This window comes from Oculina patagonica, chromosome 12 (genome assembly GCF_052425735.1).
Source record: "Oculina patagonica isolate OP01 chromosome 12, crgOcupat, whole genome shotgun sequence".
NCBI classification, from domain to species: domain Eukaryota; kingdom Metazoa; phylum Cnidaria; class Anthozoa; order Scleractinia; family Oculinidae; genus Oculina; species Oculina patagonica.
The window spans coordinates 420,969-562,933 of NC_135769.1; the positions used below are offsets into that span (position 1 = coordinate 420,969).

Below are 141,965 nucleotides of genomic sequence, written 5' to 3' on the forward strand. Positions count from 1 at the left end.
CACTTGGCTGGTATCAAAAGGGGCCCTGCCTGAATGCGCTATTTTTTTCTCGTGAAACATGATTTGGTTATATAGCCGTGAACCGTGAATCGATTTTTTTTTTATGAGAATTGCAAAATGACTGAAATGTGACCTTAAATCGTGATTCTTCCTTCCAAAAAATAATGCAGTAAGCATTTAAAAACAAGACTATGTGTGGTAAATTGCGTGACCAGTGCATGACAGTGACTGATCGTCATTGTGGCGCCCATGTCACTCTATTACGATAATTAAATTTAACAAATTTTATCTTGGTTTCGTGAAATGGCTATTTTATTTTGCGTAAAACGTGAAACGGCGATATTTTTTGTGTGAAACGTGATCTAGATCCCCATTTACCACCGCCCTCTAGATGGTATGGAGGATCGTTTTAATCACGAGCACGCGCCTTGAGATGTGCTTGAAAGTTAAACACTTGGTTGAGTCATGCTTGGTCGACTTGCGGGTGACTTGCGGGTGTAGTAAACGCTGTTAGGCACGCCACTTATGCGAGACGGGCCATACCGTGCGTAGGAGTAGCTGTACTTGTGAAAATAAACATTTTAAAAACACTTTAAGTTGAAAGCGTTGCATGATTTGATAACATTTTGCACGATTTCAGTTGTGGTGAATTTTGTCTAACGCTTAGTGAATTTAAAATGAAATACAATGTCGGGTGAGAAGTGTATTTTCCCTTTTACGTTTTAGTCAGAACGGACTTGAGTGTTTCCTTAACTCTTGATTCTGTTGTTAAGTGTGGCTGAAAGACCAGAAAAATCATCCGCACAGTCGGAGAAGAAAACTTTGAAATTAAACGGTTTCCAGAATTCTCGAGTTCTATCGTATTTAGTTTGAAGATGAAGCCTCTGGCAGAAGTTTGAATGGCGGAAGACATTTGTCGAGTCTGTAATAATTGCGAAACTTCCAGATTGATACTAAATCATTCTTCGACTTTATACAATGTACCTCTCTGAGAGGTGTTTTTAGAGGTGTTATTCTCAGCATCTTGTCAGTGAGTCTCCCCACCAGGCCAAACATCAAAAATTAAAAAACTTTCACAGTGGTCTATAGAGTGTAGTCTGATGGAATGGAATTCAGGAACAACAAAATGAAAAATATTCTCATAATAATCAGTGATTTGAAGCGGTAATGATCAGTCGAAAGGTCTTTAAAATTGTAAATAAAGCAACCACTTTCGAAACAACGGCATCGAATAGCGGTTGCATAGTTTGATTTTGAACAGAAAATAAAATAACCGTCTTTAGGAATCCCTGTTGTTTGGTACAGAGGGTGAAAGTACACCGTGTATCTTCTTTTGAAACAAATTCGACCGTTAAAAAGGCCTGTGGTTTTAAGAGTCAATTTTCTATTTTACGTATTTGCTTAACAAGCGGAGTTCCAAATTAACAGATTAATCAGCTTGACAAAATAGCGTTTGCTACTTTTCTCTGCGGTTGTGTAAATCGTAATATTCCAATTTAATTTAAGCGAGATGTATTCGGTAGAAAATACTTGTTCAAAAATATCACGTGACTTTGACAGCTGCTCGAATCACATGATTCGCAGGTGGAGGAGGCAATGTTTACTTCGCTTTGTTTTCGTGTTATTTCTTTGGCGCAATACGTGTATATTTAAAATAAATATTGGAGTTGATTTGGTGGCTAATTCGTACCAGTGTTGGCCCAGCTAAATGTAAGAGCGCGGAAAGTTTTATGTTGTCTTTCAAGTGTTTAACATTTACTAATTAGAACTTGTGTTGTTTCTACGCTGGGAGCCATTTTGCTTATATGAGAGCGTGGGCGTTGATGCCAGTGTTTTCATTTTAATTTGACAGTTCAAATCATTTTCGCCAATGCAAATTTGCCTTTATTTATTTGTCCCAAAACTGGTGTCATCATAATAACATCATTCCAGCGAGGTGTGTTTCATTTCCTAGCTACATTCGATCAGACGCACAGATCAGCATTTTCACCAAAATGGATTCTTCAAAACCGATTTCAGAAGGAACTTTCGATTTTCAAAAACAAGACAATCGCCGTTACTGCAACCTCTATGGCGACAGTATTTTAAAGCAAAGTTTTTCCGTCAAAACTTTTCAAGGCCGTACATCGTGTCTTTCGCAAAGTCGTACTTCGCTCGAGTCGAACGGAAGTGTTTACGAAGAGTCGATCGGCGAGAGCAGTTTTGGCGGGAGCTTTGGTCATGATGAAACGGATGGTATTGTTTTTGGCGGGAATTTTGGTTCTGCCGTGGCGGACGATGCTCAAGTTGTTCCTGATTTCAATGACATTTTGGAAACAATTCATGTTGACATTGATAAAAACAGCATTCCATCCGCCTCGTTGCTCGCTGAGCCCGAAGCTTCCACTCGCACTCGCCAGGATGAAAACTGTGGCAATTCTTCTTCAAAAAGACGGCACTCGGAGCGGGACGAATTAGAGATTTATTTTCCTTGTGTTATAACTCCAATTCCCGTGGAACGCCTGTACAGTACGCTATGTGATGACTCGACAGTCTTCAAATTCCCAGCAAGTTCGGGCGAATTCTTGCCAGATGACAAAGCGGGACATGACCCGTTAAATCAGTTAGACGGTTCTTATAATTCCATCTCGACCGCGGAGGGTCGGCGGCACAGTTTAGAGTCATTTGGCAATTTAACCGCGTTCTCCTTTCCTTACGGAAGTCAAGTCCAGTTTGAAGTTTCTGGTAACATGTTGGAATTGCCGTCTGAGACATGTAAGAAACAGGAACTATCTGATTCATGTGTTTCAACACAAGGAAAATTTTACAACACGAGTGAAGAAGGGTATTTCTACGAGGAAAGTGATCCACCGGAAATAAGTAAGAAGCGGACTTTACCTCTACCCGTAACGGCGGTACAAAATAACTTTAATTTTCAAGAGTCTTTAACAAACAGTTGTCGCCCCGAGGCGGTTAATATGGCTGACGACACCTACGATGGAAAAGGTTCCATACAGCAACCAACTTCTCAAACTATTTTCGGTTTACCATTTCAGTTAAACACTGCCCAAAATCCAGAACACCATGTCAATTTCCCGCCAAATTTGACGGTGCAGACCAATCTGTCGGTAAATCCCGTGTCGCTGGAAGAAAATTTAACAAACAGCTTCTTTTTTCAGAATCGTGCTAGCGAGCTTGTCGTGGGAAATCATGAGTTGAACGGCGGAGAAACGCCTTTTGAACAAAGTCGTCCAGAGTTTTTTAACTGTAACGAGGGATCATCTCCAGAATTAAATTCGAGTCTTTATAACGCGCCAGATAATTTTTGCAAAAGGAATTCCCGACAAACGAGAGAATTGTCACGTTACTCAAATATTGACAAGATTAAATCCGAGGCAACGGCGACCATCGATGAGGAGAATTCACTGTGCATGACAAGAACAAGTGGTAAAGTCAAGAACAGTCGCAAGACAAAAACAATCAAGACTGAAAGAGCGCATAAGTATGGCGATACGCGTGACTTTCACAACGATATGGAAAAACAGAGAAGAACTAACATGAAAACACGCTTTCAGAATCTTCGACTGACCGTGCCTGAGCTGTTGGACAACGAGAAAGCTTCGAAAATTGTCATTCTGCAGCAAGCATTTCAGTATATCGGTGTGCTAGAGAAAGAGTCGATTGAACTGGAGAATAGAAAACGAGCAGAGAGGCTCAGAAATATCGAGCTGCTGGAAAAACTGCAGACGGTAACTTCAGGAAAATGTTAGTTTATTGACCGACTATGCGATAATTTTCCAAATTTCAAAGACGTTCTTAGATATTTTCTTCGTCCCTTTTTATCTAGAAGTCCAAGAATGCTCAACTGCGATTTTATGTCGACATTCTCGGCTAGAAGACGTCAGTTCAGAATAATTACTTAGGATAAATGAAGGAAATTTCCATAAAAAAAATATAAAATTACAGTGCTTCTGACGTTTCTGTGGCCGTTGTTAATTTGTCAGGTACTAAGATCGTTTACTCATAATCGTCGTTTACAATTATATCAAATTACTACTTGTAATCTTCTTTCTTGTTTTGTTATTGTGATCACAAAAGTCAAATCGAGCCTAATTGTGGAAAGTATTATTTTCTACAGAAGCATGTTTTTTGGCTGATTATTGTGGCAGTTTTCATGTCAGAATGTTAAAGATTTGATCTAATATATACATATTTTTTTCAAGTGATAAGTTATATTTTCTTTTATGATAATCAGTCGTCGGGAAGCTGCAATACCTGGCATGCGTTATTTGTACAATCTTGAATATCGGAGGTGTTTTCGTTATTCAGTTGTCGATGCACTACCTTCGTCCTCATCGGATAATGAATAATTTCTATACAATTATTTTGTCAACCGGGCAAATAGATTAATGAAACTTATCATGCTCAACTTAGGCATATTATTGCTTTGATGTGCCACCAAAACTACACCAAATCTTAGAAATGTGAAGTAATTAGCAAGCAAAGTCAAATGTTGTTTAGCGCCCCGCATGTGTTATTTGTACAATCTTGAAGTTGTTTCGTCAAGGTATTTTTGCCCACCTTACTACCAATAAAGCAAGCAATGTAATGTTGCCAAGGCCTATCACATCGTAGACTCTCAAGCAGAAAACAAGTAAAAAAAAAAAAACTAAATAAATAAATAAAAAAGAATCTTAAAATTTGCTTGACCAAAACATCTCATAATTTTCACCTGTCATACTATTCCCTGATGAGTTTCACATATTTGTTTTTTACTTTATTATTTATTTGTTTCTTATGTTATAAATGTTTTTCACATCGTATTTTATTTTAACATTCCAGTCTTTTCGTTTGTTGACAACCTTTTATTGTGAGATGTGAAAATTCCTTACTGGGCTCCGAAACATCTAGTGCTTACCGGCTCAGTGGGAAAGCCCCCCCCCCCCCCCCCCAGCTGGAAAATTGTTAGTTTAAAGCTATGAAATACGAACCTTGTGGAACAACCTAGAAAAGCTGCGATTTTACTGTCCGCACCGTCTATTATGCCGTTGAATACACGTTTTATGAAGTCATCCATTCTAGAGTGCAACTGAGTAAATTCTTCAATCAGTCGGTTTGCATAAAATAAAGCGAATCTTGGGATGCTAGTCTCTTCCTCCCTCCCTTCCTCCCCCCCCCCCCTCCCTCGCTCCTCCACCCTCCCAACAACCCTAAAATTTCGTTAACTACTTTGCCGATACCCTTAAACATACCAGGGAGGACACTTTATTTTCACATTGCCTCTCTCCAGCCAGTAGTACGAATGGCAGCCAGCGCGCGCATACGTCTCCTACTACCTTTGTTCCGCGTAAGAAAATAGGAGACGGCTGCCCGCAGGCCGCAGTCCGTATGAACGGGTGCCGGCAATCTCTTAGGGAAAAATTAAAGAAATGATGGGGGGTAACCTGCCCATCCAGAGGTGAAGAAATACTCCTGGTCGCTTAATGCTACGTAAACCGGAATAAGCTACAATGGTAGGGACCTTTGGATCGAAGTACGAGTACAAGATCTCGTACGAGTACGACCTTCGAATTTTAATCCAGCTACGTTCCCGGAACTCTCGCTCTTCCCTGTTGCTGACCAGTTGTAGAAGAGAGTATCGGAACGAAATTGGACGAAATGTGATAATCGATAGCATAAGCACTATGTTTGAAAAGTCGTATTCCCACTCAATCGTACCCCGATCTGAAGGTCCCTGCTATTAGCGAGTTGCCTGTGAAGACTTAACCTTTATGATATTAAGATTAATATCACATTAGTTAAGGAAACTAATTAGTTATCCTGAGCTGATAATTGATTCCCACGCAGTCAGTTAATTGATGCCACCAGCAAACACGCTGTTTTGCGCCATTATTTCATACCAGTACCATTAATACCTTTAATCGGTTGCCAGGCGCACGCTACCCTCGTGCCAGTGGGCAATGAAATACCTCTAGTTTTGTGAAAAGGATTAGAAATGTCTAAAAAGACACAGTAACACCTGAAGAAGACATCTTTTGTACTTAGATACAAAGCAGAATAAAATCCAAGCCGACAATTTGACTTAGGCTTTGTTTTAAATTTTGCGAGGTTATGATTTAAATAATCTCATGGAAACTGATTTATTGCGGTTTTTCACTCAGTAATTTACTGTAATTTCTGCCGGTTAAAACAAGAATTGAATTTCTGTTTCAAGATAGTGTATTTCTTCTTCAGACATCAAGCACTTTGCTCTGAGTCATCTGGGACAAAAACGAGTTTTAGATTACCACTTTGCTTAAAGATCATTAAATAATTTGCAAAAGGAAAATTCTCGATTTAACGAACGAATAACAAAAGGGTTTTGCTTTTTTTTAAATACGAAAAGTTCATTCTGACACGGTCAGTAACGAATGAGCTACACAGTTGGTTGGCCCATCTTAAAGTTGTTTTTCCCGTTCGTTATTCATAATCCTTAATGTTTCAGTATCATCCTTTTTAGTTTATTTTAACCTCGTAATAAGTTGGATGTGTTTTCTTTAGTAAACTTTTTTTTTCGATGTCTCGTTTGGTTTAAATATAATTTTGTACATCGTAACAAATTAGTTAATATACTGTCTCATATAATGAACAACATCGATTAAGTTTTGATCTCTTTCGGGAAGGTTCGTTAGAACAGAGTAAAATTCAGCTACTGTCAGTTTATCAAAGTTTGCTTCTAGTGTTTGCTGTGTGTTAAAACGGCACAAACTTTACTCCGATGGTTTTCAGTTTTAATTCCTGTAAATAATTAAGTGTGATGGATGAAACTAAAGAATCGCGAAAAGAAGACACTGGAAAAACTAAGTAAAATGTTTCTTATAATATTCGCTTTTCGGAGGGTAATCAAAGTCCAGCTAGTTACTAAGACTTTGCTGGCTTTGAGCAGAAGTGTGAGAGACGTGGTACCTGTAAAAACAAACCCTAGAGGACACTATGTTAATGAGCTTATTTCTTTTCCCAGTGGCACGCTTCACTCTTTGTCGTGGGTGTATTTTCTGCTCGCCCTTCTCATATTCCATGCGGTCGGAATTAAGCAGGATAACCTGAGGTATTAACGCTTTCAGGTGGAATTATGTAAATAAATGCGGGTGCTTGTGTGTATTTTTTGTACATTGCTTTTCAAGTCATTGTTTAAAATTACGATTCCATTAGCTTTATTTTCGTCGCGGCCGTAGAATGACTGGTTTGCGAATAATGTGAAACAAGAAGAAAAAAAAACGTGCTAAGTGCCGGCCACATCATCTCAGAAATGTTAAGTAAATATATAAAAAACTGAAAAGAGTTAAACGCGTCAAAATTTAATAACGCTCTATCGTCCTTTTGTTAATTAGTTTTAAGCGATGATTTAAATAAGTAAATGAACAAAACAAAAACGTAGCAAGCTGTGTGATAAATTTGGTATTTCATATAGAATTGTATATGGGCACACGAGCCGGGAAAAACAAAGGGATCTCCTTTTATTAATGGTGGTATCTCTAAATTATTTCATAGTTAGTTTTAAAGCTTACAGTTAAAAAAAAAATTATTTTATTATTTTTTTTATCACAAGTTTTCGGTCTGTATACAAATCAGTTTGTTTTTGTGTTAGATATGTCCAACTTTCTACTCTGTATCGTGATACCAGGACATTGTGTGTTTATTTACTAGCTTTGACCGGTCAGAATTTGTACTAGGCGGGGATTACACAGTTTATTTCGTCTAGAAGTGATTGCGTTTTTTTCACGCCACTACTAATTGCTCGCTTGTAAATAACACTTGTGGTAGATGTTTAAAAAACAACGTCAGCTCTCCGGACTAATTTCCACGCGCGCCTTGTAATCTGAAATATCAAAAATCCTTTCATTAGAAAGTGATTTTCGTAAATGAATCCTTCGTTTGACAATGTACTGGAATTTTCGAGAGAAAGTCACGCCAAAAACGTCTGGTAACTTATTAAAGTGTTAAATGATATTTAAAAAGTTAAAACTTGTATATAAACTGTTTAATTGGTTCAATGTTTTAGAGGCGATCGTTTCGATAGTTGGTTCTTCGTTAGAGCTTTGCTAGGCGCTGCCGAAACCTACAGTAGCAGTGAACCTGTTGATGTTAACAATAGGGTATTTGCCAACAAGCCGATATTGGACCATTTGGTGATAAGAAATAAATTCTCAGGCCTCTGGAATTTTTTCACTACATACATCAGTTTAGTTTTCGTAAAAAATTATTCGTTTTGTTCTTTGTTTATGTTTTGTTCTTTTATGTGTCCATAGCTGGTTTGACACCTGTGCCTCCTTCCTCTTAAATGACAAAAGAAACACGATTTATGGTAATTTATAAAAAAAAAACACACTGCGACAACGTTCAGTCGGCGAAGGAATGTAACTCTACTCCAGATGCGGTACGAATGGTTTCATTTTGAAACAAAAAAATGGTACAATTTCTTGATGACGGTTTCTAGTTAACTTAAATAAATTCGACTTGTTTTCATTTCATCTTCGTAACACGCGGTCTTTAATTTCGTGGAATTACACAAATGTTTGCAGTTGTGTGTGTCTTTTCTGTTTCATTAGTGGTGTCTTTGTTGGATATTAGCTGCCAACGATGAATCAAGCCCTTGTGACACTTTGGATGCGAAATAGAATCAACTTGACAGGTCAAACTATAAACACGCGTTTGTCAAATGTTAAGAGTTGTAATTAAACCCCGGCCAAAGGAGACGTTAACGCTAACAAAGAAACTGGTGCCACCTTCATTATTCAACATCGGAGCGTGCCTTTCTATGTGCTCGCCATTCCCTCGTGTTTTGATTGTAAATCGTTCCCACCAGTTAAAACCAATTTCAGGTTTTAACAGTTTTTAGCAAGCCGTTTTAACCAGTTTTTAGCCCAATCCTTTTTCTGGCCTGTTTGTTCTTCGCATTTCTGCAATTTGGCAGAGTTTTTTTGAAGCTGCACAAAAACTCGTGCTTCTGTGTCGGAACGTGCGCTGTCATTTGACATTCATTTAAATGGCTTTGTTGTGGTGGTGGGCTGGCCTGTGGAGGGTTATTTGAATTTGTATTGTTTACCTGTGGGTCTTTTAAATACACGTGCGTCCGTTAAATCTTCATTCATTTGCAACACACCGTGCAACCGGCCGAGCCGATTCGAATGCATCTTAACCCAAGTGATAAGATGATGAATCGCTCTTCCCATCTTGACCCTTCGCCATCTTCTTCGCCACTTGCCTCTTTCAAAGACAAGTTCGAGTTTCCAGCCTCGCAAGACTTTTGGCCAACATTTTCGTTTCCCACTCCACCAACTTCTCCAGTGGAATTCTGCAGCAACTGTCAAGAAGTAACGCGAGAGATGCGCTGGCACGCTGCCTCGGGTCCGTGGGGAGAACTCAGGGAAATTTCGGACGACGAACTCGAGGTCGATGACGTACCGTTCGAACTTGCGCGGGAATTGTGCGGGCCGCGCGCCAAATCTCCCGCCATCCTTAATGACATAATGTGGAGCGGTGATCGTGTCAGGAGACCAGATTCCACGACGGATTTCGAAGCTCGATTTAGCTTGTCCTCGACTCCGACACATTTCGAACAACCGATTAGCCACACGTTTGTGGAGCCTGAGGAACTGTTTTCATTCTCTTTGTTGAGTCACTGCGACGATCAGCCCGACGATATGTTAGAGAGACTCGAGAACGATGTTGCTGCGTTTGATATTCCAATTCAGGATCATTCATCCGACACAGGTATTCATTTAGCCCAATGTGTTGTATCCATCGCCTTGTTATCTCTTACTTAAAACTGTGAGTAATTTGTGCAACCCAGCGGCTTTTTAAATCGTTAACGTGAATGAAATTTTTTGCTTGGTTTGTTTTGGTATGTCGTTGTGTTTTGTCACGTGCTTTCGCAGATTTATTGCTTTCTTTATGCTGATTACATTTTCAAACTTCGCATGGTAACCACTAATCCTTCGCAATTTTGTTAACTAAGAATACTGAAAAAACGATCGAACAATGTACTAAAACTTCAGACAATAGTTTTAGATTTCACAAAGATCACCACCGGTCAGTTAATCCGTTAAAGAATATTTTCTCATTGTTCACCGGACACGAGGAAGTTGTTTGTTTTTTTCTCCGCCTAAAAAGAATTTCATTAGACCTCCTGCGCTTTTGACAAGAATCTTGGTTTGAAATGTTGTTTTGGTAGTTGGGGTCATCTTTGTCGTCGATTATTGTTGGTGTTTAAACACTTGACAAGTGAGAAACTTTAAAGCGCCTAAATTAGTTGGTCCTTAGCTCATTTATTTGTATACGTTTAGAGTGATTATTTGCTTATTCTGATTTTAAATGCTTTAAAATATGGCTTTTATTGAAATCTACGCAAATTAATCCCGTGTGTTAATAAAGAATTCATGCCTTTGTCTTTTTTATGTGTAAACTGGGATGTAAAGAAATTTTTGAATTCTAATACTGTTACATGGAGTGCCGCAATTATGTGTTCGTTTCTCAAATGCAAGGTGATCGTGCAGCGGAATAATACAACTAATAGAAGTGTAAGCTTCACAAAGAATCAGAGTGGGATCTGTGTGGGATCTTAAAGAATCAGTGTGTGATCGTCAATTCTTGATTTTATGTTTTGGTCTTGTATGCCTGCATGTAAACCAGTCACTGCTAAACACAGTAGCGCCTTATTGTGGTGTATTTTAAGTCAGTGTTTTATTTCACGATAACAAACAATTTGTTCTAAGCTGTCGGACGATTCATTAATTTTTCTTTCATTGACAGACGAAGACGAAATCGATGTTGTGAGTGTCGCCGGAGACAAAACAGAGGAAAAGGCCACCAGTATAAACTCAGACACCACCCGTGAGGCGGCAGGGAGAACCGTGAATACACCACCGAAAAAACTCCGGTGTAGGAAAAGCAACAGTGAATCATCAGAGCAGGAAAACGAGGATGGAAATGGCCGCATTTCGCACAATGATTTGGAACGAAAGCGACGCAACGATCTACGAAATCGTTTTCAGTGTCTTCGAAAAACCATTCCATCGTTAGAAGAAAGTGAACGCGCCGCCAAGATTACAATTTTAAGAAGGGCGTCGGAATTGATTCCTTCACTTCAAAAGGAGGAGGAGAGACTCTTAGCTTTAAAAGACGATGAAAAGAAAAGAAATGCGGTCCTGTTGAACACGCTTATGAAACTTACAAAGAACAATAAAAGGAGATGATCGGAACTTCAATCATTATTTAGTGTAGCTATATATATATATAATATATAAAAAAGAAAAACGTGATAGTTTTTCGCAATTGTTATGTTTAAGACTTTTTTTGCGAAAGCAAAATAATTTAGTTTTAATTATTAGTTTACCTGCGCTGTGCGCTTGGACTGCTGAAACTTTTTGATTATCGTAGTGTGTACGCCTCTTATGAGCAGATTTTATTGCAGATGTACCGATATTTGGATACAAATTTTCATAAAGCGTTTGCTACATTTTTTACGATGTTTATTTTGGTACGAGTTTTTCTATAAACGTATCTTTTTACTGTAGGGCGGAGACATTGCTTGTGAAGCTCGCCAGCGTTTTGTTAAAAGTGTTCAGTTACCCATTGTGTTTGATTATTATTGTGTTTTTTCAAGCGATGGCTGTAGCTGCGATTGATACAAATTGAAAATTGATCAATGGTGTTATTTACAGCTCTTACCTCATTCCAGAATCTTTGTAAGTTAGATTTAGATTTAAATCACCTAACGCGAATGTCGCTGTTTGGCATAATTTACATCAATATGTTTAGAGTTCATCCTAACTAAAGTAAGCAAGTTCACAGCTTTGCCAAGAAAATGACCCTTTGATTTTTACCGTTATTTCATCAAATGATAAGATAGGAAAACTAAGCGAGAGAAGTCAAAGTTCAATATGTTACTTTATAGAGAGAGGAATCCCAATTTCTCGAACCTTTGATTTCTTGAACTCCGAGATAACTTAAACCAAAAATCGTATCCCTTGGATTTGCTTAACTATTTCTCGAGAAATTGGGATTTTACTGTATAAGCCAGTTTTGCGATTTACGAAACCCCGCTGGATGTTTGGCTGTATCAGCTAAACCGATTAAAAAAGAAATAAATCTTTATATTATGAATTGAAATATTTGTGATGGTCTTCACTACGCCTGCAAAACGTATGAAGAACAAGCCCATCAGAGCTAGAAGCATTTTGTATGCAGCTGTGCCGGGAAAGGTGGCGCGGATGGGAGAAAGCTGCGTAAATTACTGTTGATTTAGGCATTTTTACACCTGATCATCGGAGACAGCCCTTTTAGTTATTAGCACAGGTCCCATACAAGTTTTATGAACAATGTAAGGCTTATTTTCACTTGGTTCGGTTACTGGGTTTTAAGCTGTGCTGTTCTATGTCTGTTTTTCTTCCGACAATAGGCGATTTTAAACGAGTCTTTTTTGGACATAGCAGGGCTTTTTTGGACTCAAATGCGTTTCTCTATTTTTTTGCGTTGTCTTATTATTCCAGATAACATGGCCAGGCAATGTGTTTATTTTGTTAGATCTTTATTTGAAATTTCCTCGCTACCAGAAAACTGGAAAAGTAAATGCTCTATGTGCAGGTATTTTATTCCATGGGGAGTGTCTGTTGCAGTATCTTGGAGGCTAGCGTGGTCATATCTCTTTTTTAAGGTGCAATGAGTTGAAAGTTTCGAATTTTAACCTGCATGTGGCATATATGTAACCTTGGAAATAGGCCTAGTGGCTAAGATTGTAAAGTATGTTAAGCTCTCGATCATTCTAATTCAGTCTGATTTTGTTTAAAAACAGCAGACCTTTTCTGTTTAAAAACGACACAAGGCTGGTCGCCAGAAACCCCCCCGCAGCCCGACGAACAGAAGAGACCTCTGCGGAGGAGAGAGTCGCCAGAAACATGATCAATAAATTTTGTTCGTGCTCGTCAGAGAGAACACAAAGTTGCCATATGTTGATTGGTATTCCATCTCTGTCCGGTTTTAATTTTTCTCGCGTTTATGTAAAGATGTGATCGCCTGCAGAGATCATATGGAAACTGGTGTTATAGGGGGTCAACTTGCACATCATTAATTGAGTGTGGATATTGAAGGAGCATGCTGCCCCAATATTAACGGTAAAAAGGGTCCCTTGTATGAATTTAATACTTTCACAAATCGGTTTCATATTGGCTTTCGAACGGGTAACTTCTGCGATTTACAAATTTATGGCGATGATGTATTCACCTCGCGGAGAGCATACTGGCTAAGCGTGACCCTTTACTCCTAACCTCACTGCTTACGCCACCTTCGAAGTCAACATTAGCAATGGACTTCCGTCCATCATGCTTTTTATCTTGTCGTGTATGGAAAAATCGAGATAAAACCACGTCATGCAACTGAAATCTCACTGCCTTTTCTTTCCCACTTTCCTGCCATCATTTGCGAACATAGGCAGTTGTCACTTGCCAAATATTAAGGTGTTACTTTAAATCAGTGAGGCTACTCGCTAGAGTGTCATCACATGTTCAACGTCCCGTCTGTGCGAAAGTTTGTTCATTCTCTGAATTATCTGCACATCCATAAGCAGGTGAGATATTCCCGAGATTTTCAAGAAAATTCCTCTTCACAAAAAGGACAGCTTTTATTTGATGTTGGCTTTAGCTCAACACCTGTGTGTATTGCAGTATTGAAAGCTTGAGAAAGATGCTTTAGTTGTATTCTTATTTTTTAAATTGCTTGTTTTCGTGTTGAAGGTAAAAACTTCTACTATTGCACTTAAAACAATTAAGCAGTTTAGTCTGCTTGCACGAGGGAAAACAAAACACTGCGTCAGATTCCCTCCCGGACTCGTGTGGTGTTTGCTTTGTCCCTAATACAGTGACGTTATAAGCACGTGGTTTGCACGCCGGGCAAGCGCTTTCGCGCGCAAACTTTCCAGGGAGTTTTAACAGTTGTTTATTCATTTCAGTTTTCACGTTGTATCAATAATGTATCAATGCTTTCAATTTTTTTAGCCCTATAGTACAGGTACCCGTTATGCAAATTTAGCCTGAGTAGATGCACGATTCTTAGCGCAATTACTCAAGTTTCCGAGCACAATTCAAAGTGTAGTCTTTAAATATTAACACATCGTGTTACTGTAGCTAGCTTTAAACAGGTTTTAAATTTTATCTTGTTTAAACACGAACTCGTTTGCTTTCTTTGCTGATCATATAATTGTTGGTCTCTGTTTTTGTCGCTTCAGTCATAACACCTTGAAAATAAACTGTTTGTTTATAGTTTATATCAAATAGAATAAATGTATTCCAAACATCAAAGAATGGTGTTCGTTTAAGCATACAAGCAACTATATCATTAAGGTCATACTGCTGCGACAATATCTCAATGGTGTCTCGAAATGCACTATATTGCCTTTCGGCACATAATTAATTTTAAACAATTTCTTGGGAAAGCATTCTTGGATTTATGATCGATCGTCTTAAGAAGAAAAATGTTCAGAATTTATGCCCTGAAGTAGCTTTGTAAAGGTCTCGCGTAGACGTCTCTCTCGTTGACGTTTGTGAAGGTATCTCGTTGACGTCAGCTTCCGTCACGTTGCTTGGCAACGACTTGCGATAAATCGCGGGCTCATTCTTGGGTTGGTCACTGTGACCAGTAATGGTACTTAGTACCTCTGCTATTAACAAGTTAATCGTGGAGGGCAAAGGTTCATAGGCGGAGGAATCTCTTAGTGCGGTTTGCTGATGTCTTTTGAAATAAATAATTTGTTTAAGTCTGTGCTTTGTTTGCTGAATTTTAAATTTGTTGTAGACAGTTTTCAGCAATAAGATTGAAGACATAACATTGCTTTTGGCCAATCAGGCGCAAGCATTTCATTGAACAAAAACGGAAAATATTTCTCTCAGTATTTCTTCCTTTTTTCGCTGTCGTATCATTCCTTTGGCTCGCTAAACATTACACGCTCTCTGAGTGTTGTGCAACAAATAAAATAAAAAGTCTACGAATCGCCACTAATCGAAACTAATCGCCAGTCACGTGACAAAAATCTTACTTGTACTCGCACTTTTGTGCTTTTATATTCGCTCTTTTAAGGACCTGAAGGCTACGTTCAAGATGTTACAGGCGCAAGGTAGTGTTGTTAAGACTCTTCTGAGCCAAGCTGCCCTAAAAACATAAAATATTGTCTATCAATTTTTAAAGCAATATATTACAAGTTTGTTATCGGTATTTCCAAAAATGAAAAACACGAACAAGGAGGAAGGGGTAAAGTAGTTACTGCCTCCTACCAACGTACGGTCAACATCAACAGTGGTACACACCATGCCTCGATGTTTTTTCTCCGGACCGTCTGCTTCTCCTCCCTCCTTATAAATTAACACTTCTATATCTGGTACCAGCGTCTAAAAAATGATCGGTACCTGGGACCCTTATACGTTTCAGATTGTTTCTCATTTAAAGAATTCCCGTTTAACAGCACGGTTGTCACTATATATCGACAATGCAAGACTGTTAGTAAAGTTTTTAAAATACCCACGCGCATTAATATCAGCTATTTGTCTGTACTTTAACTGGCGATAAAAATATTGAGCAAAAGAACCCGCACGGAAAATTTGACCAAAAACATGTTTTGATACACTTTGTCGCGAAAAAAAAAACTGATCCATTTCTTGTATATACAGCACCTGTGACAGTGATTTTTGAAGTGAATTAAACAATAATTTGTTTTCTTCTGTTTTAAAAATCTAACCTGGCGAATCTTACGCGTGGCCTTACCAAATGATGTTGAACTGATTTAGCTAAAGCCTAGTTTTCACTAGCGACGCAAGCACAAGCGTAAACATAAAGCTCTTATTCACCGTGAAAACGGCTTCAACGCAAGCATGAGGGAAAATTTTTTCCTTTTCTTGTGCTTGCGTTTGTGCTTGCGTTGATGTGAAAACGAAACACTGCATAAGCACAAGAAATTTGTTTACGTCTGGCCATGTCTAGCCAATTATTAAGCACTCGTTTCAGATTCCCGCGCGACTGAGCACTTGAACAAAGTGGCGGAGGCCGCGCTTGTTTTGATATTAAAAGTTTTCCGAGGTTGTTTGGAAGAGTGTAGGAAAATAATGACAATTGAAATGAAAACAAAAAAGCCCAAGCGTGGGCACGAGTAGCGAAAGAAATGGAGATGACTTCTTCTTAAGCTCGTGCTTATGCTTATGTCGACCTTCGTTTTCACTTGGCACAAACTTCTTGCCGTGGTTGTGCTTGCGTCGCTAGTGAAAACCAGGCTTAAAAGAAGGCGGCAAACGACGTGTTTTCTCTGACTTTCGTTAACAGGTAGTGTTGAAAAGAGTTTTGTGAAGACGCAGCGTTCGAACGTTGAAACCTGGGAATTTCTTTCTTCTTAATTTAAGTTAGTGTGTTGATACCGCGAAACAAGGTTGATAAAGATTTTGAATATCCCTTTGAGGGAAGTGCACATCGCTTTAAACACAACAGCATTCAGACTGAACTACGTCTAGTGCCAGTGTAAGTGCATCAATGCAAAATAATTTTGTAACTGTATGCACAGCAGTGTGGCCTTGAACGGAAAACTATTGAGCAGTACTTTTATGTGGTACTGATTATTATGCTATACAAGTTAGTTAACTCCTTGTTTTGCGACCGGCCAACACACACACCTACGAAAAGGAAAGCCATGTTGTTTTGTGATTTGAAACTTCCTTATTGCCTTGCAGGTATATAGGCCGGGAAATTCCGAATACACTGTCACCGTGGCCTTCAGTTAATGGCCAGGGTTAGTTCGTGGGACCTTCCTGAACTGTCACGAAGCACGTGTGTTTTCCTGCACATACAATCATATATGTCTACTGGCACGTCTGGCAGGGCTGTTTGCAAACAATGCAAAGTGCATGTGTTAGACCAAGAAAGTGTTTAGACACATTTGTACAACAAAGTAGTTCTTCATTAGGGCCGCACCGAAACTGAGAAAAAAATACGGCTATAGTCGCATTGCACAGATCTCCAGGAAAGGATTTAATCGCTAGTGAAACGAAAGCACAATAATCTTACTTGGATGAAACAAATTAAATTTGTGTGAAAAGAAGAAAAAAAAGCAGTTTCAGCTATGATAGTCTGTTTTGATCAGTAAAGTTACGGAGAAAACTGGTACATTATCCATGCATGAGGCACTTACCTGCTTGCTGTTTTACTGTGCTTTGTTTCTTTGTTTCTAAATGCTACCACCCGGTATGTAGCCATGTCTGGCAAATTGTTCTTAGAAATCTAACTTTTTGAAGAGATTTGATTAAGAAAGAGCAGAATTAAAACATAGAATGTGGTTATAGGCTCGACTTGTATTGGAAGAACTCAAAATTCTTTTTCTGAGAAGCTTGTGTCAATGACTGAATAATCTTTTTATATTCCTTTCACGACGACTGTGTCTACTAAATGACCCTTAAAAGGATGTAAAATATATATTGATACAGTTTCATTTTGCTTCAGGTGAACGTGCCTAAGTACAAAGGAATTTTACGTCTCAGGACTGGATAAGTCTGGGAACTAATTTTAGAAAACTGTTAAGGAATCCGGTCATGAGCGGGTTTTTAAAGCTCACGTACAAACCATCGATTCGCGCTACTGAAGAAAACGAAGAAGCCATTGTCTATTGTGATTTTGAAACATTATCTAACCACCTGGTTATTTTGTCTAGGAACTCTAAACACACGTTTACTTTACACTTTTTGACCCTAGACTTTTTCGAGGAACAGAATTTGCTATGATCGACTTTTTTAGATAACGTTTGAATGAATGCTATTTTAATATTAGAAATCTTGTAAGCAATAATCAAGAAAGAGCTAAAAAGTGTCAAATTTTCTAGCTACTTCTCTATTCAACACCATCTGATTTGCATTCTACTATTTGAGGTGAACTCTAGAACTTAAAAATGGTCGACAATTCTACCGTATAGTAAACTTTTATTATTCCTTTATTGAAGCTTTTAAATTAAAAGGGACTGTGTCACAGTTGAGTTTAATCTATTTACTCCGCCCTTGGCCCTAAGGGCCAGGGTCAGAGTCGAAATATGGGCTTTGTCGTCGTGGACACAAATCTCAAAAATTGCGCAATCAAGTGACGTAATCCCAGTGTGCTATGCGAGCTTTTCACGAGCGTAACGTGTGCTCAAGTTAAGTTTGAAGCCGACAAGTCGCCACAGACCGATCGAATGCAAGGTAAGCTCGAGTCTTTAAGATACTAAAAAAGACTCAAAGAAGATCGGAGAAAAATGTTAAATACAAAATAGTCGCTTCATTTTGGGAAAAAGAGGCTAAATTTAACGGCCACTAAAAAGAGATCTTCTTAATTTGATTTCTCTTATAGATCGAAAAGTGCCGTTTTTCGTTTCTTGCCAGACTGCTCGTAGTCCAACTGTTTACTGCTACCATGTGAACAATTTTTGTTCAGAATCTAAGTTTAATTTTTGGTTATGGACAAAGCATAAGAGACTAGTAAATAATAAGGATGGTAAATTTTAAGCTCGGTGATAAATAGTGAAGATGAATTTTTCAACAATGACACGAGCATGGGACAAAGAAAAATTCTGAGTTCCCGACAGGAATCGAACCCATGGCCTGCCAGATACCGGTTGGGCGCTCTAACCAACTGAGCTACGAGAGACTCGTTGTGAGCTGGGCCATTTTACTAGGTTGATATGTGACACGCGTCCCGCATACTGCTAGGATCAGCAATGTCGAAATCATCAAATTTGTAATAAATAATTAGAGATGGTAAATTTTAAGCTTGGTGATAAATGATGAAGATGAATTTTTCAACAATGACACGAGCATGGGACAAAGAAAAATTCTGGGTCCCCGACGGGAATCGGACCCATGGCCTACCAGCTCACCACGAGTCTCTCGTAGCTCTGTTGGTTAATTAGAGCGCCTAACCGGTATCTGGGAGGCCATGGGTTCTTTGTCCCATGCTTGTGTCATTGTTAAAAAAAATCATCTTCATCATAAGAGACTACTTTTCTCCAGTAAGCTGAACAAACATTGTTTTCATTTCCTTTAACGCCCTCTATTTCATCATTGCGTAAGACAATCTTCCTTACATGGAATCAGCAAATGAATCGACATCAAGTAACGTTATGTCGGAATCCCCAAGAACTTCAGGTGTATCACTTCATGATCATAATAATAATAAAGTTTTTACAAGCACCTTCTGAAGCCGTTACCGTGCAATATGTAAAGCTTTTCATTGAAATGTATAAAGCATGTAAAAGGCCAATTACCACCAAAATCAGCTGAGCAAACATTGAAATCTCGCAGTTAGTCTTCGCTTTTGCGCAAGTTGTTTCAGGGAACTACGAAAATCTTTATTTTTTTTCAGCCCCGTGGCGCTCTGTTCGCTTTCATCTACTACATTTCGTTACATTTATCTTGTACACGTATTCATTAGCTCAGTAAGTAGAGCTAGTACCGTGGAGACCCATCGTATCGTACTTTTTTATTTTACAATTCATTATTCCTAACTTGGCACGTCATGTCACTGCATGAGAAGATCACTAACTTCACTGACAAGATTTTTCCCTTCTTTTAATGCCGTCTGTTCATTCATCATACATGCAAATAGTCCTCTGTGAAAGTGAGACACTTTGATCAGGTGCGAGTTTAGAAATCGCTCAACAATAAAATTGTCAACGTCTAAAAAGTTCTTGGCATGTTTATTTTGTGAATATTGTGTCAATAAGTCTAACTGAAAAAAGATTGAAATTGAGATGTGCTTCTTTAGAGAGTTTTTTCGCATTAATATTATTGGACTCTTAAAGCCCTGTCTAAACGGCATCGCAAGTAGACACAAGTTGAAAATTTGCGTCAACCTGCGTCTCCGTTTGGCCAGGACTTGCGTGCACTGTTTTGCGTTGACTTGCGTTCACTTTGGTCAAGATCAAATTTGCACTTAAGTTAGCACAATTTTTTTACCGTTTGGCTTCCCATCGCAAGTCAGCGCATTTTTTGCAGTCTACTTCAAATACTGAATTACACACTTCGTAGCATTTAAATGATTTTTTTGCAAACTTGCGTGCACTTGCGACTTAACTTGCATGCGTGTCCGTTTGGCCACCTAACGTAAGTCTGCACGCAAATTGATCTTGCGACTACTTGCGTCCACTTGCGTTACCGTTTGGCCAGTGCTTTAGTTTAGAAAAAAGGTTCTGCTTTAGTTCCGCCGTGCTTCTCGAGTCCGGTCTCGTTCCTTGTCGAAAAGAGTACGTTCAATCAAGGCTGGAAAACGTTTGCCGTGTTTTTTTTTACATTTGCTAATTTCATCATTACAAAATATCACAGTGTTTAGTTTGTTCAGTTCGCATGTGATGAAAAATATTCATATTTTGTTTAGAATGCGGCAAATGTTTCTGATTCTTGCCACCTGACACCTGTGGGTGGGACGTCATAACTCGAATTTGTAGCCGTACCTATTTTGCCTTATTTTTTTTGTTTTACGTTATTTAATTTTACGTGCTCCGTTTTATGGTCGAATTTGTTAAGGAATTCTAAACTGTTCTGAAATAAGTGGTAGGCAACTTTACCCATGAATAACATTATCTTTGAACATTTAACTGAAGATATAGCCTCTATTTGCGGATAGAAATCAAACTTCAGCTATAAATATTGACTTTTTTTGACGGCACGTGGAAACAACTTGAAAACGTTGGCTAACGTTTTCAAATTGCAATCTATTTCCATCCAAGCCATATGTCTGCAGAAGTAACGAGCTATCCAAAAGAAAAGGTTCAACTGATTGTAATTCTGATTTCTGACCAACAGAATTCTTTAAAAGAAAGCACTGCTAATAATATCAGGTAAACACGAAATGAAAGAGAAAACTACTCGACTGAGGCACTTTGTCAAGAACAGTAAAAGCACATCAGTGAACATGAACAAGAAAAGGGAGGCGTTTCCGCAGAGCAATATCAAAAACGCACACAAACACGCAGGAGACAGGCCCACACAAAACGCTTAACACCACAATAGAACCACGATGAATAACATTTAAAAATGCCCACAGGCTCCTAAGATAATAATAACCGTTTTACCGTTAAGGAAATTGAAATGTGCTTAATACAGTTTCCTATGTACTACCCCCTTAGATGAACACCTCCCGTAGCCGGAAATGACGTACGAGTAACCCCCAAAGTTCTCTGCTTCCGGTAGTTTTGTCTGTTTATCACTAAGCCTTAGTGGGTGTTCTGACGTCGAGCTGAAACAAAAGCTGTTTTATTTACAGTACAATAAAATAAAGTTTAACAAAAAAAGACTTTGGACGTTCATGTTCATCCCATGGCTTAGAAGAGGAAGTCTCGAATGATTCAAGCATTTTATTTGTCTATATTCAAACTTCAAATCATATGGCGTTCTAAGCTAGATTGTTTAATATGTAGCTTTTAAGAATTTTTTTTTCCTAAAAAGGAATTCTAAATGGGTCATTGTTTTGAAAATGATTATTGTTTCCATTTCCTGTTAACTTAAACAATTAATTTTTGTGTTAACAGCGACAACATATCCAGTTGGTTGAAAAATTTGACCTTAAATTTTCAAGTTCAGCAGAAACTTGAAAATACTCCACGATAGTCGACGTATTGTTCCCTTATTCTTCAGCTATCTCAGCTTAATTTTATCATTTTATGACACAAGTCGGTAAAGACTGAAGCCCCACACAATGTTGCTAATTGGAGAAAATGGGAATGGCTTTTTTGCAGTCACACTAGGGTTGCCCGGGCGGGGAAATGAATTTAGCCAAAACAACTGGGCTATGCAAAAATAATAGTTGGCTACGCCGACGTTCTTTTGGCTCATCTCTTAATGCTCCTCCCCAACGAACGAGGCAAAAAAACGTCTGTGGAGGAGGATACAAAAATTATTGTGTTAAGAATTAGAATTTTTCAGTGGTTGTACCGTGTCCATGTTAACTGACTCAATTTCCTGACGAAACAATACGCCATAGTCCTTTGTGACACCTTTTTTAAAACTTTTTTGCGAAGAAAAAAGAGCTTTCAAAAGTTAGATAAGTTTAAAAAAAGCTCTTGAAGTTTTCTGCTGTGTGATTGTTTAAAATTATGTCAGGATTCATGTTAATGTTGCATAGACATCGATGCCGTAAAATAAGGTGACAGTGTGTGACACTTACAGTGTATGCACTAACAAGGCAATTTGACAATTCCGTGGGTAGATGACACATGTCATAAATGTGGAATATTACAGAGCATAAAGTTTCTGAAATCGTGTTAATTGAACTGAATGCGCGAGTTTTTCTTTTTTACTTTAAAATTTAAAGTTTAATTTTTTGATGTGTTAAAAAAACCATTACTCGTCGTATGAATGTCTGAAAAAAAGTTTAAGCAAGTGTTTCTGTTTTCCTTTGATATTTCATATGTAGTATTTTTGACACTTTTGGTCCATTTTTATCTCCAAAAGCAACCGTTCATTTCGCTAGGAATTTGCTGCAATTTTATAACAGTTATGCTTTGTTCGGTCTAGTTCGCCTTTTGTTTTGGGGATGCTTTGTTTAAATATGGCTTTCTTATGTCGTTTTCTTTGTCATCTTAACCGTAAATTGATCAATAGCACCTTTTCGTTGGTAAAACTGTGTAGAGCATAAAGTAGAATAAGAAAAATATCACTTAAAAACAATATGTAGTTGGATTTATTTCCACAAATGAATAAGTTACAAGAATGAATGCATGGACAATTTGGTTAGTTTTCGTTTCTTCAGCATATAATGCAGAAATGCTTCAGGCGAAACGTGGCCAAACGCTATTTCCAATTTATTGTTAAAGTTAGTTTTTTGTTATTTATTCACAAAAATTATGTCTGTGCTAAATTTCCATTAAGGACATTCTATTTGCCATTGTGTAATTGGGAACACACACAAGAGTAAATAATAGCTTAAAAGGTCCCCAAAGGTACAGAAAAATTAACAAATTTAAAAGGATAATTTATACACGATTAGCTCACGGTTAAATTTGGAGAAATACAAAGTTGTACTTGCCTTTTGTCTGGTAAGTTGGTATTTTTCATTTTAAAACTAAATAAAATCGACGTAGTGTACAAATTAGTTTTTGGCTCTAATTTAGCGCCAAGCAACTACGACAGAACGTAGGTGTTATTTCAAAAGGTGTTTATGTCGCATCCTCTATCCGCCCAGCAGAAAAGGTCATGACTATGCTACCTTCATCAAAAGGCTTTTGTTAGAGGTGTCCTTTTTGGTATTATGACAAAAAGCTAACACACGCGTCTACTTTAAAATTGTATTTTTTATGTTTTCACTTTCAACTGTGACAAATTCATGTTTTAATCAATTTGTTTCTAATGTACTTCTAATGTGTAGCTGCCAGACTAAGAGACGCTGCATGCATACTAGTCCATTGATAAAACTGTCAGTAATTATACATGTGCGATGGCCGCATGCAGTAAATGCGTTCAAGATCACGGATGCAAAAGACTAAACCTGGTCATTGTTCTCAAATGTTGTCTTCGCAAGATACTTTACTTTTAAATACATTGCCTCTCCCACCAGCCAGTTGTTGTATAAATGTCTACCCTTAATGGCTGCCTATTGTTGGTTTATCTTATCCGCCTACCGAAGAGAAGTAGAAATACTCCCACTAGCCGCATTCCGGCCGGCTCTGTCAATCACCCAGCTTGCTCCGGAGCAGGACTGTCCTGCGAGGAAGCAAATTTTAATTTATTTTAATTGCCTTCTTTCACGTACGATATTAGTATATATTAACTGTCAACAAATATATTTTCTGTGGACGAATTGTCTCGCGCATCGAAGTCGGTGTTTTCTTAGGAGGGAAGTGTAGGTCGTCGTTCTAAAAGTTTAAATTGGTAAAAAAAGCTCAAATTGATAATAAAAAAGTTTAAATTACTGATATCGAGATCATGGCATGGGAAACCTAGAAGCCATGACCAGAATCCATTTTAACGAGAAAATAATTGAGGACAAAAATAGATTGCGGCTCCTGATTACAGTATAGATAACTTGCAATTAAAAACGCCCACGTGACTTGCTTTATTTTCCAGTTTGGCTAGGATCCTCGTTTTTAATTTAGCAGTTTGACTTGGAATTCTCTTCCCCCCTTTTGACACGACTTTTTGTCGTTTTCTAACAGCCCACAAAGTGTCATTCCACTATTAATTAAAGGAGACTTGCTGCATTAAAACGTTGAACAAATATTCCCTGACGATCGATCCCGTGCCCTTATCACATTTAAATTGTAAAAATATATATATATATATAATTGTCACTATATTAAAGGAAACACGTGGATTTTGGAGAGAAATAGGCTAATTTGTCATATCCGCCTTAATAAACAGATTAGGGCAACACCAAGCTTAAAGACAAAACTTGGAATTTCAGCTCTTATTAGTGATTTAGAAAGAATTGTTTTTTCCAAAGTGGCCACCATTTTTTATATTATTTTTTTTTTCAAAGTGGCCACCATTTTAGATGAATATTTAACTGTCTTTGAGCAGAAAAAATGGACCCGCGTCTTGGTTGCGAGGAAGTCCTATTTTTAAAAGCTTGATTTAATTCCGCCTACGCTGGATCATGTCGTTGCTAGGAAATCTGGGCATCTGGGAAAATTATTATGCCGGGAAATTCAAAGAAAATACGTTGTATCTTCAGATGTTTAAACCTTCCTGGATACCAAGACGTAAGAAGCTATTAAACTGAAGTTGCATTTCTCATGAGTGTAAATATTTGCGGTTGGCCTTTTGTTTTGTGGAAGTTTTTACTCAGCGTTGCTCTGTAGATGTTATTTGCTTTGTATTGCTTAATATGCCTAAAGGGTTTTAACTATAATTTTATTGTTTGTCTTGGTTCATGTTATTTTAATTTGTGGTTTTTAGCCGCTAATGGAAACATGTTTCTGTCGTGCTAGCTGCGTTACTGATAAGCATTAACTTGTTACCCTATCTTCGAAAAAAACCTTTGCTTAAATTTGTGTAAATGTGTGCGGATATTCGAGGCTACAAAGTTGTATATATAGAATTTTCGTATGTTTATCAAATAATAATTGCGATGCGTTCTGTGCCTTTATTCGTTATGATGGTAGATGAGAATTATATTTGAAAAAATCATCTTGTTTTCTTTTGCTTGACAAATAGGGTGGTTTTTTAACAATCATATCCGAGATCTCACACCAGGACTTCTGTTAGACCACCTCATAGTTACAATGGCTTGTGGTTTTGTTAAACAGAAAAACCAACACCCTTTATTTAAAACCTCCCGCAGTATTATAACGGTATCTGATGGAAGACAAAACAGAGCAACAATTGGATTTGAAAACACAAGAAGCGCTCTCTGAACAATAGCAGAAACGACAAAGACAATTCTTTCCGCACCGGGCGGAAATTTTAACCACCAGTTATTGTAAAGAATAACGCGTATCAAAACCAGAACGCCGACTACAGACAGTTTAAGAGATACCACTAAAAGATAGTAACTTTTTTCTCATGTAGTTTATTTTTTCTTCTTTTAACCTCAGCTTAACAAGTTGCAAATTAGGTGTTCAATAATTAAAAAAACTAACTGAGTGGCAAGAAACTGCTAAACTGGAGAAAAAAGCTTGAAAATACAATTTAATGGGTCTTTGATAAGAAATCGTATTTCTTTCGGCGGAAATTAACGACGCTAACCTCACGTTCAACTAAGTTTGCGTAGAAACCACTTCAAAAAGGAGATGCAATTTTTTCTCTTTATTCCTCAAAAAAACTTAGAGCTTGTTGTTAGTAATTCCATAGTCACTTCTTGTCTGAATTTAATCAAACATTTTTAACTTTGCAACTTTTACTATAACTGACTGAACGTGAACAGGGGGTGGCCATACCAATTGCCGAAAAGGAAATGGTTGGGGGTAGCTTTGTCGAACGCTGATGTTTTTGAACGTAAGAAAATGAATGAAACTAAAAAGAGAGGAGACACGCATTCTACACTTGGCTTTGTGGTCCGCACTTTCAGAAATACTCGGGAACCGCCATTTCTTTATAGACATTGTTTATTTCAAATGTGTGAATGCGACGAGATACCGTTGATGACCGTTGATGTGATCGCGTTTTTACATTTAAAATTGAAATTACGATGTTTGGAAGCCATCAACCCGTTTTCACATACTTGTTAGTGATTCAAATAACAATGATTTTTTTTTTATTTTGTTTTTGTGTTATTAAATATCGAAGCATGCACAGCCCTGCTTCAGGTGCGTCATTTTGGGGCTCTTGTTTTTAAGCTTCTTTGTTGTGTCTTAAAATCTAAGAAACCTGCTTAACCTACGGGTGTTTTAGGCGAAAGAAGAAAGCTTAGCTGTTTAACAAGTCAAATAAGTGATCATATAAGATTTATATATTTTTGATTATGTTATTGTTTTTTGTTTTTTTTTTCCTTAGTACCGTTTTAACACTGTTTGATCAGTGAAAAACACTTTGGATGTTTTTACGTGGTACGTTGTATTAAGCATTTTATAGTCCAAAATATCAATTAACTGCCAGCAAAAGAAGACGAAAACGCCTTCGCTGGTTAATCCAACGCCCTTTTGTCAGTTAGACAGGTCTTCTTGTTCCAAGAGGCACTGAAAGAGATAACAGAGTTATTTTCAATAGAACAATGGTTGTTTTTACAATGTTCTTTTTACAGTCTTTTATTTAGTCTACTGGGCGATAACAAAAATAAAAATAAAACAACTTTTCCCGTTTTCATTCCAAACCTTCGCATTAACTCATCAGTAAAATCTTGCACCAAATAAAACGCTTGTTATGTGCTTCAAAATTTACACCTGCTTAAAAGTCTGGCACTGTAATTATTCATTCAAGACCCATCCAAATCCTTAGTTGATCTGGTATTCCACAAGTATTAAATAAGAATATTAGCAATAGCATTTTTATCCAGTTAATGTGGTTTTGACTAAAACTGTAGCAATTAAATTCATAATATATTTTTGGCCATTTCTCATGTGTTTATACTCGTCTGATATCAGGATGTTCAATCAACCGAATATCACTGAGTAGTCTTGTATTATCACACGCCAGCAAATATTGTGTCAGTGTAGAAATTTGTTTCGAAATCACATGTATAGTAACACCTCAGCTTTAAACCCACGCAAAAAGCATGTAGTAATTTGTTTTATTGATTTGCATGACGTTCGTGACGAAATTTGCTTACTTTGCCCATTCGACCGGAAGTTAAACAGCGTGTTGTCCGCTCGCGTGAGTTGAAGAAAAGGCCCACTCAATATCCGGTACAATTCCAATTTCCGCTCTTGATAATGTTGGCAAAATAATTTTTACCTGGCTATGTTTAACTGAAGATTAGTAACATCATTGAAAAATAAAAGAATAACAATGTACTTGTAAGGTTTTAGGCAGTGATTATAACGTGGTATTTTGTTTTGATTTGCGTGAAAGGAATATTCATGTTTTCTGAACCGATACTAAAATATTTTATCGAGTATTGAGGTTCGTTTTGAGTGTTTAAAAGAATTTCACGCGCAGTCACGCATGATTAATACCAGCCGCCAAAATTCAAGAATAACTGCTAAATCAGGATTTTAAAACCTCTGATTTTTCGTTGGAAAAAAGGCTAGATATTCCCACCATTCCGGACTAGTTTTATTTTAAATTTTTGACTCTTTTTTTACCATAACTTGCGAGCTAAATTTGTCCACAATATAGTTTTACTCGTATATTTTAATTGATATTTATAACTAAGAATTGCACTGCAATATATACCTGACTACCTGGCTCTTATAAATTTAAGTAGCTCCAATGTCTAAAATTGACCGGAGCGAAAATATATTTAATCGCAGTAACATTAAGATAATAAAGTAATTAAGCATTGAAAGCCCTGATCACCAGTGGGTTTCAGAGTAGTAATGTTAGAGAATGGAGGCGTTTAAAACATTAAAACTGCTGCGATCACGTTTCAAGCTCGCTTCAATTCTACGCCCATCGGAAATTGAACTTTATCGCTAGGTTAGTTTTCCAGAACAAGCGACGAATATTATGAAGTGTATTTTTGGAGTGCTGTAGTTACTCAGTCGTTAAAAAGCAGCTGCCGGGGGTTTAACTAGCGGGATATAGCGGTAAATAGCATCAGTGGACTGTGATTTATAGCCTCGTAGCCTGCGCAGCGTCCAAACCATCTGCTTTTAACAATATAGGCAGCTGCTGCGATTTCCGATTTGCTTAAGTTTGCAGGTGGCTGAGCGGAATAATTTGCGAAAGAATAAATCCACCAAAAATCACCGCTGTTCATATTCTTAGAAAGACTTAGTCCCTACAAGAATATTGCCACCCTTTTACTTTTGTCAATGGTGATATTTTGGGAAATCGAATATTCGGGAGTCTTTATTTTTCAGGTGTATCGCTGTCTTCAATAAATGATTTTAAACTTTAAATGACACAAAACAATACAAAACATCTAATAATGGATACTGAATGGTCATTTTGTTTCTCATAATTCTGTCACCCTGGGTTAGGACGGATACTTGTTATCCAAGTTGATGAAGTTTTCACACAATCCCAGTTTTGTCCTTTCATGTAAGCGGGCGCCTCGAATGATATTTTGTCTTTTTGCAAACCGACACAACTTAAACAAGATACTTATCTACACCTAAAAAGCATGAAGCATTGGTCAAATTGGATATTAAATTCCTTGTCAAATTCCACTGCTATGAAACTACTTCACTTTGGTACCGTACAGCGAGGTATTGTCTTTAAAACGTCTTCTCAAATGAAGATTATTTCAAAAATCACTGATAGAAACAAAAGAAACTTCACGCAAATTGAACAATTTCTAAGGAAGCCAGATGTTCGCTCGCACAGGTGTGGTTTACAATGGAACACTGGTTGCCTGTCAAAGCTTAGATTAAATCTTCATTGTTTTGTGTGATGTTCTTTGTGTTTAGAGCCGCACGAAAAACGTGGACTTACCAAGAGGCTTGTTGAGGCGTACATCCCATAATTCCACGCTTTTGTCAGTTTACTCGCAGCTGGGCTTCAGCAAACAACGGCCTCGGCTAAAACAACACTGTGTTATGAATATTAATCTTGCTGAGTTGAACTTTTGCGTTTGTTATGAAAGCAAATCATTGCCACCTCTTGATACCAATAGGAGAGTTTATTACACCTTACATGCCCTTCTTGTCGCATATCTGTTGCGCCTTACAGAAACAAACTGTTTCCACACAGTTCCCGCGCGCGCGATAATTTATTCGAAAAGGAATATCCTCATTCGCTAACGCGTGGGTCTTGGTGCGTAGGAGGGAAGTTTAGTACCCAAGCCGTCGCATTGTTTGGTTTTCAATGAATGGACTTGAATTAGCGTGAAGTGTAAAACTTTTCGCATTTGGTCGCTGAGCGTAGTATCGATCGTTTGGGAGCGTTCACTGCCGGTGAACAGCACCATAACTTTAGACTTCGTCACAGCGAACAGAAGTTTTTACGGGTCAGTGCCAAGCTTATCTTGAACAAGGTAGGAGATTGATATTGTTCGCTGTCTTGTTGACTGATGATTTTGATTGAAAATATAGTTTTTACTACACACACAATCACGCGAAGTCATCAGTTATGACTCAACACTAATTCAAGTTTGTCTCTGTAGTGTGTTAAAGATCATGGCTATGTCAGTGAGTAGTCTTCTCCTGGAGAGCTTCAGTAGCGACTTTGATCCTCTTCAGCCTTCGCTATTCAAGGATTTAAGCGATGATTCAGCAGACTTGAAAACCAAGACTAAAGACGCAACGGATGATCTATGGAAGAATTTTTCATTTCCGCCGACGCCACCAATTTCACCGGCTTGTTCGCCCCCGTACGCCGCAACCGACGAGGCAAGAGAACAGCCAGTTTGCCATGGCTTAGCGGACGAAGGACTCTCTCTTGATGAAGAATGCTCGCTGTATTTCCAAGCCGGCGACCTCAAGGATATATTGATTAAAGACTGTATGTGGAATGGAGCGGCGTTCGAAAAAAACGCGGACAGGAAGCAGCAACGAATGCATTCGAAAATGGAACGCGTGCGACTCCTGTGTCAGACACCGCCACTGAGTGAATCTGCGGCTAGGATTTTGAGCGTTGATCCGTCAGAGATCTTTCCGTTCCCTCTTAGTGCAAGCCCGGCAAGTGATCTGCGTGAAAACATCGAGGAGCAATCGGATTCCGGTAGGTATAACAACTTATTAGATAAATAATAAATGTTGAATCGCTCTGGCTGATTGAGTCTGTGTTCACCGTGTTCGCCGATCTATGACGGCAGTAGACATTGATCCCTCCGTTCCCATTCATTGCCTCGATTTTTTTGTGCCCCTTCGTTCCAGGGTCGCGACTGTTTCAAAAATATCCCAGTCAATATTTTTCTGTGACTCGAGAAAAATGTGAAATTATTTTCTAACATTCTTGTTTGTTTTTGCAAACTTTACAGAAGAAGAGGAAGTCGAGGTCGATGTTGTTACTATAGAAAACTCAAGTAAACGGGAGCAAGACGAACCTGATGAAATAATTGAGGCCGAAAGTGAGAAAAGTTGTGCAACAATCGACGATGAGCCAGCGACGAGTCAACCGTGCTCGGAAATATCAAGCTTAGAAGACCAAGACCCTGACGACGATGAGAAAACCGACCTTGTGGGCAAGATAAGAACACGTCGGCATAGGAAAGTGTTATCCACGGACGGATTAAATAACCGTGAAGGAAGGAAACTTGTTAAGAACATAAGCAGTTCTGGCGAAAGCGACGAGTCGGAAAACGACAGCGAATTCACGCGCGCGACTCACAACGTTTTGGAACGCAAGAGAAGGAACGATTTGAAATTGAAGTTTCAAAAATTACGAGACTGTGTACCGGAACTGAAGGACAACGACCGGGCACCCAAAGTGTCGATTTTGCGAAAGTCTTGGGAGTTTATAAGTCACATAAAACAAGAAGAAATCAAACTTGCGGCCGAGCTGGAAAAACAAAAGAAAATTAACGCTATGCTGTTAAGAAAGCTTCTGGCCATGAATCAAACGAACTAGACAGTTTCTACAATAGGACGCATTATTTTTACGCCGTTTTATCTACTCCCAACAGGGGAGTTTTTTTAAGTGCCTTTCTTAAGGTAACGATTTTTTTTTGGGAAATGTTCATTTGATTTTCTTATTATTCACACCGGCGCTCAGATCGTAAATTATAATGAATTAACAATTTTGCTGTGCAATATTAGTGACGCGAGTTTTTTCGCAAGAATTGAGAACACACTTATGCGTAGCAGTAGTGGCATAGCACAGATGTATAGACACACACAGTTAGAGTTAATCTTGAAGATACTGATTGTAAATAAGGTTATAATTGTGCTGTTTCAATGCGAACCGAATTGAAACCGGCTTTGTACACGCTTGACAAAAGCATTAGAATTTCAAGTAGAATGACAGAGCAGTAGAAAGCACTATTTGTGGTAGAAAAGCCATTAAAATCAAGAATAAAAATCAAAATTTCTACTTTACACTGTTTATTGAATGTTGAGCTAAATACCGAAGTAAAACGATGGCGTTTTTGTCGCGGAAACGACGGAGTAGCGCGTTCTTTGTTTCGGGCTACTCTCCCATTCAAAAGCTATGACACTCCTCGAATGAATGAGCTACACATTTGCATTTGCCTGTTGACTCAAGCCAGCCATAGACTAAACTGCATAAATTACAAATCCATTAGCCTATTACCTGTCTTGTGTCGCAATGAATTAAAACTGTTGGGAAATACAAACTAATCGCTTCCAAACGACTCGACAAACCGCAGCGTCTGTTTATATCATAACACAAATTAGTACGCGCGATGACTTTATGGCATAGACAACTTCTGAAGTCATTCGTATAAAAAACGACAAAAAATAAACTTCCCTTCAGTGAGAAGGCTGTGTGTTTTAACATGTTACCCGTCGCACAGTTTACATTCGCAACTTGACCTTAACAAAGGAGTGACGAAAATTTTTGTAAGTTGAATTGTTTGGCAAAGTAAACGGAAGAAAACATTGGAAAAGTTTGTCGCGACCGGTTTCATTTGGCGCGCACTTTATTTATACGCGAAAAAAGTAACCCAAACGTGTATTTAATCATTTATAGTGAAAAGACATTTTTAACGGACGTCTAATGTCTCCTTGTTTTTCATTAAACTTAACGCTTCCTCTAGATGTCAAAAAGCGGCGTTGTTAATTTTAATACGTTCATCTTGTCTGACGTTGAAAAATTTCTTTTCCATTATAAGCAGCTAGCAACGCTTAAAAATGAATTAAACAGGCTATTAAGGTTTTTCTCTCGACAAAATTTCACACCTTTGAGAACAATTTGAATTCAATCGCGAAAATTGGGCAATATCTTAATGGTTTGTACAAGTTCAACAGAACTCAAAACTTCAAAATTGTTCTTTCCCGTTCTTTTCTGTTTTCACGTCTTTTTAATCATTTCAAGAGATCAAATTTAGCGTCAGATCAATCTAGCCTGTGGCATTAATTATGCTCAGATGAATAATTGCAATTTTAACGTTTGTAACACAAAATCGCCCGATAACAAAGTTAATTTATAATCGCGGGGTGCTGCATCGAATTTTATGCCTTGCGCCAGACAAGCGCGCACTAGCTCACGGGCGAACCATTTCATCTTAGCTGATTTCCGGCCATATTGGAAGAGTGTTTACTTTGCAAGTAAGTAAAGAGCTTCCAAGGATTGTGATGCAAATGTATTTGAAAATGTTTGAATCTAGGCAGGTGTTCGTTTGAATGGTGCAAAAATAGATCTTTTGTTTACCGCAGCTGCCCCTGGCTGAATTTCACCGCTTATTACACAAATTACTGCTTATGCTTGAAAGATTATCTGGGTTTATTAGTTTAGTTTCCATTGCGGCTTTGTAGCCAGTAAGTTTTTGTGGTAGAGTCTTGGGTATTTGTAATAACGTCCATTTAGACAATTTTAATTTCATTTGTCTAGCTCGCAAGAGCGATAAATAACGCTTGCGAAAGATACATTGATATATGGCGCAATTGATTGCGCAAAAAAACCTGCTGCACTTAAAAAATCTTCAAACAAAAGAAGTCAGTTTTTTTCCTTATCCTGAGGCCTAAAAATTTATTGATTGTCGAGAAGGGCTATTTTATATTATACTATTATTTCTTTTTCAGTCCAATATTTTTTACATCTTTTTTAATCGCGACCTTGGAATATTGTGCGGAAACCAATTGTCTGTTGATATTACAGATGTTTTGATTAGTACGGAAATCTATACATATGAAAATTATTCCACACTAAAGTAAAACAACTGTCTTAAATCCACAGGTTGCCTTTATATATACTGTGATCGTACACTACAAACCAAATTCCTTTAGATTAATTTGCTCAACTGAACCCCTGCGCACGAAGGAAAATTTTTTTTTTTGACGCGACATATATTTTCATTTTTCATCTTATGTATTTTTTTATTATTTTGAAAATATTCGTCTTTGCTAGCCATGAAGTTAAATAAGCCTTACAAGTTGCGTTTAACTTTAAATTGCACAAGTTCAGCTTGCCTGTAGTTTTAAAGTCCAATTTATTTTCGGCGAAGATTCCATTGAAAAGTTTAATAATAACCACTCAGCAGTGTTTGAAGTACGTTAAAAGAGCATGACACCGTCCCGTATATTGCATGAGGCAAGTTTTGATTCATTTATTAAAGGGAAATAACAAAATATAGATGTGTTAAGGGAAGCGATGATTTATTTCCGATCGAAACGCGAATATTAGCATTGCGTTAAGCTCTCAAGCAAAGATTGTTATGCTCCAGTTAGCAAGGACCAGCTGCCTCTAAAGTACGAGTTTAATGCCCCATTCAAGCTGTCACTACGCCGTGTAGATAATTTGCTTCCCGCGAATAAACATTTGTTCTTGACTATAGACTTTCGCAATAAAGAGCGCGCGCGCAATTTGCATTTGAAAGGTTTTCATTTAGATTGATTGACGGCGTCCTCCCCGCGCGTGCCAGCCGTGCGACAACAGCCGCAAACAAAGGGCTTTCCAAATCCGCATCAATGCTTCATCCCCTGAGGCCAAATCAGGCGAAGTTATTATTTTGAGAGCTGGCAAATTCGATTGTTGTGGTTAATGTTGGGACCACTGCGATGTAAATGCTCTTTTCTTTATGAGTCATTTCGCGCACAAAAGACTTCGGCTTGACCTTTGAAGCAAGATTGTTGTTTGTTGTCCTAATGCTAATGTCCTAAGCGAGATTGTTTTTGGTAGTCGCTGTTTACGCAGGAATCCAAGCGTCTATTTGCTGAAAAATAGAGACGCAAGCAGAAAAATGATTTTTTTTCCATTGCCATAACAATTTTCTCCATTCCTAGTCCCAACCTGCTCTTTTGGCGGGAAATTTAGCCCGTAATTTGTGGTATCTTTCAGCGCGTGCCGCGGACTCGATACTATGATCATTAGTGGACTAATTAGTAAGACACGCGCCGGTACGTCATTGACACACGAACAGCACTTAACACCCCCCGAAAAATTACCAAATCTTCAAAATTAATGGAGGTACTGCAAATATTATATCAACTAGGCGATGACAGCACCGGAACTCCGTGATTGTTAAAGGGGTCGATTTTATCACTTGAGTAAACACTGTAAAGGGTTAAAGTCCATCGGCACGCACAGCATATCAGGGCGTTTACCTCTTCATAAAATTCTGCCTCGAAAATCATCACAACCAATACGACCTTTATCCATTCCAGCTGAGATTTTAGCTGTTTGGGTTTCGACAAACTTCACGGTCGTTGCTTTAATCATTTTAGCTGTTCTCTTTGGAAATTGGGTGTGTCGTGTTGTATTTTTGTCAGTTCCAATTGTTTTGTTAACCTCTTGTGTTAATCCTATTCATATGCAAGCAGGCTATCAACTGTTCACCCTGCAGCCGGCCAGTAGACAAGTGGATACGTGATTAGCACGCCGATAAATCTTGAGAGCTCGTTTATAAGACGCGTGCGTCGTTTATTAGACATTATATTTTAAGCCATTAGCCCGGATCACCAACAAGATATCCTGCTTGCAGTTAACTTCATTGGAAACCCAGCATCAACACAATCAAAATGTTTGCAGCTACTAGTACATTGTGAGTATCGGCATTCTGGTATTTTGCATTAACCGTCTTAATAGCTTCAGTATTTTCATTGTGCCCGTTTTTATCCGAGTTCAAAACTTCTAACGCCTCGCGAGCGGATCCTGTTGTGTTTTAGATAATTTCACACAAAGCTTCAACATACTAATATAATTCAGCCCGAATTTGTTTGTGAAAGTGAAATTCGTAGATCTTGAAAGAAGAATTAATAACAAAATGCTATCAAGTTTGCATTTCTGAGCCCGGCGTTCAAAGCGCAGCATGAACGAAAAATATCGAGAAGTCCTGTGAGAGGGCGTGTTTCGACCTTTCCAAAAAAAAAAAAATAGGTAGCCACTTTTTTTCCAGGGGACGAAAAAACTCATTAAAAACATCAGCTGTCGATTTACTATTTTTGTTGAATCATGGGTAATTATTTCGATTTCTAAACATCTGTTGGAAGTGTCCAAACTACCTGCAACTTTTTTTTCTCCGATTTGTCGTTGTCATAGCGGTACCTCTCTTGCCTAAGATATTAGACATTCCTATGCGCTTATCGCCCTAGCGAGCACACATCAATATTACGGTTACTCTTTGATGAGAAAGTTTTGACGAGTAGCGCCTTTCAAAAGTGCAGTGTTCACTAAAACTCATTTGGAAAAGGCGCTGGTTCCCTTTTTGGTGCCGTATATAAATGTTTCTTAGCCAAACAAAGGGCAAAGCAGGTCCAAAGACATTGCTACAGGTCGTTCGCTTGTGAAAAACTCTAACAAAACATGAATATTCAATTTTGCGTAAATCATCCGAGTCCTTTATTTCAGTGATGGTGACTCAAAAACCTGTAACCTACAAGTTTTGTTTGTTAAACCTAGGAGTAGAATTCACAGCTCACTGCACAAGTGAAAACCAAACCAATACTGCAAGATAACCGACTTGCGACTGACGGCAAATTCAAACGAACACGCGTGTGACCCACGCTTGGCTCTCCAGCAATACGTGGGCCGGATTTTGATGACTTTATGCAAATTTGCCTTTTGTGATGTGATCAGTCCATTCATTGATTCACTCATTCATTTGAAGCTTAACGTGAAAAGCGGCTGGTCGGTTTGAAAGCGGATTTTTTTTCTCCTCACAAATCTCACTCGCGCTTGTCCAATCGCTTGGTACGTAGTGTTTAAGTAAACAGGCAAGCGTGCAGATTTCAAAAAGCAAAAAGAAAATGTGTACTTTGAATGGTGGCCAAGCGCATCCTAATAACATGTACGTTTTTTCCAATAACAGACTGTGTTACGATATGTTTTTTGACGAGAGACTACGCGGCCCTCAGCCCATGGACTCCTCCGCGCCCCAAGATGTCATCGTGGAAAGTATCTCGGAAGATCTGTATAACCCCACGATACCCAACGACGACTTTTGGAAGAAGTTCGCGCTGCCGACTCCACCGTATTCTCCTCCTGAAAACTACCTGCCCCAGACTGTAAGCTGTAAACGGAATTTTCCACCGAGGAGAAACGGTCTTCAAGTCGTCCCCGAACCGGAAGATCTGAGTTCGGATTTACCACTGGTTTTGTCCGACGCAGAAATGGAACGACTTACATGTAGCACGATAGATGACGATTATATCTGGCCAGCCGGAGAACACGACTTCGATCGAGTGGAATCACAGAGGTTTCAGGGCAATCGAGTTGTGCTGTCCGCGGCGTGCGTAAATGAACGCAGCGCTGAAATGGCGACAGAACATCAAATGATGAGAGATCTGCCTCCCTTTGTAGCTACGGTTCCAAACCAAGATCCCGCGCTTGGCCCAGATAGATGGCACGCACAATTCGCAGGTAAATATCGCGCTTATTTCATTGAGATATCGAAGCGTATAACATTGTGGTAGGGAAATTAATCGAACTACGTCTAGTAATTTTTCGACTGCGCAATTTCACTTTCGAATAACAACTATCACCCCAAGAGAGAAGTTTCATTGACTTTAGTAGCTCTTTAAACTTAGTTTGGTTTAGTTTCACAATCAGGAATAATGGGGTCATTTAGTTTGCTTTTGTCGCATGTGAATCAAGAAATTTGTTTTTGAGTAGAGGCGCGCGACAAATTTTCTCTTTGAAACGTTCCTTCCTTAGTAATGTAACTAGAGAAGGGACAGCCTGGTTGTACAGCCACAATAAACAAGCTGTATGAACAAGTGACTTAATGTTGATCACTGAACCTCGTTATTAATTGAGTGTTTAAAATGCACGCTTTGTGGTTTTAAAGACGAAAGTTTTATTACTACTTGGCTTTGTTTATAACTTGTTGCAGATTTTCACTTCACACTTTGGCGCGTTTTTTGGTAAACTTTGAGCAAATGATCACAACTCTTCGAGTCGCTTTGGACGTTTTCAAGTGATTTGGCGTTAGAAAATAACTTTACAAAAGCTTGAATCAAGATTAGTGTTTTCGGACATCTGATATTTTCTTTTTTGTCAAATAGAATACACAATCTGTCCTATGACAAGGCAGCTTTATGACTGGCCCGGTGCTAATTAAATCTTTTTTATTTCGAAAACAGAAACGCTTCGAACAATGGTTTCAAGCAGTTGAAAACATTCGCTTTTGATTCGCTATAAAATAAAAGTTTGCCATTCCACTATTAATTAGTCAAAGAGTATCGAAAACTTATTTGCCAAATCTAGAGGCAAATTAACGTTTATTACTCACTTCGGAGACATTTTAATAATAACTAAGTTACTTTCAATTTAATTTGCAAACTTTGCTCTGTTGCGCAAAGCATTTTTACTAATTTTGCACAATTTTGTTCTTCTTGTTTTCAGTGGAGAATCCCGCGCTCAGACTAGCTCAACCACCAGGCGAAGAATTTGCCCATCAACGGTTTGACTGCGTTGTGTCCAAAAAACCGCGCAAGTCGAGAAGGTCCAGTCGACAAGATTCTCCACCGATGGAGGGAGACGATTCAGGGGAAGACAACGAGACAAGTCGAGCGACTCACAATGTGCTAGAACGGCAAAGGAGAGAAGACCTTAAATGCCGTTTCCAGTTTCTTAGAGACAGTATTCCCGATCTTGAAGATAACGATCGAGCGTCGAAAGTTTTAATCCTTAAAAAAGCGCGGGAATACGTTCATCAGTTGTTTCTAGAAGAGGAGCGCTTACTCGCAGATAAAGAGTTAGAGCGCCAAAGGCGACTAATACTTCTAGAGCGTCTAAGCTGCCTACGGCAAGGTTATGGCGTCATGTAAAATAACTGCTCTGCTAACGTTTAGCTATAGTTTTTTAAGACGTACAATTATTGTAAAGGCAAGGGAAAATCGCATCGGGCAGATAAGAAATTAAGATTTTTTACATTATATATATTATTGCCATTTCGAAAAACGTGATTGTAGCGCATATAAAAAGTCAATACCCAGATTAATACGCAGTTTATTACTATAGAATAAACTCGATTGATAGTTATAATTTAGCCAGTCGCTAGTGACATGTTTAATAATTGAGTTGACTGGAGTTTGGTTTTCAAAATATCTTTCGCTCTCCAGTCTCGCAGAGATAAATCCAAATCAGAGATCTCGTTCAATCGAATAACCTTATAACTTTCCATCTAGGTCACTTTTAAAATTACGCTTACGTTTCCTATAACTTATTTTTTACTTTTTTACCTCAATGTATTACTAAAAGTAATGTTTGTTTGTATTTTGCATTTTTGCCCGTTAAATGGGAAAGAAATTTAAAGAAGTGCATCTTCGTACAACTTGGCTCGACGCCTGGTGTTATTTTTGTTTTCATACAAAATCGAATACGAATATAAATTATATAAGGAGGATCTAAACATCCATTCGTTTTGCAGGGAGCAGAAAATACACAAATATCTATTTTGAACTTTCTCTCCCAATACCACACATATCTGACGCACTTCGCGAAAGCATTTTTTACAATGAAAGATATCCGCATTTTCCTCCAGCAAAGTGCCGTGTAAATTAAGTTTAGAGAAGTTCTAAAAGAGTTTCTCAATATTTGTACAAAGAAATCACTGTTGATGTTAATACGAACAATTCATTGAGATATTTTTGTTCAAGTTAGTGATAAGTCCTGACTGAGATATAAGGTTAAATAACCTTTACTTGTGTTTTATCTGTACATGAAACAATTTTGTAATGAAACCTTAATGCCTTGGAAATAAACAGGCTTGAAAATGCGTAAACTTGTGTTGAAATTAATCTTTTTAAATAGATGTAACTCTGTGATACGAGACTACAAGTTAAACTAATGCTGAACAGGTTAGGTTAAAAACGAACGAGTTGTCAAAAATTAATCAAAGTGACAACGGAACTTCGCGCTGCTCTAACTGTGAGAGTGACATTGTAAGCTTTAGAAAGCTGTGGAATTGCGAAGCAAATTATTTCGTTCGTAGCAACCTGGAGTAACTTAACAATACAGTTAAGTTTATTTTGTCGTCGCCAGCATGGATGTTTCTTATGGCAGTCATAGTGTGACGGAGCGTAGCAATTTTTGCTAAACTGTTCCAATAGGAAAGGGCGAGGGAAGTTTGGCGGTTGTTTCAAAGCAGTGCGCGCTCAGTTCAGAAAGATTCGAAATCAGATCCGTCTGGTTTTCTTTTGTTATTGTGAGAAATCAATATCATGAGCGGGCTGAGCTGGTAAATCTAAAAAGATGATTTTAAGATAAATCTCCTATATCAGGTATAAACTGAAGCCCAAACTATCAAGCGGGCCGATTTATCTTTGGAGTGCCGTGTTAAAACGCAGCAGAGCAACAGTTTTAATTTCGTGAAATATTCATTTCATTGAGATGGCGGAACAGTTTAGAAGTCATAACCCAGCTGTCGTTTTTGATATTTTCCCAGCAGTATGAAGAGTAATAGTGTATACAGACAGAAGCTGCTTTTTAATGTGCCGTTCTGTATTTTGAAAATGTCGACGCCCTATCTGAAAAGCGTTGAGCCTGGTTTTGCTTATAAGGCGAAGGCTTTCTGAGTTTCACCAATTTACTTGGAACAGAAATTGCGCAAACTTAAGAAACGCGCGAAAAGAGTTTAGTCGGTGTAAAGACTACGAAACTATGAAATGGAAGCGGTTTAAGTTCTCGTTTATTTTCAGTTTTCTTTTTAAGGCGGTGAAGTAAAGAAAATTTTTAAGATTGAAATAAATTATCGTGCACAGAAATTGTTCGGTTCCGCGCGCTTCAAAGGTCTTATATCAGACAGTTAATATTTTGAACACAATAAACAAGGATTACATATCAACTAAATTCTGTTTTGGACAAAAAACCGCGCCCAAGTTTTCTGCTTATATTTGATTGTCGTTTAATCCGGTAAACTAACTCGTACTGGCGTCTTAGCTCCAATTCAAATGCCATAATCAATTGCCCGCAAGCTTTTATTATTTGACTTTTGTGATGCGCAGTCAAAACAAAGTTAAAACTCAGCTGAAACAAGCAAATGGAATAGTGTAGACGCCGAGAGCTAGAATCGCGTCGCGCCGTATGGGCCGAAAATTCTTAAACCACAAAATAAAAATATCTGTCCACTTTCAAAAGTTCTTTATCAAGACTGATGCCCTTTGTGATAAATTACGCGGACTACAAACGGTTTGTTGCTATTAGTTTCGACCCAAACAGTTTTTTTTATTTTGTTTGGAAGCGCCAGGCGGGCAAAGCCAATGAAAATCTTTTGTCTTCAAACGGATGAATGCGTTTTCTACCTTATTTACAGTTAGCTGTGCAAAGCTTCAAATCTACAGCAGAAGCGTCTATTATCGGCTCGAAGCCGCGAAATGTAACAAATTTACACCAGTTTTCTATCCTAAGAGAATGAAATGTTGTGCTCATCTGCACCTATTGATTGACTTTGTGATATAGTATTCTCTCAATGACAATCCTCTTTCTTCGAACACGTGTTCTTTTTCCTAATTATGACTAAGAAGAAGCATAATTATGCGGCGAGACAGTGGGGTGTTTCAGATTAAATATATTTTCACGGGCAGATTTTACAATTTAATTTAGCACCGATGTTGTATAAAGATATTTACGCTGAGTGCTACAAATGAGCGCGTCACCATGTGAAAATACTTGATTTAATGGACCTCATACGTGATATTGAGAATATCAATTTTATCAACATACTTATTAAGGCTTATCAACTCTAAACGTTGCCGGTATCGGCCATTGCGTGCTTTGATATCATTTGCTGATCGTGCTATATCGTGTTTTCGTGATTAAAGCCTTCAGTTCCCGCTCAATTTATTAGCACGAATAGCGTGAGCATGTCAGATTAATAAATTCGATGAGGTTAGTTAAAACGCAGGCTTTTAGCAAAGTAATTAAAATGTGTGGCTAGTAGCAACGGTCTCATTTTAGTTGGCACGCAATATGTTATGTGCCTTTGTTAAACAAATCTTGTGTTTCCTCTTTTGTGCTTCAGCTGTAATTACCTGTCAAATACAAATGCTTTTAGTGGCCGACATTTCTTTCGCTTTGCCAAGCAATCAAAGAACCACAATGGAACTGAAAGGGAAAAAAAAGACGCAAAGTCGCTCTTTCGATACACCGTCGATCTGAAACGCAAATTGTCATCTTCTCGTTTTTCTTTTCTTTCGCAGGTTACTTTTATAAATGTAACAAACTGTTTAAAATCTTAGTTTGATTATCTGGTTGTCATTGCCAAAATCTTGCTCATAGCAAGCACAGTTCTGGGAAATGTTAGCGCGCGCTTTTCTTTCTGCAGGTTAAGATTAAGTCCATTGTGCGCAAATGAGTCATTTATTTCAGACGGCGGGAAAGTTGATTTGTATTGTAAAGCATTCTCTATGTGACATTTTTGCTGACTGTGTTTGCTGGTGCCCTATTTGTGCGCGGTTTAACCAATTTCATTTTTCCTTCAATCGCGTAACTGATATAGGATACTACAAAGTTAACCCTAACTGCAGTAGGTTTGAGTTTGGTCTAAAAAGACGCGCACGCAAAACAAAATACAGTACACCGTTGGCAGATTGTAATCGTGTGCGTGGGATTTTAGGCGTCGTGCGCGCACTTAAGCCTTCGGCTCTTTCATTAATCTTCAGACGTTTTAGCGCGTCATGCTATCGATGATGCGAAAGATAACCAAAAAGGGCGTGACCCGGGAACAATTAAGCAAGTCTGAGAAATTGCGTTCGACTGTTTTCAAGTCACGTTTATTTGCGTGCGCTGACAAGTTTGCAGACGCTATAATACTGCAACGTAACATTTGTTTTGCTAGTTTCAGTAATCCGCAAATACCAAAATTGATAGTGGTTGCAAAAACAGTTTCTCATTGTTTAACGGCTGGTTTTGCGTCTGAGAGCTATCTTAAGTGTTTTTCGCTTTCCCGGGATAAGTACCAGTTATGAATAGGCGGGAAAAACAAAAACTTTCCATTATTTATCACGCGATGATTTTGCACTTTCACTTCCAACGGCGCCCAAATTCAAAATTGAAATTTTTTTGCTGATTTCACTTTCTGAGATATCGAAACAACGCTGCATAAAAGTAATGTTCTTTATAGCTTTCGTTTGCATGATCACAAACTAGGGTTTCAGGTCCACTTGCAGGAAGAACCGCATGTATTGGGTCCAAGTTTGACTCCTGTTTTATGAATAGCACTTGAAACTAACCGTTTTAAATCATTGTATTAAAATTCAATAGATGTTGAGAATAACAAAAAAAACTTCATGGGAAACTTTAAAACGGTGGAAACCCCACGCTGAACTTTAACCGTTCGCCCCTTTCCGTCTGCAATTTGTAGTCAGGCTGCTAAAACAAATTAAATACCGCTGACAGTTAAGAAAAATGTAACTTTAATTTAGCCCTGTTTAAGCTCCCCAACGTTTCTATCAATAAATCTGGAACGAGTAAAGACTGCCGCCCATTTTTCAAGAATTTTTTTTTTAAAGAAAACCGTGTTATTTCAGTTCTGAAATAGTTTACGTTGCTCGTTATCGTAGTTTGCAACAGTGATTTTTAAATGCGTTTGTTTTGTAGCTAAGACTTTTGTTTTCTCGTCAAAAACAATTTATGCCAGTATACGCACGGCAGAAAACGAACAAGTTAATGGCTTGTCCTGTTGACATAGAGACTTCATTTAACTCACTAAAGTATGTTTTGGACTTAGTTAAATGATGCACGCTTTCCGAGAAAGAAAAATCTAAAATTTTCACACAAATTCTTATGAAAAACATGCAAAGGACGATCGATAACTGCAGTGATTTCTGCTATTATTGTGTCCAATATTGCAAGATGCGCCTTAATTACTTACTTACTAGCTTAGAAAGCGCATTTACAGCGCACGGAATCAGCGTTTTATAACTGCACACTTTATTCATTTAAGTGAGCTCTCAAAACATAACTAAAATGCACACTTTATTGGAGACAAAGACGGTTTGAAAGAGAAGAAAGACAGAAACTTTGCCAAAGAACTGTCTAGTAAGCTGATACGGAAAAACCAAACTAAAATCAATAGCTTGAACACAAGTGTCATTAGAAGATTATTAGCGAATGCGGGAAAACAAACATCAATGTGAGTTTGATTTTTTGCCAACTCTGCGCTAATCAGTTAAATTGGTTCGGAACAGCCTTTCTCTGGTTACTGACAAGGTCAAGCAAAAACACATGCAGCAAAATTCATTTGCAAACAAAGTAGCGCACTTCATAACTAATAGTGGGCGACACCTATACTATCCTTGCGACTGATAACATCAAAAAGGAACGCGTTGTTATGCAGATACAGAACCAGACAAAGAAAGTCGTGGACTCAAGAACGCGCCATCAAATTTTCAGAAATAGCATTGAAAGAAATGTAAGTTAGTCAAAAGGATAGAAATTATATTCCTAGCCGAAACTGAAAGCTTCCAATATGATATGAAGCACGGATAACTTGTGGAGTGTTTTTTTGACATGTACGTGAGCGTGATTCATTTAGCCCAAGGCCAATTATCAGAGAAACAACACGTACCCTTGTTAACTTGGTTGCTCCCAAATATTGCTACAAAAAATTTGACTGGTTTACATGAATTACTTGAAGTACCGTATTCGTGATATTAAAATCTTAATCTTAGGTCTGTGTTTGGCACCTTTAGTGCGTCAGGTTTTAAGGGTCGATTAAGGGTGTTCTGTTTGAATCGCCTCACAAGTTTATCATCAAGCATAATACCTTAGTAAAGAGATGTGTGACTACAGTTTCCAGTTAAATAAGCACACCATATAAACAGGTGCATGTGTGTGTGTGGCTCTGTCGTTTCTACAACGCCGGGTTTGTTTTTGTGCGCAAGTAGATTTTCCAATCCTGAAACAAAATCAAACTAAATTATTCTGCTTTAAAGAAACTAGACAAGAACAAATGAAAAACGAAATAAAGAAGGTCAAGGCAATAATGCTCGATTAAAATGCGCGCAAATCAAAGCCAGTGACAGCGCACTTCCTACACAATGGATGTGCAGTATCGAGGTGGAATCATGCATTCATCCGTCATTTCTTTGGGTAACTAAAGTGCATGCCTTATAAACCGCAAACCATATTTTGGGTGTCTTGTCTCTTTTTCGCTGACTTGGTACGCAATTCCATCAACTGTTCTAATAGTTACTTTTAAAACATAAAAGGAATCGCGCGCCATCACAACACTTCAAGCACTTCCTCGATCGTGTTGGCGAAACCTTGGAATTGCTGCCAATATCCGATGCGCGAACTTTCTATAACCTTTTTAATGGATGTCTTCCAAGAAAAAAAGGAAACTCGCGCCATCAAAGGCACTTAAGACAACACTTCCTCATACACGTTTCTAATTATAACCAGAGAGCTTTTTCTCGGAATCAACTACCGATATCCGATTCAATTGCGAACTTCCTATAACTGTTTTATTGGGTTTGTTCCAAGTTAAAGGAAACTCACGCCATCAAAGGCATTAAGGCAACACTTTCTCAGACAAGTTTCTACCCAAGAGTCTTTAGCTTGGTATCAACTACCGATATCCGATTCAGAAACTTTTGGGTGTGTTCCAATTAAAAGGAAACCCACGCTATCAAGGGCACTTAAACAGCACTTACCCGCATTTATTTCCGATAATAACTCGTGATTTATGTTGTTACTTGAATATCTTTATGAACATTGTAAACATCTAGTGCGTAAATTTCCGCTAACTGCTTAGCTGTTGTTCAGCGCAGGACGGGAATTTTTAGCCTGCAAGTTCTGCTTCGATGCCTCCATCGACTTCCGGTACACTACATATATACAACTTTTGAAAATCACAGCTGTAGGCCCACTGTCTAATTTTCGATTTTTATACAGGGACGAGAAGATGGACGTGTTACTGATACACATCACAGGAATTGCGCGCACTTATGCGGCACGAATTTATTAAGGCAGCGTGCGCGTTTCCAATTAAGTTGCTGTGCTTTGTAAGACCTGTAAGTGCCTTTATACACGGTTCCTGTGTCAGATAACATTGCTAACGCCAAATGATATATTGTTTTCAGTTTTGCCCTTTTTACCGTAACAGCGAAGCCAACTATAAATGCACTTACAATATAAGTACAGTAAATAATAAAGATGGTAAATTTTAAGCTCGGTAATAAATAATGAAGATGAAGTGTTCAACATGACTAGAGCATGGGACAAAGAAAAATTCTAAGTCCCCGTAGGGAATCGAACCTATGGCCTCCCAGAAACGGGTTGGGTGCTCTAGCTAACCAACTGAGCTACGAGAGACTCGTTGTGAGCTATGGCCATTTTACTAGGTTGATAAGTGACACGCGTCCTGCATACTGCTAGGATCAGCAATGTCGAATTCACCAAGTTTGTAGTAAATAATAAAGATGGTAAATTTTAAGCTCGGTAATAAATAATGAAGATGAGTCATGTTGAACACTTCATCTTCATTTATTCAATATAAGTACACTTACACTATAGCAGTCAACAGCGTGCTGGAAGCAGCATTGTACAAGATTAATTGTGAACAGATTAATGGATTCATTCGATTCCACGTACCCTCACCCCACTTCCACTAAAAATTTTAACTCATGAAGTAGAACTACAGAGAGATCAGGCAGTATCAAAGGCCATGTCTATCGATTTTGGTTCGTATTTAATCACTGCCTTAACAAAGCGCTTTTCACTACTTCACCCAAGACTCTATTCTCTGTCATCTTCAATAGCCATGGTTAAAAAGAGGATCAACTACTTTATCCTCTCTTGCTATGATACGTTGTATAAGTTGTCATCTGGCGTCTACCGGTTGTCTCACTCTGAGGCCAGCAGCAAAGTCAGTGCGCTGCGTTAACAGACTTTTGTGTACGCGCAATAATCTTCCCGGGTTTGGTTCCATTGCAAACCAGTTACGTCCAAGCTGGTACAATTCAAATTTGTGGAATGCTAACTGAATCGATGCGCAGATTCTCATACGTGATTATCTAATCATGTCGTCTATAGCAAGACAATTTAGAATCGCTTATGCTCATTGAATGTTGCGACTACACAGAATAAACATACTGAGCTTCAAAATGTGTGCGCATCATGCATTATAGCCTCACCTGTGTACTCTCAAGTTGAAAAATCTTGTTTACGTCATTTTATTTTCATGTTGAGCAAACTTTGCGATCCAAAAATTTTATGTTCTTTTTTGTTCAGGTACGAGAAGAAGAAGTCGTTTCTTTTTTGTTCAGAAAAGCTAGACAGAACAACTTATATTGAAGCTTTTTATTTTTTCCAACCAACTTCCGAAAAGCAAATCAAAAACGCCGTGTCATCGTTTTGTGTTCTTGCTTGGGCAAGAAATTCTATTTGGGAAAGCGCCTTGCTCTCCGTCCACAGTGCCATGTTCTCCGTCCAAGCTTAGGAGTAAAAAAGAAAATACCAACTAGTACTGGCAAACTGTTAGGGCAGCCTGATTCTTCAGTTACAACAAAACTTCACTGAGTTATTGAACGGTCAAGTGGTGCGAGACACGTACAGTTGGAATACATGGGTGTTGTTTTTTTGTGTTATGGACCTTAACCTTATCGTCCGTCAGTTAAGACAAAGGTTAATAAGTGTATACTAATTCATTTTGTTGCTCTGTCTAAAGTGCCTGCGTAGTGTATATAAATGCTTCAATGAAAAGTGAAGCTTATCACAATCACTTTTCACAAACAGGGCTGTTACAGATTGCTAGCTGACTAGCCAGTTATCGACCGCATTTCATAAGCCCGGCGTATCCAATCGAACGTTCGGTAATCGAACACCAATCGTTCGATTGGGTTCGGTAATCGAACATAATCACCGAACAGTCGACAATCGAACAAAAACGGATTGAGTTCGATTGTGTTCGATTGGTTTGTTTGGTTCGAAAATCGAACTCACAGCAAAATAGATGTTCGATTTTGTTCGATTATCGAACCCAATTCGAACGATTGGTGCATGTTTGATTGTGTTCGATTGATTTTTGGTTCAATTTTGTTCGATCGGATCGCCGGGATAGCGACGCAAGCCGCACGAGTCCACTGATACAAAGATACTGAGAATTGACACCAGCACAAAACAAACCTTGACTTTTTCTTTCGTAACTATACCTGTCACAGAGAGAAAGAATGGTCATTAAACCACTGATAGTTAAACAAAGTTCTCTTTGTCCCGGACGAAATTAGAAAAAACTTGCTTACAACGCATTGAATTTCAAAGGGAATAATGCCCATCACGGCGGACAATGCTAGAAAAAAGAAATTTAATTTTCCCCGACGCGATGCTTTTTCTCCCGTGGAACAAAGTCGTTAAAACAAAAGATTTAGATGCTGTTCATTCCAACTCCTACATGTGTGGTTGCTTGGGTTCGGTACACAATGGCCGTGCAATTATAAAACCATTGTTATTTTTCTTTAGTTTCAAGTTCTTTTTTTTAGTTTGGCTTTATTTCTGCTGGTAAACATGACCAAACAACGCTTGCTCATATAACATCTGTTCTTAAAGACAATTTTCTTGTTTAAAGAAAGGTTGACCCAAGCGCTGATTTCATTAAAAGGTTCCATCACAATGGAGTCAGTATTGAACGGTATTTAACCTGAAAGCAAAGAAAAATTTCACACCATAGCTAGCGCTTGCTTTTTAAAACCCAACGAAACTTTTGTTGAAAGTTCCGAAAGAAGTTGTTTACCTGTGAGTCAATTAGCCGAAAAAATATAAAACCGTATGAAATTAGCATGTCCCGAGAGCTCTCGCCTTACAGCTGAATGGAGTTTGAAAACTACCACCGTCGCTGAAATCGATCGAAACCCCATGGTGTTTCTTCAATACATTGACAAAAAGTAAAAGAGATTATTTCAAGTCACAATGATATTATGCTCGAAAACTACGTTTGCATTCCTAGTTTTGAATTCATAAAGGCATCTTTTATTCTTTCTCTCTACCCATTGAACATTTTACTCAAAAAGGCGTCTTGTGGTACTATTCAGGTATTGGATTTAAACAGAATCGGCTATTAGTGCATCTTAATAGTTCTAATGGCGAGTTTGCCTCTTTATGTTATAGAAATATATTGACGATGGACAGTGAAAAAAACCATCACAAATATCATTACACTTTCCCTAAATTGCAAATTTTGAAACGTTGTGCTGTATTTTATGGGATTAATATAACTGTTACAGTTTTTATCACGCATTTGAATCCATGCACAAGACGCGGGCGAACTAGTGAAAAAAAAACCCGTTGACTCTTGCAGGTTTTTTCTCTTTTCTGATATTATTATTCCACGTGGTGTATTGACTCAAAAGTTAAACCTTAAAAGAGAAAGCGTTAAACACTATAAAGATGCAATTGTGTGAAAAAGAAAAGGAAAGGATCCATTGTTATTTGAATTTAGTAGAAACTCAGCTGTGTTCATTGGAAACCGCGAATCTGATTGGTTCCCCACGCCGCCGAAGAAAGGCGCGCGCGAACCTAAGCGGTAATTTCTGATTTTGTCTCAAGTGCACAGAGGAACGCAACCAGAACCCAAACATAGACTACCGCCCCGCATGAGCGGCCCAGCGCGCCTCGTTGACTGCTCAAGAACCGGGCCGAGATTGTTAAGTAGTATTCAACTTCTCTGATATGTAGGGAAACTACGACAAAGGCAATACCTTAACACAAGTATCAACAATGATTCGTTTTCTTGGAGCATAATAAGATTGTCCTCGCGTTTGCATTTCCTTTCCTTTTATTTTATTCAGTAATATTCCATCACAAAAGAGGAGATGGAAAGGGAACCCAGTTAAGTTAATCTGCTTGTAATTCAGCTTATAAAAATTTTCCCTATACTAGTTTTTTTCTACTGTGGACACGGTTTTGAAAGCTGTCTTTTTTACTGAAATTGCATTGGACGCTGTTTCTTGTCAATAGTTATTGTTTCAGAATTAAGTTAGCATCAAATGCGATTCCTGTTAAACAGCACTGGGGCAACCAGAATGTTTTTTATTTGCCTTCAATATCGTTTAGGGCCTTTGAAAGGGATTTCAATTTGTGTAAACTAACACAGTTTGATCTTTTCGGATTCTCTAGCTGAATATGTAACAGGCAGAAAGTTTTGGGGAACATAATCTATATACTCAAATTTAGGAGATGCTCTTCCCTTTTTGAAAATTCTAACTGACCTTTCTTTTTCTTACCCACAACGGCATTTTTATCAGATTAGACTTGAATGTTATGAAAGTCAGAGGTGACATTTCACTAAAGAAAACTCCGGTTTTTCACTCCATTAATCCGAATCCAGCAGATGACGTTCTCGTATCCTACCTTAGGGGATGGAGCGGCTTGGGTGAATTCAATCCTAGGTTATAGTGCCAAGGGAAAATTGAATTCTAACAAACTAACATCGTTTCCATCCGCCATGCAGCAGAGATGTCCGCCTTCGAGGCGCTGTCCATCTTGGAGCGATGTCCGCCTTGGAGAGGTGTTCATCTTAAGGCCTGGCAAAACGAGGAAACTGCCGAAACATGTTTCCATACGTGTTTCCTCGATTTGCCATGTTTCCATGCCGTGCGGAAACACGGAATGTTTCTGCCGTGAAGCAGAAGCAAATTTTGCTTCTTGGAAACAAAAGTGGACGCTGACAGATTTCTGAGAATGCGCATGCAGGTCATTATTTCTGGACTCGCTCAACGACGCCTGTGCCCGGAAAGGAGAGTTCAGGGAGTGGACTACATTTAGGACAATCAAAACAACAAATATATTACGCTTAAGGCCAGTTTTCCATACACTGGGAATTTTACTACTGGGAATGGGATTTAGACAAAAAATAGGCTGGGAAATGGGATTTGGGCAAAATTTGGGCTGAGAAATGGAACCCCTAGGCTTTTATAGATTGTGCTCCTAAAAGTGGCATATTATGCTACTAGCAGTGCTCAAAATTTTGCCAAATTATGCAAAAATTATGCCAGAATTCCCAAATTATGCTTCTGATTTCCGAAATTATGCTCACAAAATGACGTAGATTCTATACATAGAGGTGCGCAATAACGACACCAAATTATGATGTTTTTTGAATAAACTGTTGTTGTAAATTTATTTGTGTTTATGGCAGTTTATCACGGCCGTCAGCTGTCCAAATTAGCTGCTCGCATCTCTAAACCGTTTGTAAAATGCCTCCAACGACTTAACAATCACAATTGTATAGCTAAAACACGCATTGCAAGAACAAACTACCTAAATTTCATTTATTTCTGTAGAAAGTACACCATATTTACTACATTTTATGAATTTATGTTCCAAAAAGTGCTAAAAATTGCTAATTATGCCGTGGCAGTGCTCGTTTCACAAATTATGCTTTTTAGCTCCAATTATGCCAAAAATTATGCTAGCACAATCTATAAAAGCCTAGGAACCCCCCCTTCAGGACCCTCTTTAATTTCTCAATCTTGTCAAGAGTGCCTAGCTTTTTGTCTCTCAGAAACCTGTCAAATCATTTTTGTTGACCAAGGTTGGGCCTGTAAAGTAAATAAGCTTGGGGTCTTTCATTCTCGTCCCCATAGCCCTTTTCGTTTCTCTTAGCCAACGGAGCCTTGGCACCAGGAACGAAGGGCTCTGGAGACAAAGGATTTTTTAATTAATTCAATTTTTTTAATTTCTGTTTAAAACAGAAATCTTTAACGGAAATCAAAAGCGCCATGACTCTCCCACACAATATATAAAAACATTACGACTGCATACATAAAAGACCGGAAGTCTCAGAATCTAGGACTGACAATCCTATGTCTCCAGAGCGCTTTGTTTCTCGTGCCAATAGCCTGCTGGCGAAGAGAAGCGAAAAGGGCAATGGGGACGAGAATGGGGCGTCTTTTTAAAGTCATTTTCCAACACTGCAAACGATGTTTAAAAGCCGTAACTGGCATCTACTATTAAATCTTTCTTCTTCCACGCTAATTAAGTTTTACAATTCCATTACAGTGGTTGTATTCACTGAATAACGTCGGCAGTACCTTTGTAATACCAAATTTGGCTTAAAAATAAGGGAGGAAATTTGTACTATGGTGTATTAAATGGGGTGCTTCTACCTTAAAGTGATTTTAAATATTTTATTTTGATTGCAACGGAAACTAGTAACAAGTTGTGGGGTTTTTTTTAGTAAAAAAAAAAAATTATATATCTTATTTTGCTTTATACGGCTACGTATTTATGTTTCAACCAATCCCTATAATTTATGCAATTTCTTTTCACGTGCATTGTTCGTTCCCTTGGCAACGTGCCAAACAGACCATAACAAGTAAATAATCGGCCCTATTGATTGTGGTACTCGTTCTATTTAAATTTTTTGAAGCGATATCTTGAAAGAAGGATCAGAATGCTTTGATATTGGCAAAATATGAGCGTATCGATCTAAACTGCAATATTTTGCATAGCAATGTAAATTAAAGTCGATGGCGAGTAGATCGCTGTCTTGTGACTTCATAGCCGCGAGATACATGCTGCTGAAATAGCTAAAACCGAGCGCACCGGTTTAAGCAAGAAAAAAATTCATAATTTAAAAGTACACAATTATGGCATATTTTCACATAAGCGATGGTTCCACTTTAACATCAATGCGTTACTAAACGCTCACATTTTAATTACCCAGGCCTAGAGTGCAACGACACATTAGTCATAATGGTTAAAAATTTATTGAGTAATTATTTTCGCGTTATTTGCTTCCACCGTTTCCGTCAATTTTATCGTGATTTCTGTAATAAATAAATAAATACATATTTGTTCTCTTACATCAACTATACAAATTTTTTTATGACGATGTTCTCTGAAATTCCTTTGTACAATTTTCTAGTATTTATTGTCTATTTTCAATTCTTATTTTGGAGTATTATTATTTGAATTCTTTGAATAATAATTTAACGCAAGATGTTAGTTTATGTTCTCTTTTTAAATTCACGGAAGTGTCTCCGCTCGTATAAATTCGCTCTCTTGTAATTCGCCCAGCAGACGACGGAATTTGCAAATTTCCTTCGCCGGAGACATCAACATCTCGCAGTCGTTTGCATCTGGGGTGGATATGTAAATTCTTCATGCGTTCGTTTAGGATTTTGCTCCTGAGTCAGCCTTGCTCGATAATCGTTTCTTTCGCGGCACTTTCCTTGCGCGTTTACAAGGAACGGAACCAAACGGAGGCTGTTTGGCGCTTGTTCTACTCGCGTCAAATGTCATCGACATGAGATCTGAATTCAGCAAGTTTAGATGCGTGTGAAGCTTTCTTCGTTTGACGGTGAACTCATCACATTGCGTCGTTTCTTCATTCATCTGTTTAAAGTGACTGCCGTGGCAACTCACACTGAACACATCACTTTCGTCGCTTTCGCTTTCATCATCTGACGACGAAGATTCGATGCTTGCAAGTATCAAGTAGTCTGCGTCCAGCTCCTTGTGTTTTTTCATAACTGATTCTTCCGTCAAAGGGAACATTTTCAACGAAATGAACTAATCCTGTCTCTGCCTACAGCTAGTGCGTTCGAGCTTCTGACGCCAAAGTGCCATGCAATCGCTATTTGTTGCTCTGTGTTGTCGAGCTGACGCGCTGAAAGTTCGCGCAAGCGAGAAAACGAGGTAAATATTTGACCTAGTCGTCATAGCAACTAATTAATTTCTGGGTAAATGCAAATTCCGAGTGAACTTTCTTTTATCCCGTGCGCACCGCTATTATTTTCATCGCTACTGTTAGGCGTAATAAATCGTAATACTAATAAATCTTGAGTTTGTAGCTTCAAAATTTCGAAAATTGGATTAGAAACTTTGCGTGAGAAATTTTTAATGACGTGATTTATTTCTTATGTTCGTGCGGAACGAAGTTATCATTTTAGTAGAAACTTTAATTTATGGCATAATTTGAGTAGCCCATTATAGAAATATCCCTTATCGTCTTTTGAAGCTAATCAAATATTGGTCAGGATATTAAACTTAACGAAGCAAAAAGCACGCAAAAATGTTAAAGTAAGGTTAAAAACGTCATCACTTGTGGCGACTAAAATTGGATGCGAGAAAGGGGACTGGAACTAGTTTTAAGAGTAATGATTTCTTAGGGGTAAAACGTCTCCAAATGGCGAGATTGAACTTTTTTAAACCATTCATATATTTTGCGTAAAATTTTCAAGGAATTGCGTGCATTAAAATTGGTCAGATCAAATACATTGTAGCTCGATAATCCAGTAAATCTACCCAGCCTACGTCACATGTGTGCATTATCGAGATGGGTCGGGTAGCGCAGCTCCTGCAAGATCTCACGTGAATGGCTCGCTACCCTTCGAGAGAACAATAGAACAAACAACAGGAACAATGCTCCTAGCCCCAAAACAATAGAAACTGCTACACTAGAGGACCAGTAGAATTACAAGCTTACGAAAGCTCACGGTAACACTTCTGATCGAGTTAAGCTGGCAGGTTGGGCTTATGTCACGAGTTTGAGCGCGCGGAATTCTTTGAACAAATAACAAACTTGTCTATCGTGCATTGCTGAGTTACGGTGTACATAAACACTTGAGACTATTTAGTAACCCTCTGTGAAGCGCGAGAAGCACTTTAGGCATGCTGTTTCTTTCGTGTTCTAAAAAAATCCTGCCTGCTTATATAACTCCACGATGCATTCAAGCGCGTTCACTATTTCCGTCATTATATTGCTCCAGTGGTGACAAATTGAAGTCGAGCGTGCTATTTCAGAGTTTAAATCATAGAAATAACGTCATTCTGCATGCGCGACCTGTATTAAAAGTTCCCAAATCACTTCATTTTCTGGCTTAATAAGGTGATCATTGACACTCATTAGTATTGCCGCCTGTCACGAGTTGTTCGCATGGTTCTTGATTGTGAACTTGGGGCCTAAAATAAACCTCTTCTTATTTATCTATATTTTCATTGGCATGTTTGCGCCGGAATGGCCTCGCGCAGTAAATTAGCACCTTTTCCCTTGGGACGCCTGCTATTTAGTACAGGATATCAATAAAACATTCCCAAGTATTTCGTTTGGCAACAGTCTTACAGGTCGACAAGAAGCACTGAAATTCAATATTAACGCAATTGCCTGCCTCGTCCCCAGTCACCTGCACTGACTTAGCACAGTAGGACAGGGATAATTAATATAGAATGGGGGCACACGAAAAGTTGGGAAGGAGACAAGTCCCCGCTCGCGCTTCGCGCTCGATCCCAAGCTCCGCTCGCCCTCTCGTTTGAACTCCTGAGAGGAGGAGTCTATGGAGGAGGCCGACGCTTTGCTGCGTTGCGCTCCCTTAAACAAAGTGCAAAAATGTAGAAATTTCTCCATTTTAGCGATCAGAAGTATTTCGAGTAGTACTGTAGTATAGAAATGCTCAGAAAGCCTTGTAACCAATGCAGTTATATATATATATAGATCGAGCGCAATATAAATAAATTATTTATTATTATTATTATTATTATTATTTTTTATGGAGTGAAATGTGGTGGTATTGCAGTTTAATTACAAGATGTTGAGGCGTTAAACAATGCAAAGGTTAGGCGCGCGTCCCACAGTTGCTGATGTGAAGCGTGGGTGGCGCGCAGAGGGCGGAATCATAACTTTCTGAATGTCATTTCATTTCGATGTTGAATTAAATAGTTGAAGCCGCAGGCGTTTCACTTATCCTGAGTAAATAGACGTTGTTTCGCGCGCCTATTACCCAACTCGGTAAAAAAAAAATTTCTGCGAGCTGCCAGAGTAGCGCAAAGGAACAGTGACCAAACTCAACGAGCGGTGGAAATAAAACCTAGATCTGGCTGAGGGACAATGATGGGGTACGGGAATCTTCGTTTCGTATCAAGAGGCCGGATACGATGCGCAAAAAAAAAAGTTTTACCGGATTGTACAACATTTCACAATCATCAAATTTTTGTCACGTTTTGATTCAGCAAGGCTCGACAAGCCACACTGACTTGTAATTAGTTTTGTCAATGTTAGCTTTAAGACTAGACCGCCCTGACAACCGCTGTGTGGGCAGATTTTTTTGTGAAGGTTTTGTCTCTAAGCGACATTGAAATCTCTGGCACCCACTTTCACGCACGTAAAGCGAACGCCTAATGAATTAAAACTGACTAAGAAAATTATTATTTTCCTTTACGCGATTAAACGAGTTTAACAATTTAATCAGTCGAAACTCGACTGCTAACAAAAGATTCACACGATTAACATGTACATTGTATCTTTTTTTAATGAAATACAAAATTATTGATAAAAGTGACAGGCTTTGTGTGCTATTAAAATGTTTCGTCTTTGTTTAGTTAGAATTAGGAACTAATTTTCACAAGGTTTTTCAATAGCTCGTCATTTTTTAACTTTTCTATGTTCTTTTGCTTAGTCAGCAGTTCGTCTTGCCTCTGAAGTTCTTGGATGTATTGCACAGCTGACTTAAGTACAAGTATTTTAGAAACTTTTTGTCTCTTCTCGATCTCTGGAATACATCTCCTTAGTTTGTCGTATTTAGAATTCATTTCGCTACGACGTTTTCTTTCGAGTTTATTTCTAAAACCTACAACAACGTTGCCATTTCCTTCGTTTTCATTTTGTTTTGCTCTTTTTCTTCTTCCTTTATTCTGTGTCAAATCAGACGTCTCGTCAAAGTCGTACTGTTCTCCGAAACCACTGTTATCGTTTATATCGACGAATACATCTTGAGCGTTTACATATACATTATCGTCCCCGCCATCATCGTCAATTTTCACCGCATCGGTAATTTTCCCCTCATCCTTTCCGCTTTTCAATTCTTCAACTTTACATTCATCCCGATTTCCAGGTTCCACACTAGGAAATTCAAACACTGTTGTGCTAACCGAGTTTTCCAGGCGCTCAAGTGTCGCCGCTGGTGTGAAATTCTCGGGCAAATACATAGAAAGGTCTTCTGAAGGTTTACGACCAAACGGGCTCAAGAGCATCATGGCCAAAGGACTTGCAGGTGTTGAAAAATGACCTGGGCTTTTTGTTAGCGGCGAGAATGGAAAAGTGGGAGTTCGAAGTGGTTCTGCGGAAGAGAATGTATCCAAAAACGGTGATTTGTGAAACCTTGGACTCCACGGAAAGTTTAAATTTCGCTGAATTCCAGCCTTGGGTTCCTTACGATTACAAGATGTGTTGTAAGATTCTTTCGCTGCGCTTTTTTCGCGGTAAACAGTCTCTTGCATTCCGAGAAAGGGGCTTGGAGAATCGTCTTTAAAAACGCAGTCGTTTTCTGGAACCACTTGCAAATTGTCATCTTCTTGCTTCTTGGACAGCGAACGTAAGACTTTTTCTTGTAACTGAGTCAGCGTATTCTGGCTGCATCCGTACACATCATTCGGTGGCCAATGTAGCTGGTACATGTCGTTCATTTGAAAAGAAAACACCGTTGAATCGTTTGCCATGAACCGAAGCAAAATACCTTGACACGCGAAGCTTTCCGTCGGCAAATTCTCAACAGCAAGTTTCACTTCTGGTCTTCGCGCGAGCCGGCGAAATAATCTAAAAATCGCGAGGATTTTATTATATTTATGAAGATAAGCTTGGAATATGTTTGCCTTACGATTCGCTTAAAACAATAGAACTACCTGCTATCGGTGAGCTATTCAGCATATGTTACGTCATACCTTTTTTAATCGCTTGTTTATCAACAAATCGATTTAAAATTCTATTACACTGCACAATGTATCTGGAGTAATTTTCGCGCCGATACCTTTTTTGGTGATTATTGTAAAAGAAATTAAACTTTGGCCGTGAATTTTCTGTCTTAGAATAGCTAACCATAGATTTGGTTGGTCACTTAATAATTCTAGAGGAATTCCCAATAATTTTGGTCAGTGACATAAGTGTCGGCTTGAATGCACCTGTTTAAACTGGAATATTCTGGAGTCGCGTTACCATGGAAACTCTCAAGCAACAAGAAGCAGCTACTCAGTAAAACGCGCATTAACTAAGTTCTCATATATTTTTTTCTTTTTACGAAATTTTGAATTATGACATTATATTAACCCGAGAAAAAAGCTTTCTCTCTTTCTTACGTTTTTTTGAAGTTCAAAAATAAGAATTTAATTTTTGAAGCGAAACGTCTCGTAGGTTTAATAATTAATGACCCAAAGAACCGCATAACCGCATATTCTTTACATGTGTAAAGCCGAGTCGAATATCTAATAGTTATTTACGTTACGCGAACCGCGAGAAAAATAGTATAACTCCAGGGTGCGAAATTTAAACATTAAGATGATTGCCTGAACGCATTAGGACCTCATTAGACATGCAAAATACAAACGGAACTAAACAAATAGCAAATAACAAAGATCAAGACTAGACGTAATCAGCTTGAATTCCTTTTCTTGTATGTTCTATGAGCAGCCTGGCGAATTAAAAGATGGTCTAAGGATATTACAGGAAAATTTTCCTTTCTGACTTTCTGTGTGTCAAGATCGTATCTCTTTAGATTTCCGCCCACAGTGCCGTATAGCAATAGAACCGTAATATATGGAGACTTGCATCATGTAAAAAGGAATGAACTTTGAGTTTGATGTTGTTTTTACCCATTTTCTTCCCTGGAAGCCCAAAAAAGGGTAATGAACTACATTTTGAGAATTAACTTCCGTACATTTTCGTTTTAGGTCGTTTGACTCTGCAAATGCTGGGTTATTTACTTGATCTCATACACAACAAAAGACGACACCACTTTGTTGAATGCTCGTAATTTAATTATCTCAATTTAAATAATCGCCTACAAAGTAAGCTAAAGTAGTTCAAGAATACAATAAATGTTATTGATGCTACCGTCTATTGTTATCACAAAAAATATCATTATTGGGCTTCAACGTTGCCTAATTGCGGTAACTCATCCGTATATTTCCAACTAAATCAAACTCTTCCCTTCTCTTTCCATTCCTTTCCTTTCCTTTGCCTGAAAAAATCAAAGAAGCAAAAAGGCGACATAGTACTGTCCGCTACAAGCGAAACAGAGCTAACTGGTATCAGGGAAACTGACTCCAATAATTCTCAAGTAAAGCTACGTCATAAATTTTATCAGTCAACTCAGTAAACTGTCCTGTTTATATGCGTAAACTGTGTTACATCCACATGAAGACTGCGAGGAGATTGTCCTACCGCTGTTCTCATAGACTCGGTTTCTATCCAGTCTAGATCTGTTCTGTATAACTCAAATTTTGGCTTTTTCACGAAGTCATTTGTTACGCTTCACTTGACCAGTGAAACCAATGTAGCAAACATTCCCTCCTTCGTCTCCGGCCAAAAGACTTGGGTACCCGGCCTTGTCATACAAGGGGCGGCTTTCAGCAGCATCTTTACAGCGAACGCTTTCCACTTGACTGTGGTGATAGCAGACAACAGTGTGAACACTTAACTTATTTCGACGCAATCTTCTTTGCTTCAGGAGAAGGATAATGATCGCCATAATAAGTCCGGTGGATAAGATGGAAATAATAACCCATTCAAACACATCTGCAAGTGAAGAATTGCCCAATAATGAGCTATATAAAGAAAAGTTTGAAATAACGAATTTAAACACTAGAAATAAAACCTACTTAGAACCCAACAGAAAATCGAATGGCTGAAAATGGAAAAGAAAAAATTGATTTCAAGTCCTTTAAGGTTATGCTTAAACAGCCCATATCAGAAAAAAAAAAAAAAAAGAACAACAAGACAAGCTTTATCACCCAATTGAAATGCAGATTTCTCTTAGACCTAATTTTGCAAAACTTCACATGAACTGAGACCAGAAAAGACAACAGCTAACGTAACAAAAAGGTTCATTTCTTACCAGCCCAGTCTCGTCCCCAGAGGGCGCGTTCCTTTTGGTCAGCACCAAGAGTCGAGACCTCTGGGCAAGACTAAAAGCCCGGCAAAACCACGGCTTAATTTGATTGGCTGTTAAAAACTTGTTCATTTGATCAAAATCTCCGGCGCGCGCACACAATTAAACGGAACCAGGAAATCGGTTTTTGAATCGCCCAGAACCGTTGGGCGTTCGGTCACCGCTGACCGAAAGAAGGGGAGGCACTGGGACGACATTGTAAGCACACAGCGGTCAAACGCCGCGCGTGTGCGCATTTACTGTGCAATTTCCGCCAAACCTCTCCATACCAAGTCTTAATTTTTTCGAAAGCTTTCGCTTAAAGCCAAAAGTTAACGCTGTCCGTGGAAAGTTAAGGTTTATACACAGCTTGTGGATGGGAAATTTGATTATTGATCACCATTGAGTTTCCCAGCTTGAAATGCTCTTTCACCGTACTATTTCTATAACATTTTCTTACCAAAGTTTGCACACTTTCGAGTTAAATTCTTAGAAAAGTTCGAGGCGGCGAAAACAAGAGGTGACGTCATTTTTGCTTTTGGCCGCTGTGAAGATTGTAAGCAACGTAGCAAAGAGGTTAAACCTACCTTTCAGTCTTCTGTCGCTCTTGTTCCCCACATGCGCACTGGTTTTCCAGCTTCGTCTGCACGCTGCCTCGCCACAAACACACTCATGAGACCTCTTTACGTCACGCCAACAGCTTTTCCACTTCACGCATTCTTCAACTGAGCAATGCGTGACAGTACTTGCCTCGACATTCTTTGTTTTCACCACGTGTGATGTTATTTTGTTCATTGCCGTTGTAGAAGCTTTGTTTGGTGATGAAGTTAAAGTTTTGTGGTCAAATGGACTGTTGTTTTTTCTCTTTGTGTTGTTATGGGTGTTTTTTCGTTTGTTTTTCACGGATTTATCTTTCTTACGTTTCTTGGCGGAAGAGGGTTTGGTGCTTTCGTTGTGGTTGTTTAGAGGAGTAGGTGCGGATATGGTAAGGTTACCGGCAGTGGTGGCCTGGGGCGAGGTGTTGTTTGGTGACATGGTGGTGTTGGTGGCATTGCGCATAGTTTCTGTCACATCTGCGGATTACAAGAAACGTAACTTAAGTAAGTAATGTAACGTAAATAATGTACTATTAACTAAGTGTTGTTTATTTTTTTATTTTTTATTTTTATTTTTTTTTTATTTTTATATCAACTTTATTGGTCTTAAAATTTTACAAATAAAAGAAAAAGAAAAGGACCAAAAAGGAATTGCGCAAACGGGAAAATAGTAACCATGCGGGGCGCAACCCTAAAAACTAAAAAGAATGGCGATAAAAATCTTAAATTAAAAAATATATATATATATGTATATACAATAAATCTAATGTTGTAATGTTGTAATTTTAATAAAAAAAAGAAAAAAGACAATAGCAATCATCAAAAGGAGATTATCGTTTAATTTTCCTCCTTGGAAATCAGCACTACACGGAATTGTGAATCAGATTTCATTTATTGAATAAACAAACAAACAAACGAAAATTAATAATAATAATAATAATAATAATAATAATAATAATTTAATAATTTGCATAGCACTATTTACATATACTGATCAAATGAATGAACGAAAGTGCGTAGAAACGATCGAACGATCGACCGTTTGATCACTGCAATAAAGAAATAAACAAACTAAAGAACGATCAAAGGAGCATACAGCGCAAAGGAATTAAAAAAATCTAAGTAGTTTCCATGGTTACTTACTGCAGTGAAGTTCGTCTGAGTAGTCATCGCAGTTCATTTGACCATCACATCGCAGAAGTATATTGATACATTTAATGGTATCACACTGGAACTCGCCTTTCGGACACAACCCGTAACCTGAAAAAGAAATACATAGATGCGGTCTGAATGAGGTTTCTGACAATGGAGAGCTATAGAGAACGGCCGACCGAAAATGTACACAATCGACAAATGAGAAATGCACTGATTGATGTAACAAACAATCGCAGTGAGCATTTGAAAGGGACAAATAAGTTTTATGACCATAATACGACTAGATATTCCGGCTCATTAACCAGAAGCAGGTACATTGAGATGCAGTTTGATTCGCGCTATTGAGCGCGCGGTGTAAGTAAACTTTGAACTAATACCGATTGCTTGAAGTTCAACTGCCGTAGAATTCTTAAAGATTCGAAACAACACCGAGCCACACCTTAAAATAGGCGTAGTCAAATTAAACTACTACACCTTGCCATAGTAACCAACCCAAATAAATTGCATTGATGAAATTTTGTAGTCTCTCGCTCCTTGCTCTGAATTTAAACAAATCGCAATGAATCGTGATTTAATTCGTACTTACCAGTGGAGAAGAATGATAGAAAAATCAAGGTCGTGAAAAGTGATTGAGGAATCATTCTGAGTATCTGTGATCCGGCAGTGAGATAACGGACGATGAAGTCGAGTGAAGTGTGTCGCAGGCTTCGAGGTGACGCCAATGCTAGTGAGCCGGTTGAAAAACAAGTTGTTTTTATCGACATCAAATAGTCCTTTGGGGTTTGGAAATTTATGTGCAGCTGAAAATCGCTTCTCACATGCTGAAATATTTCGATCAAAACAACATTGTTTTGTTGGGAGGTGTTGACATAAATATATGAATTACCATTACGGAATTTATTATATAAACAGAACAGAAGTGATCGTCTTGGAATGCAGACAATTTTGTTCACTAGAAAATGTAATAAAGTTTGGGTGTGGACATTTATAACTCATCCACCTCTCTCGCCTGGTAGACTGGGCGCGATATTTTAATGAGCATTGTATTTTGTAGATAACAAATTATCAATTCTTCCTTGTCTGATCTAAAGCTCTAGCGTAAAAATTAGCGCAATAAAACGGATGAACAACAACAACATTAACAACAATAACAACAACAAAAATACCAAACAAAATGTCTAACTCGCTAATTGAGCCAGGGAATTGCTCGGAAATAAGCGCGTCCACCATAGTTTCCAGTTAAAACGTCATCAAGTTGTAATTTTATGAAGTTACAACTTTGCCGTATAACAAATCTATAAATTAATTTCATTTTACTCCGCTGGTCAATCTTCAATAAATCACGGTCAAGAACGTGGCAAGTTTTTTCCACACACAATTAAGCTAGACCAAAACTGATATGGTAAGAAACATCTGCTAAAGGCCTGTATAACTAGGTTAGACCGTCCAGAGGGGTGCAGACTCCAGAGGTAAACTTTTCCCGCCAGAGACGAGGGAACGTCTTGTCACGTAACGCTTTATTTGTCACGTGGAAAATCACGCGTCACGATTACAATTTTTTATCCAGTCGCGCGAAGCCTGGATCGAGTTCGGTATCTTCAGACGCCAAAAAGTATGGCGGACGGTAATAGCGAAAATGATGCGTGGACAAATTTATCACCTCGCATTATTTTCGTTCGTTTACGCAAAGATAAATCAAAAGATGCCGTTGAAGATGAGCTGTTCAAGTACATTAATCAGGTGCTAGAGGAATCAAATGGCAATGGGGGCGTAGTGGAAAAAGTTAAAAATTGTATCAGCTTGCCAGATTTGGGCTCGAGTAGAATTATTCAAGTAGCAGTTGGACCGGAGTTTTTGGGATTGCTCTTTAATGATGGACGTGTTTGCAGGGTTAAATGTGTTACAAAAAACCTTGATTCTTCAAAGAAGCTGCCGAGTTCTCAAGAAAACTCAGATGAACCGCTCTTTCAAGTTCAAAGCGACGAAGCCTACGCAAGGCAACTTCAAAATGAGTTGTTGAATAATGGAGGCACTACCAGAACTCTTCCCGGTCGATCAGAACTCTTCGACCGATATCTGGTGTCTAGAGCAGCGATGTCTTCGTCGCCAAGTCCTTCGCCATTTCGTGCTTTTGCCACTAATCGGACTCAGCAGCGAATGTCGAATACATATAGTGCGACTACTCAGACTTCAGTCACTCGAGAATCTCAGACCCAGACAGGACGTGAAGCACCAGAAAAGCCTAACAATACCAGCTCAACACTTGTGGAAGGAAGTGGATCAAACAGTCGTGAATCAAACACGGATTCTTCTATGCAAACTTCAAGTTCAGTAAAAACTGTTAATACGAATGAAGGTACGTCTAGTGGAAATGTACCATCAACTTCAAATCCGACAAAAGAAAGTAATGAAAGAAAAGCTGAAAATCAAAAACCAAAAGTACATGATATTGGAAATCAAAGGCAGGAAACAAATTCTTTAAACTCATCATCAGCAAGTTCCAACACCCGTCGCTCAGTCTCCTCGCCAACTCTCCTTCATCGGACGGTCTTTACCACAAATATTCCTGGAAATATGAGGCAATGGCCGTCTTATCTATTACCAATTACAGGCTCTGTGCCAATAATCCACACAAATAGACGTTACAATCTTCAGCCCAATGTTGTGAGGGCCCAGCTTGCTGAAATGGGAGCATTTCCCAGGGGACCTACAACTGCTAATGTTCAGCGATCTGATGACAGAGCTTCCAGTGAGAGTAAAACTGCAAGCTGCAGTGATGCAGATTTTTGTTATCCAGAAATTGGTGACCTGGAATGGTTGGAAGCAGAAAATGTGAGTGAAACTACTTTTTATATTTATTTATAAGGCAAAGGATATTGTCACTCAATCAGATCTGTCAGTGGTTCAGTCAGCCAGTCAGTCAGACATTCAGTCAGTTAACCAATAAATCAATTAATCAATCAATAAACAAACAATATTGATAAACAATCAATATTGATAAACAATCAATATCTGAATAGGGTTTTTGTGACATCCAATAAAAAACTTCTACTGACTGTTTTAGGTTACTCAAAAGGCTAAATCTACATGTAATATTAAATTATTATTTTATTGTGTACATTTGTAACAATCTCTCTAGGGAAGGAAACTGCCATTCCTTCTGCTCCGTTTCTTTAGGAATGTTATGGGCTTACCACTAACATTTTTAAGCGATGATGTATGTCATCGGCGTGTGGAGTGGATCTTTCGGTCTATTATGCTCATTTGATCGATAAGAAGGAACATTATGTCACCAAAAAATCAAATTTAAGTCAATAAGAAAATTGCAGCATAGAACACAAAAGCAAAATACTCTCATGCAGTTAGAAGGACTAATACAAAGTCTTAATGAAAAAGATTAATTATATTCGATGAGTTCTATAAGATTTAGTAGACAGAAATTTCTAAATTCTTTTCATATACAGGGCTGCAGTGTATGTGTGTATGTCGTTTATCAGATGTCACGCTACAATATATTGCAACCTTTGTTGAAACAACAATGGGAAATCAAAAGAAAAATATAAAACAAATAAATATTAAATATTATTATTGTTCAATTGAGCATGTCTATAAAGAACATGTATTAATTTGCATCTTTGTGACCCCATAACTACCGCATCACATTAATTTGAATTCCATCAGATACTCACATTGTTAATTTATGCAATCACTAACCTTGCTTCTTATGTCAAAAACGTAACCTGCAGTTGGATAAGTCATTTCACAGACAAGTTGTCAGCTACTTTTAATTTATGTTAATTTTTTGACAAATTTCCTGAAAATTATTTAAGACCCCCCTTGTTAAACGTCATTGTTCTGCATGCATTGCGTGCCATTTATTTTTAAATTTTTGTTAACAGGGTAAAGAAGTTGCTTTCTCACACATCACGGCAATGCATTCAGAATTTTTACTGGTTGAGAAAGGAACTGGAATCCTTTATCACTGGCCATATGAAAGTGATGTAGCATGTGATGTTGCCATGGAGATTTCTTCTTCTGAAGATCCCACATACCTTCCATTAGCAAAGCCACACCCTTTAGGAGAGGCTTTAGGTCTGGACTGTGAAGAAGTTTGCCTTCTGACATCATCCAATGTTCGCTGCTCACTGGTGACATCAAGTGGAAAGATTTGTACTTTTTATGACAAGCTTCTCAGAGGTGAGTGATGTACTGTTTGTACTCAGGATTGTCTGCGGGGGTCTTGCCCCCAGCAAGGTACAGGGGCAATGCCCGTGTTGGGGGACCAGGATACGAAGCCCTCGGAGCAAAATGGATTTGAGGTTTTTACACTAGTTAGCTGAAATTGCCTCTCCTCAAAGCAATTCTAACAATTATAAGTCCCACTTTCTCCAGTATCATGCTCAGAACTGCCCTACATGTACTAGCATTCGGAGTAGCTGGCACAGAATTCAGAATAGCCGGTGAAATGCGCCAGTTGCTGGCTTATTTTTGACAACCCTGTCAGGTTTTTCATTAAGAATTGTAATAGCAGGAGAATAGTGTTATTTAACCGGAGAATGATTTCTAAAGGTTCCACATCTTAATAAAAAATAGGCATAGGCCTTTGAAATTTAGTCGGAGAATTCTACGTAGTAGCGGGAGAATTCTCAGATCTCCGATGCCTAATGAACACCCTGCCCTGTGTACTGCACATAGAAGCATTAAGGATGTTTCTAAATTTGCCACTGGTATACCTGCAATGAAGTTGCTTGTTGGAACCGGCAACATTCAGGTGTTTTTCCCAAGGAAGTCCCTGGTGCATCTGCAATGTGTTGCCAACACACTCAAATAGGGGCGAATTGTGGCAAAGATTAAGACAAGCTGACTTGTACGGATTTGTTGTACTAAATTTGGAATGAAACATCATAAATTTTATTGTCAGTCACTACTGATGATGTTTTAGACAATATTTTTATCACCAACAACTGTTGGCATGCCTGCGAAATTAGGCTCAGCTCAGCTCAGCTCATGAAATATGATTTATTTTGCTTACAAGTCTGTTAATTTTATATTTTTTCTTGTAGAGTCTAACTGTGGAGATCCGCCAGCTCTTATCCAGGAACTCTCTCATCCTGCAATGACATTCAGTGACCTTCAGGGAGAGAATATTCTGTCAATCAGCTGCAGTGAATTCTTTTCAAGCTTAATGACACAGTCTGGTAAAATATTTTGGTGGTAAGTATTGTTCATGTGTTCTGTGCATTGCTCTCTCTATTCCTGAAATGTTTAATATTTTCAGGAATCTGAAAATTTATTGTACAATAAAGTCAGGACACTTCTTGGTTGAAATTAATTCTTTGCTGTTTAATGTTAAAATAGCGGCAATGAGCTTAGCATCTGTTTGTCAGTGGTTTACCATATTCATGGGTTCAGCATTCTTAAGAACATGTCATGCTTACATGTAACACATGTATTTGTAGTGTAGCATTGTTTTTCATCTCAAGCTGGTGGGGTTTTCTAGCAGTTTTGTGCAGTTTAGTGAGGTTGTAATAACAAAAAGAGTTTAACAGTTCAATCATTCAACTGCATCAACTCTTTATCTTCTTTAAACGGGCTAGGTCATGGTATTTTAGGTAATTTTATTTATTAATTTTTTGTTAATAATAACCTTTAATTTGGCAGAGCAAAAGTCATTATTTTTGGTAAAATCACGACCACATAACAAACAAGGATGATTTTTGAGCATCGTAATTGACACTTTCATACAAATTGAGAAATCTTGAAAAAAGCCGGGCTGACGTTTTTCAAGTTTACCCGAACGCAATCCATTTTAATCTTCCCGAATTTTGCCCACCCGTGCCCCTTTTTGGCCTTTCTGTGTTTCTTTTGAGATATTCTACAGTTTTAAACCGTTGTTGTGATATTTCAGTTCATTCTATGACCAGTTGGTCAGTGCCGAAATTGACTAAAATTGCATGACATAGCCCCTTTAATACTGTGCAGTAATCTGGCATTTGGACTCCAACTGCGACTAGGCTGCGACTTTTTCTTTCAGAGCTTTTCTGGTCCTTCTTGTCTTTATTCTTGTTTTCTTTTTTATAGGGGATTGTTACCAGCAGAGGAACGCCAAAATTTCAGACAGAAGTTAAACAAAGCAACCAGTGAAGCTAGTAACATTGGTGTCAATGAAAAAGTTCAGCTTCGTCAGCACTTTCCTGGATTTCCTGGTGCTTTAGTCTATAAGTGTTGTGAGATCAGGGGACCAGTGGTAGGGCGTCTCATCGGCCATGAGTCACCTGAAGGAACCAGCACTGCCGTAACAAAAATCAGAGTTGAACCACTTAATAAGAAGATTGACAGTGGTGCTAAATCTCTCAGTGGAGCAGAACAATCAACTACAGATATCCCAGCAGTGAACACTCCACGAGGCAGGACAATTGAAGAGGAATTAATCTCTAGTCACAAGGATGCGGTGAGGTCCTCAAGTCCACATACTAGTGTAAGAAGAAAAGCCCAAAGTTCCAATGTGCCAAGTTATGGTTCCGAAATCTGGGAAGTCAAAGATGTTGTTTTTCTTGAAAGTGAGAACAAACTTTTAGGCACTGTTGCAGCTATTGATGGTCCTCATGTTATTGTCAAAGTTGCGAACGTTGTGTCGCCATCAGAGTCGTCGTTACGTGTGTTCAAAGTCTCTGAGCTGGAGTCAGTACCAAGTGAAAATGCCGAGGGGAGTGCCATGACTCAGCAGTTACCAACAAGCTCATTATACAGAGGGTGTATTCAACATGCTCCAAAGTGTATTGCCAGCACTTCAACCAAATCAGGAAATAAAGAAGTCCTTGCTGGTCTTAAGCCTGTTGCCATGACAACCACATCAATAGGGATTTCTCTCATTGCTCAGCGCTCGACTGATGGTAAGGCATTTTTCTTGGGACCAGCAATGGAGCAAGCTATAGACAGCAGCAGAATTTACACTTGCAGTAGTGATGTAAATGTTTCCAGTAGCAACGATGATGGTTCCTGTACAGTGGATTCTGAAGCTATCAGCAGCAGAGAAGCAGCTCTGGCACCAACATCTTTGGAACCATCAGTTACACAGGAGAAACCAGTAACTGGGCAAAAGAGAAGAAGGTGTAACGAGGATGGCGATGATGATAATGATGATGATGTTTCAGATAATGTACAGGTGTCAACAAATCTTGAATCGTCGACGTCTGATGGCCTTCTCTCATGCAACTTTCGTTGTTCCAGCCACAGATTTCCATTACTTCACTCTACCAGTGATTGTGACGTGGTCTTGCTGACTGACGTCAACAGCTGCCTGTATCCAAGGCCATATGGCACAAAGTTGTCCAATCCAAATGTGGGAGAAATTCCTCCAGTCCAAAGTTTTGGTTTAGGGACAAGGCTAGGTCAAAGTTCAGAAGGGAGTTCTATACCTGAAAGAGTGTTAATAGCGTTCATAGGTAGGTATTGATTTAGCTTTGCTAATACAAGATTTTAACTTTTCATTAACTGAAGGTTTTCTGTTTATATTTTTATCCATCAGGCCCCAGTTGTTCAAAGGATGGATAATGCTATGGACAATTGATAATGCTATCCACCACGCTATCTAGTGGATAGCGTGGTTTGTTGAGTTAACACTTATCCACTGGATGGTGATTTAAATGTATCTGGCGAATGGTGTTATCCACCCTTTGAACAACCAGGTCTAATTCTCGATTTTGACTAGTGCCAAAGTGCACTATATTAGCAATAAAAAATGCTTTACATGTACATAAAAACTAACTAAAGTCTCAATTACATGTAGCTTTTATTCCTAGTTACCGGTAATCAAACAATCAGGCCCTGAGTAGTAAGATTTATTCATAATTTACTATTTCCTTGCTGTGCTTTCTATTAACTGCAGGGTTGGAAGGTGAAAAAATCACAACAAGGCACAATGATAATTAATTTTGTTTTGATCGGTTGACAACAATTCTTCCAGCAAATTAATATTTTATTCTTGGTAATCAGATCATTAATTTTTTTTATCATCTTACCTTTTTCACCAGCATTTCAGGAACAAAACCTTTTGCAAGCAGTGCAATCTGGAGTAGTACAAAGGATCGAGAAAGCATTAAACTGGCTTAAACAGCTGAATAACAGTAAAGATATTGGCAAAGGAAGTAAAAGTGTCATGAAGGGCTCCAAAAAGCTGGGCGTCGCAGACAGTCATGGAAACATTTCTGAGAAACCAACAGGGAATGTCACTGTGATCAGCAAGAGAGTTCTACAGCTTCTGCATCAGCATTCCACTTCTAATCAGAATGTGTTGCACATTTGCTGTAGCAATCCAGCATTTGTTGAAGAACAAGATGCAGTCCAGAATGTTCTACAGAGTCACCTTAAAGGTATGGTATGCTTGGAGTAAGAACTTTGCTTACTTGTTTACATTTTATTGTAACAGGTGTTATGGGTTACAGCCCTTAATGACAGCCCTGTGGGTTCTGCAAAAGGCCTGCTGTAAAAGTAATTTTTAATTAATAACTTTTGTAAAGACTTATTCCATACACTTCTGTTTCAGGGGCAGGTCCATCCACAGGTGTGAGTTCTGAGAGTGTTGATGGCCTCCCAATAGAGGTGGCAGGCTTACAGGTGCTGCTGAATGATGCTGTTTTTGCAAAAGAGTTTGTGCCAATGGTAAGACCTACATACATGTTCTACAAATGTTATCATCCTGTTAAAGGGTGTTATTAACTGGACCAGACATTAGTTGCACTTGACTGTACCTTGTTCTTAAAGCAGACATGTTTCAAACACATCCTTCAATCTCACATTTACCATAATGTTTCAATTTAGCACCTTGGGCCCTTATTTACCTTTGGCACCTTAAGGAGGGCGCTTATTCGAGACAGGGCGCTTATTCGGGACAGGGCTCTTATTCGGGACAGGGCGCTTATTCAATTTTTTGCGAAACAACCAATTATTTAAAACAAAACTTTAATATATTTTAAAATAACTAGCAATAAAATAAACTGTGACAGTAACAAATTGTTGAAAGTTAAGTTACTTTTACAAAAATTGTTCATTTTAGCAGTAAATATATACATGTACGGTACAGTGAATGTTCATGAGTTTATCTTTTCGACGTTAACGACTTCAGTAGGGTCAATAAGCCACAATAGGAGCGCTTTTTTGGGGGCGCGTATAAGAATGGGTGCGCTTTTTGGAATAGGGGCGTTTATTAACAAAAACACATTTGAAGGGGGGCGCTTATTCGGAAGAGGGTGCTTATTGGAAGGAGGGTGCTTAATTGAATCATTACGGTAGGTAAATTGTTTATTGGTTTATTGCCTTTATTGTCCTACAGCTTAAAGAACGTGATGCTCGTGGAAACACTCCCTTTATGACAGCTGTTCAGTGCCACAACTTTAAAGCCGCTAGTTATATTCTGGATTTCGTGGAGGATAACAAAGGTACCGTTCATTAGCAAAGTTTTAAAACTTCTTTAGAAATTACTGTAATGCATGCATGTTGGTAGTAATTCTGACGGTTTTTAATATGTTTGCTGTTTGCAGACAACATCTGCCCCAAGTTGCAGTGCTCACTGAAGGAGATGATCTACCCTGCATCATTTAACGGCATGACCCCGCTTCATGCTCTCGCTATTGCCTGCACAGAGAATCTTCCCCCGAGCGGACTAGGAAACAGTCTGACTGTGACAAACCTACCATCCAGTTACACTCCAAGGATTCTGCTGAAACTTTTTCAAGGAAGATATCCATCGGCTTACAGAGCCACAATACCACCGGCTACTATCGAAGGGAGAAAGGTAAATATAGTTTCCTGACAAATTCATCTTCGTTGCTTTCTCCTGGGGGAGCGCAGTTTTCTTCTACTAAGGCAAATTTACAAGCTGCGATTTGTCGGCCTCGATAGTTTGGTAAACAAATATGTATAGTGCAAGCACTGCAACTGTAAATTTTAAAATCCATTTTTTTTAGAAAACGTTTTCAAAAAGACAATGGAAGGTAATAGATTATTTAGTTTATTTTCATTTAAAGTACCGCAAATATAATGAATCTGTTTTTTGTCAAAGGTTAGGTGTGTTTTTGTTCGAAGAATCGTGCCCGAGACGCGAAAATCTGTGCACCTGCTAGAAGCGAACGACTTTGAGAAAGTCTGAGATCTTTCCGAATCGGCTGATTGTCGGATTAGAGTCGCCCGCGCATTGTATCACCATTCATATGCGATGATTCGCTATAAAACGATTTGTAGTAACCGTCAAATCGTAGCGTGTGAATTAGCCTTAAGAAAAGACACTTAGATTCACGGAACCATTTATTGGAGTTAATAATTCAAATAGTATTATTGCAAAGAGTTATCAAAGCCTTTTTATTTCAGTGCTATCGTATTAAAACACCAAAACAAAAATTACTGGAGAAACATCAAAAAGGCAAGGTGAAGAAAATGCCGAAGAAGCCAGCTGAGCCCAAAAGAGGAAACTTGTTAACACCGACCACATCAGGCGGTAATACCAATCCATGGTCAAGACGTTATGTGGAGGGTGGAGGACGAATACCTGTGGTTGGTAGTCGACGAGAATCCCTGTCAGGTGAGGAAATGTTTTTCAGAGAGCTGGTAGGTTTTTATCTCGTATAGAGCCATTTTTTGATTAAGTGTCGTAAAACCAAAACCAAAGTAATCACTCTGGCCAATCAAAATGAGACAGAAAAGTCACTGAGGCAATCATAACTGGAAGCAAATACATGTAGTTTGCGCAAAGCGCGGGAAAACATGTGTACATGTAAGCGAGTCATGTTTGGTTTCGTTTCTACTTCTGATTGGTCGAGAAAGTGGCACGAGTGTTCTAAACCAACCACAAAGCGTAGTAATATAAAACCAAAGCAAACGCGAATTACTTTCGACACTCAAGTGAAAATCGCTCCAAATGTAAAAACATTGTTACTTCTAAGTGGGTAGACAGTTAGCCTGCGTCGCAAGTGTTTCCGCATTTTAGGCGCCCGAAATTGAGGTGAAACTATTTTTTTGGACCTCCCTCCAATTTTCAAGCGGCCAAAATGCGGAAAACTCTTCGTACTGTAACGCTTTCTACGCAGGCTAGTGGGCAGTGGGTCTCGATGACACAGACTTAGGCTCAGACTCTATGTAGGAACGTACTGATTTTAAGTAACGCATTTGTTTTTGCTTTCAAGGGATGGTGACATTTTCTGATCCCAAAGAACTGAGGCAAGCTCTGGTAGAGATGGATCATCACATGGTGTCCAGTGAGATGACTGCACCTGAGGGAGGACTTGCCAGTTTAGTACAACATGTTCTACATGTTAAGCTAACTGAGGTTAGTTAAGGTGGCTCGACCCAGTTTTTTTTCTAGCGATACCTATCAACTTTGAAACCCTCATACTTAAAGGGATTAATGTCAATGACATATCTACTATATCACATGGATTACACATAGACTGAACTACATTATGATGTAACTTTTTGGGAGATCGGAATGAATATCACGTGACAAGGACGTCACACAGGTTTTTGCTCTGAATCGAATTTTAGCCCGAAACCGCATTTTCTCTCGAGATCCTCCACGCTACGTATACCTTGGGTGTTTGCCTTCAGCTCTGCGGAGTTTCATCGAAATCTACAAGAGGAATTTTGAAATATCTTGGAATTTGTTTTTAGATGGTACAATTTATGCGTAAAATTAAGACAAGACTTCATATACAGAAATTTGCTTCTTTTTTGATGTTTAATGAGAGACTTTAGCCTTCATTCCTTTTAAAAATGTCCCATATCCGATATCCAAACCGTAAGAAGTAGGTAGACTTGTGCGATTTCGAAAAATATAAAAAATATATGAATCATAGTGAAGCTCAATGTTTAGCTCTATTTACCAATTTTACGCCTACTTTAACAAAAAACACGATTATTTCAAAACTCGTCGATGAATTTTCCCCAAAATTTTTCAGGGTGGCAATTGATCAGTACACTACACAATTCCTGAATTTGTTACTCATTGAAAACTTCTAAGGTTGTCAAATATATACGCAAAATTGAGTAAATATTGAAGCAGTCTCGTAGTTTTGAATAATTTTGTGCTCTGGGATTTCCTATTGTTTCGAGTTGAGCACAACATCGAATTCCTGTGCACCACGCGTAAAATGACTACGCTTGGCTACCTTCCGAAAGCTTACCGAAATCTTTCCGAAATATGGTCCGTTTTAAATAAAACAATGGAAAAGTAATTGTCACGCCACAACTTTTCTTGTGTGGTCGACGTCTTGGCTGAGTTGAAAGCTAAAAATGTCAAGAACAAGAAATGCAGAACAAAAAAGGCCGCCGTACTGAATGCTACGCTAAAGAGATTTAAACGAGGTAAGTTTCTGACTACGCTGTCAAGTCATATGTAAATGACTGGAATGGCGTCATTGAGTTTCATTCATTAATTATTGTTTACTTGAACTCGAGAATATTACGTATTCCGAAAGCTTACCGAAATCTTTCGGAAGGTGGCCAAGCGTAGTTATTTCACGCGTGGTGCACAGGAATTCGATGTTGTGCTCAACTCGAAACAATAGGAAATCCCAGAGCACAAAATTATTGAAAACTACGAGATTGCTTTAATATTTACTCAATTTTGCGTTTATGTTAGACAACCTTAGAAGTTTTCAATGAGCATCAAATTTAGGAATTGTGTAGTGTACTGATCAATTGCCACCCTAAAAAATGTGGGGGAAAATTCATCGACGAGTTTTGAAATAATCGTGTTTTTTTTTTTTGCGAAAGTAGGCGTAAAATTGGTGAATAGAGCTAAACATTGAGCTTCACTATGATTCATATATTTCATATTTTTCGAAATCGCACAAGTCTACCTACTTCTTACGGTTTGGATATCGGATATGGGACATTTTTAAAAGGAGTGAGGGCTAAAGTCTCTCATTAAACATCAAAAAAGAAGCAAATTTCTTTATATGAAGTCTTGTCTTTATTTTACGCATAAATTATACCACCTAAAAACAAATTCCAAGATATTTTAAAATTCCTCTTGTAGATTTCGATGAAACTCCGCAGAGCTGAAGGCAAACACCCAAAGTATACGAACCGTGGAGGATCTCGAGAGAAAATGCGGTTTCGGGCTAAAATTCGATTCAGAGCAAAAACCTGTGTGACGTCATTGTCACGTGATATTCATTCCGATCTCCCAAAAATTTATATCATATTGTAGTTCAGTCTATGTGTAATCCATGTGATATAGTAGATATGTCATTGACATTAATCCCTTTAAGTATGAGGGTTTCAAAGTTGATAGGTATCGCTAGAAAAAAACTGGGTCGAGCCACCTTAACTGGAATATCAACATTTAGTATATACTAAAACAGTGGAAAGTGCTTTTGGCGCGCGCTGATTGGCTACTTAAACTCGGAATATCCTTTGCTATTCACCTCCGAGCAACGCGCGCGAGAAAATTGTTTAATTTGAAGGGGAAAAACTAGTCAAAAATTATTCTTTCGGGCTATATTATCTGCTGTTTTAGTATATACTAAAACAACGGCTCGGTTAATATCCACCACTAGCCACCTCCACTTTGGTGAATAGTTGTTTATTAGTTCTGAATGAAGTGAACAGTTTCCGCCTTCTTTGCTCTAGGTGTTGTGAGAGAGAAGTTAAAAGGAAATATGTTACAATGAATAATTTTTAGGTTGCACGCGATGACAAAATAGGCGAACGAGAGGTAACAAACTAAAAAGCAACAAGTATGGTACAACCACTATTATACAAAAGAATTTGTTACCAGGACTTTTGACCAGGATTGCAGGTCATACTGCAGTTTCTCGTAAACCTATTTAAGGAGCACGCGTATTATTTTAGATCACTTAACCCTATACGTGTACCCGTTTCGCGTACAAAGAGGCATTAGACTTCATTCATCGTAAGGGGAGCGAAACTTATAAATGTAGTTTTCTTAGTTTTCTATCATATTCTATCATATTTTCATATTTTTGTATATAACTTTTTTACTATTTTAAACTTTTTTTGTAATACTGTTGTGTTCTTTTTTGCCTAAAACAGTAATAAATAAAGTCTATTATTATTTTAAGCCGCGCAACACAGCCATGCTGTTAAATGTTTTTGGCCTCTTTTTGCAATGTTCACTGTGAGTATGCAAGATCCAAGGCCTAAGGCGTACATTGTAGGAATCTTGTATAAGGCTTATGGCTGGTGTTATTATTATCCAGGTGGAGAATGAGGAGACAGAGAGGACTGAGATGGAGGTTGGTGTCCGTGGAGGAGTGTACAATGTATCCAGTGTTGAGGGAATGGCCAAAATTACTCCCAAGACACTGTCACCATCTGATGCTACACAAGACAAAATGGTGGTGAGTCCAAGCAATTGCTGATTAAAGGGACTGCGTCACGGATGTTAGCCAAATTTAGACATGATAAATGGCCATCAAATTCGGTGAAATATAAAAATAACCTCTTAAAACAGTGAAGAAACATTTTAATAACACAGCAAATACAAATGAAGGTACGAATGGCCAAAGGTGACGAAAATTGAAACAGATTGCAATATGGGTTTTTGAAATATTGTCGGGCTGAACTGTTTTCAAAGTTAGTCTTGTTTGCTTGTAACTTTAAATTATAACGCCCCGGGACACATTTGATTGCAATTAAGCTACGGTTTTGTCATTTAGATTCATAGAAGTATTTTTTTTTTGCAAACGTTAAGTTTCATCTAGCGAGTATTTGGCAAAACTTAATACAATAAACTTAACTCAGCCGTGACACAGTCCCTTTAAATCAGCCTGAGAAATCAAAGCAGGATAATGAAAACACTTGATTACTTGACAAGGAGGTGATTTTTACAAACTTACAAATATAATTCTTTATTCTTTAGGATGCGGAAGACAAGCTCATTTGCCAGTTATTTTCTCGTCTTTTGTCCTATTCAGAGGTAAGTAGAATTTCATTTTCTGAAATTGAGAAATGTGCAATTTTTATTGACGATAACGTGAATATGAACTTTTATTAGCCCCTCAGGTCTTGGTTTAACGTCACTTGTAGGACGTCGCGAAAATTTAGCTGATGATTCCTTAAATTCCCACTACTTGTTCGCTTAACTGACTATCGATATTGTATGGAGAAACAAGACTTTGGTCCCATTATGTTTTCCAGATTGCTACTGCCACGAACAAGGAAGGTGAAACATCACTGGCATTCCTCGTGAACAACGCTCGGTGGATCAAACTGACCGCCAGCCAAAAGCTGCGACTCACCAAGTACGGGAACGTTTTGTTTGGACAAGACACAGCATTCACTGTCAAACGCGAGCTGGGCCTGCAACCAGCAGCCTCGCGATCTCCTGGAGATGGTGAAATAATGGCTGAAATCAACATAACAGGTGTAGCAGACGCCTCCATGCTGGAAAGTAACATTCTAGCTCAGCTCGACGACATCTCGAGCAGCTTCCGAAGCATTGTAGATTCACTGACAGCTTTAGAGAGACGATGCTCGCCAGAAGAAGAAGTACAGCAACAGAGCGCTCAAGCAGACACTAATGAGAAAGCAAAGCCAGTGGAAAGTAAAGCTACTGCCAGTGAGAATGAAGCTACAGCTTCTACGGCCACTGAGAGTTCAGCAGAGGCTCCTAATTTGATAAGTTTCTCACCTAGCGTAGCAGTTGTACCTGATGACTTTTCTAGCGAGAGTTTGCCTGTTTTGGTGCAGCTTACACAGAGCTGGCCCTCTGTAGCATCAACTGTTCTGGGGTACTATCCAACAGGCACTTCTTCTGACGGTGGCCCAGATGTGCACATGGCCGAGGAGCCAAGGAGCTCTAGTATGTTTCCTCAGAAAGGTTCTTCCCGCTCTGGTTCAATGGAATCTTGCTCCCTTGATTCGTTTGTCTTTGAATTGCTTTCATGCGCTGACGAGGCTGTCTTGGTGAGTTTTGTGGAGACTATTATCACTGAAATGAACAAGCATTCCCAGCACCTGACACTCGATGCTGTTCATCGGGTCAGTGAGTTACACGGCACTCCAAGCCCCAGAGATGTTGCTATGATGGTTGGGATAAAGTTTCTGAGGTCCGTCATCCGACAGTTAGCTGTGCATCTCAGCAGGTCTGGTTTATCTTATGTTGACCTTCGGACCCGCCTTGGGTCCAGTCCTTCGGCGTCCAATGTCAGAAACAGTCAGAGTGACAATGTCGAATTCAAGAGGAAAGTCAGGTGAGGAAAGAGTTGTTAACTTTTGAATGCATTATCCGTCTTGTTTCGAACTTTGCGCGATAAGAACATGTACATGTAAATTCTGATGCTGTGAACAGTGATGTCGGCAAGGATCGAAATCCCGATTTATCTAACCGTCGTTTTTTCAAACCTCCTGATAACTTGAACCAAAAGTCATTTCCCGTTTACTCAGTCGAATTTCCCTTGGAGGTTCGAGAAAACGGGATCCAAATAAATAAAGTGCAGTCAGAAAGCAAGTTACATGCAACAAAACACGGCAACAACAACATCGCTAAACTTAAGGTTTGGAAAATCAGCAGTGCAATGGCTTTGTCCATGCGTTCTACATCTTGTACATTTCTTAGTGATTCTGTCCCCAAAACAACAGCGTGAAATGACTAAATCCAGGGTTGTATGTACGGGCGAATTAGACGGTACGATTTTGCCTACGATTATCACATGCGACAGGCTTACGCTTTGACTACAACATCAATTGCGTAGTGTAAATCAACCAACCATGTCCTTACGACAGACGCGCGCAAGCCATGTCGTGGGCCTGTCATAAGCTTGTCGCATGAGAGAACGTCGTAACTTGTAAATCGTTCCTTAGGGAACGTGAACTAAGACTGTGATTTCCAAGTTTCCAAGGGTTTTTTAGTTATACTCTGTAACATTACCATTACCAAAGTAACAAGGTGTTTTATTTTTGTCGTTTTAGAATGATTCTGCGTTCGTTTTCATGGCTGGCTGTTCACGAGTTGATACAGGCTGCAGAGGCGTCCGTTGTGCCTGTAAGAGAGGGTGTGGCCAAACCTCAAGCCCGCTCCACAGGGTCCTCAGTGAGTAACAACATACCCAACCCTAATGGAGGATTTCCAGGAGCAAGGTTCCGATTAAGACCAGGTAAATCAGTAAGAAGACTGATGTAAAAGTGAAACCATACTTGAGCTGTTTTCAGCTGTAATTAAATTAAACCTGACGCGAAAGAGGGGTCCAATTTTCGAATTTCATCGCAATTGAGGTATCGCAGGCAATGACATGTAAACCACCCTGAATTAAAAAAAGCCAAGTTTGCTCTTTGTTTGCGATTTTTTGGAAAGTGTTGTTTAGAATGCAAACTACATGCATGTAATTATTTGTGATTTTATGATGTGCAGGAATTCGTGTGAGTGGTCCTCATGACTCCGCAGGCAGGGCACAGGATCCACCGCTCAGAACAGCTCAGAGGTAAGCTTAAATAACAATATGAATACTGCTAACTATTCTCCATTTTCCAGATGCAACGTTTCACAATTGATGTTAAATGGAATGGACGCATAAGATTTTTAAATGCGTTTATTTGCCTAACTGGTCTTTTGCAGCAAACGGTCACATGGCACAACACCTTGCTGGAGGGCAAGCTACGCGCTGGGACATTCAAACAAAGCGACTTCAACCAGTTGTGCTTGACTTTTCTTTGTTTTGAATGTCCCAGAGCGTAGCTTGCTCTCCAGCATGGCGGATTTTGTACCATGTGAGCGTAAGTTGCAAAGGGTCCATTCTCGTCTTCAATTGTTTGTCCTACTCAGAATGCTTAATAGACGGTTTTCTTTTTCTATTAGGATTCAACAAAACAGGTCAACAGAAAGTTCTTCATCCTGTCGTGGAATCAGATTAGCGAACATTGCTGAAGGTTCCTCTGGGACCTCCAACAAGAAACCTTCTCCAAGCCCCTTTAGATCCTTCTCCGTTTGAGGTCTCAAGGGGCCTTGGCAAAAAGAGCTCTCTTCTGGATAGCGACAGTGATTCCGATGACGAGACTGATCTTATAGGAGCCTTAGGTGGTGAGGGTGACAGCGATATGGAACTTGATGAGCCAGATCAGCGGCGATCCGTATCCATGGCGACAGGGATTACCCATGATCACCCGTACGCGTGGGCTTTGGATGGACGTGTTGCTAGTTTGAATGAGGGAAACAGCATGGCCGGGCATATTCATGTAAGGCTGAAAAATAGAAACACTTTTTTTAATATTCAATGTAGCTTCTGTATTTCAATTCAATTCTTATAACGCCGCTTGTAATTTTGGAGTTGTTGTCTAAAATTCTTAGATGCCGGAGATAAGACGCGAGTTTGTTATATGAGCCAGTCAATTGTAATATTCGGTTGGGGTCACATGTTCTTACACCAAGTCATAGTGCCAGTCTTACTTTCTTTATAAATTGCATGTTTTCTCGTGACGTCATGGTGGCCATGTTGGTGGACCAGAACAAAAGACTTTCTCTCCCTTGGGAACTAAATTCTATTTTTATGCAAATTCTGCGCAAACATTTCGTATTTTTTGGTCCACCAATAATTTGAATATGGCCGCCTTGACACGTCAGTGAATCATAGTATTTGGAGATGGTACCCGACCTCCCCTCCCCCAACTCCAGAACTCACCTCCCCTGGGTACTTCCGGTGCGTTTGCTAGTATTGTATTACATACTTATAACCTCAATGTTTTGTAATCCACACAGCTTCCACAGTTGGCGACAAGCGTGATTTCCCCGCCCAGCGTTCACACGGGAAACTGCTACTTGACCCGCATGTTCTCACGCCTGGTCAAGGAAACCTTGGACTTGATGACCACCCTCACTCAGGACACTGCCGCCTCGCCCCAGCAGGGTGCAGTCAATGAAGGTATCCTGCCTGCCCTGTCAATAGCACAGGATGAGTGTCAGTCGATCCAGACCTCCTCTATGTCTATCTTGGAGAAGTCATGGGCTTGGTTGTCAGGAGTGTTGGATGTGGTGGAGGGGCAGCTGAGGATGGGGAAACATTTTGACACCAAGGTAGGTTCTTAGGTAGGACAATACAATGTTTACCCTTTAAGGATTCCAAGCTGGGAATAATAATTTTCCTTACTTAATTCATTCCTTTCTTTTAATGTTTGTTCTGAGAAATTGTCGATAGATCAACACAGTTTTCCTAATGGATGATTTTCACCTGTCTTCTTTACAATGTTAATTTGAAAGGCCTTTCGAAATACAGAAGAATGGTGTTTTTCTTTTCGAAATATCTTTTTTCGTTTCAGAGATATTGACGTTTTTGTATTATGCAAATTAGATCAGTGATGACGTCACAAGATTTGACTCTAAAAATGGTAAAATACTGAATAAACAATATCTCTAAAACTATTAAAGCAGTGTTCTTGGAACTTGGCACCACAAATTTGCATCACAAAAGAAACAAAATGTTACTCTTAGGGCTGTTGCCATGACAACAGTTTTGCCGCTGGTGCTGTCTCAATAAAAACTGAAATTCCCAGTTTTTGTCTTAAACCAAGAACCATCTAGCGCAGCCAAACCAATGGTGGGAATTAAGGCAATATGGGAACTATGTCTGTTCTAAGCAGGACCCTTTGTCTCACTTTAGAGGCCAGATATGGGGATATTTGTCTTTTTGACAGAGAGAGACTGGAGCTGAAAGAGTTGCTATGGCAACAATACTAAGGGTGTCATTTTGTTCCTTTTTTGATGCACATTTGTGGTGCCAAGTTGCAAGAACACTGCTTCAATAGTTTTAGAGATATTGTTTATTCAGTATTTTACCATTTTTAGAGTCAAATCTTGTGACGTCATCACTGATCTAATTTGCATAATACAAAAACGTCAATATCTCTGAAACGAAAAAAGATATTTCGAAAAGAAAAGCGCCATTCTTCTGTATTTCGAAAGGCCTTTCAAATAATCAGAAAATATTTTTCATGTCATATACACTTTAAGGAGAGTGTTTTTCCGTTTTGTTAGTCATCCCCACTTCCTAATTGGATCCATTATTGTTGGGTGTCCCACGATCTATACATTTTAGCTAATCACACTTATCACGTTTAAATTGTACTAATCGTGTTAATTATGCTAATCATATTATCGCGTTAAAAATACTAATCATGCTAATAATTCTAATTATGCTAATCTATGTACATTCCTGCAATATTAATGCCACATCTGTTTTCTGTCCTTTTCAGCGGTACCTTGCCTCACTTCAGCGCCCTGAAGACACGGAATTAGCCATGCTGACAAGAACTGTGTCCACTATCCCCGGGGCCTCCCCCGAGGAGTACCTTATGTTCCTTCTGAGAGCACATAGCAACGAACATAAGGATTCCCTTCCTGTTGTTGACATGTTGTGGTGAGTGTTTTGTTGAACAGTTTTTTTGCTCGAATATTGCCATCAGTTTGTGTAATCAGATTTACTGCATGTCCAGAAAATTGCAAAACTTGCTGACAAATGTCACGTCAGTATGGCGTCATACGGACACGTCATGTTACTTAGCAACGCGTCATAAACACCTCAGGCTCAATCGACTAAGACTTGGATGATCTGGTTTCCCCTTCTTTTTCTACTTTACTAAAGAACTTCTCTTAACTCTTGTTACTCGAATTATATTCCTTCTACAGTTATGAACATGCTGTGTATGTTCTGGACGCCTTTATTTACTCCTTAACGCACTGGCCTCGCGCTGGGACAAGCCTCGGCCGAAGCATGTCTGTATCAAGCCACGACGGAGAAGATTCTGGACCCAGTTCCTCTCAGCCTTCGCAGCACGAAGATACCTCAGGCCTAGAAACTAGGCCCTCCCCCAAAACGGAGGCCAAGAGGCGACGGCGTCACAGCCACGAGCGAGAGGCGGTTATGAAGTTCTTTGGAATGGACGTGATACATGTAGACAGAGAGAAGTTTTTAAGCAGTCTGCAGGATACACTACAGCAGAAATTCCCCAAGGTTCCTAAAGCGTCATGGGAAGTGTTTACACATAACGTGACGATGGCTCGTCAAAAATCAGTTGACGACACAAATATGGCGTCACAAAGGGAAAATGACGAGGAGAGCGGACTACCGACCACCTTTAGTACGATGGGCACGTAAGTAGTGATTGTACTTACTCGCTCTTATACAAGCTTATTTCGTACCTAGAGTTGATACTAGTTTTAATTTTTTTTTTCGTTGCAGGCATACCCACACAACTCCCCTGGTGCTAAATTGGTCACCTGATCAAGTGATTGGCAGATGGAAGATCTCTGTAGATCTGTTTTCCCGCCTTTTTCTAGCAGACGGGCCTGGGGCCGAGAGAGACAGTTTCCTGGCGGCGCGTGCTGGCGTGGCGGGAAGATTGGCCAGGTACGCATGCGCGTTTGGTTTAGCTGGCCCTAGTAAAAAATGTGCTTTTCTTTGTATTGAGTAGGCAAAGAAAAATGCCATTGTTTTTTTTTTCTGTTCAGGTTCCGTCGTGCTGCTTCTTATCTTCGTGACTCCATCACAAGTGAATCTCAACAGCTTGTTTATGGAGGACTGGGCGGGAGAGTCGGTACCACTCTCTCCCTGTCAATCAAGAGGCAGAAGATCCAGGAGAACACCCTCAGAATACTTGGAGAGGTAATGTGCACTGCAGTTTCTCCAGTGGTATACATAAAAACGTTAACACTGTGACATTCTTGGCCCTTTTGGCTAATTCAATAATTCTATAGAGAAAGTATTCCTAATCATCTCATATCACGTAAGATGTGTTAAGTGTAAGTTATTCTAGGGTTATTCATTTATGAAAGACTGTACATGTAACTTCTTAGTTTACGCTGCTACGATGAACATGGTCCTTCTCGTTGTAGAGTAGATTTGATTGGAGGAAACTACATGTATTTTTTGTGACAGCACGCCTTTGTAGCGTACGTTACAATAGTCTTAATCTGACTCTTATTTGTTTTGTTTGAACTTGTTTTGCAGATGTCCACATTTCACTACAGCAACCTGCGAGTTAAATTCGAGGGCGAAGAAGGATCTGGACCGGGTGTTAACCGAGGATTTTTCGCTGCAGTGGCGAATGCTCTGAAAACGGACGAAAAGGTAAAATATACTTTAACTATTTTACGACTTCATTTTGTAGGGAATTAAGTAAGCATTGTCATTTCATTGTTTAAATTGACTTCCATTTCTAGCTTCCAGTGGAAACCACAACTTTACTGCACGAACCTGGCAAGTTGCCAGAGCAGAGCGGTTTTTATGCACCAAAACCATTTGCCTACTCAGAGAAGTCAAAGGAGGAAAACCACACAAAGGTAACAAAGCTGTCAGGGGGGCGCTCTCAGAGAGAAGAAATGTTTTTGTGTTTTTTTAGTTGACTTTACAATTTCAATTAATTGCAAAAATATCGTCCAATTTCGCGTTGTTTTCTATTTTGTTTCAGACTAGTCGCCATAAGATGTTTACCGCCATTGGAAGATTCATTGGTTTGAGTCTCTGGTTTAGCAACACTGTTCCACTTAACTTCAGTCGTCACGTGGTCAAATTCCTTTTGGAAAGGTATTATAGCCCTGGAGAACTTAATTTTCGCATTGCTTATTAACTGTACGACTTGAAACGTTTTAGTTCAGTGACGCTCCTGTGATTACGTTTTTTCTCCCTTCGCCACCCTAGAAGGGTATTGGCCTCCCCGTTACGCGTAGACAAAGAAGACTTCAGTAAAGGAATCACTTGATTGTTTAGTTCGTATTTAGTCCTGTGAATGCTAGTACGTTGTTTTTTCAACACCTGGCGACATGTTGAAATTCACTTAAGTTTCTTCCAGATCTGTTGTGATTTTGTTTGTTGTTGTCTGTCGTCAAGGTGATTGTTGTTGTTTTTGTTGTTGTCTAGGGATGTCACGTGGGAGGACCTTGCGTTTTTCAATGCTGACCTGTTTGAGGGTCTCAGTCGTATGATTCTTGATAGCAACCATCCAATGATGACGTCAGAGCGATTTCAAGCCACTTACTGCTGTCATTTTGAGGTATAGCTTTAAATAACCACGTGATTGTGTTAAATTATGATTGTGATTGTGTTTTGTATTTATGGATCACACGCATGGCTAATAAGTTTCAATGTTTATTGCCCAAACTTGAAAGCAACTTTTGATTAAATCTGAAAAAAAAAAAATCAGTAAAAGTTGTAAATTAGAATTTTAAAGATTTGTTTCTTTGACAGGATTTAGAGGTATATCAAGAAAATTCCCGCTAGCTTGTTGATGAGTTTTCTTTATTCTTGGGCAGGTTTTCAGGGAAATAACATTTAATTCTATCGACAAAATGATTTGGCCGATTATAAAATTCTTTTGTTTGTCGATTAAAGGACGTTATTTTCACCATTCCAGAGACGTACGAGACATCTCGTCTAAAAGTGTAGATAATAATTCACCTTTCCATTTTTGCTATCACAGACATCAGTTGGTGGTACAACAGAAGAGCTCGTTCCAGGAGGTTCACATATTCCAGTGACGCCCGAAAACATCTACAAATACGTCAGGTAATACTATGATGTTATTGACTTACTGGGAGGACCGGAAGGGACAATACTTAAAATCAGCGATCTGTCGACATAACAGTGAAATACCCCATTTGTATGTACACGGGTAGCGAAAGAATTTCTAGAACAACATGGCAGAAATGCTGCGGATAACCAGCAGTTAATTAACCCGAGAAAATCCGTGGAAGGTTATGCGGAATGAGCACGATACAGGATGTTACCCTGTATAGGCAGCGTGTCACATATCAACCTAGTAAAATGGCCCAGTTCACAACGAGTCTCTCGTAGCTCAGTTGGTTAGAGCGCCCAACCGGTATCTGGGAGGCCATGGGTTCGATTCCCGTCGGGGACTCAGAATTTTTCTTTGTCCCATGCTCGTGTCATTGTTGAAAAATTCAGTTTCATTATTTATCACCAAGCTTAAAATTTATCATCTTTATTATTTACAACACACTTGATGATTTCGACATTGCTGATCCTAGCAGTATGCAGGACGCGTGTCACATATCAACCTTACTAGTAAATGGCCCAGCTCACAACGAGTCTCTCGTAGCTCAGTTGGTTAGAGCGCCCAACCGGTATCTGGGAGGCCATGGGTTCGATTCCCGTCGGGGACTCAGAATTTTTCTTTGTCCCATGCTCGTGTTTTTGTTGAAAAATTCATTTTCAAAAAACATCTGTGAAAAAATGTTAATGTGAATGTTTTTATGATAGGTTATATGCCACCAAAGTGATGATTGGTTGCGTAGAAAGTGAACTGAAAGCGATGAAAAGCGGACTACATGACGTCATCCCTGCAGAACTCTTGTCTTCTCTTACACCAGAGGTGAGTCGCCTATCTTATGACCAGCAGTAGGAACACAACTCAATATGATGTCATGTCGACTACATGAAATTTAGCTTTTATTTTAACATAGAAGATAATTGGCCATATAAATTCGACTGGGTTGATTTTTGTACTTAGAACGAAGACTGTTCTGTGTGAACTAAGCAAATTAATTTTCACTTTTTTCACATTCTGTGTAGGATTTTCAGTTATTGCTGTCAGGAGGCACAACAGATGTAGACATCAACAGACTTCGTTCCGTCATGACGTTCAGCAACAGCAATGGCTGTTCAACGGATATACTCGACAGATTCAAACGGTACATAAGAACTTCATTTTAAGCTGGAGAATTTCTTGACTTTTGGATTAGTGAGAAATTACTAAGTATTTTAAGGGTTGTAATGTGGTTATTCTTCTGGCACATGTAACGACCCCTCCCCCATTTCCCGCGCAGACCCATATAGCGGCTATGACTTAGTTGTAATTATAGGTTTAAGTGTTTTTAAGTTTTTTCTTAGTCAGGTGTCCACCATTAGTAGAGGGGACTTTTCCCCTCAGCTAAACATTTTAGACACAGTAATAAAGTTATTCATTCATTCATTCGCCATTGCCGTAGTCTAAGTCGGTTAGAACCGACAGTGGTCCTTTTTCTTTCATAGCAAACTAGGATATTTAGTGAGAACTTGAATACAACCCTTCTCGCCACCAGTTTCCCCCTGTTAAACTTATTCATCCCAACAGTGATTAATTCTTAAAATTTCGTCACTATCTCATAACAAATTCAAGAAGGCAGATAATATAAATGAAGAACCTGGCATCTCGGGGAACAAGTCATAAATATAAGCCAAATTCTCCCAAGAAGAAGTACACAAATTACGCGAAAATAAGTAAGGAGAATTTCTCATTTGACATTCGTCCTCGTTCTGTCATCAGGTGGTTTTGGTCCATTGTACAGAAGATGACTCCCCTTCAAAGACAGCAGTTGTTGTATTTTTGTACAGGAAGCGCGGTTCTTCCAGCATTGTCTGACAGAAGGGATCCTGACCAAGGTATGGTGTTCCTCATGCCTATCGTGTGTCCACCACTTCTTCTTTTTTTTATTTCAGTGGAAACGTTGGAGAAATGGTACCTTTCCTTATAAAATTTCCATGGCCGAGTCTACAGTTATCGTCAGCGGCTGCTAAGTAACGTGGTGTATGCTTGCTGTCGTATGCTCGCCAGTTCTCACAAGCTGTCGCATCGTGAAGTCCGTGAAGAATGTCGTCATCAGCAAACGTCATGTTGCTAGGAGACTTCGTCGAAAATCGTGTGCTCAGATTCCGATCGAAACAGGACTGTAAATAGTGGCTGTACGAGTCTGTAACATTTGATAGATTTGGCCAAGTAAAAAAAAGAACTAGTTTGCTCTTATCTGTATAATTTAAGCGATTCTTACGGTATATCAAATACGCTAAAGGGGCAATAAACACGATTCCTTTTCCCTTTGTGTTTTCCAGACCTCAGTATCACCGTGGACGTCATCAGTGGCAACACCAAGGCGTTACCCATGGCAACTACTTGTGGTCAGCGGATGAGCATTCCGTTGTACCCATCGAAGAAAATTCTTAAGAGGAAGCTTCTCCAGGCCATTCAGTGTCAGGGGTACGGCTTAGGCTGAAGGACTACCGCGTCTGATCCACATGGGTCCTTAAAGACTTCTGGCTTGATTAACGAGCTAGTCGCAATTCATTTTAGAAGTGATTTGTAAAGACACTTACGATCTTGTTACGAGATTCACACCTTGCACACTGATGCTTACCTTTTTGGAAGCCAATTAAAAGCCGAAAAACAGCCTCGTCATTGGACGAAACCACGTTTGATTGGCGCGTGACTTATTTGACGCGTTCGTATTGCATCTACGAAAAAGGAACGGATATTTTGTATTTCCATTAAGATGCTTTTCTGTTTTTTTTTTTTTTTTTTTTTTCACGAGTAACTAATATGTCGAAAAGATAATTTGATGTAATTTGCACTGGATTTTTAAATGGATTGTTCAGTGTTAGTTTAGTGACAGAAATTCTTAAGTAGCCTTGACGTAGTCGACTTTTAAAAACAAAGTCAAAATAAACGGTCAAATAACTGGCTGCTATTTTTAATCAAGAAATAATAAGTATTTTGCCTGAGTTATACGTGAACGTCACATTTTAGAAAAGTTGATAAATTACAGGCGTTTTAGTGTGTTGGATGGTAAAGACCATCCAGAAATGTTCTAAAGGACCAAATTAGTGAAATGGTTTGTTATTTTCTGGTAAATCAAATGTTTCGATGTTGAAAATAGTTGATTGTTGTGAAAAAATGTTAAAGAAGATAAGTAGTTTTAGTAATAAACATGATAAAGTGTTATTTTGCCTCAGCAAATGCATACATCCTGTACCCAATGTCTTCGTTCTCTTTGACCAGCGGTCAGGAAGCGCGCGCAGTAAGGAACGAAGGCTCGAGGTAAGAGAATGCCAATGCATAGAAAAGTGTCCAACTTGATTGTCAGCAAGCTCAACTACTGTATTTGGGTGTCTCTGGGAATGGGAATGGGGAAATCGTAAATTGCCAGAACAATTCAGCCAAAACTGGCAGTAGTTTTCTAAATAAAAAAGCAGCTCAGTAACCAGCCATTTCATTCATCTTCGAAATACAAAATTTTATTTTACAAAGCCATTTGACAGAATTGATCAGACGGCAATACTTCAGCAACTGTTGTACATTTCATAGCTTTTTCATAGAAGAATCCATAAACTGTTCTTCGAAACTAGAGGGCCGATTATTTGAAAGAAGTTGAAGTTAGTCCTCAGAGTTTATGGCTGAATTGAGGTATAGACCACGACATTTATGTTAAAGGTTAAATTGCTTTATTGCAACATGGATTACTCGCAGTCCATTTTGGCCCATTTTGTGAGAAGTCTGGCAATTTGTATAATTCCTGTTTAAACAAAGGATTTAAAGGTTCTAGATAAAGTAATTTTGGAGTTTCTCACTAAAACGGCAACATCGCTGAGGCTCGCCTCCGTAACCGTTGCATACACTAGTGACAATAATCCGCTCATGCAGTTAAAAAGTTATTGAATGTCATAATTTCTTTTCTTAGTATCATAACTAGTGATTGTCAACTAATCTTAATGCGACCCACTTTAATAAAGCAGTCTGTTATAGGAAAGTGGCCTTAATCCATCATTACAAACGCAAACCGATAACGCAGCGGCCGGTCGACGCTATAAAGCGCGGGAAAACCGCGCGTACAACAAGTTGCTTTGATAGTATAGAGCATCCTTCGTACAAGTAACCAAACGGGAACCTAAGCCTGTAACACAAAAAGGTAGACATTGAAAACAGCTCTACTAAACCTTTGCCGTAATTTAAACCGCCCGGTTTTTCCTTTTGGACACTGTTTTACTCTAAAAATTTCTCTAAAATGCCACAAAAGCGCAAGATAAAGAAAAGAAGTGTTTCGTGTGAAAGCTTCGTGATTCAATTTACATCGCAACCTTTTTCTCGTCGGGTTTATCGTATCAAGCAGAGAAGCTAAGGTTAACGTTTTTTTTCCTAATGAAAGCCTCTGATTCAGGCTTAAAAATTACTAAATCGACAGCTGTTTTAACGAGCACATTACTCTGGTTAATATCAACATTAAATTGCATAAACGATTGCTTCTATGCTGTATTTTTAACAGCCATTGAATCTTACGCACGCCTGTACCACTCAATATTACATCACGTGAATGGAACGTGATCCCGAGGTGATCACGGTGGTTTACATCACGTGAATGACGCGTGATCTCGAGGTGATCGACTTGCATGATGAAAAGTAAACCATACTAAATAAATACAAAAGGTGCAACTTGAAGAAATTCTTGTCTACTGTACAGTTCTTCAAATTCAAACAAAGCCATATTATTGGTAAATAAATTGTTAGCTATCAAATGTCAATTTAATGTTAAAATTCAAAGTGATTCATTGTGTCACTACCATTGTCCATCCGCAGTATAATTCACTGATGGTACCCGTCTCTTCCATAATAGTTACTGGAATCATCGTACCATTCTTGCTGTTGTTGATAACGATTCTCCGTATCATGATTGTAGTGTTGCTGCTGGTATCCCATGTTTGGATCTCTATCGTAGTAAGGGTCGGGATACTGGTTCTCATTCGCGTACCCGTGGGAGTACCCCTGGTTGGGGTCTTGCCCATATTGTCCATAGCCATACTGGCTATCTTGACCATACTGTTGGGTGTACCCCTGGTGATAGGGCTCAGATGTGTAACCCTGCTGATGCCTATACATTTCCGACCCGTAATTTTGCTCCTGCTCATAATGTTCCTCCTGAGGATAATACTGCTGCTGATGCTGCTGATGCTGCTGTTGCTGATGTTGTTGCTGCTGATGCTGTTGCTGCTTTTGCTGGTATTGCTGTGGTTGATGTTGATTATGCTGATGATGGTCGTACTGTGCTTCAGGACTGTAACCTGTCTGATGATATTCAGGCTCGGCTTGGTAAGACGGCTGAGAACTCTGGAAAGCTTCATGAAGTTTCTTTCCGAAGTCAGGCGCGTTCCCAGTCACAGCCATTTTTCTTTGACTGTTGCCTTGCGCCGATCTTTGTCCAGCTTGTTTTACTGGAGAACCTTGCTGACCGGGAGCCTGCAATGTATATTTAATGAAATTTCATCAGAAGCTATTAGGGACGGACCATTATTTTCTTGGAGGGGGGGAAGGGGTGGAGGGGAAAGAAAAATTTTCCTCTGCAAACTTTTTTTTTTTAGTTTATGCACCTCTGCAAACATTTTTTTTTTTCAAAATTCTTACTATTTTTTGTTATACATATCGTGTTTGCAAACAATTTATTTTGTCTTTCCAGGCCCTGCAAACAATTTTTTCCAATATTTTTTATCCCCCCCCCCCCTCCAAAAAAATAATGGTCCGTCCCTTAGGGGATGGTCACTTTGTGACACTCGTTCTCTATTCTTATTTGCCTCTTTTTTTCTTTTCTTTCTTTTTTCATAAAAGTAGTCTTTTTCGTCCGTGTAAAAATAAAGATTACCTCGCACGTTTCCTGAGTTTCTGTGTAAGACAAATTAGCCGAGGCGACGAATTTTGGAGAGCTGACGTTTTGAGCGTTGGTACTGCCACGGTCATTAATTTACCTTCAGTTTGTTTTAACTCCAAGCCAGTCGACGTTATATTCTTAGCTCTGCAGCTTTCTTCTCATGTATGTGTAAACTGTTTTTGTTGCATTTTACAAAGTTCATATGTATTTCTCTGAGCTGTGACTATAAAAAGACTTATTACAAATCTGGTAACGTTGCCTGTTAGAATACGTTCTATATAAAGATGTCAATACCTTTAGGGCAGGGACTCTGGAGGGTCCCTGGAGCAGAGGCATCTTCTCAGATAAGGGTCCAGCCCCATCTTCACAGTCGTTGGGATGAAGGTCCCTCCAGTACTGATCTAAAAACTCACCCAAGTGTTCACAGGCGTCTTCAAAGATGGCTTCATCAAGAACCAAATCAAACATTTCCTATGTTTAAGAGTTAAAATAAAATGTTAATGATGTCTCCTCGGTTACAATACGACAAAAATCAAGTTAACACTTCATGTAATCCACCAGTCGCTTTTGCGTTGGTATTTACACAGCTAAGTGACTAATCAAGGTACGTCATACTAGTTAACAGAAAACAAACGTGGCAAAAAAAAGTTCGTTACAACAAATTCAGGTTGAAGATTATGGTCTGTAGAGATCACGAAGTTAGGAAGAAAAAGTAGAAGAGAAGAAGCAAGAACAACAACGAAGCAAGAAAGAGGAAAGGGGCAAGTTGTAATCCAATGTACAAATACGAATTCAAACCTTATCAATCCTACGTATCTAAGTTTGACTATTCATACTATTTGCGCGTGCTCGTGGAATAATTGTTAAGTATACCACGAGAAAGTGTTGTGTAACTATTTTATACCAGGCCATAGAAAATACGCTTACTAAATTTCGTCGAGAATACAATCGCAGCGCAAGATAGAAAGGTTGGGTTGAATACCGTCGAATATACAACGGCTTTCCTGAATTCTGATTGGCTGTATTTTCTATGGCATGGTATTAACTGAGTTATACAACTACTTTGTATGCACAATGCACCACAATCGCCTAAAAATTGTGTCATCTGGCTTCTTCATTTTCAAGTATCCTTCTCACCTCGTTGCACTGTGCAAGTTTCTGTGCAGCCACGACTTGAGCTCCTAAATTTTTTCGTTTGGATCCACGCAGCTTGACAAGTTTTTCCAGGATTGCCGGCTCCATTTTGATGTACACAGCGATGGGAGCTAGCGAGCAGTCCATAAGCTGGGACGGATGGTTGATGACGTCACAGTCGATAACTACCATGTTCAGACCTTTGGTCAGTTCGTAGATTCGCTCCACCTCTTTTTGTACTTCAGCTGTTGAGAATTTGTAAAGAGGATAGTGACTTCAATTAACTACAACAGTTCACATATATACACAGTAAACTGTTTACCACGTTAACTATACTAAAAGCAATACAGTCGGACCTCTTTAATACGAACACCAAAGGAGTGTCCGTATCAGGAGGGGGGGGGGGGGGTGTCCGTATTACAGCGATAAAGTCTATATGAATTTTGGTCTCATTTAAACCAAGTAAACTGTTTGTAATAGGGAGGTGTCCGTTTTATAGAGGTGTCCGTGCGGAGAGGTTCGACTGTATTGTTAGACCTTCTAGACCCGGTACGTTATTGAAAAGGTGGATAATGATATCCACCGGATAAATGGCTATCCAGTGGATAAGTGTTGAGAGAACATACTACGTACGCTATTCACTGTATAGTGATTTATCCGGTTGTCAGCTTTATCCATTCTTTAAACAAAGGGGCCTGGCTACATTATCTGTATACAGTCAAATCTCTAAAACGGCCACCTTCGGAACCGGATTCAACTGTCCGTTTTAGAGAGGTGTTCGTCTAAGCGGGAGTTTAGCGGGGACGGGACAAACACCGAGTGTCCGTTTTATGGAGGTGTCCGTCTTATAGAGGTGTCCACTAAGAGAGAGTTAACTGTACACTAAATGGAATGAGGAGTACAATAAGGATGTCAGATAAAGTGAATTTCTCTCACAGATCGCCTTGCTGCAGTCTGGGGTGTCACGGTAGCTCAAGCTCACCTTTCGCCATGTGTTATTCGTCTTACCTGTCATGCGCGGTCCGCCGGTCTTAGTAATATTAAATCTTTCTTTCTCTGACGGATTGTTCTTTGATCGCTTGGACAGGCCAATGTCTGCATGCGTTCTGTATACATGTATCCTATAAGACAGGGAACACTAGGTGTTTAGGAAGCTCAACATGGTATACCTACAAGCAAAATCTGTTTATAGTCCGGCGATCACTGCTCTGTGCTTAACTCTGGTTTTCGTAGCAATAAGCTACCAGAAGTTCTAGCTATTAGCTGGGACTTAAAACCATCGAAAGGTGTCATCCAGCATTTTGCATTGTCCGATTGCCATAACGATTCGTTCAGTTGAGAGGAAGACACTTTGGATGTAAAGTGCTTTGCTCATAAATACAACAAAATGATAAAGACCAGGTAAAAACTCTCGATACATGTGCAGGATAGCACTTGGTGTACCATGTTGCAGAGACCATTACAGGGCCGACCTAGGGAGGAGGCAGGGGGCAGTGCCCCCCGCCAGGAAACGTTTAATTTCTAACATAGTGTTTGGTTTGCTGGGCATCTGTAGCATATCGGAGTTTGCCCCCGCAGCGGAGTTAGCGGAGTGCCCCCGCAGACAAAAAATCGTAGGTACAGCCCTGCATTGTCGATAGGCAGTTGTCCTCTGTAGCGGGTTACCTTGTGTTGTATCTTTTGAATCGTTTGTTTTACGTCACTGGTCATGGCAAAACAATATCAAATTGCCCCTATGTCTGACCCTATGCGTATCTTAATCACGACGCATTAAAGACTACGCTAATTTAAACTGACCGTGTGAGACTATTGATTTATAGCGTCTTCCTGCATTTTTATCAATAGTTAATGGGACTTACTTTCCACTAAATCTCTTCTTTAAAAAGTTGTACAAAGCTCTGTGCATAAGATCAGTAACCTGACAAGTTAACAGAGAAACTTTGTTAAAAATCAGTTATTACAGCCGTCAACGACAGAATAATCACATATTTGTGTCCAAAACGTCTTTGTGAACAAATTGAAATCATTTTTTGCTACTATTACGATGTAAAGCTACACCTGCACAGAAAAAACCTTAAAGGGACATGGTCAGCGTTCTTACCACGCTGACCTGACACGCACGTTTTGAAAAAAGACCACTGTGGACTTTCAAAACGAGCCACAGAATCGCCAATCTTCTCAGTGTTTCACTAAATGGGAAAATTAGAAGAAAAAAAAACACTGAGAAGATTGAAGCAGATCGAAGGCCACGCGTATTTGATTTCGGGTTAAGGTGGACTTTTTCGAAACGTGAACGCTGACCATGTCCCTTTAAGGAAGGAATGTCACCCTGAATCAAATGCAATTTCCTCCATTTTTTAATGTTTGATATGTAATCCTCGGCACTTTCCGTCAATTTCCGTCTTTGCTCGAGTCACATACCTCGTATCCTCGGAGCGAAGGACCCATGACGATAATGGGTCGAGTAGCAGGGACGACTTCATAAGGCGGGAACGAGATCTCGCTCGATGAACTCATCGAGCCCTAAACAGGAACGAAGAAAAGAACAAAGATCAAGACATAAATGGTAAAATAGAAACAAGTAGAAACCAGGCAAGGGTGGCTTCCACCGTTCTACAGAAAAAATTAAAGTGAGTTATTATTTTTAAACTGTAGCATGCTTCTTGACCGCTATATGTGAGCGCAATGGCGTTCAACCCCTTTGCAAAATAATAAAAAAGCCACACTTTTTGATACTTTCCTCTTCAGGAGTATAAGAGTGCTTAACTCCAATTCAATTTCAACTGAGAGCTTTTTCGAGTGTGCAATCTTACATAGTCTAGCGGATCGAGCAGAGTGATTATATCAATTACACTCTGTGGAGATAAAATGGTTAACCGGTGCTAATTAATCAAACCACACAACAACAAAAATCAATTAAAACTTTCATTCGATTGAAACGCTTCTGTGGTTCAACTTCACGTAGGCGTTCTCACTAGTGAATATGAATTAAAATAATAATCTCACCACACCATTGAAATATGAATGCGAGTAATTCCTGATTTTTGTTTTGGACGGGCAAAAAAATTTACTAATCGAACAATCAAGGTGTTGCCATGTTTTTTTTTAGTTACTGAAAGAAAAAATAGAGATCGCTCACATGCACTCTTTATTTATGTTAAATTTGGCAAATGATAATAATGAAGGTTCTCAATAGGATGAAAATCTGTCAAACAGCCTTTATTACCGAGATATGCCAACAATTGCATTTATTATTTATAACTTTCCACAGTTTTTGAGTTGATAACATAAACTGCTTGAAATAATCCTCAAATTTGTTCTACCAGTTACAACCCTAGGATTATCTTAGTTTGTGTATTTTGCAAATGAAAGATAATCTTCATATTGAAGAGAATTTTGAACAAAAGTTTCCCAAGGTTAAAACAAAAACCAAAGTGCTAAGGTCAATGTTGAACATGGTTTTCACTACGACGCCAAATAAGGGTACATCTAAACACTGAGAGAGACAACAGGCCGCGATATAGTGCAAGCATACCGATTTTAAAAAAGTTTTAGTTCCTGTGCTTGCTCTTGCGTTTCTCTCTACCTTTGTGCTTGCGTTTATAGTTGGTCGCTGGTGGAAGCCAGGTTTTAACCATAAATGAACACAATATATGTATTAATGGAGAAGAATGAGAAGATGTACGCCGTCCTTGGCCAACGAACTAAAAAATACCGGCTAGTCTTGCATCATCCCTGAACAAGCTTAAAAATTGTGGCACTATGAATAAATTAGAGGAAATCTCCAAAGATGGATCAAAACATTATAATAATAACAATACATCTCGAGAGAAAACAATTAAGAAACACAAGTCATAAAACTTTCATAACTGACAAATCGCCTCATATCGTTTCGCAGTGATTCACAAAGCATTGTCAGTTCTTAAAAATCAAATTCAACTACAAGACGGAATATAAATACCGATTCAAGCTGGGAACGGAATATTTTTCACGTGCAAAATCACTGACGCACTTGTCTGTTTTAAATGGAAAATATTCTATCGATCTTAGAGTGTTGAAACTTTGTATTTTAGTACATGACATGAAATGAAAGAAAAAGGAGTTTACGTACCGGCTCCGTTTTTCCCGCCGATTTTCCTAAAGCTAATGACGGGTCTGAAGAGCTCTTGCCTAAATGTTGAAGGGTAACACTGCTTTCGCTTCCGTCGTTTTCAAGTAACGTGAAAACACGGTTGGTCGAAAAGTTAAAAGCTCCTTTTTTCAACGGAAGACAAGAGGCACGTGTCATTTTTAAGAAGCGAAGTTTGGCCAATGCTTAATTCATGCATGTTTTTCCTTTTTGTCGAGAAAACATCAACGCAGAGAGAGCCGTTTAAGTCGAGTAAGTACACTACGCATTTAATTGAATTAATTCTGTGAAGAAGTCAAGAGCAATTTAAACCAACTTGCGGCCAATGGAATTTTACAGCTTTGACTAATGGCTTCTTGTAGAAAAGTGTTAAGGTATAATTACTAGAATGTATAAAGTCGGGCATGAGCCATTGGACCTCATGAAACTAATTGTAAAACAACCAAATCCTGCCATTATCTAGTGAATAAAAACGATGAAAGTTTTGATCTTTCCCTGTCAAATTTCAAGTTCGGTCTAACAAATTATTTTAACTTTTGGTATAACAAAGGTCATGTCAGGGGAACTTCTTAAATTGACTCGGATTTATTTTAAACATATGTTTAAATTATTTAAGAACTGTAACTTTAAAGTGTTCCTTGACATAAATTGTAAAATTTGAAATTAGACCTGCATTGCAGGTTTGGTGTGAACTTTTCTTTTTTCAAAATATTACAAAACGTCAGCGAGTTGGTGACTTTTTTGTTTAATTTATAAACATAGTTGCATGAAACTTCTAAACTACGAGTTTTTGGCAATTTCAATGTCATATTGCTATTAGTATTTTCTAGAACATGGGATATTATGATTTTTTTATATCACTGACAATATAACTGATAATTTTTTCAATTTGTGATAAGCCTGGATAACCACAGTATATATCAATTTTTGAAATTGTTGTGATTTTAGGAAGCTTATAATCTCTGAGATATTCTGTACCGGCTTTTCTCGGTAAGAATTCAGCAGTCAAGCTGAATTGATCTCACATGTTGAATGGTTTTCTTAGTACCAAATGAAACTCGACTTTTTAAGTCGCAACTTCATGACTATCTAAAAAAAATAAAATATAGCGCTTATGGCTCAACGGTAAATGAAAAAATAAACTCAGCAAGAGTCGAGTATTCAAAGTCGGGCGGGTGTCTGAGATAAGAAGCTTCAAGACAACACAACATTGTTTCTCTAATTTGATTTTCTGATTCAGGCTTAGAATTTCATCATAGAAAATACACGAATCTGCTTCAAAATGAAAGATTAATGTTATTTCACGCTTTTACCTACAATTGGCTCACTAAAATCTACAATATAAATAAAGTTTAATTTGCGTTGAACTTGAACTTCAGCAATACGAAGAAAATTGCATCAAGGACTGAATACTATCTAGATCTTAGCATCTCTTGTCTCAAACAATCTCTTGTCTGCCGGCTTATCTTGCAGAATCGATAATGGCATAAAATTTCTTTTGTTCTGGGAGATATTTGGCTTGCTGAATGATTTGCGCATGCGCACTTCTCTCGATTGTTTTATAGAAAGATGCCAGCAGTTAACGAAAAAGAAACTGGTTCTCATTTCCAGGACTCTCGCAATTTTCACAATCTTGTTTAGCATGCATTTTAAAACTGTTTCACCTTAATGCTTTTACACGAATATATCATCCTTCAAAGTCATATGCAATTAAGAAATGTCGAGACCATATGCATGTAACTTACTAATTAGGTCGCTATTGAAAATTAACAGTTTGTCTCTATAGGTAGCTAATTACAATGAGCTGAACACAGCATATATTTGTATGATATATGAAACTAAAATAATAAAATAAAATATTTTTAAAGTCGTTGGACAACACATTCTAGAATTCTTTCACAAAACTACAAGATGAGTTTCAATGGAATGCCGGGGTTTGTTCACATTAAACTAAATATTTTTTTTGTTAAGGATTTACATCTCTTTTACCAGACGTTGCGATAAAAATGGAATATTTTAAATCAATTAACTTAGCACTTGCTTTTGTCAAAATCTACCTAGCCTAGTCAGTAATTTTAAAATGCCTCGATACCTGCATGGTTCGAGTTTCATATATTTCTTACGGTAAAAAATAAGCATGGAAAATAAAGCCGGATTCTTGTAAGCTTATTTTAAACATTGGTTAATTAACCGTGAAAATTGAATGTGTTTGTTTCTAAACCCTTGTAGAAAATAAACAAAATACCGACTAATCTGTAATTGTGTGGTTTTGTATTTTAAGACAATGAACGTTGTACTTAAGGTGTGAGATTGCTTTAAAAGAAGTGAATTACATAAATAAAGTCGATTATTTAATTAAGCTCGAAAATGCTGGAAGTTTTTCAAGAGAAATATATATATTCCTTTTTCACTACAAATGAATTAGAGAAAATCTTACAATTTGTATATTTGAGAAGCCGTCTGCAATTGTGTATCTGGGGCAAGAATATTTTATTTGATTGACATTATATGAACAAAAATTAGCTGGCAACTTGCAAACGAAACACTGAGGTTTTTTTTAAAGACTATACAGTAAAGATGATAAAATTATCTCCCTGTTATCTCAAAAACATATTAGAAACTGAGAGATAACGTTTTTGTTAATTTTTTCAAGCAATTTTTCGATCATTTTTCCTTCTTTCTTTCTTATATAAATTGAAAATAAGTCTTTTTTATTCGGTCACCTTCCAGTTGCTTTTGTGATTCCCTAAGAAGCTGTTAATCAAATTATCACTATGCAGACAATTCACAGCGCTAACAACGAAGATAAAATATATTTTTGAATTGATAATTACTTTCAGGTGTAGACTTGTTTTAAATGAGTCTATTCTTTTTTCTTTTTTTTAAAAAAAAGTTTAAAAATTGGAAAGGACCTAACCTTTAGTAAAGCTCGACCAATTTGTGGAAAAAAAGAAAAACATTTTGATTCTAAAATGTTCAGAATTAAGCTCACACGCTCAGCTCTTCGCGTGTCGCAAATAATTAGACCAGGTTTTCGGTAAACAAAACGTGTCGCAGATATCAACTCATTAATCATCGAAAAGAAACGCTAGCAAATACCTTTGAAGAAATGCTCGACCGAAAAGCAGCCTGAGTCGTATAGGTGGCGTTGCCGATGAATTTGTGTATTCCTGCAACTACGTCCACATCCATAGTAAGAGTTTGTCGTAACAGCGAGATAGAAAAGTCTCATGTGTTGAAAAGAATTACAGTAACCCACGCTTACACAAACAAATAAGTCGCATTTCATTCGCTACTCTCCAGCCGTCGTTTATGATACTACAAAAAAATCGGGTTTCTTCGGGTTTCTTCGGAGGATTTCGTTTTCACGGATGAATTATGTATACTTCCAAGTCAATTAAATTCTAGAAAAGTTCCAAGCAGAGTTTGGTGTACTGACATTAGTAATAGTTCCAGAGCCTATAAACGACTTTAGCTTTGTAGGCATGTGTTTTATCTGAACGGATTAATTGAAATTCACTTTTAATGAAATATTTGTAGCTTTCTGAGTTTGTATTTGTGCCATAAAAAGTGAAGGGGTAGTATATTCAAGTTATGACAGTACTTGTTTAATACAGGCGGGAAAATATTAGTTTTATGCAGCTATGATGGAGTCTCAAAACTAACATTATGTCAAAGATAATTTCTAAGCCATCCAAAAAGCGTAAACTCACTTATAATGCTGCTTCGTAACCAGGCAAATTTGAAGCTTTGTAACCAGGCTTATATCGTGGTGAAACGCGTGAATGTAAGTGAAATAAACTCCTTCCTTAAAAATATCCAGCAACGGTCTTCAGAACGAAGTCAACAAATTTGCTTAACACTTTTTTCTTAGAAATTATCAACCCTTTGTGATTGACTTATAAACCAATCTGGATGCTAAGGCACGAGTATGATAAATTGATATGGGCAACAAAGCATAGATGCTTTGCTGGTTAAACCAGCGGGCATTCTTTTAACAATGTCGAAGCCGTACAATGCCTTAATATACTATATAGACGATGGGGTCGTTGGCCGATCGAGTTGGGTTACTGAAGATCAGACGATATCCCGCAAGTTTGAGTGGGAAGATTACTCCTATATTCAACCTGAATTGTCAGTGAATCCTGGTTTGCAGCGCTCTGCAAGATACGGGTGAGTCTTTCTGACAGCGACTTCAAATATGGTCAACTTTAGATATCACAGGATATCTACCATGTACGGTCAGAACTTGTCAGACTTTTAACAAGGAATTCTTTTCTGGTATATATACGGGTATTGAGTCAGATTTTTGAGAGAAAGAAATAAATTTTTAGTAGATAGCACAGCGTGCAGCTTTTCTATATTATATAACTGACTGTGTGCGGAATTTTGACTCACTTAATTTGGGCTTGTCAAAATTTGCAGGAGTCGAAAATAAACAGCGATGGCACAGAGTTAACTAAATATAAATAAACAAAATAAAATAAAAGTACTTCTCCTTAACACTAGAAAATATCCTCTTTGGAGATTTAAATGTCATAAAAGACTTCTTTTTTTAAATTATCTTATATCATTAGCTAAAGTCTACATCTATAGGTGTAAATAACACATCATACATCCATCGCTAAATGCCTTCATAACGAAAATTAGGGCAACATTCCAGATAGAGCAAAACATTGCTTCTAAAAATAATAAACTTGACAAAAATGGAACAAAGTCACGTCCTACCCTGTTTCACTTAGTTGATATGCTTAAGCAAGAGAATTTGAAATCCTCTTGGTTTAAGTTTTTGTAATCGAGTATGTTATTTACCTTATTTGTCTTCTCCCTGTTTGTTAGCACAATCAGATCTTGGAGCGCTAGTGATGTACACAGATCATCTATTTCCCAGTATTTTTAAGACTTTTAACATGAGCAATCTTACATGAAAAGAAATGAGTACGGGTCGTTGTATTTGTACTTGTACTCAGTAATGCTAACTACTTAAGAAGGCTTATCAATGTTGGCGCTTTCTGTACTTGTAGAACCTAGAAATCTTGTCAATCATTCTGCTTGTAAATTACGAATGAGTTGTTTGTGCAAGGGCTTGAGGTGTTATCTTTTTATGCGCAAGAACAATTGATTTTTGTTGTTAACTCGCTATGACGTTGAATTAGTTCGACTGAGTCTAGAGTTAAGTCAATCTTAGTAGTTTTTAGAATTTTATAACTCTGGCTATATTTCCCAAATAAAGTGTGTCTGGGACGATCACTCTTTACACAATGAGAACGGGCACACTTGCAACCGCCGGGGCGGCGCTGGCTCGCAGTCCGCCCGCAGAGGGTCACAGAGTGGGGGGGCGCAAGCAAATGTGTGTGGGGGAGGACCGGGGGGGGGCGGGGAAAAGAACAAAGGAAACACGAAGGGCGAGAAGAGGAGCAGGAGAAACCCGTGAAGAAACCCCAAAGAACGGTCTTTCGTTGACAATGTCGTTAATAGAATGTTTCATCGAAAACGCTGTACGCAATAACTGCATTGCTCGAGCTAAAGCCCCAGATAAAGTAAAATAAACACCTTTATAACAAAACACGGTCGATTTTGCTTGTTTTAATAAGTTGTTATGTAAAATATTCCGCGTTGTTTTAAATTGTTAAGTAGAATAACGCAGAATAACTCGCCACAACTTGTTGCATACAGTTCTGATAAAATAGGCACTTCAAGACGAGGTCTTATGAACAAGTTCGTTCAACATTAAAATAATAACGATATTGACGTATCGCACTTCAAAACACACTGAAAACGACGTAAAATGAAATGGAGAACGTGGGTTCACAAGGCATAAAAAGATTACAGTCAAAAACATAGTTACATTGGCGGCTATTTTAGAAATAACTGAAAAATTGTCAAAGTTGTAAAATATATAAGAAGAAAAATCAACGGCAACTAAATTAAGAGGCACTCGATTAACACGCCAAAAAACTGTGCAAATGAGAAAATCTCGAATAAGTCACATGTTAATTACTTCGAGGTTGTTAGTGATTTCATAGTGGACTAAGTATTTATAGAATTAAAAAAGCGACGATTTTCTCATTTGCAGTTTATCAGCTTAAATTAAATGTAACTCTGAGCTGCAATTTTTTAATTGTGAGAATAGAGCCTCGAGGTAACTGAATTAAATGAAATAAAGTTGTGGTTACGCACAACTGAAGCTGAAAAAGGAAAATTAAAACACCTCCCACGAAATTTCTTCAGCTAGACGTCATTTCGGTAAATATGAAGCCGATATTGAACGTCAATCTTGGGAAATAAGTTCTTCCAGCGAGGAAATATCAAAATTCATATCTCTGAAACAATATGTCTGTAAAACTCATGTATGTACGAGTGATAATTTCAACGCGCGATTACAAAGACCGACATGTCTTCTAAAACCACTGGGCGCCAATGGCTTTGTTTTGGAGCTGACAGAAAACAAAATCTCAATAAGCTACGTTTAACGAAGCATTGTAATACAGCGTCTGTCTTTTACGGAATCGACTCCCAAACATACCTGAATTCTGTGCCTGGCGAGGGCTCTAAATTCTTCGTCGCTCATGCCCTAACTGTAACACACGCGTCAGTTTTTGTCGATTTCTTGTGTGGTTTTCATGAAAATGCATTAGCAGGCACAGCAGCACGCTTTAACTTCCCTAATTTGATCTTCTGTTTTTATGACGTAGGCAATCAGTATGGATGACATAGCTATAACATAAAAGAAATAGATTCGACGAAAAAACCTTCAACATTAAATTCAACTGAGAGCTGACAGAGCAGAAAACCATAAAATGTCAATCCTTCACAGGAAACGAATTTAAATCAGAGTCCAAGCATTTTATTTTTTACCCGTAGAAATCTGAAACTGCTTTTAAAATTCAACATCTAAAGCTCGAATCGATTTTTATTACTTCTCACACTGTCGCCCTAAAATACGTTTACTCGCGATCGATTGCCCGACCCCCCTGTGGCTAGGCCAAAAGCTAACGAATATGATGCATCTGTTGCTAAGGCAAACATTCCAGTAAGATCTTAAAACATGTTAGTCTGTGTGCCATCTTTATTGACTAGACGTACGCGCTTTTCAGAAAGAAGCGATTGTCGAAGTCGGCGGCAAAGAAACGCATGTCACCGCTATTGACTAAAAACACCTGCTTGACTCAAATTGAACCAAAACTGCTTGCGTTTCTTTTTCGACCTTAACTTATTTACCTCTTATTTGGCTCAAAAATGCAAATACGGCCAAATTGTTTTCTTCTTTGGTTAGTAATTGGGAACATTCGCAGCTGGAAGCAGGCGGCTTATAATGAAAAATTTAAGATGGTGAGTCGAGAGAATAGCTTCCCTTTTGTGGTTTCCGGCTTACTAATTCAACGTGACCGTAACCTTTGCGCCTATTTAAGAACGTGACCAATACATGGTCGCTTTCTCCTAGCTTTGCTAAACACGAAAGTCTCTTCCTTCTCAAATTGCGATTCAGATTGCGAAATTTTATTTGATCTTCAATTTGCGCTCCCAGCCGACCTCGAATTACTTCATTTCCCTAAGGCATCTTTAAATCAAACATAAAATTTTGTACCGACCATTTTTATTAAAACTTCTATCTCTCTAAAATGTAGCTTTTCAACTGCACAATTTACAAACTAGATTAACTGAACCGCAAAGCATATCTCATGCCAAACGTTGTAAACTACATTCGCGCCAAATTTCACGGTCTATTTTGAATTTTAGTCCGTCCGCAGTGAGTTTTAACGGCGACCATAGAAACATAATTGCCAAATTTTAAAATATCGTAAATATAACACTGTACGCAAGTCAATAAATGAATTAGGTAGAGAAACAGAAATACACATTTCCGTACAAGAGAATTGAAGTTTTATTTATAAGTTGTTATTTTGCTTTGATAAATACGGAAACAGGTCGACCACATTCGGACCGAAAACAATGCTTAATCTGGCAACGCTCATTTATTTTTCGTGACGAGTAGAAAAGAAGAAGGATTTTTAAATATTTTGCTCTTGAATTAATCTCGTTTATGCGTTTTTGCCAAGTTTGCTGCGATAAATTTGCTGAAAAACGTTGCAGCTACGGTATGACATCATTCGATGGCGCATACGAATTTCTGCTTACGAAAAACATTTTTTATTTCAATTTTTTTTTGCCGACTCAACAATATAAACTGAAGTGTTGTAACAATTTCTCGATAATGTACTTGTTCAGTTAAAGTTGTGAGCACGCTAGACGAGTTCTTGCCAGGAAACAAATTAGAAGTAAATCTTCTCAAGCTACAAGTCGACTTGCATATATTTAAGTATATATATCTCATTAGTTTATTTGCGGACCAGCTCCCGGTTTCATTTGAAATCATAAAATAACGCGCTTATTTCCCGGACCTTCAACAAGCCATAGTTTACACGATATTTTTTCCTTTCCATATTCACGAAACTGATACCGTCTCCAAGACAGATTTATTTGCCCACCGAGAGTTCCGGTTCATGAGTTGAATTGTTTCTATGTACAAGCCATGTATTTTTTATTTTCTGTGCAGCATTTTGTCGCAGTAGGTGATATGTGAATGAACTCTGTTTAGCGGCTTTTTTATTCGAAGTCAATATGTCGAAATCGTTTTAAAACGCGGCCACATTTTAATTCTTAAGTGTTTTGGCGAAAAAAAATCGAATCGTTCTGCCGTTGTTTATCATCAGTGACTACTTTCGTTTTTGAAAACCAAACTATAAATAAAGCGAGATCTCTTCAAAAACTTACCCGTGCGATCAAACTGCGTTTTTGTGTCGTTTGGTCGAAGCCTTCGAAGGCATTAGCTGCCATCGAAATCATGTTTATCCCAAATTGAAGCGCAGATACCTCTACAAAAATATATGTTTCATTCCAGGCTTGTCCTTCGCTTGTGTTATCATCAAATCGAGCTAAACAGCACCACAATAATACAGCTATAGAAAATTCATTGATCACTAGCGAGGCAGTGTAGACATCTGCTACGGCGAAAATTAAATATTCATGACGCTATACAGTGTGGGGGATTTTTTTGTCATTTATTATGACTCCTAGAAGCTTCATGACCCGATTTTAATTGCCAAACCGATCGACTCTTCGGTTTCTATTCATTTGTTTCTGCTCGTAGAAAACCATCGATTTCCCTAGTTAGCACTTGGCTAGATTTCGTGTTACATTCTGTACCAAATAAATAAACTCTTTCATTTGCTTGAGTATTGTTGACTATTTTATGAGGTAAATTCACTCTCCACAAATTCATCATTGAGTAGTTTATGCGGCAAATTACGTTTGATAAATATCTGTTCCGCCGAGCGTTTTCTCCGACTCAGGGTCGACTGTGTTTACAATGTTCAATGTTTCCTGTGAATTTCTTTTGAAGATACATAGGTTCTTTCAAATTCCTTCTAATTATTGATTTCTCGGTTTGGAAATTGTTTCTTATGTTTTTTTTTTTCAAGTAATGCAAAACTCTATCCCACTCATAACCTTAAGATACGCGTGACAGCCAACTTATTTTACTAAAGAATTAATTTACAGCCAATCTCCGAGTTTTACTCTTTTTATTAAATCGATTACGAGCTTTCTTTATCCGTCTTGTTTTCTACTAAATTATTTAAAAGTTAAAATAAAAAAGCAAATCAGTTATAGAAATGTGTGAGTTGAGTTTTTGTTTATCGACCAAGGTATTCTCAATTAATGCGCATCTTGCGACAGATTTTCCCTGTATTCAGATTGCGATTAATAATCCGATTACTTTAGTTTGTGCTTTGTGAGTTTATTTTGCTGACGAAAACGGTGCGTTTGTTTACATTTCTGAGGCCAGAAAGTAATTAACAGAATTGGAAGTGCTTCGGGTTGTTTCGTCTCCAGACGAAATTGTTTTCAATAGACAAGGTCCAATTACTGTTTTGTAAATACTTTTATTTGTAAATACTTAGAAAATTGCGTTTGCGATCTTCCAAGTCCGGCGACGAACTCTACAGATTTATATTCTTGTGGTCAAAACTGCCGCAAACTAAAACAACGACGTGATAAGGTTGAGCGCAGTGAAATAAAATAAATAAAATAAAATAAATATATGGCAAGGAAGTACTCACACACATGCCAGTATTAATAATCTTTTAATGCATTCCCCAATATAATCCCGTTTTTTCGAACCTCCAGGGGAAGCAAAAACTGCTTCGAGAAATCGGGGGCAAAACTACAGAGTACTATCCAGGGGGGCCGAAAATTGGTTAAAGACTGAATCGGGAGTTTCGAGTAACCGAGGGTCCGAGAAATCGGATTCTACTGTACTGCCACTTTTAACTGTTGATAAATTATAGAATATTGAAGGATAGTTTTCTAATTGGCAAGCCAGACAGCGGGTTTTAGCTTAATATCGTGTAATTTGATGTTATTGCAATTGTTTGTCTATACAATACAACTCAGACAGCCACCAACCTCATTCTAATTAACTTGTACATGTTTCTTAGCTAGCTTCGTCTGCTCATTTATAATGTAAGGCCCTAAAATACTTTCATATAACTTCTCAAATCAAGAATAACGTAATCTTTTGATGTAAAAAAATTGTTGCTGAAGAGTTTTCTGCGGTTTTTGACGTTTTCCTGCAGGAATTTGTTTGACGTTTTCCTGCAGGAATTTGTATCGGATTGTGAGAAAAATCGCAAAAAAAAAAACGCAAAAATAAACTTCCTCAATTTTCATACACGGCATATAACTGAAGCAAAATATTGCTGACAATAGATATTAAGCAGGTCCCTGGAAAATTTTAAACGATCTGTTGATGAGCGTAACAGAAAAGACTATACCAATCAGAGTTGAATAATGTATCTATTACATAAGTATTAATACGGTTTGCTTGCGTCAGGAATAAAGAATTCAGCTAGCTACCTGATTATCTGGTTTTGGGGAAGGAGAAGCAGACAGCTTGGGAGGGCCCTGAAGAGTGAGGGCTTTCCAAACCAACTCCAAAAGTATCCCCCCCCCCCCACCCCCAGTATTTTTTCCTCTTCCCCAACAGTCAAAGGACCCAGGCCACTCCCGACCTTTCAAATTCTTTGATTTGAGTTATCTACGATTTTTAGCCCCTGCGGCTGCTGGCGATGTAAAATTTGCCCCTGATCTATACATGAACAAACAGGAAGTGTTTATTACATAATTTAAATTTTTCTTCAACCTTCTTAACAGCTTGTCTCCTGTCAACAGTTCATTCATATTTTGTACGATGATGATTTGTAAATTCTATTAAATAGTTGTCTTGAAAAACGTTCACGCTGTGATTTTTTCTTCCAGTAAAATTTGTTCAAAACTCCTCATTAAAACTCACAAATAGTGATGACGAAACAACAGATTGAAAAAAAAAACACTTCTTACAATGCAATTAAAAATGAGTTTGTTTTCAAGGAACACATGATATGGCTTTACTGACACTGCCGGAAAACCACAATACAACATGAAAGCACTTAAATTAGCATGAACACCACATGACAGCAGATCACATAAGGGAGATTATCAAGCTAATTAAAATAAGTGTGTCTTAAAAGGGAAAGTCAATTTTCAACTGGTACAATGCCAATGTAAAATCGAGCCAAAGGCCGTGGGAGAATTTTAAAGAATCTTCATCCTTCATTTGTTTATCAGTAAACTATTTTTGTCGGTGTACACAATATTTAGTCAGCAATCAAAGTTTACGGAAATTTCGTTTAATTTGGCATCACATCTCCACAAAACGCCCGAAACACCATATTCCACTGTACCTGTTTTCAAAATGACGGTAGTGGCATTCCTCAAATAAAATGGACTATAAGAAATATTACAAATTGAAGGACGAAAATGAAGTCAACTGACAATATGGACAAATTTGAAAATGTTAGCATCATAGCATGTACTCGCATTTTTGCAAAAATGTCGTTTCAGAGTTCATTACGAGTTCATTCCTACTTCAGTTACAGTCTAAAAAAATAAATAGTGACGACAATGCTCCTTTGAAACTATTACAAAAGTGGAAAACCATTCCAATCAATTCCTCTATTGCTTCGATAATTATCAGCTTGCCTCTTTTCCGGATTATACTTTTGTTCGCAGTTTCTGTAATACCTTCAAACTGTTTTGTTTGATCAATGTATCTTGTATATTAGTTTGATTGCCCGAGGCTGTTTTAGTCTGATTCCCTTATTGCTGTAACATCACGACAAACATTTAAGCCCTCACGAAAAAATATGGTGCTCATTAAAAGAACATTAATTTAAACTGTTTCGCATTCCAGCTCTCGTTATATTTCAGAGTAACTTCACACAACCAAAAAACCGTGACAGAATTTAACAGTCAGTATCTTAGTTTGTTAAAAATAAACATAAGAAGATCATCTTTTGTTGAGCTTTCCGACGCCAAAGTGTCCAGTGTCCTAAAAGGAAATTACCCACAGATGATAAACGCTTGGCTCTTTGCCCTTTTCGAAGTCCCAAAATCAAAATAGTCACTCTTCCTAGCGATTGCCGTACTTTTTTTAATTTAAAAAATATAACTTATTTTTTAACAGACTAAAGTTACAATTACCCAGTGACGCTTCTACTACTACGTACACACTACGTTACTTGTACAATGCTACATAACAAAACTGAGAAGGCCAGAAATAAGCAAATAAACAAAAAAAAAATAGAATGAAATAGAAGCGAAAAAATAAACCAAACAAACAAAAAGAGGCTCAAAAACGATTGCCGTACATTGCTGTCAGTTATTTCTGAGAATTGTTTGATTATTGTTTTAGTCTTCCCGGTCCTTATGTTAGACCCGGATGTAAGACAATACCTACATATTGTAAACTTAGAAAAAATAATTCCTTACGTATCATTGGTCTTATATTTTATAACAAATTCAGTTCAAGTCAAGTAAGTCAAGTAAGGAGAGAGTTAAGGAAAAATTCCCCTAATAAAGAAAGAACAGCGTTCTTGATCCAGATTCAATTTTATTGACGTTCTGAGCAAAAACAAAATAAAGAAAGCCAAATTAAATGGAATTTTTAGAAACACGTGATCACTATGTCAAAGTTCTGTAAACGTGCATCTTGCGTACCTCCCGTCAGCTCAAAGACTTGGAAATTCCACTCTTAGCTCTAAGGTCGCTGCTTGAGTTTCCTGTCCCACGGAGCAATGAGTTCCTCATTTCATATTTCATTCATTGCCTTCTATTGAACAATGCCACGGGACGTCTGTTTACTTAACTCCTGTAGATGAGCATTTAAACGAGTTGCAAATTGTTCTCATAGCATATTAGCGTTTAAGTGCGTCGTTAAGTTAAGTTGGTGCTAAAACTACCTTCACTGTAAAAATGCGGTATTGGGCGGCTCTTTTCGTTTGTCTTACGGTGGCGTCTGGGCGAAGATATTGGCACAGATCAAGAAACGCAGGTAATAGTAATCGTTGGGAGTTTTATGCCTGTGTTGTTCTGTTTTTGTCCGTAAAGCAGATAGCCGACAATCGTGAACTAACTGTATTAAATGAAGAAAATGTAAGAAATATTGCTGCTTTTTTAGTAAGCACTGTGTAAATTGTGTTACGATGCTGTAGTTTGGCCTACTTTTATTTCTTTTTTAAAATGGGCAAAACAAACAAGTGATCCATATTAGTGTGGTGTAAACAAACTTAAGCTTGTTATTGTAACTTGTGCACAACAAAACACTTTTGTCGAAAAAACACATGCCTTTTAAATGGGAACTTTTTCCGTTGGCGGAGATTTAAACATCAAAACAGTTCCATACTGTCAAATCAATGACTTTAAAAACGCTCACATTGAACTTATTTCATTCAGGTGATCATATGTTAGGTCATTTTGATAAACCGATTTTAAAACACAGCTCACGTAACACACTGACTAATTCGACATAAATTTGCAACAATATAGCAAACTCTTCCCAACCCGAGCTTAGCGAAAAGATACAATTTTTAATACTAGGCAAGAACAATGTTAGCAATACTGGCAGGGGCTTGCCGTTTAGTTATTCATAGATAAACAAACAACCAGTCCCTTTTTGGGGTTATTTCAATTGTGTTAGTTTTGTAAGGCGACCAAATGTAGTAGAACAGTAAAGTAAAAAAAAAAAAAAGAATAGAACAGTACAACCGAAGAATTACATTGCTGTATTGATATTGTCAGATAGCCTATAGTATTTAAAATAAGTTCTACAAGTTTGTTAATCACTGACACTGATAAAAAATTTTTGATCAAACTTGAGAGATACTTATTTATATTAAGAGCAAGTCTAATCCCGCTGGAACATTTATAGACTGTCTGATCTATTAGGAAGGGAACTTGTCCCCCAGAAATTGCTGGAGAGATCTAAAATGAGTTTAACAACAGTAAATTGGTGGTACATACTGGGAAAAACTACTATTGGAATGTTACGTTAACTAGTATGGATTACTCGAGAAGCTTCGATGACAGCAAGGGCCGTAACAGCATTTTTTCTGCGTTGTGAGGGCACGTTACTGGAGACAGTGTTAGGTCTAGCCACTGGTGAGCCGTACTAACTTAGTCTCACAGGGTTTAATTTGATTGGTGATATAATTCTATTTGAGGTGGATGGAGGGAGCATTGTTACACTACCTGTGGCTAAATCGTCTGTGTTGAAAAGCGAATGATGGCTAAGATTCACCAGGATGTTTTATCTTGCCATTAATAACAGGGACATCAGTAGAGTGATTTTATTTAACCCGTGAAACAACATCAAATAATTAGTGCTAAATAGTGAAAACTAAACAAAAGAAAACAATGGAATAAGTGTCTAATAGTATCTATTTGAGTAGTAACTATTTCACGGTTGAAGTAAAATCACTCTAATTGTGCTTTTTTGCCCTAGGAAGTTATTAATTATTGTATTTATTTGTCGATTTTTTTAATGTCCTTCAAGAATATACTTTAAATTGATCAATTTATTACTGTTTTTCTTTAGATCCTATGGCTCCTGAATGGGATGAATTATCAGGTAAGACATTGCCAGACCGTTAAGTTAGAATGCATTTCTCCCAAAAAGGATGCCTTGCCTTCGAGCGCCGAGCCAGCGTAGGGCCAATTCCAATTCTAATTTCGTCTCACGTCATGTCATTTTTAATTCGGAAATTAATAGTAATAAAATTATCGTGTTGTAACTAACATCATTCCACAAAATAAAAGGTATATGTACCTGTCTAGCAAGCAAAAAAAGGTATATAGCTGATGACGTCATTATGTCTACTGTGCCTTCTCCAAATACTACTAATAAGCATTTCAAAGCCGGAGACAGATATAGCTCTTACCATTAGACTTCAATGTCTTTTAGTCACTTGGCTCAAATGGGAGGCGATTCCGCTGACTGTAAGTGATGCTGTAGACAAGGGTTGGATTCTACGGGACGAGTGCCGAGGTGAGCTTAAAATGCAACACAAACTTAGCTCAAAAGCAACAGACGTTGCATACCACATATATAAAAAAATGCCGCGGTGTACTTCCGGTTTCTCTTATTTTTCTTCTTTGAAAAAATAAGTCTAACGATTTGCTCACACCTCAAGCGGCCTATAGGGGATAAGGATAACACCAAGTGCTTGCTATATTATGTTAGTGTTTTGTAGCATAAGGCAAATAGTTTAACTTAGTACTACTACCCTCCTTCTTCCCTCCGGCTCTAATCCCAACTTCTCTCTTCCCTCCCTTCACTTCGCCCTACTCTTTTACTCCTCACTCACACAATTAGGCCTAATTAAATTCATGGATCTGGTTAGTATTCATACTGCCCTTTTTATGTTTCAGTATCATCATAACTTACTACCTAAAGCCTTCGACAATTTCTTCTTAAGTATATCATCTAAACACAGCTATAATACTAGGCTAGCATCAAAATCAACCTACTATATCAATCGTGTTAGAACTAATTATGGCAAATTTAATTTACACTTTTCTGGTCCCTCCATCTGGAATAACTTGGATGAAGAACTAAAAAGTCTATCTCTTCACTCATTTAAGGTGGCTCAACTGGATTTTCAAGGGGTAACACCGCTCAAGTTTGAGAATTAACTACGTCGCCAATAACAATGCTATCGAAAAACGATCACCACAGTTGTATTAGATAAAGATGAATTTTTTTTATGACCAGTGTTATATTGACGTCGGAGTTGCCATAGCGACGAAATGACGTCATTGCGTTTTTTACTTTCGCTCGTATTACTCGGCATCAGGAGATTTTTTCGAAAATCTCTCAAAGGAGCTTGTACCAAACATGGCCGCCTCGATGTTGGCAAAGTTTGAACAAATTCTATGAGAGCGTTTTCGAAATATTTTCGGATGAAGTTTTCGGGCCTATAAATACAGTCAAAAATATACTAACGAGAAAATGGGGTAATATCTAAAGAAAACGACGCGCCTGTGAATTGCAATTTCATCTTATAGTAGTTTGATTCCATTTAAAATCGTGTGTGAAACAGTGGTGGGGATTGCTTTGGTCGATTGCGAGAAAAAAGAATTTGATAAGCGTGCGTTCAGGTGCTCTTGTTGCCATTTTTGTTTATAATTTGTTCTATGCCTACAAAAGTGATAATAAATTTAAAACCACTCGATGAATTTTTTTAAAAATTTGACAACCTTGAGGTTTGTCATCAATTGATATAGCTTGCAAGTTTCAAGCTCATTGAAAACATTTAAGGCAGTAAAATTGGGCCTCCAATGTACTGTTTTTTTCTCGCAGATTTCGTGTTTACAAGCGAGTGTCCTCATTATTCACGGGTATTGTTTTCAAGTTTCATATCCACGTGCACGACTTCAGCAAAAAAATTCATGTGCATTAAATAGGACGCTCGACTGCTTTCCGAACAATTTTCCGAAACATGCTTATATTGCTTAAAAAATTGTAACAGCATTTGTCCGGCTATTGATGTCAAGGACCTCTGTCCAGAAAACGAAAGCTATTATTCTGCATATATTGTCATTGCTATTCTCACCCCAAGGCAGATTAGCATGCTTCGGAAAAATTTTCGGAAAGCAATCGAGCGTCCTGTTTAATGCAAATACTTTTTTTTGCTGGAGTGGTGCACGTAGATATGACAATTGAAAACAATACCCGTGAATAATGAGGACACTCGCTTGTAAACAGGAAATCTTCGAGAAAAAATCAGTACATTGGAGGCCCAATTTTACTTCCTTAAATGTTTTCAATGAGCTTGAAACTTGCAAGCTATATCAATTGATGACAAACCTCAAGTTTGTCAAATTTTTAAAAAAATTCATCGAGTGTTTTTTAATTTATTGTCTTTTTTGTAGGCAGAGACCAAATTATATACAAAAATGGCAACAAGAGCACCTGGACGCAGGCTCTTAAAATTCTTTTTTTCTTGCAATCGACCAAAGCAATCCCCACCACTGTTTCACACACGATTTTAAATGGAATCAAACTACTATAAGATGAAATTTCAATCCACAGGCGCGTCGTTTTCTTTAGATATTACCCCTTTTTCTCGTTAGTATGTTTTTGACTGTATTTATAGGCCCGAAAAACTTCATCCGAAAATATTTCGAAAACGCTCTCATAGAATTTGTTCAAACTTTGCCAACATCGAGGCAGCTATGTGTGGTACAAGCTCCTTTGAGCGATTTTCGAAAAAATCTCCTGGTGCCGAGCAATACGAGCGAAAGTAAAAAATGTAATGACGTCATTTCGTCGCTATGGCAACTCCGATGTCAATATAACACTGGTCATAAAAAAATTTCATCTTTATCTAATACAACTGTGGTGATCGTTTTTCGATAGCATTGTTAATGGCGACGTAGTCAATTCTCAAACTTGAGCGGTGTTACCCCTTGAAAATCCAGTTGAGCCACCTTAAGCAAACTATGAAAAAGCGTTATTTAAGTACTTATGGTTAATGCTGGCTTAGTATTTTAATTTTCTTTTCGCTCGTATTAAACTAATATTAACAAATTTTAGTTCAAACATTAACTGGTACTGTTTTTCTTTTTTTTTTTCCCATGTTCCCTTTTTTTCCTACTTTTCTAAATTAAATAATCACTTATACATACTTAGTTACATTGTACTTATTTATTTTTATTTCATTTTATATTTTTTTTTCTTTTCTGCATGGTACTTAATTACTTAGTACTTGTCTTATTTTACTTTTGTCTTCTTTTATGTACAACCTTGTCAAAGCAATTAAATTTTTTTTTAACTACTCAGCTCGTTTAGTTTATTTCTATTCTGAGTAGTTTTTTTGCCTATTCTAGTTAATTTATATTATGCTGTAATTTATCTTCTATTTAATTTGCCCAAATAAAATGGTTGTTGTTGTTGTTACTCACACCTTCATTCACTGCTTCCCAGGAAAGTCCTTGACAAGTCCTTCTCTTGCATATCTATTTGCCAGGGGCAAATCCCCCTTATCCTTGTTTGTTTCTCTTCAAGGCAGTGCATATTTTCACGGAAAACGCTACGTTCGTGACGCAGACATAACACTCATGCTGTTGTTTGATGCAAATGATAAAATAGCAGGAATTCAAACTGGAGTAAGTATGTTCACTAATGAGGTTTAGCAAGGATTGTTTTAAGTTAAACATGAACGCTAACCATCGTCGGAGGCCTAGGGAAAGAAAAATCGCCAGATCAAGATGAAGGCAAAACTGGTGAAGACGGCACTACAAAAATATTCTATTAAGCCCAATTCCCCCCAAATTCTACCATATTGATTCTGCAAGCATAGAAGGTAACCCGAGTTATTTCATAATGAGTTAAAAACCTGGAAAATACAAGGTCCAGTAAAATCATATTTTTTGTACTCTGCACTTTGGATTGAGTCATTCAATGTGTCATGCTCGACGCAGCAAAAGAAATGTTCAGTTTTCCAGTCACACTGTTGGACTTATAATTTCCTATAAACAAAAGGCACCCAATAGACGTATCATCGATTGTATCATCGGGTACTTTTCGCGGATTGTTATTCTCCTAGAACTCTTTTTAACCAGAAGTTCTTATCTATATTTTCTTTTTGTCACATTTACAATCTAAAGATTTCCAAATCAGCTTTTCCACCCAAGGCATTGCCGTGGAGAGAGGAAGACGACTCTTATGTCATAACTGCTTATTTTAAAGATCCAAGTCTCATTTGTTCCAAAAAACATTCGCAAGCCAGATCTATCGGCGACAGACTCTTGATCCAAAACGTATCAAAGAACTATGGATTTGTCCAGGTCCCTTTGTTGGAAGACGGCCTGTTTGAAACCGCGTGGACTGAGGGAGAGTGCTTCTGGTCCATGGGTAAGTTACTAATGTACTGCACCTCAGTTATAAAATATTATTGCTTTTTGGCTATCGCAAATATACATTTTTCACTCTATAAAAAAGCTTTAACTCTATCTGGAATAGCCCGTAACGAGGTTGGAAGAAATAAAGCAAACACATGGAGACAGTGTTTCATCGGGATATCTAAGCACCGAGAAGAGAGTTGAAAATACGACGCGCAGGGAAGTTTTTTTGACGAACATTGTCTCGAGTGTTTAATATATCGTCTCAAATGAAACAAAAAGTAAGGAGTAAACAGAGAAATAAAATCGTAAATATATATACTAATTAAGACCGGGTATCCAAACCTCCTTCACGGTTATGACTTTCTTTTTTTAACTTGAATTATTAACGAGTTTGAGAAATAATCTTGAACATGAAAGAACCATAGAAAGTCTCAAGTTAATGTATTATGTTTTCAAGTTTAGCCTAGCTCACACAAGCGACCTAACAACATACCGACAACGTCACGAAAAATGCATAAAACACCTCACGTTTACATTGAAAGTTTACTTCACAGTTTCAACAACACAACAGAACAACATAGCAGGAAAACAATGACATAAGCATAACGACATAAGGAGAAAACTGATCGTTTCACACGCGATGATGAATTTATGGTGAACATAGCTGAAAATACTCCTTTTTTCTTGTGTTATTAGGAAAGTTGTACTGGTATGACCTGCTTAACGTGACTGACTGCAGCTCGTTGTTTCCTGTTTTTCTCATGTACACGAATGGAGTGCTGAACGGCTTTGGCTGGGTTCTTCCGCACAAACTCGATAGTCCACGCTTTGTACATCCAACAAATGTGTCCTACCCGGTATGTTTGACTCCATTGATATTTACTTTTGTCTCAGTTTTTTTAATTGTGTAGAAAGAAAATGCAGCTAATTCTATTGTCGAATTTTTGGCGGGAAAACTTGAAGCTTTCACGTCGTTGTATGCAACACTTGGAATACTACCAAACAACAACGACGTTCCTGCTTTCTGGTTGGCTTCGTCTTTTGAGACATGGGATAAAGTGGGATTCGAATACGTACTTATACACATTTGTGTGAAATTATTTCAATATCAAAGTAATTTTTAAACATATACACCTAATCGAAGAAACGTTGACCGTGAAAAAAGCGTAACCAATGAACTACGTGGCCCATCCCTTGGTAAGCTCAGTTATACCGTAAAATTCCGGTTATAAGCCCTAGGTTTATATAACTTCGTAACAGGTTTTGAGTGGTCTTATAAACGGAGGGGCTTATATCTGGGAGGGCTTATAAGCGGAATGAAAAAAAAAAAGGTTTCGAAACAAGCCACAGCAGTGTTGATCGAAATACGATTTTAAGTTAAAAAGTCATAATAAAGCAACATGTAGCCCTGTTTAGTACTGTCATCCAGCATAAAACCAGACGTATTTTTCTGTTTCCAGTTAGATGGGCCTATAACCAGAGGGGTTTTAAGCGGAGGGGCTTATAACCGGAATTTTATGGCATTTCTTATTGATTATCAAGATATTTTCTTTCTTTGAGGGCCTTAAGATCATGATTTATACAACCTGTCTTATTATCCTATTATTATGTCAAAAAGACGATTATTTTTTTCCGATTTCCCAGTAAACATTTGATTCGCATCATTCATGTTTACCAATTCTTCAATCAGGTGTATATGCCATAAATACATAGGAGTGAATTTTTAACAGAAACTGTGGTATTAAACCGCAAAATAGTAAATAACAAATATTCGATTTCACCTTGCTTTACTCTGAACATCATAACAAGGCTAGATGATGTTTCTCCTGAAGACTACTGAATAAAACAATTGCAAGTTTATCGATGTTGTTATTTGTTCCTACTTCTGTTTAATTTCGTGTTCTTTCTCCAGTATCTGTTTAAGAACGGAACCGTGCCGCCATGTTTTTGGACCGCTGACCACCTGTCTCTCATGCACGTCTACTTGGACTCCAATCCGTTTCTGAACATTTGCTAGAAGGACGATTCATTCATCATCGAACTTCGAGGACATTATTAAGTTGCGCGGGTTAAAGTAGCCTCATAGAGTTAAAATTTGCACCCTGTATTCAAAAGAACAAATACTGTAACACGAGCCTCTAGTCATGGTAGCGTTTGTTTGCCCGAGGAGCTGCAAAGTAGCGAGAAGTACTCTATATTATTTTTTCATGTAAATAATTACAAAATAATTTCTGTTAAGTGCTGCGCAAAAATAGCCTGCGAACAGGCTTCCGAGTGCGGCAGGGCGAATAAACGAAATACGCGAGCGAAGCGAGGCCTGAGGGGACTGTCCACAGGCTCCCGCGCCCCGTTCTCCCCCTCAGGCTCCGCTGGGCTGGCTTTGCTCGCGTATTTCTTTTTATCGCCCTGCCCCACTCGAGAGCCTGTTCGCAGGCTATCCGGGAATGTTTGTTTGTCTGTTTGTATTTAAAATTTTATATATTTTAGTCGAAAAAGAACTAGTTGTTTCTCACACTGGGCTAGGGTAAACAAAAGTAAGCAAAACAATAATCAGGACGTGACTTTTTATTGCAGACAAAACATAAAACGCTTATAATAACTACAATGGCTGATAATAAAATGTCAATCAAGGACACACTAGCGTGTGCACTGTGATTCTACAATCTTCTGGTTATCGAATTATTATATTAGAGCTCAATGTGCGTTTTACTAACCCCTTTATACCCCATCAGTTTAAAATAGCAATTCTCCCTACCGTTTCCCGTACATTTTCATTCATGTCAGTAATGAGAACGTGAATAACTCCCTAGCTAGTTGAAGGCCTACTCTGGGACCCAAAGTCGCCGTAACTTTGGGCGAATTAAGGCGACTTTAGGCGATTTTAGCTTATTTTTTTCCAAAATTACGGGCGATTTTGGGAGATTTTAAGCGACTTTAGGCAATTTTAGGTGACCGACCTAAGTACAGTTGTGGTATACATGTACATGGGAATCATCATGGTACACCATAAAGCATTGCTACAGAAATTAGCTATACTTAGAGCGACTTTAGGCGATTTTGGGCGAGTTTGGGCGAGTTTGGGTCCCAGAGTAGGCCTTAGTTGATGATTTTCTTATTCTCCGCACCTTGTTGTTTGACAGTGCATTGACATTGTTGGTTGAATTTGAATGTCGATCAATTCGGAAATGGAAATTAAAACCGAAACATTAAGCATCAAACAGCGAAACTAAATATTCAGTACAGAGCAGTTATTACGTAATTACTGTTTGCTTTATGTTATTACCCAAGCTACAAAAATTAACACAGATTAAAAGTAAGCAGAAAAAACTACCATAAGGAAAATCTCTCTTTTAAAATATTCCCACATTCTAAAGGTGCATGTTCGTCTGCCCGAAGGTTTATTCAGATTACGCAAAAGTTGAGATATGGCCGCTTGTCAAGGTAGATGTGCTGAGTGGTTAAGCTCGGGATGTCAGGGAGACATTTGGGTTTTGTGCCTTCCAGGAAGAAACCAAGCTGGAAAATAGAAATATAAAAATAGCAAATGATTAAAAGATAAAGTCTAAATGGAAAAAACGTACTACTGAGCCCTATCAGGGATTAGCGCCATCCCGTTAAGATACGTTTATTGTTGCTTATTTCATCTCACAGTTTTTTATTACTTTTGCGCTTGCGTTGAGCAAGTGTACATGTGTTTTTCTTTGCATTTGCGTTCACTTTGCATTCCTCGTGTAAACCAGCTTATAGAGTAATCAGTCTTGGTAACAAGTACTCAAGGAACTAAATTCAAATTTCACGCACAACATTTCACGTGCACTGCGCACATATAGGATATAGACAGACTGGTCTGCGTGTATCACTTACCCCCAGATACTTAGCGTCAGGGTGCTCATATCTTGTACTGTTAGCATAGCCTTGAGCGACCCAACCAAATCCCGTCAGACGATCCCTGTTGTACAGCAGAAACATCGGGAAATAGTCATCACAGTTCATATCTGGTGAGATGTTGTACCAGTAATGACGACCTAGTGAAGGAGCAGAATATAAACGTGTTTAACATGTGATTAAGAAAGGAAGTTTATGTGCTAGACAAATAACAGAGAATTTCATCAGGTTGATACAAGCAGTTATTGTGTGCTCTCGCCAATGGCTTAGGGTGTATTTGCTTGTAACATACGCGTATAGCCGTCGCATTTGCCCGTTGGAATTTTTTATTGTTATCGAGCCAGATAAATCCACCCTTAATAAGCGTTATTAAAAATCACTCAATAAACCAAAGAGATACCTTAAGGTAAAAGGGTATGGCCAAAACGCACGGAATTTGTAATTTGCATACGTCTGTACTTGTGATGTTTTTTTTTTTTAAAAAAAGGTTTATGTCAATTTTTCAGCTAATGCTTTCTATATTTCCACAGATATGATTCAAAATTTCACAGCTTATTGATTTTCTTTTATACATCGGGCTTCGTTTTGAATTTAACAGGTAACTCGGAAATGGTTTACATTTAAACCTCTTAAAAGCAGACACCAAAGGGACAGGCTTGAGAGTCCAAATTATGGAGATGTCCGTATTGCAAAGGTAGAGGTGTATACACGTGGCAGCGTGGCCGAGTGGTTAGAGCGTCGGACTTGAAATCCGGAGGTTCTGGGTTCAAGTCCCGTTCTGACCACTATCTGGATTTGTTCTCGGTCGTCCCGAGTTCAAATCCTCGGTCATGCCTGTAAATAGCCAACTGGTCTGCCTCCTACCAGTTGGGATTTTTAATCATGTTATGTTTATTTAATATATTATATTTGTTCAGTATTTGTTTCATATACACGGCCCCACAAGCTTCTAGCTTTAAACACAAACCGTGTATAAATAAAGTTGCTTTACCTTTTTACCTTTTTTACTTGAACCTCTGTGATACGGATACCAGAGTTACATGTAAGAGCGTCAGTATTATGGAGATGTCCGTATTACAGAGGTAAAGTGTGTATATATGAGGTTTGGTTTTTTTTTTTTTTCAAACAAAGCGAACTGTCCGTAAGAAGAGGTTCGACTGTATTTCTTTACAAATTCTCACTACACAGAATACAGATCGTGAAATACCGAGAAAAAAAATACAAATTGATCTTTGGTATGTGTTAGTTTCCTGTTCTTACCACTTACCCATGCTAGGAAAGCATCCTCCGCGCACCCATTTGGTTCCCGCCAAGTCTTCTTGCTTGAAAGGAATCGACACAGTGCTGGTATACTGGGTTCCAGTCTGCATAAGGAGTTGGTCCCCTATGTAGTCCGAGGAGGGCCTGGATCCTCCACAGATGTTTTGAGGATCGGTGAAGTAAGCAGTGATGACGTACATGTCGCCTTCTGAGACCCACGGCGCCCTGAGAGTCCCTACCCCTGGCGCTGATTTTGGGAGCTAAAATTAAATTAATATAGATTTTTTTAATTCTGACTAAAAACGGTATTATTGGCAAAGACAGTGGAAAACAATATTATAAGGAAGGAAGTTATTACAGCGGTAGTGCTAAACAAAAGATTTTAAGAGGAATTGCAAAAGCTCTGTTCGTGCGGTATAAATATTGGTACATTTCTTAGCCATCTTCTGCAAAGCAACAACGCGAAATGACCAAATTCAATATATGATATGCGAGAACGTGGGCCACATCGACGAATTTTCTATTTTGAATTGAACGCCGTCTTAAGGTGGCTCCATAGGGTTTCTTGACCGCGCGAAGACTGGGTACGAAAGGGCGAGCTTGAAATGCCGGCAAATCAAAACAAACATGGCGGCTTCACGCGAGCGTGAAATTTTCGGCGAGAAAACGCGAGACTTGCTTCCTGCCAATGAAATAACACCTGTACTTTCCTGTGTTGAGCAGATTAAAGAGTTTACAACACCCTAAAAAGGTTTTTACAACATCCGCGATGCTTCTGGCCGCTTTTGCGAAGTTCGTACGATCGAAAGCAAAAGACAAAATAAAAAATAGTCTCCGCGATTGTGGGATACTTTGAGCAGAATTTCAGAGATTCTGCTACATAAAGGATTAGGGTATGTCTCTAACTAACCTTGGAGTTAACAGATATTCGCACAAAAACCGACAACAACGGGAAACGCTCGTCTTTACACATCAACCCGTATGGTTCGAAAGTTCGCGCATGCTCAAATAGCGATCTTGGACAATTTCTATTCTGATGACGTAATTATTTCGGGGCGAAAATAGAAAATTTCGCCTGGGATTTACTAGAGTTTCCTTCGGTGAAAATCCTTAAAATTTGGCAGAGATGTGATACCTTTTTAACTGCCCATTTTGCCGTTTTTTTTAAAAAATTTGTAAGCCAGTTTTTTTGCTTGGTCAAAAAAACACAAAATAACCAAAAACGAAAAAACGACCTGGACAACCCCCACTTTTTTTGTTTTTAAAAGTTACTTCTCATCAGATTCAATTAGTTGGGAGATTTTCAAAACTTTTCACCGAAGAAAATTAAAGAAAATTAAGATCAAAGCCACAAAAACACCAAAAAATAGGACTTTTTAGGAAGATGTAGCTCAAAAGCAAAGGCTGTTATTTTAAAAAAGAATAATGCACAACATATTTTAGTCCTTGTTTTTAATATTTCATCAGCTTTTATTAAGCTAGTTTAAAAAATAACGCGAAAATGATCTCTTGATGGGTATCACTTGTGCGCGCGCCGTAATATCTCAAAACCCTACGGAGCCACCTTAACATCAGCTGAGTATATATTTCTTACACCGAAAGACTACTGTGACGACAATTTACTTTCGCTAGACAGCAAAATAAAAAGAACTAGAGTTGTATCTCACCCCATTTTGAATTCCCGCTATTTTGCCGTTGGAGTCAAACAGAAGCATCACAGCAGTGTCTCCTTCAAGCACATAACGATTCCCCGCAAAATAATTAGAAGCTGCAATAAGAAAAAAAATACATAAACATTAGCCGCTTTAAGTCATATGCTTGAACAAGTATTCAAAAAATTCGCGCCACTTTCTCAACCAATAAAGCCATAGCCAATCATGGCACACGTTTTCGCGCGCTTCGCGCCGGCTTCATGTATTTACCTCGTGTTTGATTGTTTTGGTTTTCGCTTTGGCTTTATCATACTCAAATGAAAACGGCTACAAAGTTTTGTGATTTCGTCTTTCTTTCTGGTGCATTATGAACTTATGGCATTAATAGTTAACCCGTGTGTTCTCTTCCAACTTAACCCTATTCAGACCGGGCTTTTGTTGGACTTCCCCCCCCCCCCCCCCCATGTAACTTCCAGAATATTTAAACAATCACAATGAAACTTATAGGATATTTAGTATGTCCAAACATCTTTCTTTTGGTATACATCACGTGGGACGATGACGTAACATCACGTGACAATTACATCATGATGTCGAAACAGCCGCCATATTGGATCCACCATCTTGGATTTCGAAATTTTTCCAAAATGCCAAAAAACCACCCAAAATTACTGCAAAGTACCTCTCTCCTCCGCATAGGTCTCTTTCGTGTTTCGTACGGGCTGGGAAATTGGGAGAGGAACGGGGAGAGGTGAAAAGTAAGCGCGCGGAGCCTGGAGAGAATCAAAACCAAAGCGCGCGGGGCACACTGGGAAGGGGAAAGTAAAGGAGCGATTCGCCCTTCCCGTCGTCCCCCGCGTTCCCCCTATTTTTCATTTTTCGTGTTTTCGCCATCCTCCCCCCATGTTTTTTCGCCTTCCCCCACGAAAGAGGCCGCTGCGGAGGAGAGAGGCAAAGTACTCAAAATTAATAAAACTGCGCATTATGCATTATGGTTATTTAGAGTAGCTGGGCGTCATTAAATTAAACACGGCTGCCTTTGTACCCGATTGCAGCTTGTTTCTAACCTTAACGCGTGAATGACAGCCTGAAAATCATTTCTTACCGTCGCATGTCTTGTTCAATGTCCAGCCTTCAGCCTTGGAGCTGTTCACATCCATTGGTAGTTTGTTGAATTCACTCCACGTCACTATCAAGAAATCCAAAGACGTCCATGGTTAGCTAACTTCATTACACCAAAAATTGACTCAAGAAGAAAATGCTTGAGTGCCCGATACCCGCGGTCCTCAGGTCAAAGAAATTCCTATCAGCGCAAAGGATTCTGCTATGGCCACACGCTCACGTGACGCTTGCTCTATTTTTTGATTCGACAATCATAGAATTGTAAGTCCTTTACGATCTACGATCTTCTTTTTCGGCTGTTGAAAATGGCCACGTTGTAAGTAAATTTTTTGAATGAAACAGTAAACGTTGCTTATTGAATTGAACCAAAGAAATATTAAATATAAACAATTTTTGGGGTCGAGGTCGTTAACATTTTATCTTTTATTTGATAAATTCCCTTTGTGGTACTAGTTATTTACCTGAGAGTTGTTTCCACTCCGGCGCTGAAAAAACAAGATATCAAACATGATCAATTATAAAGATATCGACTTTCGTTTCATAATCTACAATCTTTCAGATTTGTATAATACTGTATAAGAAAGTGTAATAAAAATTATTTTCCAAAATAAATAGTGATTGGACAAATGAGAACAATTCTTGAGGTTAAGAAGTTTACTTAATAAGAAGCTTTTAAAAAAGCGGTAAATCAAAGAAATACCATATCGAAAAAAAAAACAACAGGAAAATAAGGAGGTGCCAAGGAGTCTCTCGTAAGAACTCGACGCTTTTCATTCTTATACTGCTTTTATACTTCTACCACATTCACGGCTACTTCGACTACTACCCGGCACACAGCTCGAAGGTTTGACAACTGTGGACATTTTTGGGTCTATCGACCTCAAGAACTTTGAACGACCTCCATGTTATACTTCACGACAGGCCAACGGGGCTAATAATCACGTAATAATGACGTACGAACAGGACGAACAACACACTTCATAGCCGAAAATTACCGTAACTTAAATTTCGACGAGTCATGGATGATGAATCATGACTACCGTGGGAGCGAATCAATTTAGGTTTCTGGGAAACTGCTCACCTACCCCCTCCCCAAACCTAACATTTTGTCCAAAGCGATAAGTAAGGGTTAATGTTAGGTTTGGGGAGGGGTAGGTGAGCAGTTTCCCAGAAACCTTAATTGATCCGTGGGAGCTATATATTCTAAAGCTAAAGCGGCATTTATTAATGAGAGACAAAACGAACAACAGTGACAAGAACTAAAAAGACTGGCCGATTCGCGTGGGCTGACCCGCGGGACAGCCATGGATGATCACGAGATGAGCACAAGGAAAGTTGGCTTCTCAATACTTATTTTCCTGTCTGTCAACAAAAGAGTCTTACGTTTCTTTAAACCCCTGTACCAGCTGAACCTTTTATTTATTCTAAAGCTTCACCCATCATCTGTCACGGAACCCATTTTTTAACTCTTTATTTAAAACACTGCTCTTTCCAGAAAATCTGCATGTTGGTTCTGTATTCTCAGTTATTCGTTTAAACTTAGGTCATTTCTCAGATAACAGGAAACATTCGAGCTATTTCTATTATCTATCAGTTAATTTTAACAGATCTCAGCCAACTTCCACTTCTTTAATATTTGCTTTTGCTGTATTGTAACTTAACGACGTCGTGCATCTCATTAGTCGGACAGTGTCAAGACTGTCAAGTAGCATCCGATGATTTCCGTTCACTTTCCAGTGCAGTGACTCCATAATCGAAATAACAACCGCGCAAAATCTGACCAAATCTGGCTTTTTGACATGTTGCAAAATGTAGAAACGTATAAAAATTGGAGAAATGATTTTGATGTTTTGATTAAGAATAAGTGTATCCAAATACCACTATTTGATATTTCCTTTGTTTTGCTGTAGAAGCTTTAGCTAGCTTTTATGTTTTGTCTCCTTGGTTGGTGGCCAGACTAAGCCTTTTTTCCCCGGGGAGGGGGGGGGGGTACTCCCTATAATGGCCTATACGGGGAGGCTCCGCCCGAAAGGGGTACCTTTTTCAGGCTTCAGGTATATAAAAGGGTAGGGATTTCAAAAGTTTAGGTACCATACGAAAGGGTACGGAAATCTGTCATTTCGGATTTTGAACGGGCCTTTATTTCGAACAGATGCAATATATGGCTGTATTATTCAGTATTAAGCGCTACTTGAAAATAACAAGAAAACTTCATGTTTTAAGTCTATATCATGACTTTAAGGTATATAAAAGGGGTGCCTTTTTTCATTAAAAGGTATACGAAAGGGGTACAATTTCTGGCAAAATGGTATATAAAAGGGTAAGGGGTGAGAGCTCGGGGCGGAGCCTCCCCGTACAAAACCTTTTTAGGTACCCCCCCCCGGGCCTTTTTCATGGTCGTGTAATGTGGTATTTTCTATCTTTTTCCCTCGGATACACGCAATTGTTGTAAAAAAGTCTCCTTCGACAGCCTTTAGTTCAATCAATATTACAGACCTGTTTTGCCGTAAAAAGGCGATGTATGGTTTGATCGATCGAACGATCGCTATCTAGCTGAAAAAATCCTCTAATCTTACATACCATCACGTACGCATTTCTAACCATTTCGTGCCAAATGCCCTATCATCCCATGAACCAGGGAGCTAGTTAAGACAGTTAATGCATTATATTGAAAGCAACTTACAGTCTGGCCTTTCCCAAGGCCATCGCCAAGCTTGCGCCAAAGTTCCAAAGAGAGCAATAAACAGAAAGAAATTCATTTCTTTGGAGTCAGTCAGCGACGAGTGTGCTGGAGTTTGTGACTCACGCTCTTATACTGATGAATGTTTGCAGCGTCATGCCGAAGATTTTAACCAATGACAATTCTCGTACCCAGCCTTTGTTTTGAGGAACCGAGGAAAGCTAAATGCAAAATACAACAAAGTAGCCATCATTGATAACCAAGGTCAGCAAATAAAATTGGAAATGGGGTTCAGTGCAGTAACATAAATTTTATTAAACAAGGGGGCTTCAGGATAACTGAACGCCTTCTCTCAAAAGATGAAAATGAATTACTGTACTCATTCGATTCTGATTGAGCACTACTGATGTGACAAATTTTTCTTGAGACTCATTGAGACCTCTTTGACTTCAGACTTCAGACTTTAGACTTTACACCTCACGCGACGCACGTACGTAGAAGGATTTGCTTTTTTAGTTACTATTTACTGTCTGAGGATAAACAATGGGAGATAACTTGAGCTCGGTAAAATAATTTGATGGTTTTGTGCATATGACCCTGTGGTTTCATATGGCTCGGCTCGGAAGAGTGTCTAATCCGTTATCAAGATGCATCCGGCACACGATCACAAAAAAATTGTCTTCTTTTAGAAAACCATGAAAATATTAATGCGTACATGAAAGCTTTCATAAAAAAATATTGAATCTCTGATTTGTAAGATTCAATTAGAGTGACTATGTATGGTAGTTTGAGGCTTTATGCTGGGGGCAGGCACAGGGTGCAGAGGAGCCAAATTTGACCTTTCGACTTGTCTCTTTGTCCAATCAGTGTAGAATTTCATGGTGTAGCAAGCTGTGACTGACAATAGATAGCTGCTTAGATAACCAAAGTAGTCACTTGGATAGTTAGCTAGTGCTAACCGGATTTCTTCCCTCTCCTGCTTAATAGCAGAAGAACTTTTAACTCAGGAAAAGCAGAATATAACTGTTGTGGTACGGTTTAACTTTGTCTTTGGTTTAAATTTTTTTTTGTTTTGTTTTTCCCTTTGTTTCACATTATGATAATGAATGTAAGACAATGAAAATTAAAAATCAAACTGGTTTTTAAAAAATTTAAATCAAGGATAAACTTAAACCACAACATAACCATGCCAAATTTTGACCTCATTTTGATAAATCCAGACATATTTGCTTCTCATTATGTGACGTCATCTATTGTTTTAACTGAATTAGCATGGTTCCTGGTAGTCCTGTGGCCAGGAAGCGGGAGACTGGCGCTAAATGGACCAGGTTGGGGGTTGAAAATGAAAAATTTGTTTTTGTGGTCGTTGCGTTAAATGGCCGACTGCACGTAAACACTACTCCCAGAGGTTGCATGATATGTCATGTTGTTTGTTCCATTGTTCTCTCGAAGGGTAGCAAGCCATTCGTGTGAAAGCTGTTTGTTTCGTATATTTTTGGCGAAAAGAAGAAGCTCTTTATCACAGGTTAAACACAAGTAAGCAAAACAATAGTCAATACGTGACTTTTTATTGCAGACAGAACAGACAACGCTTATAACAACTACAATGGCAGATAATAAAATGTCAATCAATGGCACACTGGCGTACACTGCGATTCTACGATCTTCTGGTTGACGCATTACTGCATCACTGACTAATCCCTTTATTCCCCAGTTTATAATACCAATTCCCCCTACTAGTTCCCGTACATTTTCCTTGTTCATGATTTTCTTATTCTCATCACTTTTTTGTTTGACAATATATTGACATTGTTAGGTGAATTTAGATATCGATCACTTTGAAAATGGAATGTGGTTACTAAACATCAAACAGCGAAATCGAATATAATCTACAGAGCAGTAATTGTGTGATTACTGTTTGCTTTATGTTATTTCCCCAGCTACAAAAATAAACAAAGGTTAAACGGAAAGCAGCAAACAGAAAAAACTTCCATATAGAAAGTAGAAAGTCTCTCTTTAAAATATTCCCACATACTAAAGGTGCATATTCGTCTGCCTGTAGATTTTTTTAACTTTGTTTAGACTAGCATAAGTTGTTATATGGCCAGTCAAAGTAGATGTGCTGAGTGGACAAGCTCGGGATGTTAGGGAGGCATTTGGGTTTTGTGCCTTTCAGGAAGAAACCAAACTGAAAAGAAGAAATGAAAAAATAGCAAATGATTAAAAGATAAAGTCTAAATGGAAAAAACACGCTACTGAAACGGTCTATTTGCCTAAGCCCTAATCAGAAATTAGCGTCATTCCGATAACTGTACGTTTATTGTTGCTAAATTCATTTCACAGTTTGTTATTGGTCTAAGTAACAAAAAGATAAGCCTGTTTACATGTGTGACACTAATGTAAACGCAAATGCGAGCGACGTTCACCAGTAGAACGCAAACGCAAGGAACGTAAAATACGCAGACTGCAGTCTTTTTCCAAGATAGCAGACAAGTAATGCCTTGCTTGCGTTTCAGCTTGCATTTGCTTTAGCAGTGTTCACACGTGAATATATGTAAGCGCAAGCTCTGTTCAAAAAATGCACAATTCTCCATTCATTGCGCTTGAGTTTGTGTTGTGCTAGTTTACACCTGTTTTCCCTTGCATTTGCGCTAGCATTTGTGTTAACATCGCTCGTGTAAACCAGGTCATAGAGTAATCATTTTTGGTATCTAGTATTCATAGAACTAAATTCGAACGCGCTACTACATTTTACATGCAGACGCGCACATAGAGAACACAGACAGGGTAGTCTTCGTGTCTTACTTACATCCAGCTTCTTAGGGGGAGGGTGCTCGTATCGTTTGCTGCCGGCATTGCCTTGTGCGACCCAACCAAATCCATTCAGGCGATCCTTATTGTACAGCAGAAACATCGGAAAATAGTCATCACAATTCATATCTGGTGAGATGTTGTACCAGTAATGACGACCTGATAACAAAATATAAACAGGTGTTTAACCTGTGATGAAGAAAGGCGGTATAAGTATTAATCAAGTAACAATCAGTTTGATTCAATCAATGAAAGAGATACCATAGGGTAAAAGGCCGAGAGTATGCATGGACAAAACTTTGGAAGAAAAAGCACGGAATTTGTCTTTTGATGTTCTTAAGGCCGTTCGCGCCAAAAATTTTTTGCTGCGGTCAGATAATGAGTTACTTGTGTCAGAAATGCAAAAAAAAGTTGGGGTCACCGACTTCGTTTAAGAGAAAAAGCGTGTGGAAAATACCCTGATTTTGAAACATTGGCGCACGTAATTCAGCATGGTTTACAGGGTTTATAGTTAAACATATCGAAGATGAGTAAACGGAGGCTAACGATCTTAGTCACATTTTGTAGAAGTGCGTCTGTTGCGTAAATAACTCCTAGTTTTGCAATCTTTTTTGTAAAACTTAACCCTGGAAAAACGCATTTGAAACTGTCGTACGGCAAAAAGGAAAGCTCAAAAAGTGGAATTCAAACCGTCAGTGTGACAAAAAAATCAAACTTCCACTCGATAGATTTTTTTCATTTTCTCGCAAAACGTAGATATTAGTTAAAAAAGTGATCCGTTAAGAAAAAAAGTAGGAGTCACCGACCATTTAAGAGAGCAAATTGCAAGCGAAGCTAGTGGAAAGGCAACTCGCACTATATGTTCTTAAAAGTTTTGTGGCATGGCGTTGCGACATGAATTACGTGCGCAGTAGGAATGCGCATAAACAATTAGTGCGAACGTCCTTAAACAGGAAGTTTGTTGTCAAATATCCAACTACTAATGCTTTCTACATTTCCGCAGATATCATTCTACTTTTCATAGCTTATTGATTTTCTTTTATACATAGGGCTTCGTTATGAAGATAGTGAGAGACCGAAAATAAACAAAATGATCCGTGATTTTACAACCCCGCAATATTAAAACAATGAAGCTATGTGTTAGTTTCCTGTTCTTACTACTCACCCATGGTAGGAAGGCATCCTCCTCGCACCCATTTGGTTCCCGCCAAGTCTTCTTGCTTGAAAGGAATCGACATAGTACTGGTATACTGGGTTCCAGTCTGCATAAGGAGTTGGTCGCCTATGTAGTCCGAGGAGGGCCTGGATCCTCCACAGATGTTTCGAGGGTCGGTGAAGTAAGCAGTGATGACGTACATGTCTCCTTCTGAGATCCACGGCGCCTTGAGATTCAATACCCCTGGAGCAGATTTTGGGAGCTAAAAGTAAATTAATAAAGGTTTTTAATTTCTGACTAAAAACGGTATTATAAGCAAAGACAGTGGAAAACAATATTATTAGGATGGAAATTATTACAGCGGTAACGGTGACAAAAAGGTCAGGCGGCTAAACAAAAGATTTTAAAAGGAATAAAATAGCTTTACACGTGCGTTATAAATGTACACTCCTTAGCCGTCCTCTGCAAAGCAATAATAACGCGAAATGACCAAATTCTCAGTACGTTATGCGAGAACGTAAAACACATCGGCGAATTTTGAGGGGAACAGGGATCAAGAAGAGCCACCTAGTGGAAGATCCCACTGTAAATTCCCATTTATTATTATTATTTATTATTATTATTTTAATTTTAAAGTTTCTATTTGGAATTGAGCGCTGTCTTAATATATTCAGCTGAGTCTATATATATTTTTGACACCGAAAGACAGACTAACGATAACGACAATTTGCTGGAGTTGTATCTCACCCCATTTTGAATTCCAGCTATTTTGCCGTTGGAGTCGAACAGAAGCATCACAGCAGAGTCTCCTTTCAGCACATAACGATTCCCAGCAAAATAATTAGAAGCTGCAATAAAAATGAACAGAAATATCAGCCGCGTGAATTCAGTTTGAACAATTATCCAAGTTACATGCTGTTTAGGGCTTTATGTACAGTTTTAGAGTTTACACAGTCAAACATAGATTGACAAAAAATAAACTATAACTTAATTCTATTATTTATAGCTTGTCATGTGAATTCGAAATAAGTACCCATTCTGGCTGCTCAAAGTAAGTGGGCAGTCTGAAATTAAACAGGGTTTCCTGTGTTGCTGTTTACAGCTTATTTCTAACCTTTACATGTGAATGACAGGCTATCAATCATTTCTTACCGTCACATGACTTGGTCAATGTCCACCCATCAGCCTTGGCGCTATTTTCATCCTTTGGTAGTTTGTTGAATTTCATCCACGTCACTATCAAGGCATCCATAAAGGTTCAAGGTTAGTTGACTTCGTAACACGAAAGAGTGACTTAAAAATAGAAACCCGAGTTTGCCGAACCTACTGTTTCCACGTCAAATAAGTTGCTTGTCAGCATGACAGATTCTGCAATGACTGGCTACTCTTACGCGAAGCTCGCCCTAGTTTTAGATTCGACAATCATAGAATTGTCAAAAAATGGGGCTAAAATAGGGAAGATAAAGGTTATTCGTTTGTCTCACGATAGAATCGCTTTGGGGTAGAATTGTAAGCCCTTTAAGGTGGCTTATAACTGTTTTCAATAATTTACAGACCTTTTACTTTGATCGGTCAGTCAAACACTTTATCAACTCCTATTACAGAAATAAGGCAAAAGGTTAAGTCTGTGTCCGAGACTAAGTGGCCCATACAGCCGGAGCTTATCCGACTAGGAGTATTGCTACTCCCCCCTGGATGGGATGCTAGTCCATCGCAGGGTTACCCCCCAGCAGTAAATTCACCAGTACCCATTTATACACTTGGGTGGAGAGAGGCACTGTAAGAGTAAAGTTCTTGCCCAAGAACACAACGCAGCGTCTCGGCCAGGTCTCGAATCCGGGCCGTTCGACTTAGAGCCGAGCGCGCCAACCATTAGGTCACTGCGCCTCCCACTATTACAGAAATGATATAAAGCAAATGCCCTATCATTGTTCGACAAGTTTTGATCATTTTCTTGACATTATTGATTTCCATAGCAACGGTATAACCTGTTAAAACACCCTTAGTTTTAGCTTTCAGTGCTAATAACTCGAAAATGAGGTCGGTGACCCCCATTTTTATTGTTGAATTATGATCAACATGTCATAATACAACTTTTGGCAATTTCTTTAAACTTTGCCAAAGATTCTATCGCTTGGGGCGACGATATTATAAATATTATCTTTTGTTACATGTATCTATTTATATTACCTCTTAGGTCATGCCACTCCGGCGCTAAAAAAAATAGAAAAAATATAATCAAAGATATAATCAAATGAGATAATTGCATTCATTTTATAATCTACAATCTCAGGTCAGATTATTTAAGATGGTTAGAAATAAAGTATAAGAAGAAAGTGAAATAAAAATCAAGATGCACGTTGATTCGACCAATCAGAACAAACCTTGTCAACCTTGAGGTTTAGACGCTCGCTAATAGGAGTAGCTAAAGAGTGGTTAATCAAAGAAAACCCAATGGCGGAGAAATATCTAAACGTAACCAGGAAGATTTAAATGACAGCACAGAAAAGAACATCAAGAAGATACGATGGGTTATTAAAACTTATTAAAAGTAAATAATATAATATTAAATGTATAATATTCTTTGTAGGTAAGTTTTAGAACTCCAGAACTTTTATTTAGCTTTTGAGTACGGAGCCGAAGACTGTTCTCTTTTTGGAACAAGGATAAAATTAAAATTTTTATTTCGTTCTTTGGAGCTCTGAGACAATGTGAACCCTGGTATCCTTTGGTTGAGCTGAGACTACAAACTTATATGCGAGGAGGTACCAAGAATTCTCTCGTAGGAAGTCGACGGCGTTTATTCTCCTACTGCTACTTTTAATTTTACTACATGCTCACATGTACAGCTACTAAGGCTATTACTAGACAAGCTCGAAGGTTTGTCAATTGTAGAAATGTTTGGGTCTATCGACCGCGAGAACTTTGGACGACCTCCATGCAGCGCTTCACAACAGGCCAACGGGGTTAGTAGTAGTAGAAGTCTTTATTAAGAAATCAGTAACAAAACACGTGTGGCTTTACAATCAAAAACAAACTAAATTTAGCTCAACTAGAAAAAGCTGAGCACGACATGAGTATAGAAAAAAAGCACAATTTTAAAAGCTCGCAACAGTTATTTCCCTCTCTGACAGCCACGGAGCCCTAAGTTCCTTTGAGACCCTGTACCAGTCGAACTTTTTTATACAAGGCAAAATAAGCTCTACATTTGTCACCCAACATTTCTTTTTGTAACGCTTTATATTGTAACACTTCTCTTTAGAATCTTTTCAATTTTTTCATCGGTCAACATAGCCTTATTTGTGCCATGTGCAATCAAGCATTTATAACGGTCATCCCATTGTGAGTAACAGCCGCGCAAAATCTGACCAAATCTGGCTTTTGACATGTTGCAAAATGTTACAAGGATATAAATGTTGGAGAAATGATTTGGATGCTTTGATTTAGATTAAGTGTATCCATATATCACTACTCGATACAAATGATTTTTGATTTGTTTGGTTGTCGTTGTTGTGGCTATGGTTGTTTTTAAGAAAAGTGGAAAGTGTTCAGTGCAGTGACAGCCATTTTAGATAAAGAGGCGGTCAGGATTACTTCAGTGCGATTGAGGACTATACTTTTGTGACAAATATTTCGATTAACGAGGGGACTGAAAGCCAAAGAATCAAAGGACTTTGGACTTTTAAAAGGAATTTGACTTCAGACTTTATATTGTAATTCGCACTTCACGACTCCCGTGGAGGGTTTTTTCTTAAGCGAGTTTACTGTTTGAGGTTAAAAATTGGGATAAAATTTGAGGTAAAGTCATTTAACTGGCCGTTTTGTCATGACCCTAAGATAAGTAACACCGCAATTAGTCTTGTATGCTGTTAGGGTGGCACGGCGTTAGGCGATCGGTTGCGAGGGTTTGAAATCAGTTTCGTCGTACTACATTATTTTGTGAATTCTGAGTTCGTTCTGGGAGATTGTTTACCCAATCAGCGCCAGCACCGTTAAAGAATTCATGATTCACTCGGCGTGGGAGAGTTTCGCCCAAGTGCGTACATATCTAATCCGTGATCGACATGCACCCTAAACGACCCAAGCGCACGATCGCAGAAAATTCTTTTAGAGAGCCATTGAATTGTGTATATTTGAATGCTTTCAATAATTTCTGAAGTTCAAATGGTCTCTATTTGCCGCTTTGGACGATACACAAGATGATATTTAGGTCTATTTAGGGGCTTTTTCTTGGGCAGAAAGCTATCAGGTTATCAGAGAAAATTCGTGCTAAATGACTCAGCTTTAATAAAATTGTTTTTAGGCACTTGTGTGTCACATCTTGAATAACTTGAAAAAAGAATCATTCCCCGAATACACCACACATTGGGTCGCTCAAGTTGATTCGCACATGCGCTGACACGCCTTGATTGTTTTGTCGTGAATCGTAGTTCTTTTTAAACACTGTTTTGAAAAAAATGTTCCTGTGAGCCTGTTAACCCAAACACGCTTGGAAGAAATCTGCACGAAAAGCGCGACAGTTTTAACAGACGCCCACTTCTTAAAAAATTGGCATAGTAAAACAACTACTTTCCTTTGCAGTGAAATGCTGATTCGCAAGGGAAGTGGCGGATTGGTTAAATCGGAAACAAAAGTTTGAGGCAATTTTCAAGAAATAAAATTTGATTGATTTTGTAAAATCTTGTGGTTACCGCAAATTAGATAGCAAGCTTAATGGGAGTAATTGACTTCAAAATGAAAAATTCTTTGAATACACTTACAATCTGGTTTCTCCCAGGGCCATCTCCATGCTTGCGCACATGTTCCCAGAATAAGGACAAAAATGATAGATTTCATGTTGTTTTCAAATCCGTGTATCTCCTGTTCCTCTGTAGTTACCTGTGATGCATAAACCCGTTTCTGATAATTCTTGTGGCTTGTGCTAGGTTTAAGCAATGATTGAACCAAAGGTGTTAATGTAAATGACGGCTGAAATAACAATTAGAGAATACAGCCTTTGAAATTATTGCAATGATTTTTAGGTTTTGCATTTGTTTAGCTGCTGTGGCTCTGTTTTAATTTACAAACAATAAAATGAAAAAATACGAAAACAATCAATACATTTTTTCTAAGGTCTCTCGAAATACCTCACGAATACGCCGGGATCTTATCCAGTTGAGTCATTTTCTTAAATTACGCATTCCAACTTTCGATGTAAAGAAGAAAACTTCATTTACGGCATGCCTAGTTAGTACGTAACAAAACCTTACAATATAATTTTCTGGTCCGGCCCACAATGGTGAACATATTTTCTTTGTTATTGTTGAATGACACAACATGAATCAGCTGTTCGATTAATATTTTTTAAAACACAATTCCTGTTTTGTCCTTTTTTCGATGTTTCTTAATTAAATTTGTTCTGTAGTGATTAAATGCCCGTGTTTCACGACGTAAAAAGAAATCCTTTGTCAATACCAAAACATCAAAGAACGACCGCATCTTTGTTTTTCGTTTTTTATTTGTTATCTATATCGAATGGGAACCAACCCAAAAGATTTATACAGTAGTGGTTGTTACCCAGTTAGAAAAACTGTCCATGGAATGTTGGCTAAGAAATCAATTCTCCGCAGTTATAATTTTTAATACGAAAAAAAAAACTTTCAAAGGTAAAAGTGTTGGTTTGTCTTTGGTTTGGTTCAGCGAAAAATAACTGTCAACGTAAAAGCAAAACACACTGAAACAACCCAAAAAAGTGTTCCAAATATTAATTTAATGTGGATAGAAAAACTACAGGGAAGATATGATTGTCGCTCGTATAGGCTTCCCATAAAGGATCATTGAGCAGAAACCTATCATTGCATTTTAAGCTTTCTGGCAAAGTCACATTTTACTTATGCAACTAAGGTTAATTAATAAATATTCCAAGGGCCGTAACTAACAAGAGACAAGACGAGGAAATTGCCTCATCTAGATTTTTGCCCAAAACTAAAAACAGGATATGTTTAGTTGGGAAAATAATCCCCAGTTGAACAAGATTGGGTTTTCCCAAGAAATACGCCATCACGAATGTCTCTGGAAGAGTTTTAGTGCTTCTAGATTTCAAAAATGTTTTGGAGGGATGTCCCAAAATCCCCTTGCAAGATCTTGCCTCGTCTATGGCAAAGGACTGGTTACGGCCTTGATTGCAGTTTTAAATACTTGTTACTTTGAGAAAATGACGTCTCATGGAAGTGTCTTGTATCCAGTGAATGCTGTAAGCCTTGTAACAAGTCGGCCTTCCTAATTTCGTCAAGCTACGACCGGTTAGGTGTAAAGATCGTTAAGTGGCGAAGAAAATTCACGGAAATCCCTAGAAGTAAAAAAATAATCCTTGAATCAATATCAGCTTGAGGAAATCGTTTTTCTTTCTCGTTCCAATTAGTAAATGGCCATACACTTGCAGAAAACTCAGTAAAAGCAAATTTTAACTTAGGTTTCTCTTCCAGACTTGGTGCCGCACTTTGTATATATACCTCTGCAAGTTTTCAACAAAAATATTGCACGCAACGTAAAAACAAACAGTGTTATGAGACAAATTATTTGACACGCTGCATGTGCTAACCTAGCAAAGCCGTGTTATCGCGCTTTGTCTTGTCTCGCTTATTGAAGGTTAATCGCGCATTCAGCTGCCCTTTAATTTGTAAGCTATAAGGAACTCTGTAGCCTAGCAAACGACTCGCGATCCCACTTGATTCTCACATGTACGCATGTGCGCACCTATTTATATTCTTGAACATATATCAAATGGCTTCCTGGCTGTGACCCAGTGGGGGCCCGTTTCTCGAAGGTCCCGAAACGTTTTCGCACTCGGAAAGCCATAGCAAAATCTCAAACCTTACAGAGCTGTTTTATTCCGTGTTATTCTTAATATGAACAGAGGTTCCCTTCATACAAAGTTTCAGGCCTATACACTTCTCTGTTTTAACTAAGAATGACTTGAAGGGCCCAAAAGGTTTCCAGGGCTTTCGAAGAAACGGGCCCAAGGACACATTTTTCCCTTTCACAACAACAAGAAGTATTGACACAAGAGACGAATTTTAAGTGTTATGCAAATTATACTAATGGCCAGTAGGACCTTCCGAAACGGTTTTTGCTAGGTTTCATATTAAATTCGCGTCCAAATTACTATGACAAGAAATGAAAAAATAGTTCTGTTTAATAGTGATTTGCTACGGATTGATAAATAAGGCTTCTTACTCCGAAAGCGGACGGAAGCCATTTGTTCGCTAGCCTCCTACGCATACAAAACGTTCTCGTGGGGGGGAGGGGGGAGAAACGCCCAAAGAACGTCTGCGCATAAAGTTATTTGATTGCCACTTAGAAGAGATCATGAAACAAGGTTAAATAAATTGGTATTTTCTGTGTATTAATTTTCGCTAAAGTGCAAAATTTCGGAAGCCTGAAAAAAGGATGGTACTGAGGATTTGGCAGTACATTAATTAAGTAAACGACATTATTTATAGCGGAATCAGGTAATATAGTGCATGAGAAAACATGTGTTGATAACTCTGGAAATTAAGGTTCAAGAAAGTAAAACCTGCCTTACTTGCGGCAGGGCAGTCAGCTGTGTGTACGTGACTAACTGTGGACCCAGATCTCGCTCTAAGATTATACTTGCCTGACCTCTTGCCTTGAAGTTTGTGGTTCACCTGCTCTGTTCAGTTGAAAACAACACAACAAAGAAACGTACTTGGCTCAGTGTTTTGAACTTCTTCTTTTATCTTATTCTCCTCTTCTCTATAATTTTCCCTTCCGAAAAAGATAGAAAACGTCCTAAATAATCTAAAATAAAAACTACCAAAACCTCGCAACTTTTGAAAAATATCCATTTGGGCGCAAAAAAATGACCACGAAGAACTCATCCATCTATTCTTTAAGCCACTCCATTTTTGTCGTTTTGGGTTTAATTTCTTTTGTAAAGTTCAGCTGTAGTTTTTCCCTTTCCGTTGACGTCCGAAACCAAGGAAATGTTCACCTTACTATTGTAGTGAAGAGTAAGCCTTGTTTTATTCTTTGATTGAAGCATATTGTCATTGTGATAAGCCTACAGTATACCGCTAAATTCGCCAGCGATTGAAGTTCGTGGTCGCACGCAAATTTGTTAAGATTTTCTCTTCGCCAACAATGTCGACCGTACTTGTGGACTTCGTGGCCATATTAAAGCTGTTTACAGCAGGATTGATGTGTGTAGGAGGCATTTTCTTAGCCATTTTCTACTGCTGTATCTTGCGGGACATGGATGACATCAAACTAGGGCCCGAGTACGGCGAGAAAAAACTCGGCGAATACATTGAAGAAACTCAAACTAGCTGTGACGAAACTGCACAAGAAGATGCTTTGCCGCAGAAGAAGTCATTTGAAAACGAAAGCTGTTCTGTCGAAGATGAGACCAAAAGCACAAATGAAAAACCCAAGGTTTGAAGACCTTTCACTGCTCGTTGAGGGGTTTTGTTTGGTTTGACTTTTCTGTTATTATTGAACTTTGCCTTCGGAAAACATCAAGAGTGGAACTTTTAATCAAAACCAAAACCGAGTCCAACCAACACAAAGACTGTGTCTGAAGGGCACTTCTTTTTTAGAGACTATAAACTCATGATGTTTTGAGATATACTGACAATTTTACCTCTAAAAAGAAGCGGTTTTATGTTTCCTCCGGTGTTTATGGAATATACAGTAGAACCCCGGTAACTCGAACTCGGATAACTCGAAAAACCCCGCTAACTCGAACAAACTACCATTTCCCTTGGATTTGACCTCATTTTTCAGTCATTTTTACTCGATTGACTCAAACTCGGATAACTCGAAAACCCCGCTAACTCGAACTAAATTTCGTTTCCCTTGATCAAAAGTTGGGTCAAATTTACCCCGATAACTCGAATTTCGGTTCTTGCAACTCGCCACTTATGCCCATTGATTAGTGCAAAGAACAGATCATGTAATTGACAGCCATTTTCCTCTCGTATCACAAGAATTTATGATCGTGTTAGAGTTTCTGACGAGATAAGTTTATTTTGCACTGTACTGTATACTGAAGTGCTGAAAAATCAGTAAACTATCAATTATTAACTTGGCAAATTAAAAATTAAATCGACCCCGATAACTCGAAGCCCCGCTAACTCGAACTGTTTTTCGTTTCCCTTCAGAGTTCGAGTTACCGGGGTTCTACTGTATATATGTTACGCCGTATGCACGGTTATATTAAGCGACTTTTTTCTAATTATTGCCTGTACAAACGGCGATGAACAGTGTATTTTGTAAAATTGTTTTCATTAATTTTCTTTTGCAAATATAATAATAAAACATTCTCTCTTGAGTAGTCTCAAGAAAATTTGAATTTGTATTTGATCGTCATGACTGATGAGGGTTTTGGTATTAAGCAGATATCAAACAAAACATTTACAACTCTTGTGCATCGCCATGGTTATACAGAAATTGTTTTAATGGAAATCGTCTGTTCATTTGATTTATCTGTGGGTCTTGCGTAACGAAAGGGGTTCCTTCACAAAATCCATTGCTTTTTGTGATTTTCTGGTTTTATACCATTCTATACCCCATAATACATTATATCATGTCATAGACCCCTGACAACATACATCCCTCGAAAACCCTCATTTTTATAGGAGCCCAAGATGTTTTTTAACCTTGTAAACTTCAGGGAAAAATAAAATGTTATTAGGTTTAAGCTATGACCGCCTCTATTCATTATTTTTTAAGGGTTCTGGCAATTCACTTAAATTCTGTCAGCAGGTGTTTACGTGTTTTTAAACCATTATCCTTGATATTTTAATCAATATACAGTTACTAATACGCTCATTACTGAGTTTACTTTTTTAAATTTTCAAATCAAACGTCTCAGCTTGTTCTCGGTTCGTATAGACCGAGTCCCCAAGTGATGTTATAGACTTCTGGCCAAGTCCGATTAGGTATGAGCGAGTTAACGGAACTGGTCAATCAGAATATCTTTTGTGTTATCAAATGTCTCTTTACGTGGGTAGGACGTTCGATTCAATATTTTTACTGACTGATTTGTGTCGACCGTAGCTATCTTGATTCCTTATAATGATGCTAAAACGTTTATAATATTTTTTTAATGATCGTATCCTTCTTACTGCAAGAGTAAATTGCAAAACTATCACGAGAAAAAACATTCACATCTTTAAAGCTGTTATTGTCTCCGTTTGTTTTGGAAAATAAGATTTATATTATAATACCAATTAGTTTTCTTATTGCACTCACGAGGAATGTTACAACTGTTAAAACTGTCTTCAAATGAAACGAAACGCCGTCGACATATTACTTACTGAAAAGAGACACTCGTTGATCTTAGTACGGTTTTTTTATGCTTACAAGCGCATGCATTAAAAAGTTTATAAAAAACCGAACAATTATGGTTTAATTATGTACAAAATCACAAGACAAATGGCAGGAAGCCATTAAGGCGAGACGCCATTTATACCTAACGATAGCAAGTCCATGACCACAGGATACTAGTTTTTCTCGATTCGACTCGATTAAACACCGCCGGCGTTTATTTTGGCCTTTCTGTAATTCTTTTGAGTTTTAAACCGTTATTGTAATATTTCAGTTAATTCAATGAACAGGTTGTCAGTGCCGAAATTACCTAAAATTGCGTGACATAGCCTTCAACTGTTTATTTGAGCTAATACCCGGAGAGCTCCAAAAGTGAGCTCGAAAAAAAGATACGCCATCTTAAACGCAGTTGATCATCTATGAACTGAACCTCACGGCTGGTACTGCCGCGCCTCCCCCGCCTTACCCCCCCCCCCCCCCACAGATAGAATGCTTGTTCTTCACATATAACTTCCACCACCCCAGCCTCAGGTCCTTTTGTACAACCCAACAAACGGAACAATTGTTTTCTAAAGCGTTTGTAGTCAGAACAAAGATTCTGGATTCCAAAGCAAGGATTGCTGATTGCGTCGATTAATAGCAATGCAACTGAGTTTCTGGTTTGGGGCAGGACAAATAGACGTCCGATTTAGTGACGGTAGCGTTCGAGAGGATGGGTTATTAAAAAAAAATGTACGTTTGAGCTAGGTAAGATAAGAAGTAAATGAAAATGACGGACAACTCGATATAATTTACTTGTTCCTAGTCTACATTTTTCACGGTGATAAAAATACCTTAAACATCGGTTTTACACAGAAACGATCCTGATCGTTGGCATGACTGTAAACAATACTAACTAACAATAATAAGTACAATACAGTTTCTATGGTATGAGTTGGCCAATGTCTCATATAATCAAACGCCCAGCAAGTGGCCAGGACACACTCAGAAATAGCATAACTAATTTTAACAGTTTTACAAGCTACCTTCTGTGTGTTACTGACTGACCCTAAAGATGAAGGTAGCTTTTGCAATCATCCAGAGCTAATTGTTACTACCAGTAAATGTATTGCTATGTTTGATTAAATGTTTTCCAGCTTTGAAAGCTAGTGATCTAAAACATTGCAGTCCGGCCTCCAAACCTCAAGTATCAGATAGAGTCGAAGAATTCTTTAAGGATCACAGGAATATCTTCCTCTTTGTAATTCTTCACCTGTAAGTTCTCACTTATTGCTCCACCAATCATGGCAGACAGATCTAGTAAGTGAAAAGGATATTACATTAAAAAATTCCATATTGCCCATTATATTGTGCTAGAATTGCTAATATGGCCACTTACTAAAGCCTTTTGGTAAACTAATCCATGTTTGTATTGGACAAGTCATTCTGGGAGGCAAAGAAGTCACAATAGCTACAAGATGGTATTTAAGACAGTGGTAATTAAGACAGTGTAGCATTGTGGACCAGGCAAAAATAGCTATTTTGCCAGCACTGACCAGAGGGCTGGGTCCACATAGGAGGGACTGGGGGTAACGTCAATAGATATGTATAGTTGTTTGTTACTGATTTGAATCAGTCTAGGTCAGCACTTCACTCAAGCACCAAAATTTTTTTTTGTAAATTTTGAGATATAATATTGTATTTTTGTTATCTCACAATTTTCTAGTTTTTGTGTACCTCTGCCCCCAGAGTTGGCAGCACCGCAGCTGATTTCAGCAGGTTGGGGGTATATGTTCCCTTTTTCCACAAAGTGGTTTTGGGCTTTTGTATCTGGCAGTGTCATACACATTTTCTGTAGGAACTTGATTTTCGTGATGGAGAGTATTGTTATTAAGCACGTTCTGATAAGCTGATAAGTTGATGGCAGGTTTGCAATGAACTGGCTTTGAAGTCCTTGCTGACCCACAGACCCCTGCATCTACACT

General features: G+C 38.4%; 12 protein-coding genes across 17 annotated transcripts in view; 5 read left to right on the plus strand and 7 right to left on the minus strand.

The window, feature by feature from the left end:
• Positions 1 to 223: 223 nt before the first annotated feature.
• Positions 224 to 12,129, plus strand: LOC144632243 (uncharacterized). The gene is made up of 4 exons (XM_078490837.1): positions 224 to 3,748; positions 8,268 to 8,323; positions 9,109 to 9,732; positions 10,771 to 12,129. Exons 1-4 carry the CDS (start codon positions 1,995 to 1,997, stop codon positions 11,211 to 11,213), a joined length of 2,877 nt encoding a protein of 958 aa, XP_078346963.1. The 5' UTR covers positions 224 to 1,994; the 3' UTR covers positions 11,214 to 12,129.
• Positions 12,130 to 29,368: 17,239 nt separating this feature from the next.
• Positions 29,369 to 31,522, plus strand: LOC144631680 (myc proto-oncogene protein-like). Its single transcript, XM_078490174.1, has 3 exons — positions 29,369 to 29,520; positions 29,650 to 30,206; positions 30,466 to 31,522. The coding sequence occupies exons 2-3, from the start codon at positions 29,663 to 29,665 to the stop codon at positions 31,053 to 31,055; spliced, it is 1,134 nt and encodes a 377-aa protein (XP_078346300.1). The 5' UTR covers positions 29,369 to 29,520; positions 29,650 to 29,662; the 3' UTR covers positions 31,056 to 31,522.
• Positions 31,523 to 34,697: 3,175 nt separating this feature from the next.
• On the plus strand, positions 34,698 to 39,321 carry LOC144632597 (uncharacterized). Of its 2 annotated transcripts, none has more exons than XM_078491276.1 (3): positions 34,698 to 35,145; positions 36,412 to 36,962; positions 37,947 to 39,321. In XM_078491276.1, exons 1-3 carry the CDS (start codon positions 35,123 to 35,125, stop codon positions 38,369 to 38,371), a joined length of 999 nt encoding a protein of 332 aa, XP_078347402.1. In that variant the 5' UTR covers positions 34,698 to 35,122; the 3' UTR covers positions 38,372 to 39,321. The 2 variants fall into 2 exon arrangements, with proteins under 2 accessions (XP_078347402.1, XP_078347403.1); XM_078491277.1 differs by lacking the exon at positions 34,698 to 35,145 and adding an exon at positions 35,354 to 36,293.
• Positions 39,322 to 52,233: 12,912 nt separating this feature from the next.
• On the minus strand, positions 52,234 to 53,169 carry LOC144631998 (uncharacterized). Its single transcript, XM_078490586.1, has one exon. The coding sequence runs from the start codon at positions 53,040 to 53,042 to the stop codon at positions 52,659 to 52,661; it is 384 nt and encodes a 127-aa protein (XP_078346712.1). The 5' UTR covers positions 53,043 to 53,169; the 3' UTR covers positions 52,234 to 52,658.
• A 2,605-nt stretch (positions 53,170 to 55,774) lies between these two features.
• LOC144632663 (uncharacterized) lies at positions 55,775 to 57,310 on the minus strand. The gene has a single exon (XM_078491347.1). It carries the CDS (start codon positions 56,976 to 56,978, stop codon positions 55,869 to 55,871), a length of 1,110 nt encoding a protein of 369 aa, XP_078347473.1. The 5' UTR covers positions 56,979 to 57,310; the 3' UTR covers positions 55,775 to 55,868.
• Positions 57,311 to 58,412: 1,102 nt separating this feature from the next.
• Positions 58,413 to 61,265, minus strand: LOC144632245 (uncharacterized). The gene is made up of 4 exons (XM_078490838.1): positions 61,141 to 61,265; positions 59,989 to 60,474; positions 58,783 to 59,049; positions 58,413 to 58,492 (listed from the first exon to the last, which is right to left on the minus strand). Exons 1-4 carry the CDS (start codon positions 61,175 to 61,177, stop codon positions 58,413 to 58,415), a joined length of 870 nt encoding a protein of 289 aa, XP_078346964.1. The 5' UTR covers positions 61,178 to 61,265.
• Positions 61,266 to 62,758: 1,493 nt separating this feature from the next.
• On the plus strand, positions 62,759 to 87,867 carry LOC144631452 (uncharacterized). The gene is given in 31 exon segments (XM_078489879.1): positions 62,759 to 63,984; positions 65,052 to 65,349; positions 66,216 to 66,366; positions 67,234 to 68,597; positions 69,186 to 69,524; positions 69,698 to 69,813; positions 70,484 to 70,589; positions 70,692 to 70,945; positions 71,518 to 71,728; positions 72,330 to 72,472; positions 75,369 to 75,509; positions 76,031 to 76,087; positions 76,309 to 77,363; positions 78,082 to 78,266; positions 78,521 to 78,590; positions 78,965 to 79,085; positions 79,087 to 79,341; positions 79,862 to 80,176; positions 81,352 to 81,515; positions 81,785 to 82,249; positions 82,338 to 82,505; positions 82,607 to 82,760; positions 83,106 to 83,225; positions 83,318 to 83,437; positions 83,566 to 83,681; positions 84,015 to 84,147; positions 84,574 to 84,659; positions 85,374 to 85,485; positions 85,686 to 85,804; positions 86,419 to 86,534; positions 86,982 to 87,867. Coding segments are annotated over 31 exon segments (8,433 nt in total). The 5' UTR covers positions 62,759 to 62,766; the 3' UTR covers positions 87,143 to 87,867.
• A 1,480-nt stretch (positions 87,868 to 89,347) lies between these two features.
• On the minus strand, positions 89,348 to 104,810 carry LOC144631457 (uncharacterized). 4 transcript variants are annotated; one of them, XM_078489887.1, is made up of 7 exons: positions 104,598 to 104,810; positions 94,115 to 94,216; positions 93,553 to 93,611; positions 92,702 to 92,814; positions 91,697 to 91,938; positions 90,854 to 91,030; positions 89,348 to 90,153 (listed from the first exon to the last, which is right to left on the minus strand). In XM_078489887.1, exons 1-7 carry the CDS (start codon positions 104,667 to 104,669, stop codon positions 89,503 to 89,505), a joined length of 1,416 nt encoding a protein of 471 aa, XP_078346013.1. In that variant the 5' UTR covers positions 104,670 to 104,810; the 3' UTR covers positions 89,348 to 89,502. The 4 variants fall into 4 exon arrangements, with proteins under 4 accessions (XP_078346013.1, XP_078346014.1, XP_078346015.1 ...); XM_078489888.1 differs by lacking the exon at positions 104,598 to 104,810 and adding an exon at positions 102,349 to 102,533; XM_078489889.1 differs by lacking the exon at positions 104,598 to 104,810 and adding an exon at positions 100,635 to 100,775.
• A 4,317-nt stretch (positions 104,811 to 109,127) lies between these two features.
• Positions 109,128 to 117,769, plus strand: LOC144633649 (uncharacterized). Its single transcript, XM_078492489.1, has 7 exons — positions 109,128 to 109,254; positions 110,797 to 110,829; positions 111,163 to 111,246; positions 114,268 to 114,368; positions 114,870 to 115,116; positions 115,803 to 115,963; positions 117,019 to 117,769. Exons 1-7 carry the CDS (start codon positions 109,176 to 109,178, stop codon positions 117,121 to 117,123), a joined length of 810 nt encoding a protein of 269 aa, XP_078348615.1. The 5' UTR covers positions 109,128 to 109,175; the 3' UTR covers positions 117,124 to 117,769.
• Positions 117,657 to 125,854, minus strand: LOC144633648 (uncharacterized). 2 transcript variants are annotated; one of them, XM_078492487.1, is made up of 7 exons: positions 125,709 to 125,854; positions 123,487 to 123,510; positions 123,009 to 123,092; positions 121,919 to 122,019; positions 120,259 to 120,511; positions 118,971 to 119,131; positions 117,657 to 118,637 (listed from the first exon to the last, which is right to left on the minus strand). In XM_078492487.1, exons 1-7 carry the CDS (start codon positions 125,782 to 125,784, stop codon positions 118,509 to 118,511), a joined length of 828 nt encoding a protein of 275 aa, XP_078348613.1. In that variant the 5' UTR covers positions 125,785 to 125,854; the 3' UTR covers positions 117,657 to 118,508. The 2 variants fall into 2 exon arrangements, with proteins under 2 accessions (XP_078348613.1, XP_078348614.1); XM_078492488.1 differs by having other exon boundaries at positions 117,657 to 118,622; positions 125,709 to 125,850.
• A 1,398-nt stretch (positions 125,855 to 127,252) lies between these two features.
• Positions 127,253 to 135,892, minus strand: LOC144633647 (uncharacterized). The gene is made up of 8 exons (XM_078492486.1): positions 135,857 to 135,892; positions 134,433 to 134,640; positions 131,863 to 131,886; positions 130,825 to 130,908; positions 130,420 to 130,520; positions 129,682 to 129,934; positions 128,515 to 128,675; positions 127,253 to 127,893 (listed from the first exon to the last, which is right to left on the minus strand). The coding sequence occupies exons 1-8, from the start codon at positions 135,875 to 135,877 to the stop codon at positions 127,789 to 127,791; spliced, it is 957 nt and encodes a 318-aa protein (XP_078348612.1). The 5' UTR covers positions 135,878 to 135,892; the 3' UTR covers positions 127,253 to 127,788.
• A 4,879-nt stretch (positions 135,893 to 140,771) lies between these two features.
• The window catches only part of LOC144632567 (putative 2'-deoxynucleoside 5'-phosphate N-hydrolase 1), a 3,183-nt gene continuing 1,989 nt past the window's right edge, over positions 140,772 to 141,965 (minus strand). The window contains exon 4 of the mRNA XM_078491237.1: positions 140,772 to 141,297. Coding sequence (XP_078347363.1) covers positions 141,191 to 141,297 — 107 coding nt within the window. The 3' untranslated portion in view covers positions 140,772 to 141,190. The remainder of the gene's footprint in view (positions 141,298 to 141,965) is intronic.

Coding starts and splice junctions, on each gene's coding strand:
- LOC144633647 (XM_078492486.1), bottom strand. CDS start 135,877: ATGAGACGTCATTTTCTCAAA. Junction 134,641..135,856: donor TGAGACGTCATTTTCTCAAA/GTAACAAGTATT, acceptor TTGTTATTTCAG/CCGTCATTTACATTAACACC. Junction 129,935..130,419: donor TAGCTGGAATTCAAAATGGG/GTGAGATACAAC, acceptor ATTTACTTTTAG/CTCCCAAAATCTGCTCCAGG.
- LOC144632597 (XM_078491276.1), top strand. CDS start 35,123: ATGTTTGCAGCTACTAGTACATT. Junction 35,146..36,411: donor TTTGCAGCTACTAGTACATT/GTGAGTATCGGC, acceptor TTCCAATAACAG/ACTGTGTTACGATATGTTTT. Junction 36,963..37,946: donor ATGGCACGCACAATTCGCAG/GTAAATATCGCG, acceptor TCTTGTTTTCAG/TGGAGAATCCCGCGCTCAGA.
- LOC144633648 (XM_078492487.1), bottom strand. CDS start 125,784: ATGAATTTCTTTCTGTTTATTGCTCTCTTTGGAACTTTGGCGCAAGCT. Junction 123,511..125,708: donor GCCTTGGGAAAGGCCAGACT/GTAAGTTGCTTT, acceptor TTGTTTTTTCAG/CGCCGGAGTGGAAACAACTC. Junction 118,638..118,970: donor CTGACGCTAAGTATCTGGGG/GTAAGTGATACA, acceptor TGCTATTTTTAT/ATTTCTATTTTCCAGCTTGG.
- LOC144631680 (XM_078490174.1), top strand. CDS start 29,663: ATGGCTATGTCAGTGAGTAGTCTTCTCCTGGAGAGCTTCAGTAGCGAC. Junction 30,207..30,465: donor CGAGGAGCAATCGGATTCCG/GTAGGTATAACA, acceptor CAAACTTTACAG/AAGAAGAGGAAGTCGAGGTC.
- LOC144632663 (XM_078491347.1), bottom strand. CDS start 56,978: ATGGCAAACGATTCAACGGTGTTTTCTTTTCAAATGAACGACATGTAC.
- LOC144632243 (XM_078490837.1), top strand. CDS start 1,995: ATGGATTCTTCAAAACCGATTTCAGAAGGAACTTTCGATTTTCAAAAA. Junction 8,324..9,108: donor CAAAAGAAACACGATTTATG/GTAATTTATAAA, acceptor AAATCTTCATTC/ATTTGCAACACACCGTGCAA. Junction 9,733..10,770: donor GGATCATTCATCCGACACAG/GTATTCATTTAG, acceptor TTTCATTGACAG/ACGAAGACGAAATCGATGTT.
- LOC144632245 (XM_078490838.1), bottom strand. CDS start 61,177: ATGAACTGCGATGACTACTCAGACGAACTTCACTGCA. Junction 59,050..59,988: donor GAGCGACAGAAGACTGAAAG/GTAGGTTTAACC, acceptor CTTCACTTGCAG/ATGTGTTTGAATGGGTTATT. Junction 58,493..58,782: donor TTTCACTGGTCAAGTGAAGC/GTAACAAATGAC, acceptor TGATTTTTTCAG/GCAAAGGAAAGGAAAGGAAT.
- LOC144631998 (XM_078490586.1), bottom strand. CDS start 53,042: ATGTTCCCTTTGACGGAAGAATCAGTTATGAAAAAACACAAGGAGCTG.
- LOC144631457 (XM_078489886.1), bottom strand. CDS start 99,014: ATGGATGTGGACGTAGTTGCAGGAATACACAAATTCATCGGCAACGCC. Junction 92,815..93,552: donor AAGAAGAGATTTAGTGGAAA/GTAAGTCCCATT, acceptor CCTGTCTTATAG/GATACATGTATACAGAACGC. Junction 91,939..92,701: donor CGGCGGACCGCGCATGACAG/GTAAGACGAATA, acceptor AATTCTCAACAG/CTGAAGTACAAAAAGAGGTG.
- LOC144633649 (XM_078492489.1), top strand. CDS start 109,176: ATGCGGTATTGGGCGGCTCTTTTCGTTTGTCTTACGGTGGCGTCTGGG. Junction 110,830..111,162: donor TGAATGGGATGAATTATCAG/GTAAGACATTGC, acceptor AATGTCTTTTAG/TCACTTGGCTCAAATGGGAG. Junction 115,964..117,018: donor CAACAAATGTGTCCTACCCG/GTATGTTTGACT, acceptor TTCTTTCTCCAG/TATCTGTTTAAGAACGGAAC.